Source organism: Chelonoidis abingdonii, chromosome 24, assembly GCF_003597395.2.
Source record: "Chelonoidis abingdonii isolate Lonesome George chromosome 24, CheloAbing_2.0, whole genome shotgun sequence".
NCBI classification, from domain to species: Eukaryota; Metazoa; Chordata; order Testudines; family Testudinidae; genus Chelonoidis; species Chelonoidis abingdonii.
The window spans coordinates 18,043,207-18,186,221 of record NC_133792.1 but is presented as its reverse complement, the minus strand read 5'-3'; the positions used below and the strand labels follow the sequence as shown (position 1 = coordinate 18,186,221).

At 45.0% G+C, this 143,015-nt stretch overlaps 4 protein-coding genes, 1 long non-coding RNA gene and 1 other non-coding gene across 14 annotated transcripts in view; 3 read left to right on the top strand and 3 right to left on the bottom strand.

Annotated features, from left to right (window-relative positions):
- The first annotated feature begins 2,196 nt into the window (after positions 1-2,196).
- LOC116817521 (U6atac minor spliceosomal RNA) lies at positions 2,197-2,324 on the top strand. Its single transcript, XR_004371944.1, has one exon. It is a non-coding gene; the product is annotated as a U6atac minor spliceosomal RNA (small nuclear RNA).
- A 3,976-nt stretch (positions 2,325-6,300) lies between these two features.
- WDR5 (WD repeat domain 5) lies at positions 6,301-24,678 on the bottom strand. Of its 2 annotated transcripts, XM_032767518.2 has the most exons (14): positions 24,570-24,678; positions 21,521-21,709; positions 19,857-19,965; positions 18,375-18,448; positions 16,817-16,906; positions 16,245-16,334; positions 15,196-15,279; positions 13,876-13,931; positions 13,625-13,671; positions 11,799-11,874; positions 10,510-10,543; positions 9,837-9,911; positions 8,575-8,662; positions 6,301-7,449 (listed from the first exon to the last, which is right to left on the bottom strand). In XM_032767518.2, exons 2-14 carry the CDS (start codon positions 21,599-21,601, stop codon positions 7,349-7,351), a joined length of 1,005 nt encoding a protein of 334 aa, XP_032623409.1. In that variant the 5' UTR covers positions 21,602-21,709; positions 24,570-24,678; the 3' UTR covers positions 6,301-7,348. The 2 variants fall into 2 exon arrangements, with proteins under 2 accessions (XP_032623409.1, XP_032623410.1); XM_032767519.2 differs by lacking the exon at positions 15,196-15,279 and having other exon boundaries at positions 7,257-7,449; positions 24,570-24,676.
- A 19,070-nt stretch (positions 24,679-43,748) lies between these two features.
- Positions 43,749-101,054, top strand: BRD3 (bromodomain containing 3). 4 transcript variants are annotated; one of them, XM_032767439.2, is made up of 12 exons: positions 43,749-43,906; positions 68,170-68,484; positions 72,089-72,226; positions 73,674-73,821; positions 75,437-75,651; positions 77,241-77,612; positions 86,966-87,094; positions 88,010-88,201; positions 89,207-89,448; positions 91,231-91,523; positions 93,554-93,682; positions 96,548-101,054. In XM_032767439.2, exons 2-12 carry the CDS (start codon positions 68,284-68,286, stop codon positions 96,661-96,663), a joined length of 2,175 nt encoding a protein of 724 aa, XP_032623330.1. In that variant the 5' UTR covers positions 43,749-43,906; positions 68,170-68,283; the 3' UTR covers positions 96,664-101,054. The 4 variants fall into 4 exon arrangements, with proteins under 4 accessions (XP_032623330.1, XP_032623329.1, XP_074916693.1 ...); XM_032767438.2 differs by having other exon boundaries at positions 93,524-93,682; XM_075060592.1 differs by lacking the exon at positions 96,548-101,054 and adding an exon at positions 93,195-93,256 and having other exon boundaries at positions 93,554-93,632.
- Positions 84,371-86,956, bottom strand: LOC142045908 (uncharacterized). Its single transcript, XR_012654832.1, has 2 exons — positions 85,391-86,956; positions 84,371-84,773 (listed from the first exon to the last, which is right to left on the bottom strand). It is a non-coding gene; the product is annotated as an uncharacterized LOC142045908 (long non-coding RNA).
- Positions 101,055-105,104: 4,050 nt separating the features above from the next.
- On the bottom strand, positions 105,105-110,200 carry BRD3OS (BRD3 opposite strand). Its single transcript, XM_032767532.2, has 2 exons — positions 110,122-110,200; positions 105,105-108,925 (listed from the first exon to the last, which is right to left on the bottom strand). Exon 2 carries the CDS (start codon positions 107,988-107,990, stop codon positions 107,736-107,738), a length of 255 nt encoding a protein of 84 aa, XP_032623423.1. The 5' UTR covers positions 107,991-108,925; positions 110,122-110,200; the 3' UTR covers positions 105,105-107,735.
- A 6,353-nt stretch (positions 110,201-116,553) lies between these two features.
- The window catches only part of VAV2 (vav guanine nucleotide exchange factor 2), a 291,963-nt gene continuing 265,501 nt past the window's right edge, over positions 116,554-143,015 (top strand). For all 5 annotated transcript variants that reach the window (XM_075060419.1, XM_032767531.2, XM_032767528.2 and 2 more), the window contains exon 1: positions 116,554-117,465. In XM_075060419.1, the coding sequence (XP_074916520.1) occupies positions 117,262-117,465 (204 nt within the window). In that variant the 5' untranslated portion in view covers positions 116,554-117,261. The remainder of the gene's footprint in view (positions 117,466-143,015) is intronic.

Below are 143,015 nucleotides of genomic sequence, written 5' to 3'. Positions count from 1 at the left end.
TGACCCCAGTCCTTTGTGCTGACCTTGAGAGGACACAGACTCCCCGCCCCAAAATTCTGCACTCCTTGTTTTTGGGACTAAGGAAATTGTTCTGGGTTTGCTCCATTCAGAATCTGCCTGCTGTAATGGAGACAGAACTAAACTCTGGGGGATTTCACGGAGATTAGGAAGAATTCACATGGGATTCAGAATTCAAAATGCTAAACCTCAAACCACACCCATGTCTCAACAGTTCATTCATGGGCCTCGAGCTTTTTAGACCTACAGAATGCCACCCAAGCAGGTAAAATCCCAGCTGCAGGATGCCTTTTATATCAATTTGTGTCTCCATAGGCAAAGAAGGAACGCACTCATATGCCTTTTATCCTCATCCCATCCTATACCCTTTCTATGGTCTCTCGCCTGAGTCACAGCTGAAATTGAGATTGTAAACTCCCTGAGACAAGAGCTGTGTCTTTCTAAGCCTTCTGTGGAGCACCCAGAGAGCTGCAAAATAATTAATAACTACACCATCCCCCTTGTCTGTGACACCATCCTGTGCATTCACCCCACTGCACTTGTTTCATTACAGAAGGCCTTACATGCCCAAAGGTGCCTTAAAGAAAACTCTGGTAAAGACAGAGCTGTATCTCAGCTGGGACATTGAGCTGGAAACTGGACCTTTTCCATAGTTTGGGGGTCACTGGATCAGGGACAGTGGGTCAGTTCATTATATCAGCCCTAGAATCTGGCTCAGTGCTGTTCAAATACAGCAAGTTGAAAAATGCTGATCATTTTTCATGCAAATTTTAAAATAATTGTGTCTCACAGGTTTCAACCAGCTACTCCAGCGCTGCAGATGCAATACAAGGAACTTCTTGAGGGCCTCCTGCATTCTTTGGGCACTGTGCTCATATATGCCAATATACAGTCCAGGCCAGTCTCTCCCCAACTCCCCAGTTCAATGTCTCAGGAGCAGAGAGGTGTGACACACAGAAGGTTTGCAGGGATTAAGATACTCCATGGGCCTGACTGAATCACCCTCATGCTGGAGCAAAGTATGAACAACTCCACTGACATCAGTGTTACTGGTGGGGATCAGGGAAACCTAAGTCCTCTACACCCCTAGTCTCTGCCCCCTTGGGGGTCCTTGAAGCCCCATTGTGCCACCGCTCTCTGTCCCTTTGGGGTCCCGAGAATGCTAAATTGCCAGCCTTGCCTAAAGTCCTGAAATGAAAAAACAACTACAGTAAAAATGTGGGTTTTTACATGTTTTCTTAAAAACAAAAACCAACATTGAAAATATAATAATTAAATAGAAAAAAGCGTAAACATTCTAAAAAGTTTTTAGAGAGACAAAGCGAGGGAGTTAATCGCTTTTCTTGGACCAGCTTCTGTTCGCGCGACCAGCTATCCCTATTTTATAGGGATAGTCCCAATAGTTGGGGCTTTTTCTTCTATAGGCGCCTATTACCTCCAACCGCCTGGCCCGATTTTTCACACTTGAGTCACCCTAGCTTCTGTTGGTGAAAGAGAGACGCTTCCACAGAGCTCCTGTGCTGCTGTGGGGCTTTTATTTAAAAAAAAAAAAAAAAAAAAAAAGAAGTGTTTGTAAAACAATGAACTTTTTGTCCCAGTTGGGATTCGAACCTGCAACTCAGGCTCTGCCCCGCCTCGCTGCGGCCGCCATCGTGGGTGAGGCGGATAAGGGCTGTGAACTGGAGCTGCCACATTCAAAATGGCCAGTAAATGTATTTGCTGTTTGGAGACTGCTGATTCGGCTAGTATGTTACGGGTTGTTGGCGTGCGAGGGGCTTTTTCAGGCCCGTCCAACAAGTAGCCCCATGGGAGGAGCTTCACAGCCGAAAGCGGGATCCTATCGTATTTTTAGGAGCTAAAGTTCAGCACCCCCTCTTTATCCGAATTATCTGACTCCTGTATTCTGATTGGCTAAAAGCGATGAATATATTAGAGAAAGAGAGACCAGGAACAGCCTAGTTTTAGTCGCTTTATTGAATTATTTGGCTTCTGAATCATATTACCAAAGGACAATCCCAGGTTAGTCAATACATATTAGTTTTTTGAATCACCTAAAATATTACTATTTTATTCTTCATGCTATGTAACTGCTTTTAGACTGTATTTCTGCAATCACCATAACTTATAAATTTTTAACATTCGAGCTCTTTAAAAACTTAGGGCCTGTGTTCAGTTCTTGTGTTGTATGAAAGGAGAGAAGGTTAGCACTCCCCTTGATAAGGATGGAAGAGGTCCTAGTGACCTTTACAACACGCATATGGTTAAGGCATTGCCACTTACTTTGTGGCATCTAACCAAGTTTTTTTTTTGCTCTGTCATAGGCCAGTAGAGGACAATAGCCATTGCAATGGACATAGCATAATCCTATATCACCACTAAAAAGATCATTTGTGAAATGCAGCAATAAAGTCAAAGTATCATATAAATACCACAAGTAAAACCGCAGAGTAAATTAGCTCAGCAAGGCCATTTTCTCCTGCTGATTTTCAGTTCTGTCAAGTGTGGGTTTTATGCATTATCATGTCCACGGTTTGAAAACAGAAATAAACGTTAATGATATGTTAAACCATTTTAACACTGAAACCTGAGACTTTGCATCAAAGAAATTACTCCGTTTTTTTAGTGCGATATAACTCACCCACCACATGTAACTATATCATCATACTATGATACAGTGTCTGGATGTGTGTGATGGTTTAAAAAAAAAATAGGGAAAAAATCATTGCAAAAATCATTTTCTAGGTAGTAGTAGTCCTGGTGCACAATAGAGGATATTTCACATTGCTCATAATTTGCAATCAGCACATTGCTCTTGTTCATGTTTGCATAGCACCTGATGGGCACCACCATAATATAAATAATAAAAGTGGTTGGAAATCTGAAATATTTTAAAAAGACCTAAACCCCATTGGAAAACTCCAGTAGACTACATATAGTTTAATAATTGACTAGAGATTAGATAATTCATGGAGGATTCGACCTCACACTAAATCAGGTTGGCTAGGATGACAAAACCCAGGAGTTTTAATGAAAAACTAAGGAAGAAACCATTTTTGTTTTGGTCTCAGAAATCACAGCTGTGATGACACATATACAACCTTGTATTTCCAAGAGCACAACTCTGTGCCCCACAAGACCTGTGGGGAATTCACGAATTCTCAAAACAACTTTCAGGATCCGCAAAACGCAGCATTTATTACATTGTGATGCACCATCATGTCATAATGCCGATTTGGACGTGACATGTCACTACAGCCATTCCTAGTCCAACTTGGTCAGATGCTGAAAATGGACACACAGCTCTTCTGAAATGTTCTGTGCACAGAGAAGGGCAGCAGCCAGGTGGACAGCATGCTCTGCAATGCTGGGGAAGGAGAAAATTTGCCGCAGAGGCTTGTCTGACAACATCCTGACTTGGCTGAGATTCCAAATACTGCTTGTTCAGTCCCAAGCCCTATATGTATTCTCTCATTGTTTCCTTGTATACCCCCATCTTTCTGTAACTATCTCATCTTATGCTTAGATTGCAAACTCTTTGGAGAAGGGATCATCATAACTAACACCTGCCTAGCTGGAGCCTGTAAAAGTGAACATCTGAACTCTGTCTCAGAGACTACACTCCAGAGAGAAAGAAGTTATCCTTTAGTTTTTACTTATTTTAGCCTCTCAGGCAGGGATGGTAGCACTGGGCTGGGTCAGAAGCTATTTTTATTAGAAGGCTGGGGGTTAATACTCTCATTTCTACAATGCTTTCCTTCTGAGTTCAGCATGCGGTGCTCACAAGACAGGTGGTAGGGCACATGTTCCTTATTTCACAGACAGGGAATGTACCACAACCTAACTTTCAGAGGTGTTGAGCATCTGCAGTTCCCATTGACTAGCAGGGATTTTAGTGCTCAAACTCTTAGCAATCAGTTTACGAGTGCCTTTACATGTGCTAAAGAGCTAAGAACAAACAGAAGCTACAGTTATAAAATCAGGGGTAGGTCCTATAGTTACACACTTTGTTATTCCCACTGAGCTAAACAGAAGCCCTTGCTGGAGAAACTACTTGTTGCATGTGAATCCCTTCGCATGGAAACAATCAGCAAGCAACCCATACACCCTGGCTGAATCAGCCGTCTTGAAACTCTACTAGGTATTTACTGTAATGAGTTAAAAGATATTGACTCAACATTTTGGAATAGCTTTTAATAGTGTAGGTTTAACAGATAGAATGCGATAGGAACATGACAAGTCTTTTAATCAAGAGTGGATGTTACTCTCCATAGCACAAAAAACAGGATAATTTTATTTCAAGAACCTTAAGAAATTACATTAGACAGTGTGAATAGCACCTTATAGGAACAGAATCTCGCAGGATTTTTGTTACATGGTATTACTGATACATACAGCAATTCCAAAATGGGGGGAATCTAACTAGGGACACAGTGCTCCCTCCTTTCAGTACTATGAGTGACTGCAATGAGAAAACAAACACAGGAGGAGTAAGGTTGGCTTAACAGCCCAGCTTGAACCCTGTATTTATGCAGGAAAAAATATTGACACTTAAATGTCTCATCATCCTAGATGGTACAAATTAAAATATGTAGCTTCCAGCTTCAATTTGAACAAGGAGTGGAGAAGCTAGTAAGCCACATGCCAACATCACCAAGTGTTTCAGACTTGGGCCCACTCTGCATCAGGTTGTTTCCACTGGTCCATGCTGTGTTAGGTGCTTCAGTGAAGACCCTGACTATTGAGAGAGCCTGTTAAACTACTCCCACTTATTTAAAAAAAAAAAAAAAAAAGGACTACATGAAAAAGTTGGCAGGACCTCTACACCTAAACTAAATCTGATTACTCAGAAAATTCCATTATTAGCAGACTGTTTTATAAACAATTCAGTTTAGAAATTGTTCTGCAGCTGTTTTCCCAAGAGTGGCATGCTTACACATGGGATTCACTGTATTTACCAGAAAGCCAGCTCAGGTGTAGCTGAATTTTAAAGTAACTTTTGCAGGTGCACACTTTGTACTGGGAGGTTAATACACTTAAGGTGTTAAACATCAGTTTCCACAGCCCTCTCCCCTTCAGATCATCCACACGAAGAAACAACTTCTAAGTGCCCTGTACCCTCTTGCACTGTTGCTTGGCAGAGGCAATCATCAATATGGTTAAAACTCTCTGCCTTTCACTACTAACTGAAAAATCCCTTCTCATGGATAACAAAGAGTTTGCACTACTTATTTGAAAGTTTAAGATTCGATGTAAAATGGGGCTGCCAGAATTGGGCACTTTTGCCTCCACAAGAGCAGAAAGTGCAGTCAGAAGGAACACCCTGGTCAAAATAAATTCTCACATCTTCTGCCCAACCAAGGTTTGGTATGAGATGAGTCTTATTTTATGGCAGGTGTTTGCCTACTTTTGGCTACTAGGCTTTTTTGTTGCAAATGGTCAAGACTAATCTCCAGCTAGTTCTCAAACTCCCCTTTGCCTGCTGGAGGATGCAGTAACCCTTTAACCCAATGATTATTTAGCAGTTGAGACTTTTACCTCCCCTATATATAGGGCAGCAGAATGGCCAGAATTCTTTTCACCTTAGGTAAGTCTAGCCCAGAGGTGGCCAATCCATGGCTCTGTAGCCACACGCGGCTTTTCAGAAGTTAACATGTGACTCCTTGTACAGGCACCGACTCCGGGGCTGGAGCTACAGGTGCCAACTTTCCAGTGTACCAGGGGATACTCACTGCTCAACCCCTGGCTCTGCCACAGGCCCTGCCCCAACTCCACCTCTTCCTGTCCCCTCCCCTGAGCCTGTCATTCCCTCACTTCTCTCTCTCTCTACTCCCCCTCCCAGCCTCCTGCACACTGTGGGAGGTACACATGAAATCCCCATCAGCGGGGATGCCAGCAGGCGGGGCAGGGGGGCAGATGGGGGGCTGCTGACTTATTACTGTGGCTCTTTGGCAATGTACATTGGTAAATTCTGGCTCCTGAGGTGCAGGTCAGCCACCCTGGTCTAGTCCATGTGATAGTTTACATGTGTTGCCTCAAGCTGGGGACTCTTTCCACGTAACCATCTCTGCTGGCTTCTTTCAAGTGCATCTGGACTGGAGTTCTGCTCATCATCTCTTCCCTCCACAAAATGGACTCTAGCCTCTCTTATAAAATATTGGGGTCAGTGATCTGGTAAAACTTCTACAGCAGAAGTGGGCTGCAAAAAAAAAGTTGGTTTTTGAGGCAGTCTTGTGAGCTGAAGGGACACGGACACTTCACATTAGTGCACTCTCACCACCAGCATACACATAAAATCCCACCTTTTTATTATGGTGTATGGTTCTGGTTTGGCTGTGTCAATACCACACTAGTGTGACAAAAAAGAGAAAAAGACATAGCGACGCTGAAATAGTTACAGAGTCATGCTATTAGCAACACAGGTCGATACGATGGATTTCCAAGATACAAAATTGTTTGAGGTGGTTGTTTTTTTCCCTACACTGAAATAACTTTACAATATTTTGTGAACTTGCTTTTTTTCCAGTAGAGAAAAAAAATGTAAAATATGCTGAGAACAACTACAAGCAGGAATCATTTTAATGGTTAACAGAAAAAAAAGCTGTAACTTTGTTCTATAACAGCATCTATTGAACACAAGTAACGAAAGGTCGGCAACTATACAGAAGTAAGAGTAGATATTTCACCACAGGAGTCTGAAATTGGAAGCAGGAAAGGGAACTCTGGAACTGGATGGTTTTATTTGGTCACAAAGTTTGAGCTGAGTGTTTAAAATGAGGCATCCTTAAAGATGCAGCACTACTATTCAAAACAATAAAGAGAAACTTCTGACAGACTAGAACCTACCGGTCTGCAAAAAAATTAAAAAAATAAAAATTAGACATTTAAAAAAAATCCAAGTATTTCTAGTATTATGACTTAACTTACTGTTACAAAACAGACCGACAGCTCCTCCTTAAGCAGCAACAAGACAACCAAGGAGCAATGACACCTTCACCACAAAGTACAGTATCTCTGGGGCTTCCAATTCAAGGCTGATACTCCTAATGCGATGTTAGAACAATCCATTTGTCTGCCAAGTGATCAGGCACGAAAAGGAGAGACTGCCTCTTTTTCCACCACACTGCCCGGCTCTCGCAACAAGCTAAGACATTCTCTTTGGGTCAAGACTAACAGAAACCGCTTTCTCAAATATTCTTCAGGTTTCCTGCCAACCTAGGTTTTATCATCATTTTCATGGATGTGGGGTTGGGGGGCGGGGGGGGATTTTTATTTATTTATTTTTTAAAAACCACAATTTTCCTGACAGTCTCTAAAGTGATACTGAAAGTGTTTAGCAGTCACTCTTCCACAGTTTAATTGTTTTGTCATTTTCTAGTGCCGCTGATGCAATGATGTTTTCTGTTGGGTGACAAGCTGTTGAGATCACAACATCTAAATAAAAGGAGACAGAGAGAGACAGATGTCATCATTTATACCAGTCCAAGCTGCTTTGGTTCACAGCAGGTATTTTCAGCTCAAATGAGCAGAGTTGCCCCATCATAAGACATGGCCAGGTTCTCTCTCAACAGCAGATACTGACATATGAGTATGATGGATTCATGAATACAAATGTCAGTGGGCCTACACCAGTTGTGAGTTTAATAGCTGGAGTGTGTGTGAAGGTTTATACGATATTAAAACAGGCCGAACTTAGGGAACTATTTCACAGCATACTATAGGAAAGAACCAGACAGACCCCATGTTCCGACTACACTGCATGCCTAGGGTTTCTTGGTGTAAATGAGGACAGAGAAAAGCCCACCAAAGCAAATAGCAGATAGTTGATTAAGCCATAAATGCCCCAAACTCACAACTGAAAGCCCTGATCCTCCAAAGACTTACACACATGCTTCACTTTACAGATCGCAAACGGTCCCATTTGTTTCAATGGGCCACTCAGTGCACAAGGTTAAGTAGGTGCATAAATCTGCAGGATTTGGCCCTAAGATACTGATCATGCAAACACTTAAGCACGCGCCTAATTCTATTTACATGGGTTATGCCCCTGACTACTCATGTGAGTAAAGTCAAGCATGTGCTTAAGTGTTTGTAGGGGCATGGGCTAAGTGTTCAAGACTCTTTGCGGATGGGGTCAGTGTCTCTAAAGATGACTCAAGCTCACCTGGAACTCGTCCTTGGACAAGTGCAGCTCTGGGAGGAGCCAATGGCCAAGGTTTTCCCAAAGTGACTAGTGACTTGGGGAGCCTCATGTCACACGATACTTGTCAAAAACTTGGCCAATTTTTTTCCATATAACTCAAGGAAAACAATGCCTCTGATATGACAATAATTCCTGTAAAAATGCCCATCAAGTGTCAGGGAAAACACACCATGTGTCCTAATCATGCCCCATTCAGGCCGATTTTTATACTAAATCCCATCTGTCAAATTCGAAACAAACACTAAAAACAGACATTTCCAATTCACACCATCAAATTAACCTTAAACGCTATGTGCTTGTTATTTATTCAGTTAAGGAATGCTTAAGATCAGTGTAACAAAAAAGCAGATTCACACCTGTGTGTCCCTGTAATTTCTGTACAATCTCTTTTGTTTGGAGGTTCCAAATATAAACCAGGTTGTCCTCTGAACCAGACACAATCCACTGGAAAAAATGCAGAGGGAATAGTTATTGATGTGCCATTTTAGTCTTTCCTGCCATTCCACTCTAACTGCTATTTCCTCTAGATAGGTTCATATACCACCCTCATCACCACAGCACTTCAGTGCCTTCCAGTTGTGCATTAAGCAACGTGGCTAACATCAGTCATGTGTGGTTCATTCTCTCTCTCTCCCCCTCACCCCCAGGGGGAGGAGAACTGTGCGTGCAGTAGAGTATTTTGTTTTGGTAGGCCTTGAGGTTTGTTTTCATGTCTGTACTCTTCTGTGTCTTAAATCACACTATCTAGCGCTTCTACAGTGCTTTTCATACATGGTTCTCAAAGCACTTCAGAGGTCAGGATCATTATTCCCATTTTACAGATAGGGAAACTGAGGCACAGAGCCAGGGAGAAGAAAAGGGATGTAACTTGCCCAATATCACCCAGCAGGCCAGTGGCAGAGATAGAAATAGAACCCAGGTCTCTTGAATCCTGGTCCAATGCTCCCTCCACTAGGCCATGCCAAAGGCCAAAAAGGCTGATGGAAGAAGTGGGCTTAGCCCTTGAAGCAGAAGGGGGTGTGGTTTAAGATGGATCTTAGTCCTCGGGGGAATCTCAGACCAGCCCCTCAAGAAAGCTCCATCTCCTGCACAGGGATGCTGTGGTCCTAGAGACAGCATCTCAACGAAGACTCATACACAGCAACGCACAATCTGTAACAAGCGGGTCTTGCATTATGAACTAATATGGCTGCTCATCACTGAGGTTTTCCCTGTGTTACTGGGGTACATTAAACATAGCACAGTTCTAAGCACTGAGCCTACACTGGGGCACCTGTGGCAAACAGGTACCCTGGAGCACCCACACAGCTGAATGGAGTTTGCTAAAACTTTCCCCAAAATGGTCCCTTTCGACCAAGACCCCAGCAAGTAAAGTTTCCAGGAGACTGAAATCTTGGGACCGTTGCTTCTATTACAATCCCTCCTCATTGCTTGGAAGTTTGCAACATTAATTATAGCACTAGTTGTACTGGGCTCCCCCCACGGTGAGAACAGTTTTGCACTAAGGGCAAGTCAGCTATTTATGGCCCAGAGAGATTTGCATCATCTCTTTAATTTTGATGAAAAATAAATCTTCAAAAGCACCCACATCACTAAACGCAGCTCAGTAATCACCAACCTTCCCACCAGTGACGGAGAAGTTTGCAAAGATGCAATATTTCTCATTCTTGTGACCTGTGTACGTCTTCAGGCACTGGAAGAGAAAAGCAAAAGGCAAAAAACCATAAGCGCAGCTGCCAATATATCTAGCAGTCAAGGACAAACTCCCTTTGCAGGGCAGACTAAATACATCTGTGCACCTTTCCCACCCCCAGCAACTCATGCAAAGCATGCAGAGGGCAATTCTGCCCTAGAATGCTAACCAATCACTTCGAGGGGTGACCCCAATTTGTCACTTCCACCCACAGAAAAAACAAGGCAATAACAATTTACCAGTTCAAAAAACATAGAATTCCATGTCTTTGGGCACCATAAAAATGTAAAGGAACTTTTAAAATGATCCCATTTAGTCCACTACTATAGAACAAGTATCAGAGGGGTAGCCGTGTTAGTCTGGATCTGTAAAAGCAGCAAAGAGTCCTGTGGCGCCTTACAGACGTATTGGAGCATGAGCTTTCATGGGTGAATACCCACTTCGTCGGATGCATACTATAGAACAAGGGCTGTAACAAATATTATTTATAGTAATTATATTGTACAGATGACAGAGAAAAAGCTTAACCTTATTTGAAACCATCCAAAGCAGGCTACAAACCTAGCTAGGACTTTATAGTAAGAGATTGTGACTGTACCTTTCCTTTGCTGTAGTCCCAAAGTTTCAGAGTGCTAGAGAACAAAAAGGAGAACAAGGATTTTAGGCTTTGTTTTATTTCACTGGTCGTGATTTCTTAGTACATAAAATTTTTTCCATACTAGAGCTTCCTAGAGTCTACATTAGTCATTTTAGTCTGGCTTGGGAATGCAGAGTTTCAGCTAACCCAAAAATTGGATTTTATTTACATGCCACTTGTATTTGCCTCTGTGAAAAAAATATGGAGCAAGTCTTTAAAAATGCATTTTGTCAAGTCCTTTTCTCTTCACACATGAATAGATGCTATGATGAGGTACGTGACCGATAGAGTTGAGAATTCTCATTCAGTTCCTTTCGTCCCCCACATTTTGAGCTAACACATAATACAAGATACAGATTTTGGACCAAGCAAAACCAAGCCAGAACCACATGCTGTCCTGCATCTAAGTAGTTACAGGAATTGTGTAATGGGATGAGAGTTTTTTAAATCAGTCAGTAGTAGGCAAAAGAGACAACGTTCAAATTCTATTTGGTAGCCTAAGTGAAATTAGTCACTGGTTTCAGACAGGTATGTCTCTTTCACACACATACAAAAAAAACCACAAAAACCCCACCCATATTCAAGTATGAGGCAACAATGTTGACTCCCACTGCTCTGGCTTGCAAAATAGCTTTAATTTTGGGTTTCCTTGCACTCACCGGATGAAAAGAGAAGGAACAATCCTGTAATGTCTTTTATAAGAAGACATTGATAGATAACTAGCTCATCACCCTATGACTTAGGGATGGGAGAGTCTCATTACAGCAGCAGCAATTAATACTTAAGGGTGGAGAAAGGAGAGTGGCTGGTCCTTGCTAAGCAGTGGCACTGGAAATATTCCAGTCGGAGAACTCTCAATAGAACCAATCCCCCTGCATAGCTTTTCTGCTTTGTATGCACAGCTATTTTAGCACTGCTGCTTGAGAGAGAGAGAGAGAGAGAGAGAGAGAGACTTACAGCCTTTCATGGTGTTACAGTAAGAGAACCATTTGATCAAGGAACTACTTCATGATGAAGGCTCTGAAAAGACGCAAAGCTAAGAGTGCACAGGGGTATGTCAACAGCAGCGCTAAGACTGCCAATAGCATGAACTTTGCTGATGTTCTGACAATATAATTCCCAGAGGACTGGATTACAGAAATTTGATGGTAGGTATTGAGTTTACCCATCATAAGAATATTACAACAGCATAAAAAAAGGTTACATTTGAAGTTGATGAATGTACTTTAAATGTATTTTTGAAAACCTACTTGTCCAGAGTTGCTGCTAGTATGTATTTGCCATTTGGCGAGAATTTCACAAAAGACACGGGAGGGTTATCATCATCTGTATTGGAAATATAAGGGTGTTACACAGAATATAATGAAATATTTCTCTCATGGACAAAGACTTCCTTGTGACAAAAAACACCTACCGCCGATTACAAAAGCTAGCTTCAAGATTAGTTTAGTTAAGTTTTTGTTCAGCTACCATTTTATACTTCAAGCAAACTGATGAGAGATACAGGTAACTGGCAATGTGAAATAGTTCAAGAGGAAGAATATTTGGTTTGCTACCATTTTATTATTCCATAATCGTCTATTACCCAACCTTTCCACTCCTGCATCAACCTTCCCTATAGTCCACAGCATGGCTGTAAAAGTCAGAAGTAAGGCCCTACTTCATTTGAGAGATTGTGGAACATGCAATACTGAGCTTCCACCACAATTCTGGCTTTAATTAGCTTACTTTGCACAGTCCACAATTTTGCATGTGTTTTGAGTATGCAAATAGGACTGCACTAACGTTTAATGCCTGTAAAATGTTCAAGGCTAAAGTGATTGGACTCAATTTCTACAGCACTTGTTTAGTCTTCTGAATTGTAGTCACTGAATTTTATATTGTCAGTCTTTTTTTTTTTTTAATGAATGTAATATTAAAATATTAGGGGGGTGTGTGTGTATATATATATATATATATATATATATAAAAATCTCACAGAACTGGAAGGGACCCCAAAAGGTCAGGGAGTCCAGCCCCCTGCCTTCACGAGCAGGACCAAGTGCTGATCCCTAAGTGGCCCCCTCAAGGATTGAACTCACAACCCTGGGTTTAGCAGGCCAATGCTCAAATCACTGAGCTATCCCCCATTTGTTGCAGCAAAATGTCTGGTTATCAAAAAAAAAATACAGTAGGCATAACATAATACTTCAGTGTTTATATCATTCCAGTAAATTTTCTTCTTAAACAAATAGCACTTTTTCTAACGCTGGGAATGGGTGACGGGATTTGATCACTTGATGATTCACTGTTCTGTTCATTCCCTCTGAAGCACCTGCCACTGGCCACTGTCGGAAGACAGGATACTGGGCTAGATGGACCATTGGTTTGACCCAGTAAGGCCATTCTTATGTCTACTCTGGCTTGTCCGCAACTATTTGAAGATCATCCCAAGATTAGGGCCTTAGTCATAAAACCATTACACTAAGACACACCCTACTGCTAAAGTCTGTCCATTGTGAACACCAGAAGGTGTAGTTTTGTCTATGTCACTTCATATTAACACTAGAAACTGGTAATCAGAAGCATGACATGCCCCGTTCAACAGGCTGCCCACTGTCTTAAGAAGGGCATCAGTTCTCAAACACCCGCAATCCTAAACTGTAAACACATTTAGTCTTCTCCCACTGCCATGTGCTATTTATTGCACTGGAGTATGTAGCTATCATTTCTGAAAGTGAAATAAGACTTACTTTTGCCATAGCGGTTCCAAGCCAATGCACAGCCACGCATAATACTACAATGACTAGTGAAAAACCCTGTAGTACAGGCACTTTGATTTATTGTCAGCACACGCTGGACAATATTCCAAGCCTAAGAAAGTTTCCTACACATGTGAGAGAGGATATTTCACCTAAAATCAACTGCAAGGATGGTTGTGTATGAAGAGGGCAGTGTTAGGAGAAGGAAAAGAGAGAAACCAAAGCCAATAAGAAAACCACCTAACAGCAGTCAAAGTCATGCTGAGTACTTCATATTCTATACGATAATACAGCAGAGCGAATCAAGAACAACACACAAACATTTGCCTGCTTACCAATCAGTGTTTTTAAGCACTGGCCTGATGCCGTATCCCAGATTCGACTTTAACAAAAAAAGAGACAGACATGAGTCAATACAATACAGTCCATAGCAACAATAGTATCAACTTAGAACTTTACATTTTAACCTCAAAGTCATGAGGTAAGTGAAAAACTAAAAGAATCTACATTTTTAAAGTTATTTTTATGTAAGGAGTCTAGAAGGCTATGGCACATAATAAATGTTACTGAAGAAATACCCACTTACCAGAGACCATCATAGCTACTTGACACTATCAGGGACCCATCACGATTAAAATGCACCTGTGGTTTTACATATGGGGGAAAAATAGCAGTATTCGTGTTTATGAAGAGCAAGAAGTCACATTCGAAAATTATTTATCTCCCAAGTAGTATGTTGGGTCCCAATTATCACAAAACTAGTACGCTGCGATTCATGTGGAGGGTGGCAAGAATTAAGCAACGTGATGATGGGCACAGAAAGTTCAGACACATCAGGTTAAAAAAAAAAGCACTCTGGAAATTTTACTGTAAGTCAGCCTTGCAAAATTCTAATGCCTCATTTGCCTGATTTTTTTTTTTTCCAGCTTGAATACAAATAGCTGCAGTTAAATTCAGTTAGCAGGGTAATGGCTGGGCAAATAGATTGAGACTAGCTGTAAGTTTTCATAACAATTACTAGATTGTTTTAAGAGGCCTCTTGAAACATTAAGATCTGAACTGATTCACTGCTCCAATGTCGTGAGGAATTTTGCTAGCAGTAGCGAGACCATACTAGAAGAGTGCATTATAGTTACACGCACACCTCAGTCCGGTCCATTTATTTTCTTCAGTCACACATGAGCTTCTCTCAAAACCCCAGTAAAGTGAATTTTAAATAGCAAGTATTGAAACACACCCATGAGGGTGGTGGAGAAGGGGTTTGTAAGCTCATACAAATTTCTGGTAAGCATTGTGGACTTTACTCAATTTTAATATCAGATCTGTGTGTCCAGAGCAGCCATAGCTTAAAATGTCTGAAGTTTAGAATTCTGCTCACCTCTGCTTTCATTTAGTAACATTTCATTTCTGTTAAGAGCTGCACACTTTGTTTTCCCTACCATGAATGGATTTTTAAAAAACACAAAACCATACATGGTTTAGTCACTTTCATCCACAAAATGGATGAGATTTTAAATGCAGTTTATTTTGAAGTTAGCTCGTTCTACCTCCTGAAGTGATTTAGAATAATGATAAAGTTATGGAGCAACTCAGATGTATAGCAAATTCAGACTTTCATTGAGCAGACAGGAATAGTCCCCACAATCTGTGCTTTTATAGCAGATGCCGCCTGTTATAATGCCCAGAAGCAGAAATCCATGCTGGGGTTCGAGTGGTAAGTATGGGTCAGTGGCATCTCCATGTTCATTAAGACCCTTACAAGTTATCACATGGCATTTTGTGTCCTTCACCAAGGGGCCGACAGAGAGTAACAGTGAGACACTGCTCCCTTCTTTGCAAAAGGGGAGAAAGCCCTGCTAGATGCAGGCAAACATGTCAGTATGTTAATGTATCTCAAGGCACTTACAGCTGAAACTGGGTCAGAATGCGCAGGCAGCGTCTTGAGGCACTTCCCTGTTTTCACATCCCATATCCTCACACTTTCGTCAAACTGAAGATCAGAGGACAAAGTCACACAGTGATTTTCAAATGCACTCACTCCCCAACTATACTGCCCAGTCCGCATGAACGGATTAACAGGTTGCATCAGGGAGGGGAAAGAAATATGCATGACTACATTCCTCAAGCATACAGACTTATTTCTGCTTAGCAGCAACCAAGATTTTAATGGAATTCATCTTCCCTGCTAGTCACTTAGCACTGTTCACTTAGTGTGGGGATCTTCAAAGGAGTTAAATCCTAACTTTCATGCTTTGCACTTCATGGAACTTTCCCGTGCCAATCACAAGGAGTTTTATGAATGTTAAGCTCAAATATTCATGCAAGAAAGCTAGTATTTATCCCTAGCTTACAGACAAAATAATTCAGGTTTAAATGACCTGCTCAAGGTGACACAGCGAGCTGGGAGAAATGTGAGAAGAGAACCCAAGAGTCTTATCCCCAAGTCCCTTCACAAGCCAGGTGCATAATGCTTCCTAGCTGCACAGAAAGCTGTTGAAATTGACATGAAGCTATGTTTCAGTGATGTCAAGGTTTGCATGAAATGGTCAAATAATCCCTGAAAGAGATAAGGGTATCTTCCAGAGCAATCACAGAATCTGAACTACAAAGCTACAAGGAGCTTCTAGTTCCCAAGCTATTCATGCCACAACAGCCCTCAGTACTTAAGGCTTTGCAATGAAGTGAATGTAGATATGCTGACTGCTAGTGAAGCCAGAAGGAACATCTGGAGCTAGACCTATAGCCAACACTCACGGTGCTATGGGTGAAGGCCCAAACTTCTAAAGCTGGGCTGAGGGCTTTGACTGTGGCTCAACAGCCAATACAGTAGTGATGCTACCAACTCTCCCCTTTAAGACTTCATTTAATTACATGTTATGAATAGAAGAATTCAGATGGTCTAGACCTCTGCAGGGTGTACGAGACGTGTATTTCACTGAGAGTCTGTTCACTTACCGAGCCTGAAACAATGAGGTTGGACTGGGGGTTGAAGTTGCAGCAGAAGACATAGTTACTGTGCCCCTTCAGTGTCTTCAGACACTTGCCCTGAATAATTTAATTCATTTAATTTAATTTAAATTATTACTAGTCAAATATACACAGTCGATTTACCAGTAACTTTCCACTCTTCAAAGTTCCCATGGTGACCTACATTCAGGACTAGTCAGACTGTGATAAAGGGATAACATCGGTTAAATTTCTACCCTAAATCTAGGCTTCGATTAAAAAAAGAAAAAAAATACACAAACAAACATGCTTTTATGGGAAAGGAACAGTTAAGCAAAACAGAAACAAGGTGTTTCCAACCCCAACCCTGTCCCATTCTCATAGCGCATAAGAACCAGGCGGTTAAACTGATTACAAACAAAAGTGAAATGAACCAGCTTATTTTAATTGCCAATACAGAAGGCAAGCAAGCTGCATCGCTGGTGAAAAAAGTTAATGACAGATGTTCCATCTCAAGTTAATCTTCATTTTAAGATGCCCCAAGAGAGGACTGGGAGAAGAGAGAGAACTGAAGCCCTTACCGAGCTCACATCCCAGATTTTGAGAGTTTTGTCATCGGAGGCAGAGACAAGAAGGTTGGAATCTGATGACCATGCTACGTCAGAGATACCCTGAAACAAAGGAAAGCAATTTAACACTGAGCTTTGCTTGCTCATTCACTCCAGAACAGCCAAAGCATAGACAGTTTCATATTTGAAGCCAGAAAGAGAGAAAAGCAAGGTCACCTTAACTTGGGAAAGTCAGGGTAGAAATGGATCACAGCAACTTTAACACATCTTCCTCTTACCACAGGATAGCCAATGACTCAGGGAAGCTTTTAACTTTGCTGAGCCTCGCATTGCAAGAGCCTAGTGGTTTGTTCAACCAACAGTTCTAGTTATTCTGGGACCTGACCCTCTTTTTGAAGTTCATAAACAACAACTAACACATAGCTGGGTTAGATCGATTTCCTTCCCCCTCCCTGAAGAGGGGCTCATCCCTACTGTCTGCCTGAAATGACCCACAGTAAGATTTTCAAAAGCACTCAAGTGACTTAGGAGCCTAAGTCATGTTTTCAAAAGTGATTTAGGCAGCTGGGTCCTATTAACTTTCAGTGAGATTTAGGAGTCTGAGTCTCAATGGAAGTGAATGGGACACAGGTATCATCTAAGTTAGTGCTTCTCAAAGCCGGCCCGCCACTTGCGCATGGAAAGCCCCTGGTGGTCCAGGACGGTTTGTTTACCTGTCATGTCCGCAGGTTCGGCCAACTGCTGCTCCCATTGGCCGCAGTTCGCCGCTCCTGGCCAATGGGGCCTGCAAGAAGCACACAGGCCAAGGGATGTGCTGGCCGCAGCCCCCATTGGCCTGGAGTGGCAAACTGCAGCCAGTGGGGGCTGCAATCGGCTGAACCTGCAGACTCGGCAGGTAAACAAACCATCCTGGACCGCCAAGGGCTTTCCTTGAACAAGCAGCGGACCAGCTTTGAGAAGCGCTGATCTAAGTCGCTTTTTAAAACTGGACTTTAGTACTTTGGTATGTATTTCTTCATTTTCAAACATTAGGTCTTATTTCCTGAATTTCAATGGGTGAAGCCATGAGAAATGTCAGGTTCCCTTTTAAAAAAAAAAAAAAGCACCATTCTGATCAAAATTTAAAGCAAATCCTGTAGGTAGAGCATTATACCATGTAGTTTTCCTAGATGGAAGCCCAGCTGTTCAAACAGGTAGTGTTAGTGCTCACAAAGGGAATGACTTTCACACTGGCTAAACACTGTGCATCTAGATGCTTTATCAGCAATCCACAGGTTTCTGCCCATCTCTCTCAATCCTGACCTGAAACATTCCTGTTATTCCAGGCCTGGGCCATCATCATCATACAGGGTTGGATGGGGGGTTGCCATAGGGACAAATAAACCCTACCCTCAGATGAGACCAAACAATTTGCTGTCACATGAATTAAACCACTATACGAAGGCTTCTGGAGGTGAAAGCTAGCATATTAACTCATTATGCAAGCCCCAGATGCAATACTGAATTACAATTGCTATCTGAAAGGACAGCTAATTAGACTGCAGAATATTCTTTAGAGTTCAATACTTACCAGTTTGTGACCAGATATTGTTTTTTCAAACTTGCCATCATATGCTCCCCAAATTTTAATTAGTTTGTCAGCCGCTGAAAAGAGAAAAGATTCCCAGTTACTAACCAAGCAGCACTAAAAATAGCTACCTCGCTCCCTTAAAGAGAGAGAAACACATTGGCTACTTTTCTGCAAACACATTACAGTTTTTACCCTCAAGCACAGACTTCAATGCATAAGGTAGGGCGTAAACACTGCATGAGTTGAGATTACACATGCAGCCTTGAAAGTAAATGGTCTCAACTAATTCAGTTCCAAAACTGGATCCAATGTAATGTGTTTGACAAGGACTGACCTTTAGTTTCTCATTTTTTTAAATAAATGTATTGCCAATGAGAAAAAAAAAAAGTTACCATGCCACATCACACACTGAAACACTTCTGCCTCAGAGAGAGCAAAACTGATCTATAAATTGGACTGACATTACTGCTCGTGAGAAACAAACCCGCTACCCATGATCATGTTAGCTTGTGCTCTGTAGGAGAAAAAGAGGTTGATATTTGCCAGGTGTTAAAAGTTAGAGAACTGTCCAGGGAGGGAGGAGAAATTAACTTCTAGAAGGTACTGTGAAGAGGGAGAAGTTAATTTCTATGGAATATACTGCCCATATAAAGGCAAGTCACAATAAAGGAAAAGACCAGAATTACTGCCCATGTCTAGAGGTCATGGTGATTTCAGTGGCCATCTCCATCACCTCCAGTCCTGTTCCTCTAAACTGCCTCTTTCCTCGTCAATCCCCTCTAGGTAACCAGTGACCAGTTATGTGGCACTTGATTCAAAAGGAAGTTGTCAGGCAGTTGCAATGGTCACCAAAGAAAAGGTTAAACAGATATCAAGGTGGGCTTTGAGTTCTAGGCAAAAAACCTGTCAAGTGTGTCAGTCCTGTACATTTCACCTGGCTACTTACAAGAAAGGAACAGGCAGACTCTCCAAGATGCAATTATATTACAAAGTCAATGGAGTGGAGGGAGAGCTAGGAGCCCTCTGAGTGAATCCCACCTCAGTGCAGAGAACGCACACGGTCGCTCATGCCACGCAAGGCCCAATTTAAAGACTTAAGCCAAAGTTTAAGTGGTGCAAAGGGTTGCATGGGGCCCCCTCTGCACAAGGATTAATTTCGCATGTATCCACAATCAGTGTGTAACTCTGCATTGTTTTTTGTAAAGTGGTTCTGTCGCACAAGTTGAGCATCTCAAGCCCTTCAAGCCAGGCAGAGGAAGATTCAGCATATTGGACAACAGGGCATAAAAGCCAACATTAATGCGGGTCAAACTTTGAAACAGCCAGCTTTGAATGTCACTTTAAAAAACAAGCCATGTGGTTATATCCTCACACTTTCTGATCACTGTTCATTAAGATTAGCCATCTACCTGTCTCCCAACCGGAGGTTCACATGTGCACAATTCAGATAATGGGAAGGAATTAACGAAGACTAATACTTACAGGAACTGGCCAGCCACTCTCCATTGGGACTAAACTTTACTGATGAAACTGCCTTAGTGTGTCCTGCTAACGTGAACTTTAAAGCGTAGTTTGGTTTTACAGGTGCCGGCTGTAAGAAAGAGTCACACAAGTAAGATGACCGGAGCTTTAACTCAGCGTTTCAGCTGTAACTGGGATATCAGACTGAGCCACTGTGCAGTGCTCTGCACTTAGATGGCAATCCAGATTTAATCCTTTATTTTTTAAAACTTTAAGTTCCTAGCCCTTATGTTTATGAAGGAAACTTGAGCCAGTACTGTCTTCCTGAGCCAACACAGAGACATATTCAAACAACGGGTTAAATTCATCCTTGGTGTAACTCCAGCCAAGCCAGCGTTACCAGGAATGAAGCTGGCCCAAGAAGTCTGAGAAGCGTGAAATGAGCCATTGATCTCAATGGAGTGACCTGTAAAGGATTTTTAAAAGTTGGGGTTGAGGCTTTTTGCTTCTTTATGATTTAAAATGAAGACCTGAAAAGCTCCCCCACCAACCACAATTTTTCATCTTAAATACCAGCAATGTCAAATCCAACCTTCCCTGGTTTTGCTGGCAGACTTTTTGGGCAAGGGTTTCAGAGGGGCGCTGCAAGTTCTCACACCCTTATTGATGAGGCCATGGTCTTTAACAAAGGCATCCTTTCTCCCAAATGCCCACAGGCATTGAAAAATTTGAAGTCACTTGCAATCTGTTCCTCTCTCTATTGAGATAATAAATTCACCAGTTCTCCAGTAGCTCTAGGACTGTCCAATGGTAGACAAGAGGTGAATTGCTAGTGCAGAAAGCACTAAAATATTTTCTTGATAAGACTCTTTTAGGCTCTTTTTAAATATCACAAAACAGAAAAAAGGGTACAAGGCCCCCTTTTCTTTTCTTTTCTTTTAAACCTTTTGCAAGTCACCTTTACATACCAGCACTGGCTATTTAACTGGTGATCTTTTCAGCAGAAATATTCAGCTACTCTAGGATTGCTGGAAGGCTTTGGTAGGATACCATAACATTCCCCCAGTCTGACCCCGATTGTAATAATTGTGGAAATCATAATTAGCAGTAGAAATAATTAAAGAAACCAAACTTCTAACAGACCTTATAATTCCCTCCTGGCTAACTGGGAACGCTGTTTATTATTTCAAGAAACCCTGGCAGTATCTCCCCATTTCTCAGCAAAGATTTAATACTAGTGTCACACCAATATCTTACTACTGTGATGGCATTAGTTACAAAATATACTATGCTGAATTTATGAATACTCTGAAGTGTTACCATAAAACAAAATTTACATATTTTGTGATATATTCTAATTAATTTTGCAAACTAGCAAAATTCAATAAGCCACACTGGACCTCTGTTGTACATGTTGAAGGTTACATTATCCACCTGTATCAAAACTAAGCTCTTTCGAGCAATGGCAGGAATCTTGTTCTCTGTCTTGTCCACAAAGCATGTAGCATATTCTTGGCTCTAAACAGAATTAGGAGAAATCTTGAACAATTCTTTTAATTCATGTAAGTTATTAAAATTCAATTTCTTAAATACCCCAGTACTATTTGTACGTTTGCCAGTAAAAGATGCAAGTAACTTCCATGTGTACTGACAGGAGGAGATATAGTTCTGAGATTTACACGCACCTTGGTCTGATTGGTTGAGGAGGAAGGAGTAGATTGTGTTTTAGTAGATTCTGCATCTGGTTTCTTCTCTTCTGTTGCCATGGTTCTCAAGCTAGCAAGTCAGACGTATGGTGCTTGAAGCGAAGAATGAATGTGCTGCTTCAAAAGGGAGCCTTTCACACCAAAAAGAACGGCTCTAATAACACAAACCTACGAGAAAACGAAACCCCACTGTTAGCTATCAAGGAAATTATTTCAGCACTTAGAAAAAAAGCATTAACACAACAGTGCATCCTAACCATAATCCATGTCCCCAAGTAACCAGTGAAAACACAGTTTCATGCCCATGACTTTGTACCATATGCACTGCTCCTCTCAACTCCCCTTCTTATAAGCTGAACTACGGAACCTTTTGCTAGCCACGTTGTGCTTGTCCTTTTTCGCAGATGCCAAACAACATTTGAACAGCTAAGCACATTACTGTTCATGAGAACTCTTTTCCATGTAAGCAACTGCTGTAGTTACCACAGAATTGTTAACCAGTGGCAAGGGAGGTGATCCATGTGATGCTCTCAGAAGTTGTGGTCTATAGAATACAAGCTCAAGAACCTCAGTTATGATCTATTATCACATTTTCCAAGGCTCCTCTGCACCATATTCAGCAATCACTAAGAATACAGTACAGCTGTGAGGATCTGGCAAGGGTTGGGGTAGTTTATTTCTCAACACACTCCCTGAAATACCATTAAAATTAAATAGTTCAAAAGCATAAGAGACACAAAGGTTTCATTTCATAGAACAGATGCAAGTAATAGCCCTGGACATCTTTTGGGCTGAATGACAGATATGATGCAAAACCTATGATAATGCAAAATATGCAACAGGCATACCCAGAGCTCAAAATCCTATTAGCTTCCTCTGCTCTCTCAATTCACCCATTTCAACCAAGTGTTGCCTCCTTAACTGCATTTCAGAGCAGCAAATCACACTTGTTTCTGCCGTATACTTGGAAGATGTTTCACCTGATTAAGAGCCAGCCTTGTAATAGTCTCAACAGACTCGCCTTCTGAAACAAAACCTGTAAGTGCTGTGCCAACGTTCTGCAGTCAAGGCTTATACTGCAGAGGGAGTAACCTCTATGGCAGCCCAAGTAGATTTCAGCCTGACAATGGGAAATACCTCTGACACAGACAGTAAGGCTCTGTCTTTAGGAACAAATTATTAGTGTAATTTCCCCACTGTTGCTACCACCAGTTCTGTTCTGCTGATAGCAGCTGTATTTGGAGTGACAGCGTAGGTGACTGGTAGCATTTTAAGCATCATATCATCACTGGGGGTCTATGCAGCATGGTATTGCCCGTTGCTTGTCTACACTAGAGTTCTCTTTGGTGGAGATGAGCCGCTGGTAGGAAATTTGGAAGAGATCTTTGGAAACCGTACGTCAGCTTTTCAGAGCGTAGCTCTGGTTAGCACAATGTTATTTATCATTCAGCACAGGAACAAGAGGCAGCTTTCTGCACCAAACAGTAGAAACAGCAAAAGTCAGTCCGGATTCCTGAATGGCAATTGGCTGATGATAATATGGCTAACACCGAGCTCAGGAAGAGACCTATGCCCAACCCAAATCATTAATGCTTAATGCTTCAGCCTGCTGAAGACAGTACAAACTCTACTTCTGTACGTGTGCCAGTCCAACATCCAGTCACCTGCAGCAGCATGGGCACCCAGGACGAGACAAGCACGCTGTTCTCCATGTAATGAATGGTAAGGGCCAGGATCAAGACAAGTAAGTAACATGGGCCACACGAGCACCCCAGAACCAGTGCACAGAAGGGGTGGGGGAAGGAGAAAGGAATAATGCATGCCCCCTATAAAGCATGTGAACCAAGGAAGGGAAAGGTTGATGCATGCAAAGCAAGATACAGAATATGGGATGGGAGCTAGAGAGGAGGGCAGATCTGTGCACCCTGGGCATGGACTGATGCGTACCCCAGCCTAGCACAGGGGCTGTTTCGGGGGGGGGGGGCAGGGACAGGCCTATGCATCCCTGGGACAGGGTCTGATTCATGTGCCAGCCTGGCATAGGAACTAGAAAACGCGGAGCAAGTCCATACATCCTGGAAGCAGGGACTGGTGAGTGCTAAGGAGGGAACGTATTTATGCACTCCCCATGGGCACTAGAGAGAAGGCAGATCTGTGCACCCTGTGGGCAGGGGCTGGTACACAACCCACACACATGGAAGCTAGGGAGGTGCAGGTCCATACACCCTGGGCAGATCCATGTACCCACATGGGTTCTCAGGAGGGGATAGGACAATGCACCCTGAGGGCGGATCCATTCACTCCCCATGGGCTTGGAGAGGGACACATACAGAGGCTAGGGAGGGGGCGGTGCATAGGGGCTATGTGGGCAGGTCCATGGTCCCCAGGGCGGGCTCGTGCATACCCCACACATGTGCAAGCTAGGGAAGAGACAGGTCCATGCACCACCCCCATTCCTCCCATGGGTGCTAGGGAGCAGCCAGGAGCTGGTGCATCTCCCCCACGTGTGGAGGCTAGGGAGGGGGCAGGTCCATGCACCCCCCCGAGGTGCTAGGGAGGGGCCAGGACTGGTGCATGCCCCCCACACACGGAGGCTAGGGAGGGGGCGTCCATCCACCCCCCGAGTGGCTAGGGAGGGGCCGGACCTGCGTGCATGCCCCCCACACACGCGAGGGCTAGGGAGGGGCAGTCCGATGCACCCCCCCGAGTGCTAGGAGTAGGGGCCACGACTGGTGCATGCCCCCACACACGGAGGCTAGGATGGGGCAGGTCTATACACCCCAGGAGTGCCACGGGAGGGCTTGGGGCGGTGCACACCCCACACACGAGGCTAGGGAGCGCGCAGTTGCGTCGCACCCCCCACCCACGCGGGCAGGTCCCGGGAGGAGGTACTGGGCTCCGACAGAAGCCGGCCGCTGCCCGCGGGTCGCCGGTCAGGCGGGGACGGCGGGCGCTCGGGCGCGAGGCGGAGGCTGGCGCGTGCCCCCCAGTAGGGGGCGGGGGGCTCTGGTCCCGTTCAGTCACTTACCGGGGGGCGGGGCGCCGCCTCCTCCTCGGCGGGGAGCGGGGCCAGGGAGGGGGGAAGCGGCGGCAGCTCCGTAGCCGCCAGGCGGGGGAATCTGGGACGGCGCATGCGCTAAGGGTGGGGGTGGGGGAGGCACAATGCCGCTCTCTCCTGGGGACGCTACGGCGAGACTGAAGGGACAGAAACAGCGGCAGGCCGGGTCCACTGGCAACGCCTTAAAGGGCTAGAAGCCTCTTCTGGGTGAAGAGTTGGCAGCGATGGTGGGGGGAAGAGACTAGATGTGGTTTGGTGGAAGCGTGGTCGGTTGGGGGTCCCCAGGCCACGGACGGATGCACAGCAGCCAAGGTTCCTCCAGAGAGCCCAGCTGGGCTCCGCGCTGCACAGCTCCAGTCCAGAGGCTCCCGTGCTGCCCACGTGTGCAATTCCCATTGAAGTCACTGAGCACTAGACCAAAGCCCAACCTGAAACTTCCCAAGCAGGAGCCATCAAGGCCTGACTCTTCCCTGTCTGCTACCCCTGTAGTCATTTACACTGGGCAACATGGGTGTAAAGTGCTGCCTCTGGGAGGAGCAGAGGAGAGTTCTGGTCTGGGGGTGGCTCTCACATACACGGTTCTGACTGTTACCATGTCCACACTGAAAATATGTGGGACCCAGGTCTGCAAACAGTCAACATACATGGCTCATATTAGGAAACCCAGGCGCAAAACTGCAGTGCTGCTTTAAAACTCACTTTTTAAAATTTTGGGCAGGTCCCGTGGTTATTGTGTCTTATTGATTCCAGATCAAATGAACTCCATTTGCAAATGAAAAGGTGACTTTTAGCACCTAGCCTTGCAAATTCACTCTGGCCTCTGAGACTCAAGCTGTGTTCACACAAATCAATGACACTCAGACTTAGGCTCAGGAGCCACAAGGGGCTCTGTAATGTGTCTCCTGAAGCTCATGATATTAAACTACTGTGTGATTTAATTATTAACCAATCAGGATGCTTTTACTAGGTCATTAACCAATTGTGAAATACTTGGTCACTTATTTTGTTGTTGGAATTGTGTGAACTCACACTACTGTGGCTCTCTTAGGTAATGTTGATTGGTAATTTGTCTCCTGAACCACTGAGGTCGGAGTATCACTGTTATACATTATCGCTAATGCTCTACTTAAATCACAGAGAAGTCCCACATTTTTCAAGGGTTGGTCATGGCATAAATAGCAAATTTTGCAGATGTGTCCATACAGTATCTAAGCATTGTACTGTACTATTGTTAGGTTTGTAAGTCACCCTGAGTAAAGGAGTCTGCTAAATCAACGGTTCTCAAACTTTTTTTGTTGGGATCCCCTATGAAAATATTTCAGGCTGTTACAACCCCCTCCCCAAAAAGTGACACCCTCCCATCCCATACCAAGGCACCCTTACTTCTGTGCTGCTGCTGTCGGCGGTGCTCGGCAGCCAGATACTCTCTGGTCACCCAGCACTGAAGGCAGTACAGATGTAAGGGTGGCAATACTGCAACAGCTGCCTGCCCTCCCACCAATAGCCAGATTTCATGAGGGAGGCCAGATTTCAGAGACTGTGATGCATTTTTCATGGCTATGAACTAGGTGGAGTCTTAATTATTGCCTGTAATGTAGATTCTCCAGTATGAATTATGTTTTCAGTAACTCATGTGCAACTCCCCAGTCTCATAGTCGGGCCATCAGCAACACCTGCCTGGGCAAGACTCTCGTCTCCAGGCTATGCCTTTGGTGACACTTGTGCAATGCTCAGTGCCACTGAGAACATAATTTGGAGACTATGGATTTGCCCAGATGTTGCTGAGGGCACAATTCATCCTGAAGAATCTTTACTACTCACAATGCATTTAAAAAAAACAAAACAAAACAAAACAAAAAGCTTGATTTTTTAGAGGACAGGCTGAGTTTGTAGAGCTTGCAACAAATAAATCATTGTTTGATTTGTAAAATGAGCAAATATGATCAGGAATTAGAGACAGAGTAAACCTGGTGCCTCACAATCATAAAGCTGTGGCATACAGGAATGCTGTCAAGGGACTGGTTTCATTTTTGGGCCCCCGTGGAGTGCTTTCCAATATTGACTTTCAGAATGAGTAAACAGCTGGTATTAAAGGGACTCCCCTAGTCTCAAACCCTTATGATGTAGCTAGTGCCCCATTTGGGTTGCTACACTAGCACTTTCCCTATTGATAAGAAAATCCTCACTAAAGGAAAATGGGTGACTGAACCACTCAGGAAATTGATAATAAGACACATAGCCTTTTAATTCAGCCTTGCTGGATCAAATCCAGCCTATATGCCGTAGTGACTGAAAGCGGTTACCCTTTGGCCTACTCAGACCAGGGTTAGATGACATAACAGTGAAAGTTCTCACAACTGGTCGATGCTGCTGCCAGCATTGGTGTAGCTGCATTAGTCCTAGTGCAAGAGTGGGAGAACTGCAACGGAGACACAGCCTGTGATGGCTGTTCAGTCACCTGTATGAAATGAACTGATGGTCTTAATCCACTTCCTTACACACAAGTATCCAAATAACCCCCGTCCGACTTCCATCCCTCCACACACTATCACAGCTACTCTTATTCACCCCCCACCCCCCAGCATATAAGTACAGAACCATGCAGACAGGCAGGGCTGCTTCAAGGAAGTTTCGCACCCTAGGCGAAACTTCCACCTTGCGCACTCCCCAGCCCTGCAGCAGTTCCCCACTCCACCCTCCGCCATGAGGTGCCCCTCGCACCTGTGGCAGCTACCCGCCCCGGGGAGCTGTGCATCACCTCCCCACCCCAGCTCACCTCTGTTCTGCGTCCTCCCCAAGCACGCTGCCCCTGCTCTAATTCTTCTCCCAGGCTGTGGTGCCAAACAGCTGATTGGTGCTGCAAACCTGGGAGGCGGAAGAATTAGAGCGGAGGCAGCATGCTCGGGGAGGATGCGGAGCAGAGGTGAGGAGCCCTGTGGCAGCTCCCTCCCCCCCGCCCTGAGGCACCCCCACGGCAGCTCCCCACCCCCCGGCCCAGGGAGCCGTACAGTACCTCCTCACCCCAGCTCACCTCTGCTCTGCGTCCTCCCCGAGCACGCCATCCCTGCTCTAATTCTCCTCCCAGGCTTGCGGCACCAAACAGCTGATTGGCACTGCAAGCCTGGGAGGCAGGAGAAGCAGAGCCGTGACCGTGCGGTGGAACCCCTGGGCTGCCGGCGGCAGCTCAGACTCCCTCTCCCTCCCAGCACAGCCTCTGAAACACTTCAAAAAATATTTGGGGGTGCCGCTTGTTGGCACCCCCAAATCTTGGCGCCCTAGGCAACCGCCTAGTTGGCCTAAATGGTAGCACTGGCCCTGCAGACAGGTCTCCATCTGAACTGGCACTGAGGTGAGTTGGTGGAGCAGCATCTGTGAAGTTTGCATTGCCATGGGCCCTACTATATCTGTTTTGTGGGTAGACAGAGGACTCCAATCACCAGAGCAGACAATGCGGCTCGGTTCACCAACAGTAAATTAACAACTTATATCAATGAAAAAAGAAAATCAGGATTCCCAATGACTATACCACATGCAAATGTTCAGTGTAGTCACCTTCTCGTCTGTATCTCTTTGTCTTTTGCTCCAGTGCTGGTGATTGTGTAATACAATGGCCTAATACATATCACCATGTCTCCCTCTAGTGATTACCTACAACGTGATCTCTTCTTGGGCTCAAGTGATTAGAGACTCGTGCTTTTGGTGTTGGAGGTATCAGATTCAATACCCAGTGATGACTGATGTCTGGGTATATACAAGGGCCTTGGCTTGAAATGCTTGCCTTGATACTTCAGTGGATCTCAGGAAAACTATTGTCTATCAGTGTGAATAATGACTGCAGCTGTACCAATCTTTTAAGACAGCTTTGGTTTTTTGGTTAGATTGTGCAAGACAACTCAAAGCAGCTCTTAAACAAGCTGCAGTATGCACCCCAAGTGGCACTGCTGAAAGCATAATAAAAACTCTGTTCTGACCCTGCACAGGAGAGCCCATGAAAAGGTTTCAGAGCAGTAGCCGTGTTAGTCTGTATCAACAAAAACAATGAGGAGTCCTTGTGGCACCTTAGAGACTAACAAATTTATTTGAGTATAAGCTTTTGTGGGCTAGAACCCACTTCATCAGATGCATGAAGTGAAAAATACAGGGATTCTTAAAACTGCAGTGCCCACCTGGTGAAGAGAAGAAATAGACTGACAGAGCCAGAACGGTACCAAGAAATCACCTACTACAAGACAGGCCCAACAAAGAAAGTAACAGAACACCACTAGCTGTCACCTACAGCCCCCAACTAAAACCTCTCCAGCACATCACCAAGCATCTACAACCTATCCTGAAGGACAATGCCTCACTCTCACAGACATTGGGAGACAGGCCAGTCCTCACCTACAGACAGGCCCCCAGCCTGAAGCAAATACTTACCAGCAACTACACACCACACAACAAAAACACCAAACCCTGCTAGAAACCCCGGTGCCAACTCTGTCCACATATCTATTCAAGGGACACCATCATAGGGCCTAACCACATCAACCAGACGATCCGGGGCTCGTTCACCTGCACATCTACCAATGTGATATATGCCATCATGTGCCAGCAATGTCCCTCTGCCATGTACATTGGCCAAACCAGACAGTCTCTACACAAAAGAATAAATGGACACAAATCTGACATCAGAAATCATAACATTCAAAAACCAGTAGGAGAACATTCAGTCTCTCTGGTCACTCAATAACAGACCTAAAAGTGCCAATTCTTGAACAACAATAAATTCAAAAAGAGACTCCAATGTGAAGCTGCAGAACTGGAATTAATTTGCAAACTGGATCCAGCAGATTAGGCCTGAATAAAGACTGGGAGTGGTAGAGTCATTACAAAACCTAAACTTAATTTCCCCAATACTAATTTCTCCCTACTGTTACTCACACCTTCTTGTCAACTATCTGTAACGGGCAACTCTCTTAGCACTTCAATAGTTATTTTTCCTCCCTTGGTATCCTGTTGTTAATTGATTTATCTCATTCGACTGACCTCACACTGGTAAAGCAACCCCCATCCTTTCATGTATTTATACCTGCTCCTGTATTTTTCACTTCATGCATCTGATGAATTGGGTTCTAGCCCATGAAAGCTTATGTTCAAATAAATGTGTTAGTCTCTAAGGTGCCACAAGGATTCCTTGTTGTTTTTAATGACAAGGTCACAACACATAAGGGCTGAATTTAGCAAATAGAATCTATCCCAATTATGCTCCATGCAAGCTGTATAACATTTTACAGGGTCTCAGAACATCCACACAAAGGCCCACATTTAGGAAAGCACTTAAGCAGGTGCTTACCTTTAAGCATGTTATGTGCTTTCCTGACCTGAGGCCAAAGGCTCCACAGAAATCACAACAAGCTGCCTTCATTTAACAGAGAATAAAAAACAAGAAAAGTGTGTCAAGAGCTGGTCCTTTAACAAAGATCTTTGAGATCCAAAAGTTCTAACGGCAGTTGGGGAATGGAAAATCTGTGGAGTTGGGGAGATTCAAGGAAAATTTTACTGCCTGCTCAGGAAATCTGGAGCAGGAATTTAAAGAATTAAACCTTATAAAACTAACTTGGAGGAGGGGCATAAGTAGAAGATAGGAAACAGAGTTGGAAAGCTGCACAATCCCCAGGGACAGCATTAAGAGACACATCCAGTTCAGTTCTCCTTTTTTGTAACCTAAGGTTGGTTGGTTTGTTTAAATAGACTAAGTTCACCATTTTAAAAGCAGGTACTTATTCAGTTGACATTGTTCCTACCAAAAAGTATTTGCTTTTCTTGCTAAAGATTATAATTCACATATACTGCACCCCATCTCTCACTTACTCACTTGTTTTGGAGATTTCCCCTACCACTTCCAGGGTTCTCTTATTTTTATTACTATTTTGCTAGTACCTAAAGATCTCAAAGTGCTTAACAAACAGTAATTAAGCATCTCAACAACACTGCATTTCCCCCTGCCCTGGGAGCTGGGTAAAGAAAAAAAAAATAACTTTTTTAAATAAAGCAAAACTATTTTTAATTATAATAGGCCCTGTTAAGCACAGGCCCAATTTTAAGTACCTGAGGTTTTGATGGGATTGCTCAGATGTATCAAGTTAGGCCCCTATATTCAGAGATAGAAGCTGGCATAGAACTCAGCCTCTTGCTTACAGAGTGGAGCATCTTGCTGAAAGTACTGATCTGTGATCTTTACCAGCTGTCCATTGGCCTGCAGGTGGAATGTAAGGTGTTGGTTATAACCTATAATAGGGCCCTACCAAATTCACAGTCTATTTTGGTCAATTTCATGGTCATAGGATTTTAAAAATCATAAATATCTCAGTTTCAGATATTTAAATCTGAAATTTTGGGTATTGTAACTGTGGGGGGTCCTGACTGAAAATGAGCTTGTGGGGGAAGGGAATTGCAAGACTATTGTCGGGGGTTGGAGTCACAGTATTGCCACCCATATTTCTGTGCTCTTGCCTTCAGAGCTAGGCAGCCAGAGGGATTTCAGCTCTCTGAACATTTTGAAGTTTTTGGTTTGTCATCTCAATTCAGGATGAAAATTTGTGAAAACTCAAATTTTTGCATAACTAAAATTTGGTTTCTCAGCCAACTGCAGTGTTGGGGTACCCACAGTCTTGGATAGGTGTCGTCATTTTAAAAATATTTAAAATCTAAATAAACAAATCTTGCTGGAACCTGAGGTCCCAGTGCTGCTCCCATTGAAAAGAATGGGAATTTTGTCACAGATTTCACTAACAGCAGGATCAAACCCTCAAAGTTGGATCCAAAACAAATTGAAGTTCCTGGAAAGATTATCATTGAGTTTTGATAGGCACTGGATCAAGTCCTTAGCCCCAGTCTTGCACACACTTACACACGCACTTACATTTACAACAGTGAGTAGTAAGGGACTTTCTCTGTTGCAAAGTTAAGCACGTGTGTCTTTGCAGGATTGGGGTCTTAACTAGTATTTTTATTAGTCTGCGACATTAATACTGCAGACAAGAAAAAACATGTACCAGGTCAAATTGCAAACAAGAAGTTATATACTAGTCAAGAAAACAAATGCATTGACTCAGGATTAAGACTAGGCATATTAGATCCACCAACATCTTCTGTGTTTTTAAAGAGCATCTGATCCATAGCAGATTGCAAATTCTCTGTGATTGCTGACAATGCTACTCTGTTTTTTTCCAAACCACAGCTACATCATGTTCATACGCTCACTCCTGAATTTAAAAACAAACACTCAAAGGTTTCCAGGCAGATTATTTTTTTCCCTATGCATGAATTTATGTCCAAACCCTGCTTGCTCACTGTAATTGATGAAATGTTACCATTAGCAAAGTGAGCAAATTTGATGTGAGCTTCCCCCATACTGCATGCACAGGTTCCCACAGACAGTAACCAGGGGGTCAGAAAGGGCCTGATCTTGAAAAGCTAGGGGTAGAGAGATTATTTTACCTGTATATTTGGCACTGGTGCAACCACTGCTGGAATAGTGTATCCAGTTCTCATGTCCAAAATTCAAGAAGTATGTTGACAAATTGGAGAGGGTTCAGTGAAGAGCCATGAGAAGGAGTAAAGGATAAGGAAAACCTGCTTTATAGTCAGGGCTGGCTCCAGGGTTTTTGCCACTCCAAGCTGAAAAAAAAAAAAAAAAAAAGCCGCGATCGCAATCAGCTCTACCGCTGCCGCTTCAGTCTTTGGCGGCAATTCGGTAGCAAGTTCTTTGCTCCAAGAGGGAGGGAGGGACCTGCCGCCGAAGAACCGGATGTGCCACCCCTCTCTGTTGGCTGCCCCAAGCACCTGCTTGCTGGGTTGGTGCCTGGAGTCGGCCCTGTTTATAGTGATAGACTCAGTGATCTAATTATCTTAACAAAGAGAGAGCTAAGGGGTGATTTGAGCAAAGTTTAAAAGTAGCTACATAGGGAACAAATATTTGATAATGGGCTCTACAGTATAACAGAGAAAAGTGTGATGCAATCCAATGGCCAAAAGTTGAAGCTAGACAAATTGAGACTAGAAACAAGGTGTACATTTTTAACAGTGAGTAATTAACCATTGGAACAATTTACCAAGGGTTGTGGTGGATTCTCCATCGCTGTCAATTTTTAAATCAAGATTGGTTGTTTTTCTAAATGATCTGCTCTAGGAATTAATTGGGGGCAGTTCCCTGGCCTGTATTATATGGGAGGTCAGACTAGGTGATCACAATGGTCCCTTCTGGCTTTGGAATCTGTGAACCTTGGCATGCCAATTATAGACCTTCCTTCAAAAGCGGGTAATAATAGATCACACCTACAAATCCACACATCAGTAAAGATTCATTATGGAGCCATGCACATCTTCATAAAAACAGCATGGTCCCAGCACCAGACAAGGATCAAACTCTTGAGTTCTGATTTCAGCTCTGACTCTGATTTCCCCCCTGGGCGTAGGCAAGCCACAACCAAATTTTACAGAGAGGCCACTGATCTCATGTGCCTCCCTTTTGAGGCATCCAGCTTGAATCACACATGGTCTTACACATTCACATCTCCCAGATACTTCCACTGGAGCAACAGGCTCTCAGCACTTCTGAAAACCAAGGAGCGTAGTCCTCCACAAGTGTAAGCTGTCACACTTAAGTAGTGACTGTGTGTAAAGTGCACATATGAGCTAGGGTTTATTATTATTTATTAGAAAATGGAAAGATGTATACTAATGCTAAATGTTATTTATTAGCTTAAAGTCTCGCTGTCCCAATCTCTAATATTGTTATAGGGCTTGATGATATGAAAAATATATTGGCATCCCCTGAGAGGTTTGTCTAATTGAGGCTAATCTGGCCTGCCTAACAATACACACCCCAACCATCACACGCTGTTTGCTCCGCCGGTACGTAAGTCCCTGCACTTGGATCTCTGCACGTTATTACGCTAACTCTAAATGTGTCTTTGCTCTCTACATGATATGCAGAATATGAGGAGACCACATGGAGACAGCTGGGTTCCAAATAACCCCATTTTACTACCTATAACTAAAGATACGAGGCCTAGCTACACATCTACACTGCGGCTCTGCTAGATTCTTGTGGCTTCTACAAGAGAAGGCAGGGAAGCACGCTAGGAATATTACTTAATTCCTATACATTGTCTGCCCCTCCATTAGGATGTTGGACAGATTTAGAGCAGTGTTTTAGGCCACAATCCTGCCAAATGGAGCCCTGTACCCACACAGAGGTCATTGCAGGGCTGAGGTATTAGTTGCCATATGAAATTTCCTATTTTACAACCTAAACAAGAAACAGAATATATCAGGGAACAGGGATATTAATGATGCTCGAACACAAACAGATATTTTCCATTGAAAAAAAAATTACTTATACAGAAAAAAAATTTCAAACCACGATCCTTGAAAACTCAGTATCCATGCATTGGATTTGATAATTCTGCTCCCTCTCAAAGAAAATAATCACAGCATATTAATCAAATATAATTAAGTCATGCTGCAAAAAAACAAACAAAAAAACCATCTTGCCCCTTTGTTGTTATGGGCAACTGCACGGCCAGATCCTGAAAACATTTATTAGCAAGAGTAGGAACTAGAAGGCTTGATCTTGTAAAGTGCTCAGTGCTCTGGTCCTGATGCAGCAAAACATGTTCTTAGTTTTAAGTTTGGGGGTAATGTGATTGATTTGAAGTGAAGTGATTGTCTGGATCAGGGACAGGCGGCATCTCAGACCCAGCAGTGAGTGTTTAGAAGGTTGAGCCCTCATATGGAATCTAATATATATAACATGGTATGTAGTGCTCATTGAACAGAGCTGGAGTGTCTGAGTGCAATACACACAAGAAGAGCATACCAGAGGGAGAGTAGGAGAAGATTTTGCCCAGGTAGGCGGGAGAAAGACAAGTCGGTGAGATAAGGGGAGCTGTGGCATTTCTGTGAGTTTTCTTAAATAAAGAATCCTTTTCATTGTCCTGGCTACACCTCCTTCCTAAATTCCTGCTTTCTAAATGAACTCTTCCGGGGTGAACAATCGCCTGCAGGACTATAAAATGTTCCCTTTTCCATATACGTTGTTCAGTACAGCCACATCCCTGGCCAAAGCCATGTGAAGCATGCAGGTAAGTAACAAACAAGGGGAAGGTTAGAAAAGTTCCCTCCCCAAAGCCTAAGAGAAGGTAAACAAGCAGGATTCATTTTCTTCCCCTCCTCCTCTTCAAGCACTGACCCCTTTTCCTTCTTTATGATTTATTATTTGAACCACCGAGGCCTCTAGATGTCCCAGCTCAGATCATTGTACCGGCTGGTCTACCTTTGAAAGTTGTAGCAGTTACTGGGATGAATTGTAACTGAAATTGTTTTGGTACACCCTCTTGCTTGGCATACAGTATAAAGCTGCCTCCTGCTGGTATAGCTTATTCTCCTCCCCGTACAAACAGCTGTAGCTGTATAAGCAGACGTATACCAGTATAACTGCGTTCACGCTCAGGGGGTTGTGATAACCTGGTATAACCAAAGCAGTACAACTTGTAAGTATAGGCAAGATCCAGAGCCAATTCTCTGCTCCACCACAGACTCCCTGTGGGATCTTAGGCCAAGTCACTCGGGGTACGTCTCCCGAGCCCGCAGCAGCGAGCCTCTGAGCCCAGGTCAACAGACTCTGCCGTGCGCTACCCAGAGCCAGCCCTAGGCATAAGCAAACAGCAATTACTTAGGGCCCCGAGCAGCTCAAAGGGGGACCCTATTAATTATTAGCATGTGTTGTGAGGGGACCCCCCAAAATATTCCTGTTTAGGGTTCCCAATGGGCTAGCGCCAGCACTGCTGGGACTGCACTGAAAACGATGGTGTCGATGTTTTGGCTCAGGCCAAAGGCTGAGCTTGTCTTCTGAAGCCCAACGAGGGGGGTGGGCCCAAGCCGCAGCTTAAAAGCACGGTCTACACATCTGTTTTTAACCCGGCAGTGCAAGCCCGAGCCTGGCAATCTGGGCTCAGAGACACTGCCATGGGCAGGTGCTGCGGTGTAGACGTACCTTCAGTCACATTGTGCCTCAGTTTCCCACAAACTACACTACCTCACGGGACTGAAGCATTGTGAGAAAAAATGCCCAGCCAGAAGCAGTGCTCAGATCCTATGTTAATGGGACCATAGATGTACCTAAGATAGATAGAGATAGCCCCGCACAGTCCAAACTGGCAAGACAGACAAAGGGGTGGGAGGAGAAATAGAGGGAAAGTCACTTGCCCAAGGTCACGCAGCTGGTTCAAGCCTCAGCTGCAAATAAAATCCCAGTCTCCTGACTCCCAGTCCAGTGCCTTTCCCACTAGCCCGCAGCACAGCACTGACTCTTTTTTCACCCTCTCTGCTGCCTTCTCTTCTGCTCGCTTATATTCAGGACTGTCCTCACCCTGAAAACAACTGGAACGCTACCCAACAGCGGATATTTACTGCCCTTTAGTTCATGTTCGCCTGCTTCTGTCTGGAACAGAATAGCATCAGGGATGCTTCTCTGTGCTTTTCAATACAGCTAGATCAAAGCAAAGCAAATTCCTGCCCGTGGGCCTAATTGAGGGAGCTGCAGCAGAGTCATGCCTAGGTATCTCATCTTTCTATCAGCATTCTTTTCTGTTCAGTCTTTCCCTCCACTTCCCCCCGACATGTGTTTAACTGGCTGAATGATTTGTGGTTCCTGCCTTTGACTTTAAGATGTCTTTAAGCCACCTTTGTTTTCCATGTTCTGAAGCCATTTGGGGGCTGCCATGATCTCTGATGTCAGTCAGAGCAGCGCTCCCCCGTCTCAGACACCCCTCACACCACTGCTTTCTACTGGACGGAATTAGAACTGCTAGAGCCTTGTGTCATAGGCCCTATATTGCTTACAACTAGTGGAGAGTATCCGTTAGCTCAAGTGATGAGGGCCTGCGCATTCAGAGTAGGAGGATCTGACTTCTATCCTTCTTCTATCTTCACAACATCCCATGTGTTCAGTGTGTGCTGCACAGCGACAGCTACAATGTCCTAGATGAACATGGATTCATGGGCAGTGGGTATCAAAGGCCAGGGCAGGCTAAGCCTCCCCTAACTCAGGCCGTGCCCCTGCCCATGTTCCACCCCAAAGCTTCACCTTCCTCCCTCCCCTGAAGCTGGTGGGGATTCAGCTCCAGTGGCAGCCTGGAGCTCAGGCCTACCAGTGGCCAGGGCCACCTTGGGTGGCTCAGGCCAGCGGTTCAGCCCAGAGGTTGGGCCAGTGCCTCAATCTGAGGGTCCGGCCAGCCCAGGGGTTGGGCCAGTGATTTGGCCTGACACTGGGGCCGGTCAGTGGCCTGGTGCTCGAGCCAGCTGACGCAGGGTTCACCCGCCGCCCCTGCATGAATTGGTTACAGTGTGGTCAGTTTGTGATACCTCCTTTGGCTCTTAGATAGTTCACATTCTTCCCCACCATCTCATTAGTCAGCGCGGCAGTGCACTTGGCATTCAGAGACCCTTGGGTTGAGGCTCCATTTTCCCTTCTCCATCTGGAGAACAAGGGCTTGGCAGTGAATGTTGTGGAAGGATAAAGGCCATGCAGGCGCTGACAGACATTAGCCTGCACTCAATGGTGTATTTTTCTTGGGGTAGCATTATCCAGTGGTTAGAGCAAGGGGGACAGACTGTGGTCCCTTCACCTCACTGTGCCACAGCTTCTCCGGCACTGAAAGGGGGTGATAATATTTACGCACCCTCAGGAGGATGTTCGGATGATTATTGAAGTGCTCTGAAATCCTCAGATGAAAGGCAATATAGTAGTGCAAACTATAATTATTCCTTTCCAAACTCTGAACCTGATGTGTCACCCTTACTCAGGAAAGTAACCCTTACTTCGCTGAGTAGTCCCCCTGACTCCAGCGGGAGCGTTCACATGAGTAAGGACTACTTGGGGCTGCAATAATAAGCACCTATACCCTGACTCCAATACCACTGCTCCCTGCCTATGAATTCCTACTCCAATTACTTCTCTGACTCACCAGCAACTATTCTCCCCCCCTCACCCCACCATACTCAGCTTTTGCTGAATAAGTTCCCCATTAGCACTGTACCATTAAATCCTGGGCCAAGCTTGCAGCCCTGTAATGGGAGCTGCACTTTGTGTACCTGGATGCATGAGGTCCCCCGAGGCCCATGGCTGCTGGCGGATGACAAAGTGGCAGAACTTGAGCTTTGCAGAGCTGGAGGAGTCACCGCTGCAGACTTTCCTGTGCTTAGCTCGGTGTGGGTATATAGGGAAAGGGGGCACCCACATAATTTCAAAGCTGGTACCAAGCTGTCAAGGAAGGAATGTGTCATAGCTGTAATATTTCAACTAGTGGAACTTCACAATGCTGCTCTGAGATAGAGGAGTGTAATTCTGCCTATTTTCTTGATGGGGAAAATGAAGCACAGAAAGGTAAACAAACTTGCTAAAGGTTTCACAGCAGGTTAGTAGCTAGGGCAAAATAAAACCCAGGTGTCCTGGCTCCCAGTCCGGTGCTCTAACCTCTAGGAAACACTGCTACTCCTGATTATAAAAATCAGACAGGACCCAATCCTGCCAGGTTCCAAGGCCTGGCTCCTCAAAGGCATTTGGGCACTTGACTCCCATTGTTCCTGGGGCTTAACAGCAATGATCTCTGAGAACCATTTTTGCACTGATGACATTAAATGGGATTTTCTGCAGATTTAGTTGAATCAGTGCAAAACCAGAGTGCAGGCCAGCCCTGGGAGGGGCACCCATTTTGCATAGACAGACAGATTCCCCTTTCCAATGCCAGCCATCTGTCACGTGTGTGTGTGTGTGTGTGTGTGTGTGTGGTGGTAAGGGGTTAAAAGCAACAGTGCAGTGTGGCAGAGTAAATAAACTGCAGGTGTGCAGTTAACGAGGTACTAATTGGTAACTGGGGGTGTGACTAAAAGGGACCACAGAGGCTAATCACAGGGCTTTTGTTGAAGGCAGAATGGCTGAAGTCCTGAGCTCCTTGAAGGAAAACAAAAGGCTGTTGAATGTTTTGTTTCTCTTTGCCTCCCTCTTGTACAATATGGGAAAACTGGAGCTCTGGTTCCCAAGAGTGGGCAGATTTTTAGGGTTTTGTCTATATTAGAAAATTGCACTGAATTAATTGAAGCAGCTTAGAAACTAGTTTAACTGGAGTGTTGCACCTCCTTTTACAAACCTTCTGATTGTGGGTTAAGAGTGCCTTATAGGGTGGTAGAGGATTCTCTAGGCCTAGATCCTCAAAAGTATTTAGGTGCCCAACTCCCCTTGGTTTGAGTTAGCTGCCTCTATACCTGTGGGAAATCTAGACTTTCCTGACATAAGCCAAATGGATCCAAGGCACTCTTATACCAAAGCAGAATGCCCGCATGCAAGGATTGTTCCCAATTAACAAAACTAGTTTAAACAATAAAACTAAAACAATTGAGTATGATTTTCTTGTGTAGACAAGAATTTACGGTATTCCTAGCAAAGGTTTGCTTTTCTTCACCGTGAGTGGATGCAGCTAGGCTCATCAGACACAAGAGTGGAAGTAGGTGAGCAATTGCCTTGTATGATGCTTCAGGATAAAAGCTGATAGGCCTGGCAGGTAGCATCCCCCTATATAGTATTGCATGCTTGGCTAGCTGCAGGGGAATGTTGTTATTCTGGGATTAATTCTGTCCTGAGTTACACCTGGTGTTACTTAGTGAGCATGCACCAGGGACAGTTGAAGACTGGTTGCTCTTTAGATTAATACAGCACTCTGAAGCATCAAGATGTGAAAGTCACAGACAGGTCACGGGCTCTGTGAATTTGTTTGTTGCCCATGACCTGTTCGAAACTTTTATGAAAAATAACTGTGACAAAATCTTCGCCTTCTTCATCTCTAAGGGGCGTTCAGACTTCTGTTAATTTCACATTGAGATGAGTGGGGTGCTGGGTTCAGACTGTGCAATTGACGGCGCACTTTGGCCTATGCTACAAAGGGAGTTTTGTAGCAGTCCAGTGGCCTATGGAAGTGCTATCCAGGGCAGGGGTAAATGCAGGTGATGGTCCAGAGGAAATCCTTAAGCCCAGGGCCAATAGGTGGTGACATCTGGCAACTCTGGGGTGATTTGTGCAGCGTGGTTGAATATCGGCCAGGAGGACCAAGCTGATGTTCACTAAGCCTGCACTAAATGTGGTTTTTGCCTTTGTGAGGACATAGTCTGATGCTTTCTTCTACAGTACCTATCTGCCATGTCCCCACAATGCTCTATCATATGGAAGGATAGAGTGCTACAGTGTTGCTCAGGGATGGGATGGGTCATCACTCAGAGGACAGCTTGCAAGCTGGAGCTGGTGCATGCTTTGACTCAATTTGTTGCTTTCCAGAGGTTTAAGCAGAGGTGTACTTGGTGTTCTGGAAACGTGTGAGATTCTACCAGTCAACCTCAATTTTGCGTTATCCAAGTTTTTGAGCAATTTATTATCTCCACTCACGGAGAATAATACCACTACCTAGCTCTTATATAGCACTTTTCATCCGTAGTTCTCAAAGCCTTTTACAAAGGAGGCCGGGATCGTTATCCCCAGTTTACATATGGGGAAATCGAGGCACAGAACAGTTAGTGATTTGTCCATGGTTGCACAAGAAGGCTGTAGCAGAGCAGGAATCAGAACCCAGTTCTCCTTCATTACTGTCTAGTGCCTTAACCATAAGACCTTCCTTACTCTGAAGCAGATTCTGGTCATTGCTGGAGGTAGCCTGTCAAACCTATCATACCATATCTACAGGGATGTAACCCCATGCTCTAGGTATCCCTAAATTTCTGACTGTCAGAAGCTGGGACAGGGGGTGGATCACTCAATAATTGCCCAGTTCTGTTAATTCGCTCTGAAGCATCTGGCACTGGCTGCTGTCAGAAGAGAGGATACTGGGCTAGATGGGCCATTGGTCTGACCCAGTATGTACCTTACAGACCAATAGTTGATCCAGGATTGCAAAATCTGTGTTCCTACTGTGCATTTTCAGTGAGATACTTATGATTCTCTACTAGAGTCATAGCTTCATAGATATTTGGAAATGAAGTCTGAATTGTGCGTGTGATTTTTTTCAAACCGAGTGTTTAAGGCCTTCATCCCACAAAATGGTCCATGCAAGCAGGCATAGGAGCAGAGCCCCATGGGAGTCAATATGATTCCATGTGAGTGCAGGGGCCCATCTGCACAGGACAGCTCACAGGATCAAAGCCTCATTGCTGTCACTAGTCCACATGGGGTATTAAGAGCTTCAGGCTGAGATCTATCCATGCTGCTTGTTCTCTCCTCTAGCTGGAGGAGGTTACTTTAGCTGAGCCTATTTCATTATTGCAATCAATCAGACCTTTCAATGGGACTGTTGTCTGAGGTGAAGCAGGGGGCTAAAGCCTTGCTCGCTGCAACACCAACAGTGCCGCAGAGGCGTGGCAGAAATGACTGTGTCCGTCAGCTCTATTTCCCTATTTATCTTTTCTTTTTCTAACTCATGATGCTGTCGGTCTGTGTGACCCAGGATCCTGAATTTGATTCTCAGCATATTGCACTTGGTGTTGCCAACTTGTATGGTTTGATTGTGAGTCTTGAGTTATTCAATGCTTTCCTTTAAGTTCCAGCTCTGGGAGTCATGTGATTATATGAAAATCTCAGATTTGTTGGGTTTTTTTAAATGTTTCTAGCCCTCATGATTGTGGAGAAAAGCTGGAAAACAAGAATTTTAAAGGCAATGACACCAAAGGAAAATAAAACAAACCTAAATGTTATTTTGAAGCCAATATCATGACTTTTTTGGAGGGGCAAACTAATGATTTTTGAATGCTCAGGGTTGGCAATGCTGATTACAGGTCTGCTTTTCAAAAGTGTTGAGAAGTGCAAGTTCCATTGAATCCAATGGGAATTACAGAGCTCAGCACCTCTGAAAATCAGGCCTTCCATATATTATTGCCAGTTGCTTTATTGCCTCTTATTGCAGCATAAAATGTAAGTCTTCCTCATTGTAGAATCTGAATATTTTTTAATAACTTGATGACTGGTTGTGGGTAGTATTTACAAGAGAAGGAAGGTTGAGTGTATGTAGAACAACCTTGCAAACTTCAGTTCAACCACTGCAAGTAAGTTTTTATCATATGGGCAAGTAGAAAATCTTTATTGTCGTTATCAATCAGCATAGTACAAACATGTAAATATTTGTGCTAAAGACAGTAAATTCTACAAGACACACAAATTCAGAGGGCCAAATTGTTAAATTTGTGACAATTATTCTAGCATAGCAATTGCAATTATTTTTTCCTTTTGCTACTTGGATGTTTTATTTGAGTGCAGATGAGAGTTTTGTCTCCTATATTTTTCATAATTGCCATACTGATTAGATTAGTGGTGCATTTTTTCCTGTGTCCTGCCTCTGACAGTAGTCAGGCTAAGATGCTTCAAAGGAAGGTATGAACATCCTCCTGTCCCACATGGACTATTAAGCCCAGATCCTGTAACCAGATCCATTAGCAAGGCCTCTCCAGTAGTGTGGGGAGTCCCATTGATTTCAACGGGACTCCACAAGGTCTGAGCTAGTAGATTTGGTTGCAGGATCGGGACCTAAGAGGGGAATGTTCATGGTAGTTACAGGTGTGTTTACCAGATTAACAGGAATAAATGTGGGTTTGGTTGTATAAGCAGATGCAGCCTCACATACTGTGGTGGCAGTGTTTTCTAAGAAATCTTTGAAAATAAGGTCCAGTGGTTCATGCTGTCAATGTGTTTCTGATTACTAAATCCATAGCAAGATGGAAGTTTGGAGAGGACTAAAAGCACATTTTGTGGGGGGGAGGAAGGGGGAAGCATATACAACACGTTTTGTATGTTTTATTTCATTTTTGGATAACTGCAAAACTCTCTAAATGGAATGTCCCTGACTATTCCTTTCCCCACTCCCACAAGAAAACAAAATCATAATTGTGATGAGAACAGGCCTGAGAAATTTAAGTCCCGTAGGTCACATTTTTCAGAAACGTATCCTCTGAAAACAAGGCCTTAGAATGAAAGTGCCTCCAACTACGGTTATAATAAATCAACTTATTAATTGGCATCTGTGTCTGGCTGTTTATATAATGAGCAGCATGGAAGCCTCTACTGGCATATGAATCCAGAGAGAAATCCCTTAACTACTTATTTTTTATACTGACATTCAAATGTTTCCTCTGGACTCATTTGTTTTCCAATTGCTATATTTTATTTTGTACTGAACGAACTGAATCATATTTTTGGTTATAATAATGTGTTGGTTTTTATATTGTTCTTTTTACCAATGTTTGTTGATTCAATTCAGCATATATTCTGTTGCTCTTTTTGTTACAACTTCATTGTGCTTCCTAGAATGTTCGTATCTGATGCTCTTTAGAGTGTGTTTTTAATATCTTATCTACACTTCATTTTTTTATGATTTGCATGTGTTGGATTATTGCATCATTTTTTGTTTTGGTTTGCAGTGGTTGATGCCTGATAACATTTATTATGAAATGCATCAACCACTACAAAACTGTAACATGATTTGCATTTGGATGCATTTCATGCCATGCTATTATGGCTTGCATTGGTTGCATTCTGTTTTTATTGTGACTTGTGTTGCTTGTTGCATAATAACTCTGAGTGCCCTCTAGCCAATGCAAACCATAAAAAAAAAAAAAAAATTATAGAAATACATTTCATATGACCTTGGTATACAACTGCACGCATGTTTCCAGGAGATAAAAACGCATTACAGGGCTCCGAAAGAATCTGCCCATTTCCAGTTGCACTTTTAAGGGCTCTTGTCGTTGTACCTTTAGAGAATGAGAGGAGCAAAGCCAGGCGGAGAGGGGAAGCCTGGATCTTCACCCAGCAATGTCTGCCCTTAGGGAGACCCCCAGCCAACAGATCTTTACAGATTTTTGCCACAAGCCCCTCACAAACCAACCCAGATCCTGCCTCTCCTGGGGAAGGAGCATGTTTAAATGTCAAACACACCCGCTGACCTGGGAATAACCCCCTACTGTTTCTCTCTTCTGCCCACTGGTCCAACGGAGGAAGAGTAGGGGGGAGACAGAATGGAGGAGCGCGGGGGATGCTGGGACTTGTAGTCCTCAGAACTACCGCTGTCCTTTCCCGTGCTTGGTGCAAAAACTGCCTTCCCCACATGGCTTTGCGCCTGGGCGCATGAGCTCTCCACAGCTTTAGCGCATCTATTATGCTGCCTTGCTGAGGATAAAAAGAAGAGCAACTGGAGGGACTATAAGGCAAACGTTGCTGGAGCTGCCGGGGCAAAGTAATCTATTTAATCTTACCCTTTATTCCTTCGATGCTTTGCTTTGCTTTGTTTTGCATTGCTAGCAGCGGGCCATGTTTTCTGGAGGAGGGGGAGTGGGGGGGAGGGGGTGAATGCAAAACCCACTTGGGAAAGGCTAATACGCTTTTTTTTTTTTTTTGCAAGCCCTTTAACGCTCCCCTTGGTTCTGCTGCCTTTGTGCATTGCAACAATGTAACAAAGCCAGCTGGAGATCGGATACAGTGTGGCTGCTGATTTCTCTCTCTCTCTCTCTTTATATTCTTCTTCCCCCTCCTCCTCCTTCTAACCCGGCGCCCAAAGCAGCCCCATAAGAAGCTCTGGGGGGGGGGGATGTCTGCAACTGAGACCCTCCCTCTCGCATTGCATCCCTCTCTCTGGCCGATCCCCCCCCCCCCCCCACGCCCCATCCCCCCAAAAAGCACAGGCTGGAGTTTGTGCGGCGCTGGGAGGTCGCAGTCCATCTTCCTTACGGAAGGGATTTTTTCCTCTCTCTCTCTCCTTCTGCCCGCCATCTTTCGAAGGGGAAAATTAGGGGCGAGGAAAAAGGAGGGCTTCAGGCTTCATATAAAATAATCATAATAATTAATAAAAGAGCCAAAGACCCGTTCGTAACTGAGACCAGTTGGGTTTACAGCTCCGCCAGTCCCCTGCAAGCAAATGGCTAGTCAGTTACCAGCCCCTAGTCAATTTCACAGGAGCACAAAGTATCTTCCCCCCTCCCTCCCCAGTCGCCTTTGCTGAGCTCTGAGTTGCAAGAAGCCGGAGAGAAGGAGTGGGGGCCATGGAAGTGTTTTCAAGGTGTGGAGTTGATCTCTGCTGTCTGGTTTTTGTGCACCGGGCTCGAAGGTGCCCGGGTTGTGTGTCTGGCCAAGAAAGGGCAGCAAACTGTGAAGTGTGTCCCTGGGAGAAAAGCTGCTAATGTTGAGCGATCACTTGATTTGCTCACAGCCATTTCCCAGCCCTGGTTCACTACCGTGCAAGGTAGGAGAGGGTCTGAAGCAGGTTGCCTCGATACTAGTTTAAAATGCATATAGAGGGGGGAGGGGGTTTGAACCAAACTGCTGCAGATAAATTAAAACAAAGGGATAGTTGCCTAAAGTGACATCTCTTAAGATGTAAATCTCGGTGCAAAAAGAAACCTGGGCTACAAATAATATTTTGTGTGAAATCCGAATAAAAGAGCAGTCACTGTGCTACAAACAGTGCCTCAGATGGGGGGAAAGAGAGGAGTTAAACATTTAAAGCTCAAACGTCACCCTTTGCCATTTATCCTCTTTGTTTACTCTTTGCCCCAACTTGGAAAATGGAGCTAGCCCACTGTTTCCAGTCTAGTCAGTTTCACTTTCAGGCTTTCACACTATGCTGCAATGTTTGGGTTGCAAACATCACAGTGGGAGTGTTTTAGCCTAAAGGAGAAGTCCTATAAAATATAAATCCAGAGTCAGCTTAACAAGGTTCTTTAGGAAATGTAACATCCCCATAGAAAGTACCCTTGGTAGGGCAGAGAATGATCTCCTTTCCATAGGTTTTCTTTTAATCGTCCTGTAACAGGTCTGCCACATGGATATATTTTTCCATGGATAGCTATGGGAATGAAAGCAAAAAAACCAAACCCAACCTTTTAGTTTAAAAGAGAAATAACACTCTCATTAAGGCTGTGAAAGCTCTCTCTCTCCTTTTAAATACAAGCCTTCAAATTCCAGTTTAAGCCATTCTGCATTATTAAATAGTAGTTAGGGGAAAGCACAATTAGCAAAGCGCACCTGGTGTCCCCTGCTGGGGAAGAGCTGTTTTTGACAGGCTAGTTAGTATTTGTAATGCACACAGTTATGTGAGTCATGCCAAGGGGCTGTCTCCAAATTAAACTGGAAATTAAGATCAAAGGCTGTAACAGTGTCCTTAGCTCACCCTGTAATGTGTCAAGGTGTTGGATAGGACTTGGGTCACCTACCATATGTGCTGTAATATTCGGGTTCATTGGGGAAGGGGGTGGGGTTAAAAGTGCAGATTAAATTGTTTCTTTCAAGAACAAAAGGTGAGATCAATAACTGACACATAATTACAATTTTGTATTGCTTTTATCAAAGTAATACTTTGGAAAAAGGTGAATACGCTGCATGGGTTAAGTGCTTTCCTAATGTGAAGACCATAGAACCAGGAGACCAGGACTGCTCCAAATGACCTCTAATGTATTTTGTTAGCTTAGAATTTTAGGGAGTTTCAAATTATACACAAGCAAGGCTTTGCTGAATAGCAAGACTTCCAGCCTAGATGCCTTGTTTTTATAAAAAGGTTTAGTTCACAATCTCTTGTGTGTGACTAGAATAAGCCCCAAGATCATATTTCTCTTTTCCTTGCCTCAGTCAATTTAAAATATGCATTCACGTATTTGGTGCTTTCAGACCATGCTTAATAAATGAGGTGAGGAAGTGTGTAACAATCTTACTCAATATCCAGTGTAAGCTTGACCACAATTCTCTGTGCTATGCTGTACATACAGTATTCGATGCATAGACAGTCATACCAAAGACCCTTATTAGAAATGATGGTTATACGTGCAGGTTAAAATTTTGAAAGATGCTTAAATGATTTAGGAGTCTAAATCTTATTATCAAAAGTGACTTGGGCACTTAGGGGCTAAAGCCCACTGATTTCCAGTAGGAGGTAGCCTCCTAAGTCTTTTGAAATGGGACTTAGGTGACTTTGAAATTTTTGCCTGCAGTCACTCTTTAAAACATCAGCCCAGACATTTAACATATATTATTTTTCTTTTAATGTGCTGAGAGTTTAGTTTCTATTGTAGGCGACAGTGTTCTTTCACATTTTATTTTTAAGTGAAGCTGGTTTTGTGAGAGAGTGTCTGAAAATGAAACCTATTTGAAACCACAGTTATGCGTTCCTGCACCGCTAAAACTTAACGGATGGATTGACATAAACCAAAATTTATGCAAAGATCCATTTCTCCTGGGCTGGAGACTTAGTATTACACAGCGGCATTCCGGAATTATGTTTCCAACATGAGTCTTGTCCTGTAAAACTAGGGGACAATAACAGAGTTTCTTATAAACTTAAACCGTGACCCCAGATCCTGTGATTTAGTCTGTCTGAGCAGAGCCCCCTGGGTTGCACAGACCCGTTGACTCCAATGTGATTTACATGTGTTGAGAGGTTAAGATTGCACTTACATGTGCATCTTTAATACATGCACCATGTGAAATGATAAAGCTTAACATTTGTGTTCTTCAGACCTTTTAAAAATGCACCTGTACAATAAGGGCTTGGCCTGACACCCATTACAGTCTGTCGCCAGGTCTAGACAACAATGTTTTGCAGGCATAACTATGTCAGTTAAGAGTGTACAAAAAATCATAAGCCGAACCGGCATAGCCATGTCAATATATTCAGTTTATACTGGCAAAAGATCTAAGCTGCGTCTCCATTAGGGAGGATAGCTACACCAGCAAAGCCTTTGTAATATAGACTAGGCCTTAGAATCTCACTTGAGAATCTGTAAGCCATCCCCCTAACCCCTGTTTGCGCCCACCCCCACCCCCGCAGCTGGGGCCGGGAGCAGTGCTGTGTCTCCGGGAGGGGGGAACCAGGACAACAGCAAGGGGGCAAAGGCTGGGGGTGGGCACGGGGCCAGTAGCTAGGAGCCCTTGTTCGGGGACAGTAGCAGAGCCCCAACCGTGAGGCTAGCAGCTGGGAGTGGGGGGGGTAGGTATGGGGCTCTGGGCACGGGGCCAGTGGCCAGGGAGCGGGGGCAGTGCCCCAAGAGCAGAGCCCTGGGCGTGGGACCAAGACTGGGTCCCCGGACAGAGGGCCAGTGGCTGGGGATCGGGGCCGATGGCTGGATCCAAGCCGCTGGCCCCGTGCAAAACCTGGGGGTGCTTCAGTTCCCATGCATGTAAGTCTAACCCCTCTTCTCAGCAACAGCCGAGTGATGTAAAGAAGGCTCACATTTCAAAGACTTAGGCCTGGTCTGCACTTAAAAATTAGATTGACCTAGCCATGTTGCTCAGGGCTATGAAAAATTTGGCACCCTGAGAGCTGTAGTTAGGTTGACCTAACACCCAATGTAGACACAGATAGGTCAGTGGAATAGTCTTCCATCAACCTAGCTACTGCCTCTTGGAGAGGTGGATTAACTACCTCAACAGAAAACCCCCTTCCGTCCATATAGGAAGCATTTACGCTATGATGGTAATGGTGGCACAGCTGCTGTGCTATGTATGTGCCACTGTGGTATAGACTTACCCCATTACTTTTACAAAATATATTACTCTCCATCTACTTTGTTATACAATTACTGTCCATTCGGACTAATCTACACTTGTTTAAATAAATGAACAAAGAACATATTGCAGCTCAGCATCCTTGATTGTTCTTTAATACCACTTATTCTCCTCTTTGCTTATTTGCAAAATTCATTAATCCACAGTGATCTCCTAGTCATTAGCATGAGACCTATTGTTTTGTTTTGTTTTGAAAAGTACTGCATTCTTCTGCAGTAATAGCCCAGAGCACTCTTGTAAACAGCAGAGTTCTGAGAATTAGCAAGGTGCGCCTTACCCGTTGTCTGGCAGTGTGTTCAGTGGGCTGATGGTTTGCACCCTCAGGAAGTTTGCAGATGACACTAAGCTGGGGGGAGAGGTAGACACGCTGGAGCAATGGTGGGCAACCTGCGGCCAACGGGCCACATGCATCCCGTCAGGATAATCTGCTGGCGGGCTGCTAGACCATTTATTTACATTTGCATGGGCACCTGCAGCTCCCAGTGGCCACGGTTCGCCGTTCCTCGCCAATGAGAGCTGCAGGATGTGGCAGCCAGGCCTGCGCTATGTCTCGCAGCTCCCACTGGCCGAGAACGGCAAACCGCAGCTACTGGGAGCTGCTGGGGGCCATGCAAATGTAAACAAATGGTTTGGTGGGTTACCCTGATGGGCCGCAGGTTTCCCACCATTGTGCTGAAGGGTAGGGATAGGGTCCAGGGTGACCTAAACAAATTGGAGGATTGGGCTAAATGAAATCTGATGAGGTTCAACAAGAAAAAGTGCAGAGTCCTGCACGTAGGATGGAAGAATCCCATACAGTCTGGTGACCAACTGGCTAAGGCAGCAGTTCTGCAGAAAAGGACCTGGGGATTACAGTGGAGAAGAAGCTGGATATGAGTCATCAGTGTGCCCTTGTTGCCAAGAAAGCTAACGGCAGATTGGGCTGCATTAGTAGGAGCATTGCCAGCAGATCGAGGGAAGTGATGATTCCCTTCTATTTGGCACTGGTGAGGCCACATCTGGAGTACTAGCAGCAGAGAATCCTGTGGCACCTTATAGACTAACAGACGTTTTGGAGCGTGAGCTTTCGTGGGTGAATACCCACTTAATTTCCAGGGGCAGGTATATATATGCTAGCAAGCAAGCTAGAGATAACGAGGTTAGTTCAGTCAGGGAGGGTGAGGCAATTGCAGAACGCAATGCCATCCACAGCCTCAGAAACCACCCTGACATTATCATCAAAGAGGCTGATAAAGGAGGTGCTGTTGTCATCATGAACAGGTCTGACTACCAGAAGGAGGCCGCCAGACAACTCTCCAATACCAAATTCTACAGGCCACTTCCCTCAGATCCCACTGAGGAATACACTAAGAAACTGGACCATCTACTCAGGACACTCCCTACACTAACACCAGAACAAATCAGCATACCCTTAGAGCCCCGACCAGGGTTATTCTATCTACTACCCAAGATCCACAAACCCGGAAATCCTGGACGCCCCATCATCTCGGGCATTGGCACTCTCACTGAAGGACTGTCTGGATATGTGGACTCTCTACTCAGACCCTATGCCACCAGCACTCCCAGCTATCTCCGTGACACCACTGATTTCCTGAGGAAACTGCAACGCATTGGTCACCTCCCAGAAAACACCATCCTAGCCACCATGGATGTAGAGGCTCTCTACACAAACATCCCACACACAGATGGAATACAAGCTGTCAGGAACAGTATCCCTGATGATGCCACAGCACAACTGGCTGCTGAGCTCTGTGCCTTTATACTCACACACAACTATTTCAAGTTTGATGACAATATATACCTCCAGATCAGTGGCACTTCTATGGGCACCCGCATGGCCCCACAATACGCCAATATTTTTATGGCTGACCTGGAACAACGCTTCCTCAGCTCTCGTCCACTCACGCCCCTTCTCTACCTACGCTACATTGATGACATCTTCATCATCTGGACCCATGGGAAGGAGACTCTAGAAAAATTCCACCACGATTTCAACAACTTCCACCCCACCATCAACCTCAGCCTGGACCAATCTACACGGGAGGTCCACTTTCTAGACACCACGGTGCAAATAAGTGATGGTCACATTAACACCACCCTATATCGAAAACCTACCGACCGCTATGCCTACCTTCATGCCTCCAGCTTCCATCCCGGGCACATCACACGATCCATTGTCTACAGCCAAGCACTGAGGTACAACCGCATCTGCTCTAACCCCTCAGACAGAGACCAACACCTACAAAATCTCCACCAAGCATTCTCAAAACTACAATACCCGCACGAGGAAATTAGGAAACAGATCAACAGAGCCAGACGTGTACCCAGAAGCCTCCTACTGCAAGACAAACCCAAGAAAGAAACCAACAGGACTCCACTGGCCATCACATACAGCCCCCAGCTAAAACCCCTCCAACGCATCATCAGGGATCTACAACCCATCCTGGACAATGATCCCACACTTTCACAGGTCTTGGGTGGCAGGCCAATCCTTGCCCACAGACAACCTGCCAACCTGAAACGTATTCTCACCAGCAACTGCACACCGTACCATAGTAACTCTAGCTCAGGAACCAATCCATGCAACAAACCTCGATGCCAACTCTGCCCACATATCTACACCAGCGACACCATCACAGGACCTAACCAGATCAGCCATACCATCACTGGTTCATTCACCTGCACGTCCACCAATGTAATATACGCCATCATATGCCAGCAATGCCCCTCTGCTATGTACATCGGCCAAACTGGACAGTCACTACGGAAAAGGATAAATGGACACAAATCAGATATCAGGAAGGGCAATATACAAAAACCTGTAGGAGAGCACTTCAACCTCCCTGGCCACACTATAGCAGACCTTAAGGTGGCTATCCTGCAGCAAAAAAACTTCAGGACCAGACTGCAAAGAGAAACTGCTGAGCTTCAGTTCATTTGCAAATTTGACACCATCAGCTCTGGACTAAACAAAGACTGTGAATGGCTTGCCAATTACAGAACCAGTTTCTCCTCCCTTGGTTTTCACATCTCTACTGCTAGAACAGGGCCTCACCCTCCCTGACTGAACTAACCTCGTTATCTCTAGCTTGCTTGCTAGCATATATATACCTGCCCCTGGAAATTTCCACTACCTGCGTCTGACGAAGTGGGTATTCACCCACGAAAGCTCACGCTCCAAAACGTCTGTTAGTCTATAAGGTGCCACAGGATTCTCTGCTGCTTTTACAGATCCAGACTAACACGGCTACCCCTCTGATATCTGGAGTACTGCATCCAGTTTTGGGCCCCCCACTACAGCAACGATGTGGGCAAAATGAAGAGAGTCCAGTGGAGGGCAATGAAAATGATCAGGGGGCTGGGGCACATGACTTACGAGGAGAGGCTGAGGGAACTGGGCTTGTTTAGTCTGCAGAAGAGAAGAATGAGGGGGGATTTGATAGCAGCCTTCAACTACCTGAAAGGGATGGTTCCAAAGAAGATGGAGCTCAGCTGTTCTCAGTGGTGGCTGACGACAAGACAAGGAGCAATGGTCTCAAGTTGCAATGCGGAAGGTCTAGGTTGGCCATTAGGAAAAACTATTTCTCTAGGAGGGTGCTGAAGCACTGGAATGGGTTACTTTGGGAGGTGATGTAGTCTCCTTCCTTAGAGGTTTTTAAGATTTGGCTTGACAAAGCCCTGGCTGGGATGGTTTAGTTGGGGTTGGCCCTGCTTTGAGCAGGGGGTTGGATTAGATGACCTCCTGAAGTCACTTCAAACCCTAATCTTCTATGATTCTGTGATTCTCCAAAATGTCCCCTCTCAGTCTGTTAGTTTCTGTTGCATCTTACTGTGGTTTCAGCTTTATGTAAATCATTATTTCTTCATGGAGGTGGAACATTTGTTAGAAATACTCCTGGTGTGGTTTTATACATTGCCTGCCGCTTGATTGTATTTTAGAAGGCAGGGATTTAAAAACAAAAATGCTCCTGGATAGTGGTGTGGAAGTTTGTAATAACAAGCTGCTATCATTACCTTTTAGTAGTCTCATAATTGATAGGGCGCAAACTAAAGAAACACTTATATCTATTTTGGGTGCCCTTGCTTACCTTGCCAGGACTGGTTCTCTCTTCTTAGCTTGTTGTTTTGCTCAGTCAGACAAGCAGGCACCATAGCCCTTCACTGAGTGTCAGCCACATGAGTAGCCTCTGTAAAAATACTTACTTGTTTGTCCTTTCCCGCCTCCCAGTCCCATCATTCTGGTTGCAACTCAAGTATCTTCTCCCCCTCATCAATACAATGGGCCTAGAAAGTACTCTTTGATATGAAATTTCAAGGAGTTGGGAGATGGGTCAGAACCAGAGTACCTGATCCAAACACTCCTGAACTTCCTCAAAGATCAGGTCCAATCTGCATGGCGTGGGCCCATTTCTAGTTGCCATGGTGCCTTGAGAATGTTCCACCAGCTATGTTTCTTGAGCACCCCTGTCCTGTTCTGTGTGCCTTAATAAAAGGTGGGATGGTGGCATCCCCAATTGGGTTGTGAGCACTAACTCCCATGAATAAGTTGCAAGTCAGTGTTTACCTATTTACCAGTGTGAGTAAGAAGTCCACAGTACAGCCCTCTTTTGGGCCCCAAAGCCCCCTTTTTAAAAGAAATCACTTGTTTCTGCTAATGCGGGTCTGGCCAGTGGTGTGGATAGAGCGCAACTTTGCTAAAACAGTTTTAACAAATGAGCTTTAGGGCTTCAGGACATCTCTACACAGCACTGTCCACACACACAATATGCACTGATTTAACTAACACACTATCGACAGGAGAACGTTGCCCTGGTATCACTTGCACCCTATATAGTTAGTTAAACCAGTGCAAAAGCCTGTGTGGAAGCGCTCCTTTCAATATAAAGCCTGGTCTACATGCAGTTTTTGCACTGATATTACTGTTTTGGTTAGGGGGTGTGTAATTTTTTTCACTAAGGGTATGTCTACACTACCCTATGGATCGACGGGTAGTGATTGATGTATCGGGGATCGACGTATTGTGTCTCATCTAGACGCGATACATTGATTCCCGAACGCATTCCCCGTTGACTTCGGAACTCCACCAGGGCAAGAGGTGGAAGCGGAGTCGACGGGGGAGCGGTGGCCGTCGATCCCACGCCGTGAGGACGCAAAGTAAATCAATCTAAGATACACAACTTCAGCTACAAGACGTATCTTAGATCGATTCCCCCCCCGCACCTCCAGTGTAGACCAGGCCTCATACTGGCACCACTCCTAGTGTAGATGCATCCCTATACTGGTATGGTTTATTCCCCTTCCTGTGTGGGAATAAGCTATACTGGAATAAGCACTTTTATGTGACTATATCTGTGTCTCCACTAGGGGGATTGTATTGTTTTAATCAGTGGTTCTCAAACTTTAACAACCTGTGAACCCCTTTCACTAAAATGTCAAGTCTCGTGAGCTCCCTCCTAAAAATGAATATTTCCAGGGATTTTCTCCTTTACCTGAGTATAAATTATAAAAGCAGTGATCTTGGGAATATAAAATTTGTTTTTATGACGCACTATTGTTAATTATTATTTATCATTACAGTATTTTTATTACATTATGAAATCGTCAACACTCTTCCAAGATCTCACTTTCGTAGCTTGTATTACTTTGAATAAACCTGTTATAAGACAAGGCTCCTACATTTCATCAAGAAGTATCAGATGTGAAACAGCAGGAAGGTATTTAAGAAACCAACTCAAAAGAGTTCCCTCCTACACAAGCATTCAGGTCTTGAGCAGTCCAGGCAAATGGTGCACGTTACAACAAAGTTTAAACATGTTCTTCATAATAATTTTAAAAACAAGACTAGCTGCCTATTTAATTTTAAAAACAGCAAAAAATATCCACCTCCCTTTCCATTTCTTATAAGGAGTCTTGAAGTTTAAATCTCCTCAGTGTGATAGATATGCTTGCTTTGATCTGCTTAGTGTTTGGAAGTCCAGAGGTCCCAAGGGACAGCTCTGGCTGCCATTAGGGATTTTTTTTTTCCCCGAGAACCCCCTGTAACATTTTGCAAACCGCCAGGGATTCACAAACCTCAGTTTGGGAACCACTGGTTTTAATCATACTTGTATACCTAAAACCAGGGGTGGGCAAACTTTTTGGCCTGAGGGCCACAGTGGGGAATAGAAATTGTATGGAGGGCCATGAATGCTCACAAAATTGGGGTTGGGGTGTGAGAGGGGATGTGGACTCTGAGATGGGGCTGAGGATGAGGAATTTGGGCTGTAGGAGGGTGCTTTGGGTTGCGACCAAGGGGTTCGGAGGGCAGGAGGGGGATCAGGGCTGGGGCAGGAGGTTGGGGTGTGGGGAGAGGCTCAGGAGTGCGGCCCCTGACCCAGTGCCCTGGCTGGAGCAAGGCCGAGCCGTATGATGCGGCTCAGGGGCCGGCTTAAAATGGCTCTGGCCTGCGGGCTGTATTTTGCCCGCCCCTTCCTAAAACAGTATCACTTTTGTGTGTAGGCAAGGCCTAAAAATGGCTGCTTATGGTTTAATTAAACTTGTTCCTGACTGACTTAAGCTAAACCAAAACCAGCCACTCTTAAACCGAAATAAGTGTGTCCACACACAACCTTTTGAGCCTATTCAATTACATTGGTTTAAATTCACACCTTTAAATTATAACCGTGCCATTTTCTTGTGAAGACAAGACCTTTACATTGGTTTAGAAGCAGATTTAGTTAAATTGATGCAACCCACTTCTATGGATGCTCTTAAACTGATTTAAGAGTGCCTCATATTTATATACCGAGGCTTTGTCTGGAGGGAAGGGTTGCCCCAGCATAATTTACAGTGTGAATTTGAACCATTATTTAAATTGGTGTAAACCTTGTATAGAAGTTGTTATTCGGTTTAAGGTCTTGTCTACACACACAAGTGGTACTGCTATAACTATGCTGGTATAATTAAAGCAGTGCAACACCCATAGGCTATGTCTACACTACAGACTTCAGCCTGCCTAGCTGTGTCAGTCAGGCCCATGAAGAGGTGTGAACCTTGACCACCGTAACTGCAGTAGCAAGGGCTGTTAAGGCTGACACAGTTACACTGGCAAAACTGCCCGTTTATCAGTATAATTTATTTTGGTTGGGGGGCAGCGGTGAAATAAGTTATACTGGTAAAAGTTCAGCTTTGTCTGTGTAGCTGCATCCACACTCGGAGTGCTTGGCCAGTGTAGTATATTGCAGCGGTTCTCAAACTGTGGGTTAGGACCATAAAGTGGGTCACCGCCCTGTTTTAATGGGGTCTCCAGAGCTGGCGGGAGTGTCTACAGTGACTGCTGCTGTAGTGGCTTAAATGTGTGGACCAGGGGTGGCTAACCCGTGGCTCCGGAGCCGCATGCAGCTTTTCAGAAATTAATATGCGGCTCCTTGCATAGTCACTGACTCCGGGGCTGGAGTTGCAGGCACCAACTTTCCAATGTACCAGGGGGTGCTCACTGTTCAACACCCTGCTCTGCCCCAGGCCCTGCCCTCACTCCACCCCTTCCCCTGAGCCTGCCATGCCCTTGCTTTTCCCCCATCCCCACCAGAGCCTCCTGCGCACCGCGTAACAGCTGATTGTGGCAGGTGGGAGGCGTGGGGAGGGAGCGGGAGGCACTGATCGGTGGGGCTGCTGGGCAGGAGGTGCTGCAGGTTGGAGTGGGGGGAGCTGATGGGGGGGTCTGCTGACGTATTACTGTGGCTCTTTGGCAATGTACATCGGTAAATTGTGGCCCCTTCTCAGGCTCAGGTTGGCCGCCCCTGGTGTAGACATACCCTAAAATTGGCTTTTTAAAAAAAAAAAAATATGTAGCTTAATCCTGGTCCACATTTATCAGTTTTGCCAGCATTGTGTGGTGAGTTGGGGTGTGGATTTGCCATCATAGCTATTCTGGCAAAAGATCTATTGTAGACTCAGCGATATGGGCAAAAATTCTTTTTTGCTGGTACAGGTTATATCGTTCAGGGAACTGGTATAAGCTATTCCGAAAATCTTTTAAGAGGAGATAAGACCTTAGTTGATTTCTTACTGATTTAAGGCACTTTTAAGCCCGTGGAGGAGTGTCCACATGAAGAGTTTGTGCCAATTTAAATGAATTAGTTTCTAAACCATTTTTGTTAAATCAGTACAACTGCTGTTGATGAAGTCTAAGGCTTTGTCTATGCTGGGACTTTCATCACTAAAACTTTTGTCGCTCAGGGGTATGAAAAAACACGCCCCTCTCCCCAAATGACAAAAGTTTTAATGAAGAAAAGCGCAGGTGTGGCCAGCGCTTTGTTGGTGGGAACGGTGCTCCCGGCGATGAAGCTACCACCCCTTGTTGGAGGTGGTTTTATTTTGTTGCTGGGAGAACTCTCTCCTGGCGATCAGGAGCGGCCACACAGTGCACCTGCGGCTGTGACAGCACAGCCACGCCGTAGCAATGTGTGCAGTGTAGACGTAACCTACGTCGTCTTTGCTTTTAAAATATATTTCAGTACACGCATTTACTGGGAGGTATCCATCATGAAAACTGAAATACTAATTCACTGATTCTGACAAAGTATCTCTTGTGATGCAGCCTCCTTACTTATTTAACTTGTCGATTTACTCACTAATTTTGCTAAGTTTGTAGCCTGTGTTGGGTTTCCCTATCATCAGTGTGAATTAGTAAGTGCCTGTGCTTTTCAGGCTGGGTTTTCAAAGGAGTTTAAGGGCGTTAGAAACCCAACTATTGTAATGAGAATTGGGTGCGTCATTCACTTGGCCCCATTGGAAAACCCTAGCCTTAATTAAGTTAAAAAGCAAACAATCATCATCATTAATATTTTTGCCTTACAGCAAACCCATTCTATTTTGTGATCTGAGACTTTATTTTGTTTTATTTTTGGAGCAAGAGAAGCAATTGCTGGCACAAAGAATGTGTTGGAGGGAAATCTTGGTGATGGGAGTTGCTTTCTGTTGAATCAACACGGTAGTTATGTTGTGTCTTATGAAATGCTCTGAGCAAGGCGGCATGTAGTTCTGTCTCTGCGTTTGGAACTTTGTCTTAATTATCAGTGTTCACATTGAGCTGAACCTTGGGATGAGATTCTGTTCAGGGCCATGTATCTGGCTCTCCTGAAGGCATTAGGAATTCTTGTGTGTAACCAGACAATACAAATCAGTATTATCCAGAATTACACGTTTTGTATATCAGATGTATATGGGGACGATGATCTTCTGACTAGCCAGTAAAATATAGGACCCCATTTTTTTTTGCATTGCCTCTGTATGTACTGTGCTGCCTAACATGCCTTTTGGAACTACTGTGCCTTTAAAAAAAAATGATTAAGAAGGGATATGTTGTTGCATATAACGTATCTTCTTAAAAACGAATCCAGACGGAAGTTGAATGTGGTTGTGTCTGCAAGGCACAATCTGGAAGTACTTCAAACCTTCCCTAATTGATACCTCTTTATAGGGACCTACACTGGTTTCGTATTTATTGTTTAAAAGCCCTTTCACGGATTGCCTCAATATTGTGGGAAGAAATATCAAGCGAATGGTGATCTGAGCTTCTGCAGTTTCTTCAGATGGCAAGTAACGGTCCTGTTTCTAAAATGAGCCATACAGCATCGCCTAGATTCTTATATGGCTCCTAATACTGCAGTATTTGACACCTCACAAACATTAATGATTTTCGCGGTGTGTGATGGGAAGTACTGTCATGCCCATTTTACAGAAGGGAAATGGAGGCACAGAGGGAGACACTGATTTGCCCAAGGTCACGTGGTGTGTCACGGCCAGCAGCACCAGGAGTCACCCCCGGTCTCAGGATTCCAGGCGAGTGCTTTCACTGCTTAGCTCTCCTTTTCTGTAGCTCTTTGCAGTGGTAGTGCTGCTTGGAGTTGTTCCGTACAGGGTTTTCTTTTTCTTTTTCAAAAAGCTTTCTGTCCAGCAACTTTTCTCTTTGGAAGTGGGAGGGTAGGAAAGGAAACAATTATGACAAATGCTGCTAGCTGTAGCGGAAAGACTGTACATAATTTCCTAACATAAAATCCAACTGAATCAAGGCGAGTGTGTGGTTCTCTTTCTAAACGTGCATTGGGCATAATACTCAGATTGAAAAGCGGAAGAACTGGCTGCTTTTTCTGTGCTTTTACATTTTAGTTTAACATCCTTTAAAAGGAAAAAAACCCCTGCTACGGTGGAAACATACGATAATCCCACTAGGAGTTCTGAACCCTGTGTTCTGCCTTCTGGATGTACACAAATGGTTCTATTATGTGTGTGTCATCTGGGCTTTGTACTATTGCCACCGTCTCTTTTCTTTAAAGCAGAAATCTAGTTTTCTTGCCTGAACTTGGAAAGTCTGTTTCCAGGAGATTGCTGCCGGAGGATGAATGTTTAATAATGTTCATTATCGGCATTGCATAGAATGGCTGAGGCAGTTTCCAGATGGAAAGGAAGGTAGAGTCCAGGCCTTTAGAGAGCCTACTTTAAAGAGTGATAGTTTAGGAATGGGACAACCTGTGGGACATCGTGTGGTCTAATGGCTAGGGCAAGGGTGGCCAACCTCAGCCAAAGAATGAGCCAGAATATACCAATGTACATTGCCAAGAGCCACAGTAGTACGTCAGCAGCCCCCGCCTGCTCCCAGCGCCTCCCGCCCACCAGCAGCTCTGCCGATCAGCGCCTTCCCCTCCCTCCTTGATCAGCTTTTTCATGGTGTGCAGGAGGCTGGTGGGGGGGGGTAGAGGAGGAGGAGCAGCGAGGGCATAGCAGGCTTAGGGGAGGGGTGGGAAGGGGTGAGGTGGGGGCAGGGCCTGTTGCAGAGCCAGGGGTTGAGCAGTGAGCACCCCCTGGCACACTGGAAAGTTGGCGCCTGTAGCTCCAGCCCCGGAGTCGGTGCCTATGCGAGGAGCCGCATATTAACTTCTGAAGAGCCGCCTGTGGCTCCGGAGCCATAGGTTGGCCACCCCTGGGCTAGGCCCCTGGGGTGGAAATCAGGAGCCCTAGGTGCTAGTCCTGGTTCTGCTAGTGACTTTGCGCAAGTTTTGCTTCAGGTTCTTGAGGGCAGAGACTCTAGCTGTGTATGGTGCTCTGATGTTGGCTGGAATCTCTAGGGTTTCCTGTAACGCTAATAATAAGCAGAGGTGTCAAGGTGGTACATGGCCAGGTCTTGGCAAAGGTTAGTTTTAGATGTTTTACCTGTCAGTATGAGTCAGCTGGATTCTCTGAAGACAGCAGAGGTGGGGCTTTGGGAGGGATTTGAAAACGGGGAGGTAGGAGGCCTTGCCGATGGGCTCAGAGATGGCATTCCACGGGCATGGAAGAACATTTAGCGTGAAGCTGTCAAACGGTGTCCAAAGCTGGCATCGCGGGTGCGGCTGATGGCAGGGGTAGGAGATGGGAAATGTGATGCACTGAAATTAGCCTGGACTCTCCTTCTATATCCCTACACCTGGAGTTTCACTGTCTGCTCGTTTGTCAGGGAAATTATTAAAGAATGGATCTGCCATCCCATATTATTATTATTAATTTGTCTTTCCATAGCACTGAGGTGCCCAGTCATGGATCAGGGTCCCGTAATGCCATGTGCTGTACGGACACAGAACAAAAAGATGGGGTGTGTCCCCAAAGCACTTACAGGCTGAGTAACAAATCAAGTACCTCTTGTGCTGCCACTCCTGCGTGAGGAAAAAAATTAAAAAAGTCTGTGTGCGCGCGTGCACATTTTAAAATAGAACCTTCCCATTGTTACCCCTTCTTCTGATACCAGTCTCCCTTTCCAGCACCTGTTTGCCAATTGGTAGCATGTGTCAGGCCTAGCTGGTCAGCTACCCAGCAGAGCAGAAATCATCTGCAGCTTTATTTGCACATGTACTCCAGTCTTGAAATGAAATGGTCAAACAGCGTGCAGGGCAATCCCTTCTTTCAGGATCTCAGCCCGGTGCTGACACCCGGTTCCTAGGGAGCAACTCTTCCTCAAGAACTGACTCCAGTTAGGCATCCCAGACAGAGAGCAAATTCTTCTGCTGCTCATTTAGCTCCTTGTTTCCTGAAGCCTCTTCATTAAAACCGTGCGGAACCCCAAAACTAACAACAACACAGCATGTCTTTCCAAGAGTCAAAACGGGCTCACACTGCGTGACAGCACCACTTGGGGACACGTCGCCTGCCCTAACAAAATGTTTGGAGATTTTCTGTTGTTCCCGGTATGACAGCTTTAAAAGCCACAGGTCTCCGTGCAGGAAGTTCTTTACAGAAGGTGCATGGCACACGTCTGAATGCTTGCAAGAACGGGATATAAGAAACTGAGCTCTGGAGGGGAGTGGTAAGGCATATCGCAACATTAATACACCACAGGAATAAATGTTTTAGTCCATATTTATCTGGTAGACCCTCAGTTCATTAGAGGTGGCCAAAAAACTGTTCTAAACTCTGCCAACCCGTACGCAGTCACAATTTCCAATACTGACTAGTAACCTTGGGTGCCTGTTTGAGGCATCCTTACAAGGCCTGCTTTTTTTCAGTGCGCGCTGAGCATGTGTCCTCTGCAAATCAGACCCCTTATAGATGTCTCAAGTTGGGTGTCCAAAAATGAAGCTCCTGGAAATTGCCGGTTGCTTTTGAAAATCTTGGCCATCTGTATTTACCTAAGGGATCCCCTGGCTCCTTCGGAGGAAACACCTGCTCATATAATCTCCATTGAGAGACCAACGGGGCAAAATCCTTCGAAATAATCAAGCGAGTGTAAAACACCCAAGTCGAAAGCCAAGTAACTGATTTAATCTCTATGCGCTCTTTTCTTTCCTCTCTCACGCAGAGGTGAGCTAAGGGCAGAATTGTGACCATAACTCAGAATCTCAGACTTTAGCTGGAGTTATTCTGATTAACAAATAAATCCGTGGCATTTGGAGTTAATGATCTGTGAAACAGTGACAACAATGGAGGCCAATGGAGACTTTCCGATCATGGGGATCTGCAGTGTAACAAAGTGGCATCCTAAAGCAAAATCCCAGTTTCCTGTCATGATGCCAGCTGCAAGGATTCTCCACTTCCCCTCCCAAGTTTTAAAGGGTGACTTAAGGTTTGTGTCGCATTATCTGGCAAGTGCTGACTTCGAGCGGCTGGCCATCTCCAAGTCCCGTTTGCGAATTGTACACCCCTAGTATTTGCAGCACAGCTCCCTACTCCCATGTGTCACAAGCTGCTGAAGGCTGCCCAAAGGCTGTCTGAAGGGGTCCAGCAGGGCAGGAGGCGGGGAAGGATTTCTGTAAGTCCCTTTTTTATCTTCTCCGGAGCCCCTATGGGAGGGGCTGTCGGATAATTATGTTCTCATTTCTGGGTGGGTTGGGACTCTTCCTGTTTCTCAGCTCTGTCAAAGTAACTGTGCAGACTGCTGCAGTCAGAAAGAGTTGGTGGGCTCAGACGGGAATAGAAAGCACCTCCCCTTTTAGTTTGCAATAAGGATGAGCTTTAAGAAAACCCACCCTCCCTTGCTCCACACAGAGCAGCTGTGGAGTGAGCAGTCTCTTCAGTGTTCCACGTTGCCAAAGGAGGTGGCAGAACCGTTAGCCAAAGCAGCAGGCTTACTGGCATGATGCACGTTTCACGGGGCTTTATAGCGTATTCTCAGACAGGCTCCCCCAGTCTGTGGGCTCCATCAGTGGGGTGAGATGTTATCCTCGGGACAGAGGGAATTATTAACCTGATTTCTCCAGGCCAACTGTCGCTCCAGCGACTGGCCCATGCAGGCCACGCAAAGCTAAAAAAGAAAAAAAAAATCCTCTAAGCCCGGCTGTGTGTCTGATGACTAGGCTGGCTGGGTGAGGAGCCAAAACCTGCAGCCGTGCCAGATTCCGCGGTGGGGAAGGCTGCAGCGCATTTAAGCGGAACAGTCTGTGACTCAGTGGAAGCAGAGATTTCTCGGCAACTTTGGGCTCAGGTTTTGTTTCAGATGTTTTGTTAAAACTGGGAGCAATCTCCTACAATGGACAGAGCAGCGCGGGGCCCTTATGTTTAGTGGGGCAGGGGTCAGATTTAAAGTGGCGATGTCAGTAATTGCAGATAGGCAGCCAAAAACTGCAAGAGCTATTTTTGTTGTTACTCAGAATTACAGAGCTGGGGACTATACAGGGGAAAAGAGATGATTTAAAATGGAAAAATATTACTTAAGGGCTAATATGAGTCTTAATTTAGGTCCTGATCAGCAAGGCACTTACACACACATGCACAAAGTTAAACACACGCTTAAGTCTGTCTCTATGCAGTAAATCATTTAAGTACATGCTAAGCTTGCTCTTAGATGGTAAGCTCTTTTGGGGCAGTGACCACCGTTCTGTTCAGTGTCTGTACAGCATTTAGCACAACGGTCCATGACTGAGGCTCCTCCATGCTACTGCTATACAAATAATTGATGGTTGATGTCAACGAGATTTAAGCATGTGCTCAATTGCTCTGCTGAATTGGGACTTTACAATCTGAGCCACGTGCCACGTAATTTCACTCTGTAAGCTCTATGGAGTTCTGTGTTTGCACCGTGCCTAGCACAATGGGATCCTGGCCCATACCTAGGGCTGTAGCCTCTACGGTAATACAAAGAGTAAATAATAAAGCAGGTTTTGCGGCAAACCTCTGCCTGGGTTAAAAATTTCGCCCCATGTGTATCAACATACACTGCAGTCAAAGCTAAGGCCTCGAGCTGTGTGTTTTACTTCTGCCAGTGGCCATGCAACAATATGGACCTGCTCCATTGCTTTTGGCACATGATTCTCATCCGGGGAAACATCAGGAGCTTTGTCGGACACGTTCTGGTGTCTCAGGGCCTGTGTGCACTACCACTTATGTTGGTATAATTGATGTCGCTCAGGGGTGTGAATAAGCCACGCACCCGAAGCACCGACCTACCCGCGAGTGGGGACATCGCTCTGTTGGCGGGAGAGCTTCTCGTGGAGGTGGAGTTATGCCAAAGGGAAAGGGGGACCCTAATCGTGCTCACCCCCTTTGCTGCTCCCGTGAATCCCACCTCCATGCTCTTTTTGTCTGTTGTTGTTAGGATTTAGCACTTCTATTCCAGTAGCACTCAGAGGCCCCAGCCAAGATCAGGGCCCCCCTGGGCTGGGTGTTGTGCATGCATCTAATAAATGACTAGACTTCGCCCCAAACTAAAGACAGCAAACAAGCTAAGCTTCCCCTGCCTTTGTCTTCATGCCAGCTCCCATGCTGCCCCCTCTGGAATCCCCGCCTCATCCCTGCCTGCCAGCTGCTAACCCTCCCTGTTCCAAATTCCTCAAAGCTGCTACCCCACTGCTTACTTGTCATTTAAAGATGGGGGCAAGAGAAGTAAAAAAAGAGAGAAAAAGCTAAATCAAAGCAACCCCTGTGGCAAACAAACAGGAAGCTATTCAGGCGAGGGTTCAAAGAAGGGGCATTGAGGGAGAGCACAACTCCGCCTCCTCTACTCAAAGCCCGGGAAGGGCTTCTCTCATTTCTCTCCGTGGGAGAGTGAGAACAGGAGGAACATCCCCTCCACCTTGTGTCTCCTAAGAATTCCTGCTCCTATTTCAATCTGCTTTAAACCCGGTGCGTGACCGAACTTTCCTCTAGGCGTCCTGATGTGTTTCACAGGCAGAGACCATATCTTCTGTATACTGTCTTCCAAGCGTAATTAGGTCTCACGAACTTTGCAAATTGTGACATCTGGCATTACCCTGTCTGCCCTTAGCTTGTGAGCTCCTCAGAGCAGGGACCATCCTTAAGCATTTAGAAAGTTCCTAGCACATAGTGGGTGCTACCGTACATGGAAAATGACTGTCCAGTCTCCCTGGATGGCAAGCTCCCTGTGCTGGTTTTGGACGCTATCACTTGGAGTGGGTGTGGTGGGGTGGCGGTCTTAGTCCTGCTTGCAGGCGCGGGGACTCTGTAAGAAAGCGTGTAGCCACAGAGTCAGTTCTGGAAAGAGCCAGCTCAAAGCAAGGTGAGGTGAATTGTGCCTGGCTGCCTTAGGGAGCAGCCTGTTTTCTCTCTCTCTGGTTTTAGGTTCTTGTATGTTATCATTCTGAATGATAAGAAATAAAGTAGTGTTACGTTGCAGCCTTCTAGCAAGAGTATTTGTTTTTATCTAATTTCTCAGTGTGTGTGCTGAAAGCATAACAGCCTACTTTATTCACTTAGGAAAGAAAGAACTGCAATAGTCTGAGTCTCTGTATAAATGCTCTGACAGATCTGTGACCCTTTGAATGGTGAAACACATGTACAAATAAATACTATTTTGATGGGGTGGGTGGAAATGTTGGCAAATGTTGGTGTTTCAGGGCTGGATTAGGACTGGGCTGCTTGGACATAAGAAGAGAGAAAAACTCACCTGAAGTGAGTAGCCAGGATCCTCTTGTGTTTCTATATGTAATAAATCATACAGCAAAACTCCCAGGCCCAGCTAGAGGAAGTTCTCTCTCAGTTCTGACACACTCTTGAGTGTTCTCATTCACAGTGATGGATCAGCTGGCAAATACACATTAAAGCCTTATGTATGCTAGTAATGACTGTTTCCAGTTTTGTTGCTTTAACAGTATGAAAAACACAGAAATAGGCACATTTTAACTAGATTTGGTCTCAAGCTGCAAGATCGAGGATTTGAATGATCACACATTCAGCAGCATTGGTATGCTGAGTTTTGGTTTAGAGCCATCTTTAATTGTAGCCAATGGGACTGCAGTATGCAAATAAATTAGGGTCAATTGTAGGAGGACTGAATGAGTTGCCTCTGATGTCACAGTCCCACCTCCTGTTCTCCCTAATGTGCTTAACTTTCTTGATATTTAAACTAAAGTTTTAAAATAGCCTTTCTGGTTTATGAAATTAAGTTTTACTTAATTACTGTTCATATTACAGGGCTAGCGGAGAGTCCCCAACTAAGATCAGCCCCACCCCACTGTGCTAGGTGCTGTAGAAACACACATGTTCAAAGATTATAAAGCCACAAGTGACCCCTGTTATCACCTAGTCTGACCTTCTTTATAATACAGGCCATGGAACTTCCCTGAAATAATTCTTGCTTGCACTGTAGCATATCTTTTAGAAAAAGCATAGTAAGAGATAGCTCCCATCCCAAAGAATTTCCATCTAATTAGACAAGATTGACAAAATAGGGCAGAACGGTGGTATGATTATCCCCATTGTACAGATAAGAAGATGAAACACAGAGAAAGACCACATAGAAAGTTGACCCCCTATCTCCTGGATGCCTGTCCAGCACCTTAAAAAAAGAACATCTCTTCAGGTTAGAATGTTATGAAAACAGGACAAGAAGATGCAGAGAAGTTCTAACAAAAATGGGATTTTTGTTGTTGAAGATCTTGCGTTTATCCTCAATAATTTAAAAACACAATAGAAGGCAATCTTGAGAGGTGGTACGTAGAGTTAAAAAAAGTGACCAATGCCCTGCAGTTAAGGTTGCCTCAAAAAATTTGTTCCCAAAATTTCTTGTTTTTAATTTCAGTCTTTGAAGGGGGTTCAGCTCATTAACCAAAACACTGAAATAAACATTAGATTCCAAGGATGTACCCCAAGGGCTGCAGTCAGGGTTATATTGCTGCTTAGAGGAATTATGGCTCTTAGTCGGTGGATGCCTGAAATCTGCAGAGTCCTAGTTCAGAGCTGGGGTTGAGAGAGATAAAAGGGAGGGGAAAACATTATGACATTTAATTTTTTTAAAATTCTTGTTGGATTTATTATTTTTTTCTTGAAATTCAAAATTTTGAAATATTTTGTCAATAAACAGGGAAAACTGTTGTGAAAATGAAATACAAACAGGAAAAAAAACAAAGTTTGAAATGCTGAATTAAGTCCACTTTGTGAAGTTTGAAAAGTGGTGACCAGATCACCCCAGCGTCGCTGTTTTTCCAGTTGCCCCACCCACCTGGGGCTCCCATCCAGTCTCTGTCTGTCAATGACACTCGACAAAAACAAAACCCTCTTGGCTGGAGGGTTTCACTGTGCAAAGGGGACACAATTGGGGGACAACATTACCTTATGTGAGGGTTGAGGGGAACAGTGCTGTAGAGAATGGCCCCACAACCTACCTTTCCTTGCCCATGGAGCTTGAACCCCATGGATTCCGTGGTGTCAGAGAAAAGGGGATGGATCTTCCCATTGCAGACCTTTCAGTTTGTGGAAGCAGAGCTGATGATAGGGTTTATTATACTTTCTTAGGATGTAAGAGAATTTTTACATCCTGTGAATAGATGCTGGTTAGATTCATAGTTGGGCTCCTGTTTTCTATGTACACATTATAGGTGGGCTGCAGTGTTTTACACACACGTGCACACACCAGACATGGATTTGTTCGGGATTAAACACTTTTGTACACAAAACCCTTTTTGAAATAGGAGCCCCTCCTGGGCACAGACAAGCTTGGCCCTGATTGGCTCTGCACATTCTATTCTGGAGCCCAAAGTGGTGTCTGATTGGCTGAGTTGCCTCTTATGTCACTATCCCATTGCCATCACAGAATACTTTCACTTTGTTCTCTTGGTTATAGTGAGGTTCATGGAATGCTCTCTTTCATGTGAGCTTGTGCCTTGGCTCCCTGCGTACAACTGAGAATATTTATATTTAATCATTCCTCTCTTTTATGTAGATACATGTTTCTATGCACAATCTATTTTTGTAAAACTCCCCTAAATTAAATAAGTGTTCAGTGTTTACTGCCATCTCATCAGCTACTCAAAGGGTAGGTTGAAGTTCTGCGCTTAATCTTGATTTTCAGCTATGATGGTTAAAAATGAGAATTTTGTCTAGGATGTTTCTTTGCACTGTCTCCCTCTTCACATGTCACTGCTGCTTCTGTATTTCCCTCCTTTTGTGACCAGGTTTTCACCACATAGCCTAGAAATATATGTCAGCGAGAGTATTTGTGTACTTGTCTGAATGTATTTTAAATATTTTGCCATTATAAAGTGTGTGTGGTCTCTTTGCTGTGGTTCTGATGTGGGTTGAACTATTAAACGTTTATAGAAGATGACAAAACAAAGCTGTTTACAGCATGGTATCCAAGACATAATGACGCTAGAGAATTTGTCATCCAGGAGCATGCTAGAGAAAACCTGGACTAAAGTAATGGAATTTTGTGTGTACTCATATTTCAGACGTGCCATTAAAAGACAGAACGGAATAATCTCTGTCTGTCCATTCCAGGGGCTGACAAACTCTTTGATTGTTACTTGAATTGCAGGAGCACTGTTGATACCCCCATGGGAAATTGGGTGCACGTTGTAGTCAGCCTAGTAAGAGACAGACCTTTCCCTAAAGAACTTCATGGTATGGAGCACATCTAAATAGAGAGATCATCTCTGGGGCTGTCTTCCTTTAGCAATTAATCGGCCACCTCCCCTTCCAGTCAAGATCCAGTTCTCAACGATGCGATGTACCTAGGACAATTGCAGCAAATGTTTGTGTATGGCACACCTGGCTCCTGCTCTTTGTTTCCAGCTGCTTCTGTACAGTCTTCTTTGCAATGAATATCTGAGATGCTGGTAGAAGCCAATGGAAGAAGGAGCCAGAACCAGCATCATGAGACCAGCCAGTTTGCCATAGATCACTAGCAAGTGCTCTGCAGTCCGTGGGTTTGGGAACTGCTGATCTAATCTATGCATCTAGGTTTTTGTGCCATGCCCATTATTATGGTATCTGAGCATGACAGCAAATGCAGTGGATCAGGTAGGGTGACCAGACAGCAAGTGTGAAAAATCAGGATAGGGGTGGGGGGGTAATAGGAGCCTATATAAGAAAAAGACCCCAAAATGAGGACTGTCCCTATAAAATCGGGACATCTGGTCACCCTAGGATCAGGTGAAGGGATTGAGTTTAGCCATGTCTAGGGTGTGTGTTGTTTTTGAACATGTGTGTTTCAATGAAATGTCTGTATTTACACTCCACCTCTTCCTCCTCTCTCTCCTGGTCTAGGTTGCATGGTTGGACCCTGGAAATGGGATGTCAATCCCATTCAGGGAGCATAAAGGAAGACAGAGAATCTCCTAGTTGCCACTGCAACAGTAAGTGAGACCCAGAGGTAGGAAAATGTCAACGGTCACATCAGCGATACAGGCTCCCCAGGGCCCTGTCAATCCACCCCCCCCAGAAGTCACCAACCCCAACAAGCCCGGGCGGAAGACCAACCAGTTGCAGTACATGCAAAATGTTGTGGTGAAGACCTTGTGGAAGCATCAGTTTGCTTGGCCCTTCTACCAACCCGTCGATGCGATTAAATTGAATTTACCAGTAAGTATTCTTTCCTTTGCTTTGTGTACTCTGCCAGGAGAGCTCTGCTTTAGCGATGTGCAATTTCTGCTCATGTGAAGTGAAATGTTGTTGAGTTCCTTCTGATTCCCCAACTCCCCAGAGTTGTCGTGCTGAGCAGTGGCCCCTGCATAGTGAAATGAGTGAGTTAGTCATTTGTTTCCCAGTACTTTGAGTATGAGATGATCTTTCACAGACCTGACTTCTTCAAAACTAGTAGAAGTTATGTTAACTCTTATCCATTATTAGATGGGTTTTTTTTTTTAATTTTATTTTTTGGTTCTGTTTATTAAGAAGCTCCTCAGGCCTCTGCTGTTTTTGTTGTAGATTAGAATGTTACCTTAATAGCTTCTGACATATGCTCAAAGAAAGAGCATAAGGACCCTTGGAATTATGCAGTAGGTTTTCCAAGAGCAGGAGATGTCCCTGAAATCTTTGGATCAGGAATAGGAGCTGGAACTCTCAACAATTGAAACAGTGTTTTCACTTAATGTCAGACTCTCTTAACTTTGTCCTGGTCTGCACTAGAAAGGTTTACTGGCATTGGCATGTTGGTTAGGAGTGTGAAAAAATCACACTCCTAATCAACCTAGCTGTGCTGGCAAAAGCCCTAGTAGAGCCGTTATAAGTGGGGGAAAAAAGTCTTTTTCCCCGTCTAGCTTATTTTGTTTGGGGAGCTGGTTTACGGTATACCAGTAAAAGCGTTCTTTTGCTGGAATAAGCTGCCTCTCCATGGGGGAGGATTCCCAGTATAACTATACCAGCAAGCCTGTTTAAATGCAGACAAGGCTTTTGTCTCATAAGCTCATGCTACACAAAGCTGTGTTTTAAAAGAAACCTCTGAACATCCTAGTTCCTGCTGAATCTCTTAAAGATCAAGGGCTCAATTCCTTTTCCAGAGGAACATGCACAGCTCCTATTGACTTCACCATGGTCTGCACGCATTCACCTGACAGCAAAGACAGTTTCCCTATTAACAGTTAGCATGAACTTGCCTCCCCGGATCTCTGCTCTCGGAGTCAGCACTAAGCCAGCCACCTTTGGAACCTTTCAAGGAAATTGGTGCTAACTCCAGCTTGCATGCTCAGACTATGATCGCAGCAGTGGAGGGACTGTGCATCTGATTTCCAGAGGTTCTGAGCACCTTGGCTTCCCTTTTGACCTACCTGCCAATCCCATTAGTTGCAGAGAAAAAGGGTTTATTTAGGGTTAATTTTTAGTTAAAAGTGGTAGGCGTGTTTTAAATCCCATTCGCTGGTAGGCATTTTTTTCAATCGTGTTCTAGTTCTGACATTTCAGGATTGCCATTTCAAAATCAGACACCACCAGGAAAGCAGGGTCTTCACTTTATGGGAAAGGTGCCTCCTGTCTGATGTCCCCCATTGGAGAGGGGGAAGCTGTTCTCACTGGGGATGTATAGGGCTTATTGCATCCTGACCTAACAAGGTAGATCAGAGAGACCTTGCCTTTAAGTCTGCTTGTGAGCATTCCAGCACTAACACCACATGCTGACATCGGGCCAGTTTAAATTGTGTTTCCAGTTGGCTTTACTGGATTTGGTGCCAAGGAAGGAAAGAGGAGAACGCCCATCATCAAGGGGCAACTCTTTGCTAGATGCCTTGGAAATGCCGGACCCAAAGCAGAAGAAATAGCAGACGGTGACTCTCCCACTCAGCACTGACGTTCTGTCTCTCTCGTCAGCCTCTCATCCTCTGCTTCTAGCCCGGCTGAGTGTCAGTCTCTGTGTAGGCCATAGGACACAGGAGAAAGCCGCATTACTAACGGTGAATGGAGTTTCTCTGAGCTTCTTTCCCTCTACGATCCGAGTCATGCTCTTTCCTTTGCCCTCTCTGATACTGGGCAGGCAGGCAGGCAGGCAGCAACTGAGGGCAAGACCTACGTGCCTCTTTTATAAAGACGTGAGCCCCACACACTCATGCATCAAGGTAGCTCTGGCTGCTTTGAACGGTTCGGTGGTAGCAAGAGCGACTCCGCAGTCTCAGTCTGTGATGTCAGTTGGAAGAACTCCAGTTCCTATTAGTTATTACCGGAGTTTATGGACTGGATCAAGATCTTCTTTTGAAGTTGATAATGTTGAAAGGCTCTAGTTAAAATAATGTCCTGAAGAGTAAAACACTTTAATGCCGGTGTAATATTTCAATACCACTTGACTCCTTTGTGTCTGTGTTTTGTTTGGTTGGTTTTTTTAATGTGTTTAGTTTCATATGGAGGAGTTTAGTGGTGGTCCGAAGGGAAGGGCACGGAGAAATTTAAGGAAACGGTGGAAGAACAGTTGCTTTTTTCACATACAGTCTAAATCAAACCTACACAGGCCAGAAAACCGAGTTTTCCACTTCATCCTTAGCAGCTGCGTGATGGTTGCTCCTTGTGTGCTCCAGACATAGCTAGTTTCTCAGGTCATTCCCTGGTGTTGGGCACAGAGATAGTCAATGGTCATATAGGGCTTCACGTGGCTATAGGAACAGGGATCCTTGCACCGTCCCCCAAGATATGCAAATTGCACCCCCCCCCCCCCCCCCACTGGGAGGGGGCCCTGTGTCATCGCAGCATCTACAGCTGCCTGGTTAGGCACCAGTTAAAGCGGAAGCCCTTGGAAAGCTGTTTTTCAGGAAGTGGCACCAAACTGTTTGCTAATGTTCATCAGCTGATGCTGTGACCCTTCCTTCTAATGCCCACGTTTGGTAACGTTACCCATTTCAGAGGCAAAACCAGCTGGTAACACAGCTTCATGAAGTTCAGCTGATCCATTGTTTAGATCTTGTCTGTGCTACAGCTTTGGCTACAGAAATGGCCCCAGTTTCTAGCATCCACTGGATCACAGCTATATTCAAAAAAGAATGAGATAAGTTCACAGAGGGTAGGTCCAATTAGCCAACATGATCAGAGAGGCATGTCCCTAAACCTCTGACTGCCAGAAGCCGGGGCTGGACGACAGGGGATGGATCACTTAATAATTGCCCTCTTCTATTTATTTCTTCTGAAGCATCTGACACCGGCCACTGTCAGAAGACGGGATACTGGGCCAGATGAGCCATTGATCTGACCCAGTGTGACCATTTTATGTTCTTATGTGTTTGGTCTAGCGACAAAGGAGGACATTGTTCCATTCTGTGCTACAGACTAAAATTACATCTATAACCAGGTTAGGGGGACAGCTGGGTTGAAACCATGTTCCATGGACAGCTGGTTGAAAAACCTGTTCCCCTCCCTCCCCCAATATCAGGTACAACATGTTTGTGGCAAACTTGATTTTTTTTTTTTTTTTAAGTTGATAGTGTCCCTTTATGTGTGGATCTTTCAGCATGTCTGAGAAATTCCGAGGTTTACGAATAAAGCCCCTTTTTTTTAAATAAAATTAAGAGTGGGCTGGAATCTCCCCACTGAGGAGTAAGTGAAAGCAAAGGTTGTTTTGGCAGTCTGAGCAGAGAATGGAAGTGTGTCTGTATGTGGTGAAAGGGAGGTTGGGAACGGAGGAAGATGCTCTTTAGCAGCTGACTAACAAATCCTATGAACAAACACGTCCAAAGCAGTGTTGCGTGTAACATCTTTACTGTTTCTTGAACAGGATTATCACAAAATAATCAAAAACCCGATGGACATGGGGACAATTAAGAAGCGACTGGAACATAACTATTACTGGAGTGCCAGTGAATGCATGCAGGATTTCAACACAATGTTTACAAATTGTTACATTTACAACAAGGTAAAGAATGCAGACAAACTCCTAGTTGTGGCTCTGAATAGGGAAGCCTGCAGGTGGCTATTCCACTGCAACTTTTGACTAGGGATAACTTGTGCGCTAAAACCCTCCTGGCAATGCCATTAATGGTAATCATATTACTTTTAAATGTACAAAGCTGTCTTTGTGTTGCATGTTTCTTTGCCCTCACTGGTTAAAATGGCAAATGTGTTCTTAACTGTAGGTAGAATTAATATCTTGGGGTTACACAGAGAGTCAGCCGAGACTTCAGCCCTTTAATTTTACGGAGGAATTCTTTCAGATTAGCTAATGTTTGCACAAAGCTTTGTAGATGTTAAGTGGAATATAAGTGCTAAGTGTTATTCTCTTTGTCCAGTAGTAACTAATATCAGATACTCCTCTCAGCAGCAGAGGGCAGGTAAATAACTCCTATCATTATATCCGCTGTCCATGCCTCATGCGTTCTTCCATAAATCTCTCGTGCACTTTGTTGGTTGCTTATATATGCTTTTATTTTTTTTTATTTTTTTTGGCTTTAAAGTGCTTTTTATTCCCTGTATTCTTTTTCCTAAGAGAGTTCATCATTGACCCATGCTGGGGAACAAGCTGAAATAAATATATTAATTAGCTGGTACTGCAGCAAGGAAAGTGTTCATTCTCTTCTCCTGAATATTTTGCCAGACAGAGATTGACAGATCATCTGTTGCAGCTCGCTGCTTCCGAACTGATATGTGGGACAGCAATGGTGTGGGCTTCTAAAGGAAGCCATCTTCTGGTTCTTCATTGTATTTAGAGGCTGTAATTTGCCAGCTGGTCGAGGACAGGAGTCAGAGGGTACATGCACAGTGCAATGAAAGACCCACAGCGTGGCTGGCCTGGGGGAACTGACTCAGGTTCCTGGGGCTTGAGCTGCGGGGCTATACAATTGCAATGCAGACATTCAGGCTTGGGCTGGGGCCTGAGCTCAGGGACCTTCCCCACTTGCAGGGTCTTAGAGCCTGGGCTTCAGCCCAGGACCCAACATCTACACAGCAGTTTTTCAGCCCTGGAGCCCAAGCCCTGTGAGTTCAAGTCAGCTGACCTGGACCAACCAGGTTTTTTCATCCCCATGTAGACATTCCCTTAGAGCCCAGGCTCCAGCCCAAGTCCGAACCTCTACACTACTATTTTAACCCCGCAGCCTGAGCCTGAGTCAGTTGATCCGGGCTCCGATACTTGGTACTGCAGGTTTTTTTTATCGCCGTGTAGACACACCAACTGAGGCTGGCGTGAACACGTGAGAAGGAGTCGAGTTATTTAATTCTCAGAGCTATGGCTCATTCATTCATTGGAAGACAGTGTACATTTCCGGCTAGGGGATAAATGAAACAATGCGATTGTAAAGGCTTTCAGCCCCTCCTTGCTTCTCACGGGTGCATTATGCTAGTGCTGCCTTGTTCTGTCCATCCAGCCCACAGATGACATCGTCCTCATGGCGCAAGCCCTGGAGAAGATTTTTCTGCAGAAAGTAGCCCAGATGCCCCAGGAGGAAGTTGAGTTATTACCACCGGTCCCTAAAGGCAAAGGTCGCAAGCCAGCAGCGAGCGCACAGAGTGCAGGTACTGACCTGACCAGATGGTAATCAATGTTGCAAGCCCATTGCTGATTCCTGACCCCCTTCCACCCTGCCTGACTAGACACACAATTCGGAGGGTAGAAAAGGATTGTGGCCTAATGGTCAGAGCAGTTGAATGAGATTCAGGACGTGTGGATCCTGCTTGTCTATCTGTCCAAGGTACTTATGGGGTGCCCATCACCGTAGTATCTGCCTGCCTGCCAGTCTTTTAATGTATTTATCCTCATAGCAGACCTGTGAGGGAGGACACTGCTATTCTCTCCAGAACACAGAGAGACTAAGGGCCAGATATCTAAAGGCATTTAAGCTCCTAACTCCCATTGAAATCACAGGGGTAAAAACACAGGTTTGCATTGATTTAATGAAACAGGAGCAAGTTGCTGTGTTGACGAAATCTGACTGTGGCTTTGGGCAAGTCAGTTTGCCTTTTGTGCCTCAAGTTCCACATATGTCAGCTAAGGCACTAAGTCTGTAAAGCGTCTTTTGAAGGTGCTGTAGAAGTGCAAAGAATTGTTTCATTAATCAATAATAGAACAGTGCTGGAACTTTAAAAACAAAAAAACCAAACACTTTTGCACATTGTATTAAAATGCAGCTACTTCTGTGGGACAGATTACCGCCACCCTTTAACAGGAATGGCAGCGTGTTGTAGCATATAATGCACTAGTCTGGGAATCCTGGGTTCTGTTCCCAGTTCCCCTTTTCATTTGCACCATAACCATGGGCAAGTTATCTGAACTTTCTCTGTGAAGAGGTTTGAGGTCTATGGAGTTAAAGTGCTGCATAAGTAGGCCTGGGTGAGACTTTTTTGGTGAAAAATGCAGATTTGGTGACATGGAAACATTTTGTGAATTCCTGTTAGCTTTACCGAGTTGTTTTGGTTGGAAAAAAACAAAACAAACAAATTCTGAAAAATGTAAACATTTCATTTTGACATTTTTTAAATGAACCATTTCGATGTTCCGGTTTGGGGTGATGCTTTTTGTTCAAACCTTTCTTTTATTAAAAGAAAAAAAAATTACAATGTTTAAAAATGGTTGAAATGGAAACAAACCGTTTCATTCGACCTGACATGAATTTTTTGTTGACTTTTCAATTCACCGATAAATTTTGAAAAAATTTTCTTTTCCGTTTGACCCAAAATGCACATTTTTTAAAAAAAAGCCAGGATTGCAGTGACCTGAAAAATCATTTTTTTGCCCAGCCCAATAGACTAGTGGTATTTATTATTAGCTGCGCAGAGCAGTAGTAAAAGCAGATTGAACCCAGCAGAGGTTTTCCTGCTGTGAACAGTTCAGCGTCCTTTCTAGAGAATCCACACCCTTCCCTACCCTCCCATCAGTCTCTTTCTTTGCTGAGGACAGGCTAGTTCTGAGAGAGACTGGAAGGGAAAACAGAAACTGTCCCATAACAGCAGAATAACAGTCAGGGCTTGAAGCAGTTTGCTCACGTATGGGCATCCAGACACTGCAGAGAGAGCGGAAAGGTCCAGACGGTCATTGCTGTAGAGTCCAGAGGCAACAGCCTCTCTTGGTCGAGCTAGCTGAGTGGCTATTGAATGTGCTGTGTCACATGTGTTTAATTGTATCGTTTTAAAGGAGCGCAGCAAGCAGCGGCCGTGTCATCTGTCTCCCCACCAGCCCCTTTCCAGAACGTCTCTCCAGCTGTCTCTCAGACACCCGTTATCGCCGCCACGCCTGTGCCAACCATCACCGCAAACGTCCCGCCTGTAACTGCTCCTCCTGCTGCTGCTGCCCCTCCTCCTGCTGCTCCGATTATGACAGTGGTTCCTCCCACGCCACCTGTAGTCAAGGTAAACAGAGCAACCAATCGTCTTTCTCTTGGCAGTATTGCATTTTTAGACAGGCAACCACTGGTCAGAAACATAAGTTACTTCCCTTTGCATTTGACTTTCCAGCTCCACAGATATCACCACCAGTTAGCCAGCTACGAGGCTGCATGAACGTAATGGCCTCTGAGGGCCCAGTGCCCTACCCCACCTAAGAACTCCCTGCTCTCACCAGTTGTCCCATAGATTTTGTTAGGACTGCACCTTTCAAGTTCAAGAGCAGGCCCAATGAACATACAGCTCCATTTTTCTTTCAAACGGGCATAGCGCAAATCAGGAAAGGCCTGATCCTGCATTCCTGACTCCAGGGCAGTCAGTGGGAGTTTTGTCACAGTAAAGACTGCAGGAGGGCACTCCAGTTGGAAGGTATTGAAAGCAGCTTTGTGCTTTGACAACCCGAGAAATGTCAGTAGGATCAGCAAGTTCTGTCTTTCTTACTGATTGTATTCTGCTACCAATTGTACGCCTGTATTTTACTATTTAATTGACTAATTTAATTTCCCAGTAAATTAAATTACTGTTCCAAACAGCTGCTGGCTGAATACCATTTTTTTAAAGAAATTGGATGAAAGTGTTAATCTAGTGACACAAGATTTTTTTTTCTGCTTGAAATTTAACTTTAAAACAGGGGTGTTAACAATGTTCTGTAGAAGATAGCGAGCCATGGACTGGAACACAGGGGATATGGGTTCTAGTCCCAGTTTTGCCACTGGCTTGCTGTGGGGGACCTTGGCCAAATCACATCCCCTTTCTGTGCCTCAGTTTTCCCACCTATAGAATGGAGATAATGATATTGGTCTCCTTTGTGTAAAAGCACTTTGAGATCTACAGATAAAGAGTGCTATGTAAGAGCTAGATACTACTAGTGACATCATGGTAGCACCCAGAGGTTATAATCGAGATCTGGATCCTATTGTGCTAGACTTTGTACAAACACAAATAAGTCCTAATACCATAAATGGCATAACTATAATTTAAATCCTCTTCACATGTTCCGGCCAAAGGGGGCATTAGCACTTCAGAACTACCTGTACCATCAATTTACAGATTCATGCAACAAGGTGAGATAAGGTTGCATCTGTTAATAATCATGGAGCTTATTGTTTGGGATTTTCTTTTTTATTTCCCACAGAATTAACCCTTGAATTTGCAAATTTATAACCCAAATCTTCTGCCAGCTAAATCCACACTGCACAGACGTCTCTTTCATTTCGTATGCACTCTGTGCACAAATAACTCATTTCCTAGTCACTCATATATTTTAGGTACATTTCACCTGCATATTAAAGAGGCTAGTAAAAACTGAGTTTTGCAAGAAAACATTGTTGCTCCCCAAGGGCCTGATTGTCTCCTCACATCAGTAATACTCAGGGACAACTCCCGTTGTAGTCAATGGAGCTACAGCCATGTAAACCCGGTGTAAGTAAGAAGAGAATCAGGCTATGTGGCAAGAATCGGTTGTGCTGGCTGAGCAGAATCAGGCCCTGAAATGGCCCTTGCCAGCATGGTCTGCAGGCAGAACCTGTATTCCCAACCACTGTTCTTTGTTTTAGAAAAAGGGAGTGAAGCGAAAAGCAGACACGACCACGCCCACCACCTCAGCCATCACTGCCAGCCGGAGCGAGTCACCCACCCCGCTGTCAGACCCCAAGCAGGCGAAAGTCGTCGCTCGCCGAGAGAGCGGCGGCCGGCCAATCAAGCCACCAAAGAAAGACCTTGAAGATGGGGAGGTCCCCCAGCATGCGGGGAAAAAGGGCAAACTCTCCGAGCACCTCAAGTACTGTGACAGCATCCTGAAGGAGATGCTCTCTAAGAAACACGCAGCCTACGCATGGCCCTTTTACAAGCCTGTCGATGCAGAGGCCTTGGAATTACATGACTATCATGATATTATCAAACACCCCATGGATCTCAGTACTGTGAAAGTACGTCCACATTTACCACCTCTTTTGCAGGGTGTCTTTGCTCTCTGGTTGCGAATAGAAGAGAGGCTACTGCTCTTGCAGTGAGTCAGTTCTTGATGGGTGGGGTGGAAAATTGACCAGATTTGTGGACCACTCAGATTTTTTTTTTTCTATTTTGTTTCCCTTTTTCCATGTCCTGGAATGTTTCCCTGTAATCCACACTGTGCAGTGCCAACAGCTCCCTGAGCAGATAGTCCGGCTATCTAAACAAACGCCCCCTTGGCAGCGCTGTGCTCTGAACACAGGATGTGCGGTATTTCATAGGGTTCGATCCATAGAACCCCATGTACAGCAGTCACTGCCTTCCCATCAGTTGTTTGTGTGGCGTGGGCTCTGGATGATCTTTGTGTGACGCCAGGTGGGACCTGATTATAACCTGTTCACTCCGCGGTGGTAGATGTTACAAATGTAGCAGTGTTGCTAGCTAGCAGTGGTTCATGGCTGCCTCGTAGAGAAGCAGGTATTTCAACTTAGCTTACTTTGGTTTGAACTTCAGCGTGCTTCTCTATTGGGGCGGGGAGGTTTCTCTCCATCCGCAGGGCTCCATGTTGCCCCCCCCGCCTCCGTTCTGCTGGTCAATCGGCCATAGGAATCTCTGTTGGTTGAAATGAGATTTTTCCACCCACAAGCAAGAGATGAAGATGCCCCGGCTAGCTTTTACTTTTTATGTTGAGGGCTTAAACCTGCTCCCCTTAAAAGCCAGTGAGTGGGATTTCCAGAAATGCCTAAGTGACTTAAGAGACCCAGTGCTCCCCAGTCACCATCCTTTTTCTGAGTGCTCCTAAGTCACTTAGGTGCTTTGGAAAATCCCATCCACTACTTCTATGCACTGTAATAATGGTCCAAAAGATCTTCCAAGTGATGCTGCAGTGTCTGGGACTACTACTGCAGTCTGTTTTGTAAGGGAGAGGATTTTGTCAGCATGAGCTACTGCATGAAGCCTGAGGTGAGGAGCAAATAATTTGTGAGTTCTAAGCCTTGGGGAAATCATTTCACCTATCTGTGCCTCATTTTCTCCATCTGTAAAATGGGGATAATAATATTTCCCTACCTCACAGGGGTGTTGCAAGGACTGGTGTTTGTAAGGCCCTACGTATGTGCTAAGTACCGTTATCGGGAATGTTTACCCCACCCAGGGCCGGCTCTCTGCTGGCTGAGATGCTGCAAGCAGCCACTTGTGGAGTGATGACTCAAAGACCATCCTTATTCTGAGCTTGTATTTGCCCTCACTCTGTAAACCCGAGCCGTCCCAGCGCTCAGGATTTCGTTTTAGATTTGCCACTGAGCCAAGCCGAGCTAAAGGGGCCTCCAACGACTTCCTGGGAGGAGAAAAGGAAAGACGCTTGGGTGAGTTGAGTTTGCGCGAGCGCTGGTTGTACAGCAGAGAAGGGATTCTGGTGTAGGCAAGAGATGGGGGAACTGGTGGCAGAGCCCTGGTGCACTGGCTGGGTCCAGGTTGAGAGTGTGGGAAAATGGCTCCAATGGCTCTTGGTGCATATGTCATTACTTGAGAGGCAGACCAGCGTGGAGTAGGCAGGCAGCAGGAAGGGCTGCATGCAATATGGTTTGTAGTAGGAGGAGACCAGAGCAGATCAATGCCAGGGATGTGGGAGACTGAAAGACTTCTCTGCCTCTATCTTCTGCAGTGCTGATCGAGGAGAGGGCACAAGTGTTTTCTTGACTCATTTTCCTTTTCTCTCAGGGGCAGGGGGTGGCGGAGAGAGAGGTGTCCTCCATGTCCCCACTGGAGGGCTGAGGTCCCCCTGGCATTTCGGCCCTAGGATGCAGCTGCCACCTTTGCTATCTTTGGGTGACCAGCAGTGGAGGCTCCTCTGGGATGTATGGGGTGGGCAGTGTCCTGTTTGGATTGCCATGCTCTATCTCCTGCCCTTCAGATTTGCTTTGTGGATTCCCATAGAGGCCCATGAGGCTCCATCCGCATGGATGAGATCACAGACCCATACCCACTGGCAGAAAATCTATGCTCAGCTTCATGTGTCCATTTTCCCCACTCACTTCCAGATGTCAGCAGCTGCGGTGCTGACCAGGAGCCCAATCCTGCTGCCATCAAAGCCAGCAGCAGAACTCTCATTGATTTCAGAGGGAGCAGGATCAGACCATGGATGGACTTCCTCTTTCAAGCTTACTAGTGTTCCCCTTTAGATCATTTTGGAGCAGTTTCTTCCTCCTGCCTCGAGCAGTCTGGCTGTCTGCCTCAGTAGCACTCTCAGCCACAGAAGTTTTAATCTAGCATAGATTGACTTTGATTCTTATTGTTTACACAATAAGGACGGTGATCAATTGCTCTCCATGTCCACTGAAGGTCGGACAAGAACTAATTGGCTTAGTTTGCAGCAAGGGAGATTTAGGTTAGATATTAGGAAAAGCTTTCTAACAATAAGGGTAGTTAAGTACGAGGACAGGTTACCAAGGGAGGTTGTGGAATCCACATCATTGGAGGTTTTAAAGAACAAGTTAGATCAACATCTAGGGATGGTTTAGTTTACTTGGGCCTGCATTAGTCCCGGGGGCTGCACTAGATGACCTCTTCAGGCCTCTCCCAGCTCTATGTCTATGTGATTCTGTTGGATTGACATTCCTGCCTCTATCCTTGCCCGGCAATGGAACTGGAATACATACAGGAAGAAGAGACACCTGAAACGTTTATAAACCAAACAATCTGTTTGTCTCAGCCACGGAGAATTTACATTCTAAGGCCCCAATCCTGCAGCGCTTGTGCAGATGAGTAATCCCATTGGAGCTAATCATGGGTAAAGTTATATGCTTAAGTGTTTGCAGGATGTGGGCTATCAGACAGACAGACAGAATACCCTGGAGGTCCTAAGGGACATACCTAGCTTAAAGCACGATGCTGTTAATTCTTTTGCACATGAGTAATTTTATTGACAAGAGGCATCCCTCTTTTTACGGATGCCTGCTGTCACCCATTAAGGCCACTGGGACTGTTGGAACTCAGGGTGCTGCACTCCCTGGGGTGAAGTGGTGTCCATTATATACAGGGTTTACAGTTCGCTTCGATGGTTCTCAGGACCCCCATTATACAAATAGTTCCAGTACCCGTGCTGCTCACGTGAGTAAATTTGCTGCATATAAGTGTTTGCAGGATATGGCTATTAGATTGTAGGGTTTTATTATGATTACTTTCTCACAGCTCCCTTTTCCCTTCAGATGAAATTTTGCTGACGGTGTTGAGGTGTTTGAGTTAATTATCTGGAATTAAGAAATCTAGACTGAGGCCCTCATTTTAAGAGGACCCCTAACAAAGTCTGTAATTCTCCAATTAGATACCTGTGGATGCAGTTGGGTGGGTTCATACCCTTGCAGTTATTTACGCCCAGCTACTGCATGCATATGGTTCCAAATTCAGCCCTGAATATCTGTAAAGATCTCTGGTTTCTTTAATGGGGTTTGGAAGGATATTTGTTCCAAAGCTGACTGTTCCTGGCACAGTCCCTACCTTACCCCAGTACAGACTCCCATTTTGGTAATATGATTTTTTGGAGCTATGAATAAAACCTTCTCTAGCTGTCTTGCATAGGTGCTGGACCTACGGGTGCTGGGGATGCTGCCGTACCCCATGGCTTGAAGTGGTTTCCATCATAGACAGGTTTTAGAGCTTGACTCAGTGGCTCTCAGCACCCCCACTATACAAATTGTTCCAGCACCTCTGTTGTCTTGTGTTGAGAACAGTCAGTAAATTACCGATGGCCGGATCCTTCTTGGCTATCTCACTCGAGTAGTGCATTGACTTCAATGGACTATTTTTGGGCCCAATCCTTGAAGGTGCCAAGTGCATTCAACTTTCTTGATGTCATTGGAAGCCAAAGATGCAGAGGGCCTTTCCAGAGATGTGTAGCACCTTGCAAGATCACGTCCCAAGTGAGTAAGGCAAGTGGGATTTCTGCCCCCTCCCCCCCCCCCCGATATAGATCTAAGGAATGAAATCCTGATCCTAATGAAGTCCATTGACTTCAGTGGGGCTAGGGTTTTGCCCAACAATCCGTGGAAGCAAGATGCTTTAGATGAGTTCTGTGTATTATCCATGTTTTTAAGAAAAACAGACCTATTTGAGAACACTGTGGTTTCTTTGGCCAGCACTAAATTCACACTCAGGGTCCTCTCCATTGGCTTTTGGTGCTTTTATGGACCTCAAATTTTTAACTGCAGCGTATAAAACGTGTGGACCTCTGACTGCACTGTCTATGCAACTGAGTGACGTTCTCCTCCCATTTGCAGTCTGTACTTTATTAGTGCCGTCGGGAAGGTTGGAGACAAATTAACGATGAACCCTGTAGAGTCTTTTATAGATAAAGACTCTGGAACTGCCTCTCGTGGGGTAGAAGTTTTCTTAATAAATTCTCTTTGAAGTGCTGTTTGGGATTATTTTCTTCTGGACTGTTTTGCTGTCACCCTTGGCTTGTTGGTCCTTTTTCATAAATGACCATAGTGTGATTTAATTGAGACAGGCCCTGTACATTGTAACATTAACAGAATGTTACATCGCCTCTAGCAGAAGTGCCACTGGGCTTTGTTTATGGGTCTGAAGGTCCCGAGTTCAGTTCCGTAGTGACGATCAGCGTGCTGGTATGTGGAGTGCAGCCACAGTCCCTGGAGCATTATGCAGAAATTAACCTCTTTAGCAACTAGAATACATGGGCTTGTCTGTGCCTATCACTCCTGCTCTCTGGATGTGTGAGGGTTAATTCTGCAGAGTTAATATTTCATGTCTCGGTAGATATTTGTCTAAGGGCCTGCAGTGAATTGTGAAGCAGTAGATATATCTCAGATGGTTTGGAGGGTACTTTCTGACTGTACTTGTACCAGTAAGGTGGGCTGGGCTGGTTGCCAGGGCTGTCTCCAGAAAAGGAGAGATGATGAGGGAATACAACTGAGCTAATTCTGACAGGCCGGCGGACCAAGAAAGGATCTTTAGTGCAGAATGGGAATGTGTATGAAGGGGGTGCTGCAGGTAAAGTGGATCAAGACAGAATGGGAAGAGCTGAGGGAACTGTAGGACTCTCCTGTCCGATTCCTTGCAGAAGTTTCTACTCTTAATGAGCGTGTACCCATGTAAATTCCAGGAGCATCACAGAGCAAAACTGGTGCTGTGGAGTGTGTAATTCCTCCATGGTTAGCAGAGAGTGGAACTGTTCGGTGGAGTGGCGAGCAGGAATGATGCACATTGAGGGGGTTTTGGAGTACACTAGATCAGTGAAAGAGGATGGATTAATTTAACAACTCTGTGGCTGCTGCAGGTTATTTGCTAATTACACTCAAATAGATTAAAAATAATTGCATGGAGCCTGGACTCAGGACTAATCCTTTGCAATTCCCATAGCTGTATCCAAGGACAAACATTACTCCACCCTCTTCTCAGTGCTGAGGCATCATCCCTGTTTTCCAAATGGGAAGACTGAGGTACAGGGAGCTGAAATGTTATGCCCAAGATCACCCAGTGCGAGACCTGGGAACGGAACCCAGAGCACCTGACTCCCATCCTTGTGCACTGGCAATTAGGTCTCTCTTTGTCACTGCAGAGACAGAAATATGGATGTGTTTGCCCTTTATTTACCTCGGAGGACACAAGTAACCATACTCGGCAGTTACCCTGTAAGAGGATTTGCTTCCAGAATAAACCATTGGCCTCCAGGAAGTTAAAGGTGCAAGTTCGTGAATTTTCTTGTAGCAAACTGGTGTGGTTTTGGAGCAGCCCAGTTCAGGGTTTTAAAGCAGGGGGACTTTTTTTTTTTTTTTTTCAGGGAGTTACAAAGCTTTCTTTAATTGCAGCTGTTCCGGGGATAATTTCCTCTAGGTTAAAAAGAACTAACCTATGAGTTCATATAACTTGCAAGCGGGTTATGAAGAGTCCTGGACTGAATCCCAGCTGATGTAAATCATCACAGTGCTATGGAAGGCAATGGAGAAGCCCTGATTTATGCCTGCTGAGGGTCTGCTCCCTTGTCCCTGAGCCACACAGTTGGAGCACCAGGGTCTCCTGTTATGAAATTACTAATTTAAAAGACTCCATAAGCCCTAAGGCTGGGCTTTCTGAAGGGAAGCAGCGAAAGTTGGGTGCCTAAAGGTGTCTACACTGCAGTTGGAGGTGCGATAGCAGCCATGTCCAAACTAGCGTCGATCTAGCTGATTCATAGACTGATAGCAGGGTAGCTGCAGAAGCAGAGGCTTAAACTTACCTGGACAGCTAACCTGCACTGAAATCTTGCTGCCATGGCACACAAACTAGGTGAATTAAAGCTAGCTCAGGTATAGCGACAGGTGCTGCATTCACACTTGATGGCAGCAGAGCCATACCTAAGCCTTTCCCATCCCCTCTCTCTCATCAGACTCTCTCATTCTGACTTGCAGTTGCAGACTTCCCTCATCTACTAGCGCCTAAGCAGCTCGGCAAGTCAAGAACCCAAAGGCATTTCATGCAGCCATTTGAAGTCCATATTCTCGGTCTTTCCTGAGTGAATTTTCTTTAAAACAAATATTAAAAAAAAAAAAATCCAGTGATCCAAAGGCCCTGGAGTTAGAAAACTTTTGGTTTTGGACGAAACCGAACCCTCACGCACTGATGTGTGCAATAATCAGCGAGTGGACATGCCAAACCAGCACAGAATCCTCAAAAAGGCCTTTCCAGTAGGAAGGCATATTTTAAAGTAACAGGGCTCTTCAGTTTTAATATATTGTTTTGCTTTGAAATTGGCCAGAATGTTTTTCATACAAGGCCAAACTGTTCTTAATCTGTAGGAGCACAAATCTGTCTCTTCCCTCCCCCACCCCAGTCCTGCAGCTCAAAGGTGTTCTCTGGCTTATTAAAACCCCCAAAATGGGATCTTGTCACACAGCCATGTCTATCAAGCTTTCTCCTCGCAGTGTGAAGTGCTAGTGTAGTAAGGTCGCTGCTCTGAATCCAGATTTCCTACCAAAATTAGTTCAGTAAGGATGAAATTCACATCTGTGTAGATTGCCAGCACAAGAGCTATCTGCCACTGAAGTCCCACGTGAGCCCGTTTGAGTTAATTACAAGGCTCATTCCATAGCCCTTACATGTGTATCTCCCAATGAAGTGAATGAGAATTCTGTATACATTAGGACCTGTGGCAAATTGCCGGTATTGTTCTCTGGGTCTCGCGCTTTCTCTTCTCTGGGGTAGGTTCAGGGCGATATTGCTTGCCTCTGAACCAGTTCTTAATCACTCCCCTAGTGTCCTTGGAGGAGGGGAGTGGAGAGGGAGGGACCTGGGCCCGCCCTCTACTCCAGGTCCCAACCCAGGGGCCCTGGGGTTGTGGTGAACCACTTGACTAGCGGTTTCTTCCCCTGGGTTACTTCCCTCTCATACCCGTCAGCTTGTGAAGGGCTTCTCGCCTCTCTTCTATACAAGCCTGGTGCCCCTTACCTAGGGTTTCTGTTGGGCTTCCCAATCCACCGCAGCACTCCTCCAAACCTTCTATTTCTCTCTGGACAAACTCTTCTCTTCTGCAATCTGCACTCTGCTCCAATCCAACCTTTCTCCTTCAACTACCACCCCCTGTCTGACTGAAGCAGGGGTTTATATCCCATGACTGGAGTCAGGTGCTCTAACTGGAGTCAGGTGCTCTAATTGGAATCACAGCTGTTCTAGTTAATCTAAAGCAAACCTTCCTCCCTTGGCAGGGAATAAGGCCCCCTGCTAACACTCTTATGCTGCCCTCTGGCCATGCTGTATCACAGACCAAATATTGGAGCCTTTGACTTAAGTGGTACATACTCTTTCCACTGGCCCTCTGCACAGGGGTGAATTTTACCATACCAAGCCTGCAGTCCCTCTGCATGCAAAACCCTCCTTGTTTCAAGGAGAGATACAGGTACTGAGAGCTGCAGAATGGAGGCTTTTAACCATTGAGCAATGCAGCATTTCTATATGGTAGATATAAATCAAGCCTACACACAGTAGATTTTACACATTCTGTAAAAGAAATTGCTGTGCACCCACAAATCTCGTAAGTCTATTGGAATGAAGTCATGCAGCAAAATATCCCACTGCACTACAGTTAAACTGGACTTGAGGCTGAATACGTCCCTCTAACTGAAGAGTAAAACTTTGCTCCAAGACAGCTGCAGTTTTTCTCTAAACAAGCAGTACAAACCCTGGGAGTTCAGAGTTATGGTTAAACTGAAAAGGAATGGGTGGAAGTTGAGACTGGAAAAATTCTAACTGGAAATATGGTGCAATTTTTTTTTTACCTTGTAGCAATTAGCTAATGCAGAGAGGGTAATTTGCGATTGGGACAGCTTCCCAAGGGCTGCGTTAGATCCTCCATCACTTGGAGTCATTAAGTCAGGATGGGATGGTTTCTAAAAGACAGACTATAGCTCAGCTTCAGTTGGACTCCATTCAGGAATCACTGAGTGGAATTTTCCAACTTGTGTTATGCAGGATGTCAGGTTAGATGACCCTAATGGTCTCTCCTGGCCTTAAAATCTATGAATCTTCGAGGGGAGGAAAAAATCCCAACGTGTTACAGGATGGAAATGCACATTTAATGCACCCAAACAACTGTAACTTTGTCCTCTGATGACCCTAGCTTCCAGTGTTCCTTTCTCTGTTCTGTTCTTAGTTAGTGTCCCATCCTGCAAACCCTTGCTTATCCCATTAATGTTTTGAAGCATTTACCCTTGACATTGTGCTATATATTATCTAGGATCAAGGACACAGAGTGGAGTTTTAAGGAGCAGACCTGTGTGCCAGAGTCTCAGCTGGTTTACATCACCACCACTCTGTTAGCTGCAACTGCGGGGTGGTGATATGCACCCACTGAGGATCTAGCCCCTTAAAGTTTGAAAACCCAGTGGAATTGGACAGGGACAGGGACTGTGACTGAAGAGACACCGAGAAGGGTGACCCCTCAGTGCGCTCCCTCTTTGGCATCACACTTGAATTTTGTTACCTCTCTTGGCAGAGGCAAAGTTGCATCTTTTTTCCGGAACCCTCATTTCTAGTAGAAAATGAACTCTTGCGACCTTTCATAGACTGTCAGTTTAAACAGAACTTCTTGGAATATTAGAGTTAAAATCACTGTGATACAACAATCAAAGGATTTGATTTGTTTAAAATATTATCTGAAGTCTCGATGTCACTTAGCAGCTTGAATTAAGCAAGCTAGACAGAACTGCTGCTGTCGTAAGCTAACAGTTTTTTAACTACTCTGCTATCTCTGTGATGCACCTTTCGTCTGTGCAGTTGCTATGAATGCATTTTGCTTATGGCTTTTTTCCCCTCCCTCCCCCTTTGGCTTATTTGTTTGCAGAAAAAAATGGACAGCCGGGAATACCAGGACGCACAAAGTTTTGCAGCAGATGTTCGGTTAATGTTCTCTAATTGTTACAAGTACAATCCCCCAGACCACGAAGTTGTAGCCATGGCCAGGAAACTCCAGGTAAAGATGTTGGCAAATGCATCTTGCAGAGAGTACATTTTAGTTCCCCCTTAGGAGGAGCCTTCAAGGTTCTGAGCACGCTCAGCTCCTCTTGGTGTCAATCCAGGAGGGTCCTTGATTGCCCTGGTATTTGGAAAGGGCCATAGATGCCCTGTGTGGTACCCTGTTCTTCACATGCTGTGACTCAAAGCTGAACACTCTGTTCAAAGTATGGCCTAATCATTGCTTCGCAAGGTGCTAGGACAGTGACCTTGCGTTTACATAATACACCCTCTGAATGCCCCATTGAAGAAGTGGGAGAAATTGTGCAATCTGAAAACTATGCTAGCAACATTCCAGCCTAAAGCCAACCTCCAAGGCTGTTGCAGCAGATGTTCTCACGCTCGCAAACAAGAGGTACTGTTAGTGTCAATACTGGCAGGGTTTTTTCTGAACTGGACGGAGGAGCTCAATCCTAGAGCGAGAGTCTAAACAAGCAGCAGAGCAGCAAGTAAGTAGTTATGAAGAAAACAAATGCACAGGGAATTGCCAGACCCATGGTCCATCTAGCACAGTGTCTGGTCTCTGCCAGTAGTCAGAGCCCGATACTTCAGAGGAAGGTGTAAGAACCTCACAGGAGGGATATATCTGATAATCTGCCCCTAAGCAGGTCTCAGACGATTTTACAAAGAGAGATTAAAGTGTAATCCAACTCCTGTTAAGAGTCTTTCCACTGACTTCCAAGGAGCTTGGATACACCTCTTACGACTTTAGACCCTCAACTCTCTGGAGCAAGGAATGCTTCCTAGTTACTTGTCTGTCCTGCACAATTGATCAGGGTTCCTAGCATGGCCTTAATAATGATCTTAAAAGATGCAGAATGAGGTCGTTGTGGCTGAGGCATCTTTGTCGCTCTGAATCCAACAACCTCTGCAGGACGTCTTCGAGATGAGATTTGCAAAGATGCCGGACGAGCCTGTGGAGCCCCCGCCCCCACCTCCTCCGACAGCGCCAGTCGTCAGTAAAAGCACGGAAAGCAGCCACAGCAGCGAGGAGAGCTCGTCTGACTCCGACAGCTCCGACTCTGAAGAAGAGCGAGCGACCAGACTGGCCGAACTCCAGGAGCAGGTGAGCGGCAGGCCAGCTCCGAGCAGCCTGTCCATAGTGAGCGGTGTGTCTGTGCATGTGGTGTGCATGTCTACAAAATGCGGAGTAGAGCAGCACTTGCGAGTATCAGTTTGTTGTAAAAATCCCCTCTGGGCTGAGACCTGGCAATCAAGATATTCCTCTCGCCCCCTCTCCCCCCCCCAGCCTTTATGATGCGGGAAAAACCTAGTCTACGGGAAATGTTTTCAAAAGAAGGTTAATTTTTCTTTGTAACAACAATACTTGGCACTTCTATTGCATGCTTCCTCCAGGGATCCCAAAGCAATTGGCAAATATGAATGAAACCCCACAACACCCCGGGGATAATCTCGGAAAATATTATCACACCCATTTTATAGGCAGGGAAACTCAGGCATACTCAAGTGTACCACCTGCTCCCTTTGTGATCTTGGGCAAGTTTCTCTGGGTCTCAGGTCCCTTTGTGTAAAATGGGGTTAAGGATACTTCTTTCCTCTCCCCTATTGGCAGTCTTGGCTGTAAGCTCTACAGGGCAGGGACTGTCTCTTATATGTATGTGCAGCGCCAAACACAAGGGGGGCTTGGTTGCAATTTCTAAGTGCCACCAGAACATACCTAAATAATCAAGTGGCTTACCCAGCAGGTCATTGGCAGAGCCAAGAATAGAACCCAACTACTCTGATACCCCAGTCCTAACCACTAAATTCCCTACTTTTCCATGAGTTTCTCCACTCAAGAGGTGGCTACTTTTCATTTGCCTAAAGAATGAGAACTAAGTTTTCTCCTGAGGGTCAACTTCCATGGACCCGTATTTAACTCTTTAAAGAAGGGTTACTAAAAATCAAACAAAGTCTCCCAGCTGAAATCAATAGACTCAGCCCAATGATTAACTTTAAAAGCTGCTGGTGTGAATGGGAGAGGTGTGAGCACATGTGGGTGGATGCTGTCTGTGCCTGGAAGAGTTGAGTGTGTTGATAATGGGGCTCGACTCTTCTGTTCTCCCCGCAGCTGAAGGCTGTCCATGAGCAGCTAGCTGCTTTGTCGCAAGCGCCCGTGAACAAACCAAAGAAAAAAAAAGAGAAGAAGGAAAAAGAAAAGAAAAAGAAAGACAAGGAGAAAGAGAAAGAAAAAGAGAAGCACAAAGTGAAAGCCGAGGAGGAGAAGAAACCCAAGGTGGCCCAACCAGCAAAACAGACTCAGCAAAAGAAAGCACCAGCTAAAAAAGCAAACAGCACGACCCCAGCTAACAGGTGGGTATTCGGCATCTTGTCCAGAGTCTTCCTATATGTTAGTCTTTCCCTTCCCTTGCCGGTTTTCCAGAATGAGCTTTCTGTTATCCATACTAGCCTATGGGGAACCACACAAGGTTTGGAGGGTCACATCAAATAAACATCTTGGGTGAGAATTTTGAAAGCACTCGGCATTGGCCTACCCCTGCATCTGTTGATGTCAGTGGTGAAACTCCCACTGACTTCAAGGAGAGCAGAGTTAGGCCAGCACTGAGCATTAGTGAAGATGCCCCCCCCCCCCCACAAAAAAAATGCAGACGCAGATTAGAATCTCTAGAGTCTTGAGCTGGAAATTGATCCATCCTATTTCTAATGCCCCAGTCATTGGAGTTAGCTAGGAAGGCATCTCCAGATCAGGCTTTTTCTCATGCTTTCTGCCTCTAGTTAGCCAATGAGAACTTCCACTCCAGTACCAGCTGGGGTCTGGACTAGCAGAAGTGCCTACAAATGCTGAAAAGGAGAAATGGAGTTAAAAAGTTAACCCTGTACTGTATTTCAGAACTTTGAAAAAGCTCCAGTTATGTTCCAGCTGGGCAGAAGGTCTGGGTTTGGGTCGGTTACTTTGGGCCAGGTCCCTGTTCCTGTTGAAGTCAGTGGGAGTTCTGTCATGGGTTCAAGATCTGGCTCCTTCTTTCCGAAATGGCTTCTCTCCCCCAATGCAGACACACTGTAAAACACAGAAAGGGCCCCAACCTGATCCCAGTGAAGCCCAAGCGAAAAACGAGCGTTGAGTTTCTTGCAATCCTCACCAAACGAAGCCCACTCCAAAGGGTTACATCCATCATCTAGTTCTGTGGTGCTGTGATGGGTTGTACCTCTCTGGCGCCCTCTCGGAATGAGGGGTGAGGTGCTTCTCTTGTCTTGGATATCCTTCTCTGGACGGCGGTGTGACTGCAGTCTGGGTTCCAGACTTGGGGTACAACTTTCTGGCTGTGCCCGAGGGAGTCTGTCCTCTTCTGGGGCGGGAAGAAGAGAGGTATTGAAGTCCAAAAGAAAAAAGCCAGAATACCTCCACAGCCTACAAAAAGGGTTGCGTCCCTGCAGTCTCATGTAGGGTAAAGGCCAGTAGTCCTGAGGGGAAGATCTGGGCTCCTTACCCCTTTTGTCGAAACAACCTGGGCTAAGTTCTGGGTCTCTGAGAAGGAAAGTAAGGAAAAGCTGGTCCCTCTGTCTCCTCAGGGAGCTCACTCAGTTGTTGCTCTTGACAAGTTCCCCAGCAGATGGCCCCTGGGGACAGGGGGCTCTGTGCACTAGTTCTGTTTGTTCTTGAATGCCGCCCAGCCTAAACCAGGATCCTCCTTTTTAAGGACCTGCCCTTCTCCAGGATTGATAAGCCTTGGAGTGCAGCAGATTGGGGCCTACTGAGCCCAGAGGAGCTCTGTAACCCCTTATTGACTGGGGTGGTGCTCTCACAGTCAGTAACAACTGCCGACTTGCCAGACCAAATTGTGTCCTAAATTGTCTCAGTGCTAGACATGGGATGTTAGGCCCCTATTCAGGACTAGCATTCCTGTTCGAGACAGCACGTAAGTACATACTTCAGTCCCACTGACATTGCTGGGTCTTGAACAAAGGCTTAAGTGCTCTCCTGAATCGAGACAGCATCCCTCAATATTAGGGATCGGTGGTCACGCCTGTTTACAGTTTGTAACCGTCCGCATTTGTGATAGAACATTTGGTATAAGGGGAGGAGAAATGAACGTGATACACCCGCGAGCATGTTTGTGCTTTCAAACCCTCCAGGCAGCCTAAAAAAGGAGGCAAGCAGGCGTCTGCACCCTACGATTCTGAGGAGGAGGAGGAGGGCTTGCCCATGACCTATGACGAGAAGAGGCAGCTCAGCTTGGACATCAACCGCCTGCCGGGGGAAAAGCTGGGCCGAGTGGTGCACATCATCCAATCCCGGGAACCTTCTCTCAGGGACTCCAACCCCGACGAGATAGAAATAGATTTTGAAACCCTGAAGCCCACCACTTTACGAGAACTGGAGAGATACGTCAAGTCTTGTTTACAGAAAAAACAAAGGAAACCATTTTGTAAGTTACCTCATGGCTCATGAGTTCCCCATCAGCCCCCGGCACGGGAGGCGAGGGGTTGCTCATTAGGACCCTTTTCTTATCAAACTCTTTTTCCAAGTACTTGCTGGCAATCTGATGGTGATTTTTTTAAAAGGCCTCTTTCCCCCAGTGGAAATGTCCAAGACCCTCCTCTTTAATCTGTTCCTGCCTTCCCCAAAATCCTATTCCATGGAAGGCTGAAGGTTCCAAGCTCCCCAGGACGGCGCTCCTTCCCTCCAGAATCTGTGAGAGGCTTATTTTTTGTATTCTGATAGCGTCTAGAAAGCGTGGCCAAAATCCAGGCCTCCTTGTGCTAGGTAGTGTGCATACACCTAGAAGGATATGTTCCCTGGTGGGGAACCAACACAGAAAGATGAAGTGACTTGCCCAAAGTCACACACAGAGTCTGTGGCAGGAATTGAGCCCTGATATCCTGAGTTGTGTCATAACTGTAAGACTGTCCTTCCTTGATGGGTGGTCTCTGCTTTGTCCCCACCCCTTCACCTCTGGGAGCAAAGACTCAAATGTAGCAGATAACCATGATCCCTGCATAGTAGCCTATTTTCCTGCCACGTGACTTCCAGAGAGCTCTAAGCAAATTTATCTTTTTCTGACATCTCGATAGGTTTTTTTTCTTGCTTTTTCATGTACAGTAGAACTTCAGAGTTATGAACTGACCAATCAACCCCACTCCTCATTTGGAAAGGGAAGTCTGCAATCAGGCAGCAGCAGAGACGAAAAAGAAAATGGAAATACAGTACAGTGCTGTGTTAAACGTAAACTACTAAAAAATAAAGGGAAAGCAGCATTTTTCTTCTGCATACTAAGTTTCAAAGCTGTATTAAGTCACTGTTCAGTTGTAATATTTTGAAGGAACAACCATAACGTTTTATTCAGAGTTACGAACAACCTCCATTCCTGAGGTGTCCATAACTCTGAGGTTCTACTGTATCAGCTTGATTTTGACTGAATCCCTTTACTGCTGGAGCAATTCAGAGACTCTCCAGAATAATTATGTATGCAGAGCATTTTATTTTTGCAACCAAAGCCTGTGTTAACATGGAAAACCACAGAGTGTCATTAGTGCAGGCGTGTGAAGTTTGCATACCCTGCACTGATGAACAGGGCTTTGTCTGTGACAATGTCAACTGCAGTGACAATGTCAACACCATGGAATATAACTAAACTTTTCTGCCACATTCTGTTTATTGCAATGTTTAGTGTTCAGAGGGTACTCTGTGTAAGTGTTGGTGGGAGGGTTTTGGTTTATCATTACTTTAGAATAATACAGAGGAATTTAGGTATTTGGACCCAGGATCAAGCCAGTGGGCCATCTGTCCTGTTTCTGATAGTGGCCAACATCTGATGTGCAACAGTCGAAAGTATACAGTTCTGTATTGTGGGGGGATATTTCTTCCTCACCTCAGCTAGCATTAATTTATGATCTGAAGCATGAGGATTGTTGATACTTCTTAACATTTTAATCCTAGGTAATGCAAATACATTCTTGCCACATGCTATTTTTGCCTGTATCAGTTGCAGTTCTCTTTTTTTAAGCAACAAAACAGCTGAATTCTTGCATGAAAAATCTAGATCTTGATGGCAAATGCCTGCTTCTGACAACCTTTAATGGGACACTTTGTTTTACAGGGCAGAAAACCCATGTAACAATTCTTTAATTACAATGTAACTATTGACCATATAAGTGGCTGGTAAGTAACCTGTAACTACAAGGTTATTAATGGATATTTCTATCTTCTAAAATAGTTTCCAAGAGATCTTAAAACAAAAACAAAAAAAATCATGTCAAGGGGGATTGTTATCTGAGAGTCTAGGCAACTTTGTGTGTTGTCCTCTGTAGGGATGTGTAATTGCTATGTGGTCACATGATCTTCGCAGTGTAACTACAGAGCAGTTGCCTAGTTGTATGTGCCCTGTAAAATAGTGATGTCCACTTCTTTTTCCCCCCAACCATGCAGTCTCAGAAATTGTGCGTTCCTCCTCCACAGCTGCAAGTGGGAAAAAGCAAGCAGCAAAATCTAAAGAAGAGTTAGCTCAGGAAAAGAAGAAGGAGTTAGAAAAACGGTTACAGGATGTCAGCGGGCAGCTAAACAACAACAAGAAACCTGCAAAAAAAGGTAACTGGCCCCACTTCATTGGTCACATGTAGTTAGGTTTCATTGCTGTACAGTCCCTGGGCCAAATCAGTTACTATATAGAGACAGATATATGTGTAGAGAGCAAATCAGTTAATATGTGGAGCTAAGTTTCAGACTGATGCGTCTACTTAAAAAAAATATATGCACAATTCTCATTACCAGACAAATTATTAGTCTTTATTAACTTGGGCTTGTCTACATGAGAAAGTTGCATCAGTTTAACTTAGGATATGATTTTAAAGTGATTTAATTAAAGCAGAGCGAAAGGGTGTGTGGACAGTCTTACTTCAGTTTAAACCAAGCTTATTCTGGTTTAGCTTATGTCAGTTAGGAATCAGTTAAGGCTTACAAGTAGCTTCACTCACTGACTGCATTGGGGCAGGACTCCAACGGACGTTGAAGATGGGGATCGTCGCCCTGGCTGATTTGTCCTCATCATATGACGCTGTCTGGAAACAGGGCCTCCTCCTCGATCTCCCACATCTTTCACTGCCGGCAAACGATCCTTCTCTTGGCAGCAATAACTGGTGACTGCTGCTTTAAGCTGCACCTTATTAGCCAGATCAGTAGACAAAGAACTCTTAACGTGGGCATCCCTCAGGGCTCCATCCTGGCCCAGATACTTTTTAATCTATACACTGTGGATATCCCAGTGATGGAAATTCATGTATGTGGATGACGTTGCTCTACCTGTTCAGCACACAAGCCTTCATACCATCAGCTTCACCCTAATCCTAGATCCTACCACAATGGCTGTTTAATTCCAATGCTGGAAACTTAGGCCTAGCTCGAAAAGAACCAGTGGTGACCGCTTTCCATCTGAACCATCAAATTACTAATACCGAACTCCATGCGCAGTTCCGTGGCGAGAGAGTCAGGCATGAGGCTAACCCATAGTATCTTGGTGTTACGCTGGACAGAGTTCAACCTTTCAACAACACCTGCGATAGGGTCAGATCTTGTGTCGCGCTTATCAGGAAATTGGCTGGAATATCATGGGGCTCCAGTCCACGGACCTTATGAACAGCAACAATTGCCTTGGTACATTCTGCGGCTGAATGCTGTGCGCCAGTGCGGTCTCACAGCAGCCACACTAAACTCCTTGATGCTCAACCCAATAACGCCACACGCATAGTGTCAGGGATGCTCACATCGACTCCAGACAACTGGCTCCAGGTCCTATCGCATATCCAGCCTCCACTCATTAGAAGAGCTGCCCAGACATCTCGCTTTCTCAACCTTGTCAATGCAAACATGAGGTTCCCGCTACACAATGACCTGCAGAACCCACCAAAGACCAGATTCAAATCCTGCAGCCCTCTATGGAACCACATCAAGACCCTTACACTCAACTTTGACACTGAGACTCAATGGAGAGCCACATGGACCCTTTCGACTGCTCAAAACAGCTCATTGTTGACCCTTCTGAGGAACCACTGGGTTTTGATTTATATCAGAAAGACTGGGTGCAGATTGAACTGCATCAGGACATCTCATGGGAGATGTAGGCAAACCCTCTTTAAATGGAAAATGTGACAAACACCTGGATGCAACTGTGGTCCCCAGCCACAAACGATGGAGCGCACATCTGAGTGTCCCCTTTGTTCTTTCGCCCTGGGCCTGAAAGACATTCCCCAGCTCACTGGTGCAGGAATTGTACTGGCTATCAAACCTAGATATAAATTTGTAGCCATTGCTACCTATCCAAGCCATATGAAAGAAGTAATAGTTAAGGCTAAACTGAAAGAAGAGTGTTTACGCAAGGGTTTGCACTCATTTAACAAAATTGGTTTAAAAACTGATCTAAGGCCACATCTACATTATGAGCTAGGGCTCTTGTTCCCCTGCTCGTGTACACATACTCACTCTGTCTCTCATCCAGCTAATGTGGGTATAAATAGTGTAGCCATGGTAGCACAGATAATGGCAGCGGAAGCATGGCTTAGCAGTGCTGTCTACAAGCCAGTGTTAAACCAGTGGGTACATACTCAGCACCACTAAACTGGGCCTCTGCAGCCATGACCCATGCTACCCCAGCTATGCTACATGTTATACCATAGCGCAATGAGATCTACAGCGAGTGTGTCTACAGAAGAGAGCACTCACTCCCCTTGCTCATAGTGTAGATGTACCCTAAGTTAAACTGGTGCAACTTCCTCATGTAGACAAGGCTGTAGACTGAATAACAGGCTTGACAGCCTCCAAGCTTAGATCTTGCCCAGCTGGGGTAGAACTTTTGTATTGATAATCTGATAAACCTGCCTTTTTCCTACAGGAAAATTTTACCAACAAACATTATTCATCTCCCTGGGTTGGCTCTCCGAGAATGCACAGAACCCAGAGCTTGGGGGAAATACCCACTGAATAGTCCCCAGCAAAATCCTCTTAGGGCTGAATTCTCCTCTTAGCTGTACTGGTGTGAATCTTTTAAAGAATAGCTGGAGTCCAACTGGTGGAAGTTGCCCAGGTGGAGGCTGTGCTAGCCAGCTTCAGGCCCTGCACGCTGAGAGTGGGCTATGTACTTGTGCCGTCCAGTTGAAACCAACCTGAGATTCAAGTTGTATTTATCGTGGGTTGTTTGGTTTTGGGTTTTTTTTCCATTGAACATTTGCTATTAAAATAGTTGGCCACTTAAAAAGCTTACTGTCTGGGCAGTCCCACTTTAAGGCCTTCTCCAATTTTCCAGAGGTTTTGGATGTTGCCTCAGCTATCAGATTGTACCATACCAGCCCTTAGACTGTTCAACCCAAGGGTGGGAAGAATGTAGGGAGGGGTGTATATGAATAAATCTTTCATAGTTCAGATATCTTTCAAATAAATGATGCACAACCTACTTCCCTCTAGAAAAGTCTGGCTCGGTTCCATCCGGAGGCCCTTCCCGTCTCAGCAGCAGCAGCTCCTCAGAATCTGGAAGCAGCAGTTCAAGCGGATCCAGTTCCGACAGCAGCGATTCAGAATAAACTGGACACTTAGCAAAAAAAAAAAAATGGACAACATACACACCAATACTCTGCAGTGTTTCCTTCTATGGTTAATATACTACTCTTGTTCCATGGTGGTCAGGTTTTTTTCTCTCTCTCTTTTTTTAAATTTTTTTTTTAAATTCAGTGTTATAAAAGATATCTTCCAATTTTTTTTCTTTGCTTTTAATAGGTCAAAGATCTTTTTTGTGTGTGCGTGTGACTAGACTTTATGATAAGTAGTTCACATTGCATAAAGTCTCTAAATTTTTTAACTGAAGATGGTTGCTTGGATGTGACAAGGACTTTGAACTCTTAACAAGAGATCCATAGAAAAATCTGCAAGGTGTAGTATACTGGTGTTTTTTTGTTTGTTTCCTCCCGCCCCCCCTTTTAATACACCCAACCTGGCTCACTACGACGCAAGGAAAAAGTTTTAAAAAAAGAAATCTCTGTAAAATGGTACTGTATCTGAAAGATGTTAGCTTTTGAACTAGTTGGTGTATTTGTTATTAGCACTAGTATTCTTAATCTCCAAGTCTACAGTGTGATGAAAATGTCAGATGCTATCATCTTTTTACATAAAAAAACAAAAACTCATGTACTGTGGATTGTTAAAATGTATCCTTTGGGGGAAGGGGATAGAGAAGTAGGCTCCTATTCTGGAAGGTACTTAAGCATGTGCTTAACTTTAAGCATGTGAGCAATAGAGCTGGTCAGAATTCCCCGCCCCCCCTCGAAAATTTTGATTTTTTGTTGAAAAAATAAAACATGTTCAGTCTTTCAACAAAAATCAACATTTTTTTGAGGAGAACAGACACTTTGACACTGAAAACCTCCAATTTCCCATCAAAAAATTTTCAACCACCCTAACGAGCCAGACCCCTTGACATCAAGGAGATGACCCACATGCTCAAAATGAGATATGTGCTCCAAGTACCTTCCCAAATCAGAGGCTATAGACAGGTTGGAGATAAAGTGAGCACTGCAGCCTCAGCCCAGGCCACGTCACCAATGGAATGGGGGAGGGAGGTTGAATGTTTTTTTATCCTATCTTTGTATCAGCAAGGAGCTCCTAGGAGGGAACGCTACTTCTGTGTCTCGCAGGGTGCAGGTTTCCAAACACTGAAACTTTTACCTCAAGAAAAAAAAAAGGGGGAGGGGGTCAGAAAACCAGAAAAAAAGACTTTTTTTTCGTAAGGCTCAGCAATTTTCTATGAGAGTCCCTCCTAATGTGTAAACCTGCACTGCTGCAACACATACTCCATTGTCACTGTCCCTAATTTCATGTATATATAAATACTTTATTTATTAACACCATTGGTCAGTTGAAACATTAAGAAAACTGCATTATGAAGAACAGCAGAAATGCAGAGGTTTTTTAAATGGTTTGAACCAGTCTAAAAAAAAAAAATCTGAGACCTTATTTAAATGTATTGGACTTTTTACCTACAGGTGCTACAGTCCCTTATTTCCTGTGTCGGTGCTCTATCATGTTTTGTGTACTCAATCTTTTTTTTGTTTTGTTCCTTCTTTTCTCTTGTTTTTTTTGTACAGAATTTGGAGACTTACAGGTATAGATGACTTCCAGATGCAGCACATTTTTATTTTACCTTATTTGTAATTTTTCCACAAGATCTTCCTCTGTTTTTTTTTTTTAATCCAATTTTAGGAAAACCCCAGTTCTATAATATAAACTTTGTAATCTGAGGGGCGGAAATGTATAGTAAATTGAATTCTTGATTTTTTTTAAAAAAACTTTTTATTGTAAAGAAAAAAAATATACAGAGTTTAACAGCAGTTATGCTTTTCCCTATCCGACCCCCAGTTCCCTGAGGTCTCCTCGTTGCCTCTATCATGGGAAGCTTTGACATTTGCCCTGCAGAGGCCCATATTAGCAGACTGCCAAGAGCCTTCGAGCTGCACCTTAACCTCAAAAAGTGGTGCAAGTTGCAGCTGTCCTCATTTTATAATGCAGGGGTGTGGCCTATGAGGACTGCATATCCCAGCATGCAATGTTCCCAGCAAGTTTAGCTTCCAAAGAGCTGGACAGAAAATGTTGCATGCTGGGACGTGTGGTCCAGGTGGGCCATGCCTCCTTTTTGAAAGTGAGGGAACCCATGGGGCCTGTTGCTAGAACACCATGGCTTGCACTTTGGGGCGTCTTTGCTCTAAAATGTTCACTTTGGTGCAAAAGTTACTGTATCCAGGCTCAATTGTCGCTCAATTGTCACTCAATTCCCATGTAACCACATTTTATTGGACAGACTTTTAGAGGATAGACTATCAGAGATGAAATAGCTGCCTTACCCTTGCATCTGTCTACAAACTACATCATCGTCACCTCAGTCAGCATTTCAGGAAAGATGGTGAGTTATTCATACATAACTCTAATGCAACTGAAGCGGCTCTGTGTATGTGTCTTAATGACAAAATCATCAGCAGCTGTACACAGAATCTGCCAAAGCCCCAGGAAGCATTATCCTGTTGTGCTATAGGAATGGAGCCTGATTCTGTAAGACATTGAAAGCCTCCTATAGATTGCTGAAGAGCCTCTAGTCACTTTGAAATCAATGGGATATTCAGCCTTTCTGCAGGAGGTGCTCAGGGCCTTGCAGGATTGGGCCCTAAAGCATTTGCAAGGAATGATCAATGAGGGTATCCAGCATCTTACTGAAATTAACAATTTACCTTTTTCCATTAAACTGAGGTTCATTTTAGTTCCTATATTTTAAAACTGCCCTTCGTTGTTTAAATTAAAAAAAACAACAAAACTTCTCCCCCAAACAGATCCTTAGTAATATATTTTTAAATGTTACTGTGAGGAAATGTAATATACATCTAATTAGAGCTTATGGTGGCTTTTTGTTGTTTTTTGGTGGTTTTATTTTCTTTTTGAAGGGTGGATTTGCATTTTTGCTTTTGTTTTAACCTTTAATGCGTGTTAAAAGAAACTGAGGACTATTTGGTTTTAAATAGATCTGAGCAATTCAATGCCAATCTGGAAAAAAAATCCTGAGAAATAAGCTATTTCCTTCATACTGAAATTCTCCCCCATGCGCATCTGGGTTACATCTATTAAATGAATATGAAATTCACTCAGGGACATAGTCATTGGTGACAATTGACACAAGCTGATGAGCTGCCCCAGAGAGTTTATATCAAGTAAATAAAAATAAGTTGATACTTGTAAGAAAATGAGGATCGGGGGAGCCCACAGCAGAAAGGAGAAGAATGTGCATGTCCCTAATCAACCTGTGTCAGTATATCATTTAAAAGCTTTATAAAATGATCATAGGTTAAGCCTATTTCTTGTCACAGCATAAGGCCCAGACTCCTATGGAAACTGAGGAACATCGGCCTCCCAAGGATCAGGTCCTAGTTCACCTAGAAAATGAATGTGTTGATTAAAACGTTTTCACTGAATAGATACAGTTGAGGCAAAACACATTCAGTGTTTTTATTGCTGTGATTTTAAACTTTCCTGTCAACAGCGTTTGAAATTGTAGAACTGATTTCTATTCAGAATGTAAAAATGTGTATAACCAGTTACTACTTTTTTACACACACACACACACATGCAAGCATTAAAGTGTTCTTTGGTTGGTGGAATCAGACTGCAGTTACCTAATTTAACTTTCTCTCTACTTTTGGGACTCTTAGACCAGTTTTTAATTTGTTTCCTTTTTTTAAATGATGTTTTTTAAGGCTAGGGGTGGAACTAGGGGTGGGAGTTGGGGCATGGCAAAAAAAAACTTTTTAGTAATGGATTTTAAAAATACATGTTCTAAAACGCAAGCAATTAGCATTATGGTGCAACTGTGGGCAGGCTGTGCGTTATAGGAGATTAGTACAGGGCAGGAGGAGGTCATTACACTAGCAGCATTCTCGTCCTTGTAAAATGGTTAGATGCGTTTTTTAAAAATGGTATTTGCATATCTTTTTAAAAAATCATTTTTTAAAAGTAAATAAAACAACCCACCAGCTAGGATTTGACACGGGCCTTTTAGAGCTTACGCTCCGATAACTGGCATAACAATTCCAAAACAATTTGTTGATGTACGTTTTGTTCCATTTTTCCTTTTTTTTTTTTTAATATTTAAAACCAATGTTACTTTTCTGTATGATGTGCATGCAAATTTACCGTAACTCTTTTTCTTAAGACTTTTTAGTGCCATTTCTAGTATATTCCTGTAAAAGTCAGTTACTGAAGAATGAGTCAATGTAACTAGTTTTAGCTTGTTTATTGCAAATGCTGGCCTCGACACAACAGAATTAAAAAAGTTAGAAAGTAATCTTTGATGTTCCTGGTAATCATGGACCCCTCTCCTGGGGCATTTGTTTTGTTTTCATAATAAAAAAAAAAAAAAGTCTGTGCGTGTGAAGTTTTATACATTGCTTGTTTCCTTCCTTCCCCCTGGGGCTTCACCATGGTTGAAATCATATGAGGTCCTGATTCAGCAAAGCACTTAAGTAATATTGCCAAGTACTTACGTCTCTGGTTAACTTCAAGCGCATGCATAAATCCCAGTGTAGTCGGTGCTTTGTTGAATAGGGATGTGCTTACGGCTTTGTCTACACACGCAAGTGGCACCACTTTGCATTTGCCAGTATGGTCAAAGTGGTATAATCCCCCTAGTGTGGACATAGTTATACAGGTATAAATGTGCTTCTACTGGTATAGTGTTTCCTGTACAAGCAAGGGAATAAGCTATGCCGGTATAAGGCATCTGTACCCTAGGTTAACCGTGTTCACACTATGGATTGTACTGAAAAACTATATTGGTTAAAAAAAGAACCACACTGGTACAAAAACTATCTAGACCAGGCCTCAAGTACTTTGCTGACTCAGGGCCATATTGCTGGAGTGATCTAGGCTATTGCTTCCATGGTTTCCCCAACTAATTGTTCAGGATTTATTTTTCAGCAACCATCCCGCTTTAGGCCATAATCTTGCAACTGGATCCATGTAGATGGATCCTTTACCACTGAAATCAATAGGGGCCCTGCCTGGAGTGTGGGTCTCTTTGCAGGATTGGGGGCATAGGTAAGCTGCAGCATGGTTCTTGAAGTTTACCTGAAAAGAATCTGGGGGAAGGGGCAATGGTTTGGTTTAAATTTTTTCGGGTTTTTTTTTTTGTTTTTACATCAGAAATTCAGGTCTCGCCTGTCCTGTTTTTCTAGAAGACTCCATGGATGACCAGAGAACTAGAGAGAGATGATATCCTGGTCACCAAGGAGATGCAAATTGATTTACTGAGAAGGGAACTGATTTTTATTCAGATGGTTTTAAAACTTTGCTTTTTGTAGACAGCTCTTTACTCAAATGTCTAACAGGAGACTCTCTTGGTTAAACATTCCATACCTTCAAGACCCAACCCTTCGATGTAGGACATGGAAAGCTCTTGATACATTTCTCTGGGGCTTCCAAAGAAATTTCCAGGGGAACAGAAATAAAAAAAAGAAAATACTTGGTGTGCCTGATATTTGCATGACTGCCCTTTGCGCTCCAGGAGAGAAGTCCTGGTCACAATCAAGTCAATAGCAAAACTCCCCTTGATTACAATAGCGTCAGGGCTTCATCCCAGGTGCTTGGATTCCAGCTGTCATCTGCACACGTTTGCAAGTGGTAGAACAGTACTCTCCCCTTTCCATCTGCCCACCTGCATCCACTAGCTGGCTCTTCATGACTAATTCTGAGACTGCGTCTTCACTGCCAAAAAGGTGGGTTTTTAAGAGCAAGGTTGTTGCTAACACACATTAGCTATCTTGCTGTAAAATCCTAGTGGAAACAAGGCACAGACAGTTGTTAGGTGGGGTAGGTGGGTGAGGTCAACATTATGTTCCCTACCTGAAGGATCTTGGCTGAGCTACATCTCCATAACAACTACAAAGCATAAGGCATAGACAAGGTTATGCCATTCTGGCAATGTACAGGGCATTTGCACTCACTTTCAGTTGAGTTATAGAGGGGTAAAAGACCTGAGGTTAAATGAGAATCAGGCCTGTTATCTTGACTTGGGAAGTGCTATATTAAAAGAGGGAAGCTGAGGAATTTCACTGTGGTTTAACAGCTGGTTAGGCACCAGTTAATTACTTTAAACTGGCCAAAACTAACACCAGATGCTGGAATTATTACCAACACTGACCCCACTTACACAGCAGCCATTGCTATTCTAGCAACAGTTGGTTGATCCAGTCTGTTTTGTGAGCCAGCAAAGGTGCAAGAGAGGTAAGTGTTTTATTAATAATAACCTGTAAGTGGCACAGTCAGTACCACTGGGCATAGTCAGGGGGTTAATTAAAAGCTGGACCAATTGGTATTGGAAACCTTGGAGCTACTTTCAAGTGGCTAAGACTGCGGTTTGCCTGTGAGAGGCAACTCAGTCAGATCTGGCTAGATACACATTTTTCTGCCATGTGCTGGCTATTTTAGGTCTTATTTTCAGGCACTATATACCCCAAGGACAGGGATAGCTGAGCCCCAAGAGGGTTTGCTCCTGCATCTCCATCCCCTTTAAAAATAATAAGAATAGCTGTACTGGGTCAGACCAATGGTCCATCTAGCCCAGTATCCTGTTTTCTGAAAGCAGCTGGGACCAGATGCTTCAGAGAGAATGAACAGAGCAGGGCAATTTTCAGTGATCCATTCTCTTGTCCACACTCAATTTCTGGCAGTCAGATGCTTAGGGACACCCAGAGCCATGAGCCATTCCTACATGACAGCACTAAAAATTATGTGACATTTACTCTCTTCCTGTAGTTGTTTTATTATTGTTAAATGGCGTCTCTCTCTTTCTCTTCTGCTGCAGGAGAGCTACTTCCACAGGACGTGCTGTCCCAGAAAAGGCAAGGTCTGCCCTGAGCCACAGATGGCTCATCAGGCTGATGTGGTTTACAGTGTATCATTTTCCATCAACCACTTTTGACTTCCCCAACCCTATGGATCCAGGTGCCTATGCTGCAGCTGAGTGAGCTGGAGGGAGCTTTTCAGTGTGAAACTGGGCTAGACTTGAACACATGACCTGCTGGATTGTCATAACGCACCTTAACCACTTTGCCACTGCACCTCAAGCTGGCCAAGAGGAATCTCAAGTAGGAATTAGAGAGATTATTTTACCTCTGTATTTGGCTCTCCTGTGACTGCTGCTGCTGAATACCGTGTTCAGATCTGGTGTCCACAATGCGAGAAGGATATTGATAAACCGGAGCCATGTGAATGACTAAAGGATCAGAAAACCTGCCTTACCAGTGCTAGACTCAAGGAGCTCAAGCTATTTAGCTTAACAAAGAGAAGATTAAAGAGAACTTGATCACAGTCTATAAGTATCTACATGGGGAACAAATATTTGATAATGGGCTCTTCAATCTAGCAGATAAAGATAGAATACAATTCAATAGCTGGAAGTTAAAGCTAGAGAAATTCAGACTGTAAAAAATTTTTTAACAGAGAGGTAAGTAGGTGTCAGAACAATTTACAAGGGCATGGTGGATTCTCCATCACCGGCTATTTTTAAATTGTGAGGGACCGGGATGCGGGCAGTTGTGCCTAGTTGTAGGAGCTGAAGCCCAAGGTCAGTCTGGGAGTGAGAGGCCAGATGTCAGGAATCAGAGCTGGGTTGCCTGTGGTGAGGCACGGCTGGATCCAAGGCAGCAGCGGGGCTGGGAACAAGCAGGCGCCGTTGTAGCACACGCTTTGAGCAGACAGCACCCTGCTACTGCTGCTGGTCTTAAGAGCAAGTGCGCTGATCCCCTCAGCCAATCAGGCGGCTCCACTGAGGCTTAGCTGTACTTGTTAGACTGCCTGGGGGTTTAGCTAGAAGGTAAGCAGGACTCTGTGGGTCCTTACTGGACATAATTCAAGATTGGATGTGTTTTTTGAATGATCTGCTTTAGGAATTATTCTGGGAAGTTCTCTGGCCTGTGTTATACAGAAGGTCAGACCCGATGATCACTGTGGTCCCTTCTGTCTTGGAATCTATGAAAGGACGGACAGCATATGTCTCCCTGTCAGCTCAGTGGACTCGCTTTGACATCTTCACTGTAGTCCTTCATGCACATGAGAAGCAGCGACAGCAGGGGTACTCATCAAATCCCATCTCAAGCTCCACAGGAAGAGTTCACAAAACCTTTGGGCTGTTGAATTAGCAATGAAGACTGAGCAGCTGTGCAACAACACTGTCCTGGAGACTCCAGCCTCACCCACAACTAGCTAACTACAGGTAACCTCGGCTGCAGACTTCTGTTCTATGAGACTCATCCTTACGTTAAGGAATAGATGGCAATCAGACACCCCTAGTTAATACAATCCCCAATTGGGTGTATCTGCATAAATACCTAGCTGCCCAATAACTTGCCTTAGTCAGTATTTTGAGCTGTAATGCAAATAATAATCAGACGGGTTAAGGCAGTTAATGTGGAAAAGAAAAAATAGCTGGTACAGATGACACATTCAAACCATTTTAATTGACATCAATAGACAACAAATGCATTTACAATAACTGCACCAACACTGCATAACTAATTACAGAAACTGAGTTCATACTAGTCATACCATCAAATCTGCCAAGACTACTGAGAATACATTAATACTAAATAATGAGAAAATATACAATCACATTTAGAGGGATGTGCAGAAAAGCAAGCAATACAACATCCCCTTAGTGCTGTGTAAGGCCTGCTCCTGTAGACATGCTTAACTTTACCCACCCAAATAGTCCAGAGGAGACCAAGATCATGTGTGTAAAATAAAGTCTATACGTAAGTGTTTGCAGGATCAGGGCCCAAGTTAAACTTTCTGAACATACAGTATTTTGTAGTAGTCACGGATACATGCATAAATAGTAACAGCTAAACAAATCAGGGGTAACTCTGATCTAGTGAATGCACTTGCTAACAGTAAGTGCTGAGTGCAGAAAAACTAGTTCATCCACAGTAGAATGGATGTGTTATTTTTAGCTTGGGAGAAGGCTGGATACCGAATTTTTCTGTATATTAAGAAACTTTAAGGTGCTTAAAAAGTTTTAAAAATAAAACTTCTTGGAATAAGCCTAATGACTACTGAGAAGTACAGGAGAATGGGCCCAATTCTGCAAGATGCTTAGCTTTAGGCAGATGGGTAGCCCAACTGAAATCAGTTAAGCAGATGCCCGAGTGCTTTGTTGGATCAGGCCAGGGCCGCAGTAAGTACCTGGCTGAATTGGGGTCTAGGGGTCTGATCCAGCAAAATACTTAAGGCATTTTATCTGTAGGCACGTGATTAGTGCCACCAAAGTCAACGGGACTGTGCACATGATTGAGTTTAAGCATGTGCTGGATGAGCCATGTAAATCCCATGATTTCTAAGGGCTTGATCCTGCCCTGCTAGATCAAGCCCTAATATACACAATAAGGTAGTGATGGCAGACACAACTGGGAGCCAGACACCAGTGTTCATTTCCAGATGTAGAAGTCTGGTTTTTTTAAAAAACTTTTAGACTTTAACAACTGACAAAAATAATTTCTGGACACAATTTTTTAAGTATTGATATCAACTACAATTAAATAGGAGATGTTGTTTGTCAAAACTTAAATAAACAATCCTTCCTAGCTTTATTTATAATGGACACTCCCATTATTTTTGTTTGAAATAGGAACTGCATAAATAGAGTGAGACACATTAAGAAGGCTAAATGCATAACTGTTACATGCATTAAGGTTCAACTATACAGAACGCTTGAACAAGAAAATCCCTTTTGCAGCTGACCTATGGCTGTAGCACTCGTTTTCTTTCAGACATTTCTTTCCTTTCAACCCTTACCAAGCGATGTGTGTGTTTAACAGAAGCTTTCTTCATTTTTACTCTCCTAAATCTATCCTTGCCTATCTGATGATTCAGTCATCATTCTGGTGATATGCTTTTGAACTATTATGTGACCCATGCAATCGTTACTTAAGCAGAGTATTATTCATATGAGTCGTCCTATTGACTTCACAGAATGATGCCTTCAGATTGGTACCTCCATGATACTGAACTGTAATATCAGAGAGAAGCAACTGCCTTTATACACCTCTCTTACCCAGATCTTTCTAAGGCCCAAATGTAACTTCATTCAGTATATCCTTTCCCTATTCTGCTTAATACTGTAAATTATTCAACTCAACTGCCGGATCATGAATTGAGATTGTAAGAGACCATTTATAGGGAAAATATGAAAAGGAGACAGGAAAAGTCCAAAATGAAGGTTCTGTGTATTTTTGCAGAACAATCTCACTAGAAGCATTCTGAAGAATCATTTCAAATGAAAGCAGTTTGGACTCCAACATTGCTGAGATGCATTTGCAAGGCCGCCATTGCAGAATTTTGCTAGTGTATAAGGACTGGCAAGTGAAACTGACTAGCCTATTTTCATCATTCAGTCTCAGTAAAATATGTAAAATAAATCAGTGGCATAAACAGTGAAAATAAATTTAAACTTCAAACATCCTTTCAGTTTTAATAATCTTCTAAGGACCAGTCCACACGCAAAAGTTGTACTGTTATAATGATAGTGGTACAGTTAAAATGGTAAACCGCCCCTGGCCTCTGATGCTATTATATTGGTATAAACGTGCTTATGCCAGAATAGCTATTCTTGTAAGGGAAGGGGAATAAGCTACGCAGGTGTAAGACAGGTTTATACCAATGTGTATTCACACTAGGGACTATACTGATATAACGATTTCAGTAACACAATCACACCCATAACTGAAACAGTTACACTGGTACCCAATCAGAGGGTAGGTCAGGCATAAAGCAGTTAGACACACAAGGAAGACAGTATGTCTTTTTCTTTTTTAGCCTGATCCCTTGATTTAACATTTTGGCGTTTTCCTCTAGTAAGGTGTCCCCAGTCTTCATCTCTTCGTACCACACTGAACCTTGATAGGTTGATCCCAATTATCTGATAATCAGCAGTGATGGGAAACAGTGTAACCAAACCTGCTATTAATATTAATGGTGGCTTTTGAATGAAAATGCTGGTTAGAACTTGCCTGAGGCCTAGCACGTGTATGTTTGCCATGCACAGATCTCTGACATGAAGCCTTTAAAATTACATAATCATGCAAAACTTTGATTGCCCAGTGTCTCTGGAGACATCCAGTTTGTTTTTGTCCCGTACCAGGATGGCCTCGTTACCATACTGCGAGTACCACATACTCCGGCTTCTACTCAAGTATGTACCAGGTGGGACAGTCTCCAACTTCTGCTGCTGCTGCTGCCAGATGAGCAACGAAGTGTCCCTGTAACGAAGCCTGGCATAGCTCTCAGATAAGGCTTTTTCAGCTAGTGGCACCCGTCCATTCATTACTCGCCTGTCATTCACTCTGGAATGACACTGGAGACTAAATGTGTTTCGTACCAGCTCTCAAGCGCTGTAGTGGATTCCTTGGCTTAATCGGGGCTTCACAGGTATAAGCCAGGGTACAATGCTGCTCCTACTGCTCTGAGATAAAAGGCAATCTCCTTTAGCTGTGGCACTATTGGGGTTTATGACATATAGGTCAGCATGCATAACATGCTGTACAACACTTCTGACACAGACTCGTCAGTATGTTACAGCACCATAGAAGACTTGTGCTTACTCTCAGTGTAATAAATTAGGACTTCTGAAGGACCGATTGTACATTGATGATGCCCTGTCATTTTGCAAAGGCTTATTGTGCACACACCCCATTTGTTACTGGAGTCCATCAAGACACAGCCTCATCAACCTCAAACGGAGGCCTAAAGGCTAATGGCTGGCTCAGAAAAATCCAGATCCCTTAGAGAGATTTTAATTAAACGGTGAAACAACAGAGATCTAGGAGTTCAACGTAGTCCAGACTTGCGCCCATTTCACTGCTTGTGCCTGGTTTCTTTACCCTTTAAAATGGATTTATTGATAGGCCTGTGCATAAGTCACTTCATTAAAAAGCACCAGGCAACAGATCCCCGCTGGGTCTGGTCGGTGCAGTGTATCTGAAGCACATTGATTAAATTATCTCTGGTTTTCCAATTCCCAAAGATGTGTTCTCTAGTAATAATCATGACTCTTCAATGGAAAAGCAGCAAATGTTACAGTTTGGCCAGAGGTATGGCGGGGAAAATCCCAGTGAAATAGACAGGGCTGGTACAATGTGCCGTGTCAATACCTTGTTGCACATGAGTGAGTGGTAAAGGTCTTCGCAAGCTGATTCATGGGCCTTTCCTTCTCACTGCAGACTGGCTTCCCACCGGGGTTCACCCTTCATTTTGTTCAATCTGTGTTGCAGCTTCAACCTAGAGTGACATGAAGAACACATCCTGCTCACATCCTCCCACCCAGAGCAAAGAACACTCTAGGCACGGGTCACAGAGCTCTTTGTCCGGCAGGTACTTTTCAGTCTTTTTCAGGAATGCTTTAGTTTTCTTCATTTTGGTCCCCTTGTTAATATTTTAGGGGAGTGAGTTGTTCCCTTCCCCAAACTCCCTTAGCCCCTTTTGTGCTGATCTTTGCTTTCGACCCCCACTAGTTACTGCTGGGGTGATGAGCTATATCTCCAACCACACCCCCCACTCACTGCTGGGGTGATCGATACCCAGGACCCGCGCTAGGTGTTTTTAGTGCCCTAGGCGCACGGCAATTTCGCCGCCCCATGCCCTGGTCCCGCGGCTCCGGTGGACCGTCCACAGGCATGACTGCGGCAGCTCCACCGGAGCCGCGGACCAGCGGACCCTCCGCAGACACGACTGCGGCAGCTCCACCGGAGCCACCTGCCACCCCCTCCAGCAAAAAGCCGCCTACCAATAATCCTGGTGCCCTAAGTGATTGCCTAGGCTGCCTAAATGGAAGCGCCGGCCCTGTCGATACCCCCAGCCCCCCAGTCACTGCGGAGGGGGGTGATCGATACCCCCACCCCAACCCCCCAGTCACTGTGGGGGGGTGATTGATACCCCCAGCCCCCCAGTCACTGCGGGGGGCGGTGATCGATACCCCCAGCCCCCCAAGTCACTGTGGGGGGGTGATCGATACCCCCACCCCAACCCCCCAGTCACTGCGGAGGGGGTGATCGATACCTCCAGCCCCCCAGTCACTGCTGGGGGGGTGATCGATACCCGCAGCTCCCCGGTCACTGCTGCAGGGGGGTGATCGATACCCCCAACCCCCCAGTCACTGCGGGGGGGTGATCGATACCCCCAGTCACTGCTGCGGGGGGGTGAGCGATACCCCCAACCCCCCAGTCACTGCGGGGGGGTGATCGATACCCCCAGTCACTGCTGCGGGGGGGTGAGCGATACCCTCAACCCCCACCCCAGCCCCCAGTCACTGCGGGGGGGTGATCGATACCCCCAGTCACTGCTGCGGGGGGGTGAGCGATACCCCCAGTCACTGCGAGGGGGTGATCGATACCCCCAACCCCCCAGTCACTGCTGCGGGGGGGTGATCGATACCCCCCCCCGTCACTCCCTCCCGCTACCTGCCACGCTCCGCTGCGCCCTGGCCTCGGCTTCCCCGTCGCCACGAAACGGCTGCGGCTGCGAGTTCCGAGAGCATCGATGGGCAGGGGAGACGCACGAGCGCCGAGCAATCCACCCCCCCCCCCCCCGGGTGCTGCGCCTCGCGGTGCCCTGTGCGCTGCCCCGTGTCTAGTGTGCTCCGTGGTGCCCGGCCCTGCCCCTTGCCCTGTGTGGGGCCTGGTGCTGCCCGTGCCCCTGTGCGCTGTGGGGCCTGGCGCTGCCCATTGCCCCTGTGCGCTGTGTGGTGCCCAGCCTTCCCCCGTGCACTGTGGTGCCTGGCGCTGCCCCCTGCCCCTGTGCATGGTGTGGGGCCTGGCGTTGCCATTGTGCTCTACGCAGGTCATTGCGCTCTGTATGTTGGGGAGCCTGGTTGCCTTGCAGGGTGCACGGTGCTGCTTGTGGCACCACGAGCCCCAATCCGCTGAGGTTCTCTTGGAGTTTTGACGCACTGGGTTGTATTGCAGCAAGTCCCTTCGTGCCCCTCATGTGACTTAAAAATAAAAATTGGGACGCTTTTTATTTGCTTTTCACTCGGGTCACATTTTCAAGTGTTTCTCTACAGTCTTGAGGGCTAGATTATGTGTTTTTAACACTGAAAGCTGAGATTCACATGACTCCAGAAGTTGGGTGTAGGGAGGCTGTGTGGTTTCCGGGGGCCCCAAAGTGGGATGGACACAAGAGTGGGTGGAGCCAGAGCACTCTAAGCCTGCCCCCTAGAGGGTCAGAGGCAGGACAGGCAATATAAGAGCTCAACCCCAGAGTTCATTTAAGAGGCAGCTGCTGGAGAAGCTGGACACCTCTGGCCCAGCTCCTGCTGGGGAGACTCCAGTAACAGACCTAGAGACTGGCCTGATGGGCCAATATTCAACACGGACCAGCATGTGGGAGAGTTGCCGAGCCTTCCCCTCGCCGGCTACCCTGAAGAGACCCCTCGCCTTCCCCTCGCCAGCTACCTGAGGATCCAATGGTGATCAACCCTCTGGAGGACCCCACCTTGAACCAGGTACCTCCAGAGGGGGAGTTGGGAAGTAGCCTGGGGGCAGCTGATCCTAGTCTGGCTGCAACACAGGCAGAACCTGTGTCAGTGTGTTGCGGTCAGGATCCCCAATGACACAGCAGTGGGTCTTCTGCTGCTGCTAGGGCCCTGGGCTGGGACGCAGTGGAGTGGGAGGGCCTGCATCCCGCACTGCCACCCACTACATGAGTGGCACTCTCCCCCTCTCCCAGGCCACTCAGAGCCTGAAGTCTGAGTGTGCTATTTACCTGGGTTTGCTCAGCCCCTGCCTGAGGGCCTGAGCCTTGACTCTTTACTGCTCCGCCCTGACCCAGGGCCTGGGCTTATTAACGGGTAACTGGTCCTTGTCCTCTTTGAATCCTTGCGTCGTCTGCCAATAAGTGCACTTCTCAAATAAATGTTTTAGAACAGCAATAGGTATTACACAGACGAACACCACTCTGATGCCAGCAAATGCCTAACTCCCATTCTCCAAAGGAAACTTTGATGTCTTTCAACTAAACCCAGGGGTGTGAGTTCAATCCTAGAGGGAGCCACTGAGGGATCTGGGTCAAAAATCTGTCTGGGGATTGGTCCTGCTTTGAGCAGGGGATTGGACTAGATGACCTCCTGAGGTCCCTTCCAACCCTGATATTCCATGAATGTTATAGAGCATCTATTTTTCTTTCCCTATAAATGACTTAGCCTCTCCATTCTCCTGACTTGTTACACTATATTACAGTACTATGCAACCCAGTCTACTCTACCCCTTAAGAGCATGATGAGCTATCCAGCTTCAGTTCATTTATGCTCTGATCATAAGGCAGAGCGCTGTGGGTGAAAGGTATTAATATGACTGTGGCCATGAAAAAGGGTGATGGTGTTGGAAGGGAAGTGCCATCTCTATACCCTAGGGACAGTTGCAGCATTAGTAATTAACCACGGGACCAATTTACCAAGGGTGGTGGTGCATTGTCCATCACCAAGAATTTTTAAACCAAGATGAGATGTTTCTAAAAGCTCTGCTCTAGGAATTACTTGGTGATGTTTTATGGCCCATGTTATACAGGAGGTTAGACCAGATGAGCAAAATGGTTCCTTCAGGCCTTGGAATTTATAAGAACCTAGTCATGTGTGGCTTCTCCAGGGATAGGAGCAAGGGAGAGGGACGAGAGGCTAACAGTAGCTATGGAGGGTGCTTGTGCAGGAAGACCAGACACATTGCAGCAGTGGTGATGCTGGGTACAATTCTTGCCTGCACCTAGTGGGTATGCTGATGTGTGACAGCTTAGCAGAGCAGCACCCAGGACTAGGGGAGCCAGCCACCAGGAAGCTGAGAGAAGAGGCAGCCAGACCCTTTCATAGCTTCCCTCTCCCACGTGGCCTAGGCATGGGACACCCTGTTGACCGAGAAATAGTGATAACTGGCATGCAGCAGCTAGTCTCATAAGTTATATGTGGCTCACAACCATATTTTATAAAATAGCCAGTTATTCTAGTCAACAAAAACAATGTGAGTCAGGGAATTAAGTAAATCTACTGCAGCAACTCATTGGGCACCTGCAGCTTCACAGCTGTTTGATTGCTGCAAGTCTGGCCCCTCTGATCATCACGGTGACAGCAAACGTAGATCCTTTTGTTCCCCAAAATGCTGGCCCCTGACAGTTGAGCCAAAAGAATCGGCGTTAACTTTAGCAGTATACAGGTTATGATAAATCAGTGCACTTCCAGTTCCCTCCAGAAGATGGCAGTGTTAATACATACAGATTAGCCAGTTCACGGCACTTCCATCTAATTTATCTCTTTTAGGGTTTCTGCAGAGCCACTACCATGGTATCTAATGCTTCTCTATAAAGTATTCTAGTAAGGTCTGCAGCCGACTTCATGGGGTCTTCTAGCTATAGGAGGCTCTCACAGTTATCACTAGAAAGGCCCGATTAAGTCAGAGGAGGCTTTGTGCTCTAAGATCCAGTTTTAAAATACTGCCTGAAATCATTTGTTCAAACTGCAGCCCTGTCAGTTCTAGTCTTTTATTGTTCCGAGATGGAATAGTTGAATTCCATGCACTTTTCTCTGTGTATGATTTTAAAAGGAACCCAGGTCGCACCTGCACTGGTTGGCTAATTGCTGCTTAAAAAAAAACAAAAAACCTACTGCTTTTCCCAGCCAAAATACTCCCTTCTTGCACTAGTGTGCAGCATGCTGTGTATTGGCTGGCTGCTATGCTCCACCCCAGAGGTGGCTGCAGGTAAATTGTATTGTATATAGATAGGGGAGCACCTTGGGATGAAAAGCCAAAATATTATTACAATTAATGTCTCCTTGAAGATAATAATCTCTATAGGCTTAGCCAGTGTGGATGGGAAGGTAACAGTACACTGGAGACAATACAAATATTAACATTCTGTCTCCAGTAGAGGACAGCAGATAAGCATCTGTCTGTGAAAGGCCTCCAGCAGTTGGCTCGGTAACAAATTTAATGCTAGCTATCACTCCCAACACTGCCAATAGGCAGAGGGGAAGAAGATCTATCACAGAACTGAACCCACTCTTCTATAATTTATAGAGGCTGCTTCTCAGCTTAGGTGCATGCAAACAGCACCTACCATAGGTGCAGTTCTCCAGTGCTTTGCTTGAAATATTTTGTCTATTTTAAAACATACATATAAAGTAATTGCAAAGTATATGGCGGGTGCGCATTATTTTCTTTGGTTTGCCTAAAGGGAGTTTAGCAGATATCAAAATACCTTGGCTAGCAATCCTTTTTATTGTTGCAGAGGTAGGTGAGGAACTAGCCTGGAGCTGCATCTTGTACGCAGATGCGAGCTTTGCAGATGCAGCGATTGCTCCTAAGTGTCCAGAAGCAAAGCACACTTTTTATGAAGCAGTGAAAAGCCAAGATCTAGCTGGAAGCGTTACATATATACATGTATACACTGAGTGATAGTCCTCCACCTCCAGAACCGATCTCATGAAGCAATATAGTACACACTGAGCCAAATGGATCCTTGATGTAACATGATTCTTGCCCAGCTGGTGCTGTTAGAGCTCTAGCAATGTGCAGTGAAAACCATGACAAAGAACAAAAAGAACCTGAAAGCTGCTCTAAGAAATCATGTTACTGGGGCATTAGAAATTCCATACTGTAGTCTACACAGCACATATTTGCCTAACCCCATAGCGGGGTGCAGCTCTGAATATGAAATGTGTATACAAACTGATATGTTGCTCCCTCTGATCCTTTAGTATATCTCTATTCTGCCAGGGTAAATCAGCTATCATACATAGTCTGATCAATAACATACCAGGAGCAGCCAGGTAACCGGTGTCTTAGGCCATAAGAAATTTGCTCACAGGAAATTAAATAATAGTTCAGCCTTCTGTGGTGCTGTTCTTCTTCCCCTGTTGGATCTTGCTGGAAGAAAAATTCCTCCTTCTCTGTCTTCACTTGAATACATTTGAGAGGTTATCGTTGCATTTCTCTGACAAGCAGATGAATAGTTCCTATTCACTTCACTATCCATTCCAAAGCTTCCATTTTTCCTGTAGAAACACTGGATGGCAATTAAAGGAGAGAGAAGCTCTCTGGGAAGGGAGAAAAAACAGAATAAAAAAGGTTTGTCTAAACTGTGTTTGTCTGACTCGAGATGGGAGAGTGTGCAGAAAATTACAGGTGAAATTTAGAGGATGCTCCCAAGGAGTTTAAGGCTGAGTGTTCAGTTTTGTAATAAATAACTAGATCCTGGCTTTTAGAAGGGTTGCCATGAACATTCTTCAAAAGTTAATGAATGCTTTTTGTTTGGGTTAAACATTTCCCTGCAGTATTTACAACCCAAAGATAAGATTAGAGGGACTTTGCCTCCTGATTCCATCACAAACCTCAGTTTGATCTTGGGGAAGCCACTTATGGCCAAATTTCAGGGCTCCTAGGGTGACATGTACGGTCAGATGCTCAAAACCAGTCAGCACCCCTGCTACTGAGCTTTTTTGAAAATCTGACTGCTTATTTTAGTCTCTAAATGGGAGCTGAGAACTTCTGAAAATCTGCTCTCGTTCTCTGCTTCAGTTCCCATCTGTAAAATGGGATAACAACCCTGCCTTCTTTTCCTTCTCAAGTGTATCTGCAACATCTAGCCTGATCATGCCCTGATCTTGGTTGATTCCTTGAGGTCAGTAGTTCTCAACCTGTTTACCATAGTGGGTTGCATATGTAGCTCTCTCTGTGTTATGTGGGCCATAGCCACACACTATATATCTGCTACCTGTATGGCCCTGAGGATGTCAAAGGGGTTGCAGCTGTGTGCTGATTGGGCCACAAGCGACCTGGGGCTTGAGAACCACTGGGCTAGATACACGGTTTTACAAATAAGTGAAACTGACTCAAAACCAGAGCTGAAATTGATCAGCCTGTGTTGATTGTCCCAGGCCCAGAAAAGGGCTATAGAAATACACTCTGAACCAACAACATGAATGGTAAAAAGTACAGGTGAGGAGTGAATAATCTAGGCCCCTTGCAACCAGGTACTTAAGCTTGGGCCGAATTTTAAATCAGTGCCAGGACACTAGTCCCAGGCAGGGACCTGCAATGGATGGGAAGTGTTGTTAGGGAGAAGGTGACCTGGGGTCTGTGACTTTCCTGGGCAGTATCGCTTTAAATGTTTCCATGGAAACATTTAACGCCAAAAAATATAACTCATCCGCGCCAGGTCTGACCCTGTGTCTTACAACATCAGTGTCAGCAGCGGGGAGTCTCCCAGCCGCTCCGTGCCCCCCAGCGCCCCGTGGGGAGAGACTCCTCCGGGGCAGGCCCAGCCCCCCCGGGCAGCGCGGCCCTGGTCCTGCCAGGGGCGGCCTGGAGGGGGCCCCACCGCCGCCTGCCCCTGACCCCCGCGCCAGGTTCCTCCTGCGAGAGGAGGAAGTTGAGTGGGGCGAGGGGAGGGGAGGGGAGCCGCCGCCGAGCTCCTCCTCCTCCCCCCCAGCCGTGAGCTGCAGCCGGGCAGCAGACCCGACCCGGAGCAGGCAGGGGCCAGCTGCCGCCCCCAGCCAGCCCCTGCGGGGACCTCCAGGGGGGGAAGGGACGCGGGAGCCGCCGCCGCTCCCCGCCAAGGGGGGACACATTGTATCTCCGCGGCGCGTCTGCCTCTTTGTCTGCCTCCCGCCGCCCCCTGCCAGGGAGAGTTGCCGGATTGCAGCCCCCCCGGGGGAGGGGGCGCTTTTGTGGCTGGGCCAGCGCGGCCCGCGGATCCCCGCCGCCCTCCTCGGGGGGAGGCGAGGGGGGGGGTCCCCCTGCGCCCCCGGCCAGCTCGGAGAGAAGGGGGCGATCGAGAGTGCGCTGCGCTGCGGGGCTTTCTCCGGAGAGAGGGGGCGGGCGAGCCGGAGCGGCGAGGAGGGGCGGATTTCTTCTTCTTTCCCTTGTCCAGCACCGGGAAGCCGCAGGGCAGAGCCCCAGGACCAGGTGCCTCCCCCCTTGCCCCGGGTAGCCGGGCTTTGTTGGCTCGCCACGTGAACCCACTTCGGGACGGCGGCAGCCCGCCGGGGAACCCCAGACAAAGCCCCATTGAGAAGAGGGCAGGGGACGTCCAGCAACTCCAGGGGGAGGCTGGAGAGAGACCAGCGACCCTCCCCGCGAGCAAGAGCCACTTGAGGGGAGGGGACAGGCGGGAGTGGGTTCTTAGCCCCCCACGCGTGTGTCTCTCCTTTCCTGGCTGGAGCTGGACGAGAGAGCCGAACCCAGCGTGTGTGGGGGAGATGCTGAAAGGAGCCGCTGAGCTGGGATCTATGGAGCAGTTTATAGGAAAGAAGTAACGCTGCCAAAATCCTGCCGGGGAGTGATAAAACGGAGCCTTGGAAGTGTCGGTCCCCCCCCCCGCCCCCCGCTTCCCGCACTGGCTGCGCATCAAAATGGGAAGGAGCAATAGCGCTTTACGGTCTTGCAAAGGGAAGCTTCGAAACTAACCCAGGAGCCCCCAGATCCAAGGAGCAGGAACTGCTGCAAGCTGCTGGCGTGTGTGTGTCCTCAATGAACAGGAGCGGGGGCTGGAGCCGCTGGCAACTCATCTAGGACAACTTTTTTTCCCCCCCGAAGGATCCATTTCTGTGAAGGACCATGGAGGAGTGGAGGCAGTGTGGCCGCTGGCTGATCGACTGTAAAGTTTTGCCCCCGAACCACAGGGTGGTCTGGCCATCAGCTGTTGTGTTTGACCTGGCTCAGGCTTTGAGAGATGGAGTCTTGCTCTGCCAGCTGCTTCATAACCTGTCACCTGGATCTGTTGATCTCAAGGACATCAATTTCAGGCCACAGATGTCACAGGTAAAATAAGACTGGGATGCAGACAGTATTTGAAGGAAGTCGTGTATATTAGACACCCAGAAAATACTCCACGTGGGGATGATTAGCATTAACACCCTTAATGGGGCACCATCAGCTTGAATCTGGTCAGTTAACAAAAAAAAAACTGCATTAAAAGTAGCTTCAGGTCCTAGATCAGCCCTTGAGTCTATCCCCACCTCTTGCTAACTGGTGCTGCTCTAGAATCACATTTTTCTGTTTTTTAAAAGTATATTTCCCTTGTTACTGTGTGACAGACCCGCAAAAAGAGTGGAAAGTGTGTGTCCATGGGAAATGGTGAATTATAGAAGAGTAAACAAACTGGCAAAATGAAAGTATTCCATCTCCAGTTTCCCTTCCTTCATAGGCCTGTTAAGTGTTTCATGTAATTAACTGGTGTACAAAATTCAGATGGAAATGGTTTTGGTTTTAAGGTGACAGTGTCCCTTTAATGTTGGTATTTCAGAGAATGGGACTGGGCGTCAAACACTGCCCTGAACACTTACTAGCCCAGAGACAAAATCTCGCCCACCTTCTACTATGATTTTAAAAAACCAAATCAAACCATGATCTTATTCATCTGACACAAATAAATAAAATGACTTCCCCTGGGTGAGAAGAATTCTGCAAAACTCTGTTAAATGCTGTTTTAACCATAGCATGATAGCATAGCTTCCTCCCCCAGCTGGCAGAGCAATCTGATGATGGGTCCCTACTCCTGTGCAGTGCCAATGGGGATGGGATCCCCCCCTGGTTCAGGCATTTGTGCTAGCAGATTACATAGTAGGATTGGGGCCAGAGGGTGTCATAACCCTATATGATCCTTTTTAAGGCTCATCTGTTAAAGGGACTCTGTCAAGTAGTTATAGGTCAAATTCTGCAATCAGATCTGTGTGGGTGTATGCAGCTTCCCCCCAGAGATGCCACTGGGATTGTGCACAGGTTCAGTGGTCCTGCTGCACAGCAAGACTGGATCTTAAGGGTCATTCTTACAAAAATGATAAGAACCAGAAATGTTTCCAGATTTTTTTTATTTTACTGAAAAGTGTTTTTTGTTTTTGTTTGTTTTTAAAAAATATTTTCTTTAGGTTTGTACAATCCAAGCATTTGTGGTATTTGCTCTAGAAGTGCATGGGAAACCAGAGAATGAAATTGACTACTAACACAAATGAAGCTGGCTCCTCTGTCTTTGCTGGCCACACTGAGCTAACTGTGGAAATAAACAAGTAGCCTATATGTTGATGAGTAGATATTAAACATGTGGCCTGTTCTAATAACCTCAGGTTTTATTGGTAGCAAACGTAAGGGAATGTTATTGGTAGCAAGGGTATCCCGGTGTGATATTTTTCCAAACATAAATTCCACTTGCCAACTCTCAGAGACAAATACCAGGTCATCCTGAGTCCTAAATGGATGCACTGCAACCATCCCCTCTGTCCTGGGACTGCCTTTGCATTTGTTGCATGAGTGGGTTTTGCTATATATTTTCTAGTAATGTTTTCAGCTGTTGTGACTTCTTGCCTATAATAACTTGTACGTTTTAAGGAAATACTGAAAAACTGTTGATTGCCCTGTGCACTTTCAATCAAAATTCAAGGACTTGGTGTTGAGTACAAACTTACTCTGGGTTCTGCAAAGATTTAAGCACTTGCTTAACTTTACACATTAGTAGTCAGGGGCGGCTCTAGGCATTTTGCCACCCCAAGCACGGCAGGCAGGCTGCCTTTGGCGGCTTGCCTGTGGAGGGTCCACTGGTCCCACAGCTTCTGTGAACCTCCCGCAGGCCACGGTACCAGCGGACTCTCCGCAGGTAAGCAGCCGAAGGCAGCCTGCCTGCCACCCTTGCGGCGACCAGCAGAGTGTCCCCCAAGGCTTGCTGCCCCAAGTACGCGCTTGGTGTGTTAGGGCCTGGAGCTGCCCCTGTTAGTAGTCCTGTTTATGCAGCTGAATATCCCATTCAGTTAAAGCTGACCACCTATGTAAGTCTTTCCTGAGATAGAGCCCGAGGCCCTGATCCTGCAAACTGCTCTGGGTGGGGAGACCCTTATAAGGAAGAATAAGACTCTGCAGGTCAGTTTTGGTAAGTAGGACTCATCAATTAAGCAAGTAAAGCCAAACATGGTTTTCCCAAAATATAACAACAAAGTCAGACTGCCCGTTTGTGTTTGCTTTATAAACTGATCAAACAGCCTTTCTAAGAATCTGATTTCAGTGTTTGATCTCTTAGCCATAGTTTATGTTTCCTCCAAACATCTAGTTGCGCAATGTAGTGATCTGTGCGTTCTTAGAACACCCTGAGGGTGACACACTCTGAATTCTTTTCTTTTAAGGAAACGTTACAGCCCTCCAAGTACACTTTCAGTTCCAGATCGACTGTGTGTGGAATTCAGAGTTGGCCTAAAATGATTTACAGATAGCTGGAATATAGTAGAGCTCTCCGTATTTGTAAAGGAACTTACTGACACCTTAGTTCTGGCCGCTGTCTGCTGTAGAGGAGTTCGATATCTAGTTAATGGTTGCCTTTAGAGCTGTTGAGAACCTACTACTCCTGATGAAATTAGTGGAAGCTATGGGAATTTATGATTTCTGGAAATTCAAGTAAAACTACACACAGCTGAATAAAATGGTCCTACTTTTTAGTCTAAAAGTACCCTGCTTTTCTAGTTGTACTTGCAAAGTACTCTTTGAAGCAAAAATGTTTTAAGTTTTTAAATCTTTAAAACTGATAAGATTAGAAAACCTGGATGTCCATCGTAACCAAAGGACTTGTAAACCATTTCCTCTTTCACTTAAGACCCAATCCAAAGCCCTTTCCACTCACATCAGTGGTTTTGGGGTTGGATGGGTACCTGCCAGCTTCTGCATGCAGGAACTAGTGATTTTCCAAGGGCAGCTAGTAACTTCACAAAACACCTCCAAATAGATCAAGGGTCATCTTGCTCCTCTCCTTGCTGTGTTCTAGGGGGTCTGTGAGGCTGTCAGCTATTGGAGGTAACAGGACTTTGACAAAGGAAGGCTGTCCCACTGTTAGAGCTCCCTCCATTTGAGCATTATAGACTCATAGGTCAGAAGGGACCAATATGATCATCTAGTCTGACCTCCTGCACAAGGCAGGCCACAAAACCCTACCCAAACCCAAACCCTCTCTAGCCTAGGAATCAGGAGACATGCTTAATTCCCTGCTCTGCCACAGACTTCCCCTGTGATGTGATCTTGGGCAAGTCACTTAGTCTCAGTTCTCATCTGTACAATGGGCATAACAGTGCTGCCCTGCCTCAGAGGGGTGTTGGGGGGAGGGGGTTTAACTATATTATAGACTAAGGGGCTCAGATACTGTGGCAATGGGGCCATACAAAATTAAGTAAAGAAGAAACAGATCCTCCAAACGCTGCATTTGAAATACAGACACGCACACAGGGCATATTGGCCTGGTTAGGTCAGCAGTGTCTTTCTTTTTACAGAAGTTCTCCACTTCGCCTTAAATGCTGGGGAGAGAGAAACTCATAGTAGACATGATGCAGGCAGGGTAATATTCTGCCCTCAGTTTCACCTGCTCATCGTCAGTGATGTAAATAGGGTTACACAGGTGTGGAACAAGAGGCAGAATTTTGCCTGTGGTGCCGTTTCAAAGGCCAGCAGTGAAATTATGTCTTGGTGAAAAGGAAATGCTTTTTGATCCAGAGGATGCTGGTGTCTGTGACTTTCCCCTTTGTGCTGATTAGCAGTGGAATTTATTTTTACCTGCAGCCATTGGAAGTATCCCAGAGAACGCACTGTGAAGTTGGTCTGTCAGCTCCTATCCTGAAACCAGAAAAAACAACCTTGTAAAAGGCAACAAGGACTTGCTTGTGTTCCGTGCTGATGAGAGGTTAGCTGAGGATCGCTTCATCCCGATACTGTGCTGTGCTTGTTGGGCAAAGGAACCATTCATAGCAGAAAGTCAGTCAGTCAGACCGGAGAAGCTTTGCTTCTTGATGCTGTGTGGAGTTGGTGTCAGGGCATATTCATTCTGACTCTTTGTAAAAAGCCAGCTCTGCAGGCTGTCGTCTCAGGTTGTCTCATTCATGTTGCATCTCAGAGACTTTGGTTTGTTCCCTGATGCTGCTGACCAGGGTAAGATTTGCCAGCACCCTAGTCAGCCCTAACTTTCTAGCCAGGGTGTGCTAAGTAGAGGCCTCAATGGCCAGTGCTGTGTTCTGCACATTGGTGTAAGCAGGGCCAGCTCCAGGCACCAGCTTATCAAGCAGGTGCTTGAGGTGGCCACTCCGGAGGTGGGGCAGCACTTTCAGGTATTCGGCGCGAAGGAACTCCCGCTGAATTGCCGCAGATCGTGATCGCAGCGTGTGGTTGTTTTTTTTTGTTTGTTTGTTTTTTTTGGCTGCTTGGGGCGGCAAAACCCCTGGAGCCAGCCTTGGGGGCAAGGCTGGCTTTGGTGAGACCTGACTTCTGCTAACGAATCATATTGCTGCGGGAGCAAGGTCCAAAGTGGTGGAAAGTAAGAAAATGGCTTCAATCCCCTTCCTCTCCCATCCTTATTGATCTGTCCATTACTGCTATTGGATTTATTGGGATTTGAGTTCTGGCTTGCCAGCTTGTGAATCAGGAGACCCAGCTGATGCAAGGGACATCCTCGTTTGCAAAATGCAAGCAGCTGCAGCAACCTTAGGGTTGAAGTCCTTCAGTCTCCTGGGTGGAATTCTATAGCAGACCTCCTTCATCATCCCTCCCTTCACTCTCCTCCCAGAACCCTTGGAGCTTTCCACGTCCTCCCCGGTGGTAATCTTTGCTGCCACTATGGCTAATTTCCAGGGTCTGGGTTAGAGCAGTAGTTGTATACTCCAGCTGGCTCCCTTATATCCGTTGCTCTTTTCATAATTAAAACAAGGAGACAAGTTTTATTTTCCTCTTGAAAGATAACTGCTAGTTGAGTTTCACATTTTTATTGCTGGTTAGATTTGCTTGTAATTTTGTTAAGTCTTTGACCCAAATACAAATTAAATAAGTGCCTCTGCCCTGTGATACAACTTGGCAATTTTTCTCGGTTGTAACATTGTTTGACTTCACATGAGTTTGATTGTGGCTCAGTTAACTTTCCCTGACAGGAAAACCTTGACTTGTATTCGTGCTGTTGCAAAGGCAAGTCAGAGGTGAGCTACCAAATCAGGTTCTATTTACACTAGGAGCTCTGTGTGGGCAAACATCTGTGCCAGCATAGAGCCCTTGTTACTTCAGTGAGCCTCTGGATCAGCTGTGTGGCGCTCCCTTGCCAAGCAGGGAGTAGGTTTGGTTTTGATCCAGACTTTCCCATGGAGTATCTTGCAAACACTCTGATCTAATTAACCAGATTTGTAATAGAAATAGCTGCTTGTTCTCTTGGTTAAGATCTTGTATGATATCCGATATAGCCTTCAACAGAGGATGTAAGTCCTACCCTGGTCTAATAGATCTTTTCCATCTGTACTGTGAACTTTCAGGGATGAAGAGAATGTTTGGTGTCCTTCAAGAGGACAAGAACAAAAAACTAATCCACTTTGCCATGGCTTCTGTCTAGAAGTTGCTTTTCTTATTCCATAGTTTGCTAATAATTGTAGGCAGGGCTGGACAGTTGTGATCTAGTGGTTTGGTCAGAGGGCTGAAAGTTGGAGAAACACAGGCTTGAATCCCAGTTCTGTCACTGACTTGCTGTTCAATCTTGGCAAGTCATTTCGGCTCTTGCACCTCACTTTCCCATCTGTAAAATGGGGCTAGTAATGCTTTTGTAAAACAACTTTGACCTATGGATGGAAAGCGCTATATATACACACCAGGTATCTTCATTATGAATAAGTGAAATCAGCTGAACTACAGAAGCAGCTAATGTTCCTGATTTTGAAGAACATCCATTTGAATGGAAGAAGTTGGGAACTGTTGGCTGAGGTTACATGCTGCTATGTTGGTTGCTGTGCCCTTTGTAAGGAAATAGTCACTGCTTGTACTCCCCTGCAGATGGGAGAAGGGGTTCCAGATACCTTGTCACCTAAGACTCGCCCACTCCAGTAATTGCATCAGCAGAACGAATGTTGAGTGCTTGGTTTATTAGCAGTCCAGCCTTTTTTAGCAGCATGCTACCACTTTGCGGGCTTTGATTAGGAAAAAAGAGGATGTGAAAGCTACTATGACTTCAACCATGTCTCTGCCTCGACTGCAGATAGCTTCTGATATGTGTTAGCTGGTCCTGGTTGACCTTAGCTCCTACTGGGACAGACTATGACCAACCTGTCTGTTCTTTCATTAGCAATAAGTGATGCAGTGAGCAGGCAGTTGTAGGAAAGAGATTTTTACTGATTGTGTAGATGCCAGTGTTACATGCTAAGAGGTCTGAGTTTGAGAGCACTCTGGCCAGGACCAGCTCCACGGGTTTTGCTGCCCCAAGCAGCCAAAAAAAAAAGCTGCGATCACGATCTGCAGCATTTCAGCGGGAGGTGTCCTTTGCTTCGACTGGGAGTGAGCGACCCTCCGCCGAATTCCCACCTAGTAGCTGGATGTTCCGCCCCTCTCCGGAGTGGCCACCCCAAGCACCTGCTTGCTAAACTGATGCCTGGAGCCGGCCCTGACTCTGGCTCACCTCAGACTCCTGAGCCACTGGTGTTGCACCAAACAAGATTCCTACTGTCACCGGTCCCTCTTCTCCCAGTTCCACTCAATCATGCTATGTGTGTTAACTCAATGTTGGTCATGACTTCTTGTCCTAGCCAAGATAAGGCCTTTGGGGTTGGTGGTGGGGAGTAATTCTTGGTTGCTTTAGAAGGCATGTAGGGAGAGTCTGTAAGCTTCATGAGATGCAGGAAGAACAGCATTGCAGGGGAGTATACCATGAAACAGGCCTATCCCTCAATTTATCAGTTGGTGTCAGTTCTACTCTCAAGGCGGAGGCAGCAATAATAAATACTGGGGGAAGACAATGAATCCTGCCTCTGCAGCATTTTAATACCGTTCGCTGCCGGCACATTAACCCTTCTTCTTCCAACAATGCTGTTTTAAAGCCATGTAGGGGAAAGCAGCTTTAAGAGACATTCTGTCCAGAAAGTCACAATTGCTTCATTTCCTCCCCCCCATGCCCTGGTTTTGAACAAGACCATTAACTCAAGTACAACTGAGCTTAATGTTACCTGCCCTGAAAGGTAAACCACGCACCTGGCAAACTGGTGGCTAACAGTGGCGTATTATCGCCACGGCCGGCAAATCTACAGGGGCGGCAAATTTATAATAGCAGCATTTTTGTAATCGTGGCATCAGTGACACCGTGATTCTACCAATCATAGCGCGTATTGAAACCACCAGTGACGATGCAACTCCATTTAATAAACATACTCTTGAGAATCTTAAACTGCATCAGACCCCCACTTGAACACGGGGTTTTGGATCCATGCGCAGTCCCGCACTATAAGCGAAATCACACTACGCAGACATGCGTTCAAGCGAGGGGCCGCTGCACTTGTAATTTGTTTATAATAACTTGTAAATGTTCAATTATTTTAATGATATTTAGATTCATTTTAGTTCAAACTAGTAAAAAATTAGTAAAAAACTAAAACATGTTCATATGGGGCCACAGAGTGGCAATTATTTCAGGGCTAGGGGCGGCAAAATCATTAATCCACCACTGGCTAGAGCTGGTGGGGCACTGGCATCTTTGTCCCATGGGAAATTTTAACATTTTGAACTGAAATGTTGCAATTTCCTGTTAGTGTAATGTTTTGTTTTGGGTCATTCCAAATGTTTTGTTTCAGTAAAATTAACTTTATCAAAATGCTGTCTCCCCTTCCACCCCCTACCCCTCCTTAATAATTGAAATGGTCGTGTTCCCGCAGAATGTCTCAGTTTGGACAAATCAACATTTTCTGTTGGAAAACTTCTGACCAGCTCTACTAGTTACGAAACCAATTGGCAGCAGAGATTCCTGCCTTTTGATAACTGTAATGTTTCCATAACTCCTATGGCTTGGCTAAACTAATGAGTCTTTGGGTGTGTGGGGGGTTTATAGCTATGCTGGCAGAGCCCCTTCATGGAGATGGAGTGTAAGCTAACAGGAGGAATTCTTCTGCCAGCTCAGCTACACCCCTTCCCTGAGCAGCGTCAGCTAAGCTGATAGCAGTGCTCTGCTGGTAGCATAGTGCTGTATAAAGGCCTGGAGATGTAGCCTGCCTCTTGTTCTGCTGTCCTTTCTCAGCCTTGTGTTCTCTTTACTCCAGTGCTCCTTTCCCTACCTGGATGCCACTTTTCAGGATCAGCTCAAACATGAACAATCCTTTGCGCCTTTCGCAAATGGGGGCCTTTCGAAAATACCTCGCCTGGGACAGGAACCCTGCTCTTAAGGACTTATCCTAGCCATTTCAGGCCTCTCTCGTCCCTGAGTGAATTTCCTGATTGGCAGGGTGAATTCTGTTGAATAACACTGAGTTCCTGTCAATAAAATCAGCCCTGTCTTGTAGGACAGAGGGAATTTTAAGTATCCAGGACTGTAGTAGGTATTTTTGGTCTTACCTAGGAAATTATGGCGAGAAAAGCCAGCAAGAATATATTTGGTGTCTGCTTTTGAGGTTCGATCATTTTTGCCAGCCTTTCAGGGAAAGCATGTTTTGTCAGTGTTTTGTGTTAAACTTTTTCCCAAGTGCAATGATGAAACTTTGCTCAGTGTTCAAAGATCCTGCTTTTATGTACTTAAGTATCTTCAGTGATCGCACTGATGCCAACTAATTATAATCACAGGGCAATAAAGACTTCTTTCTGTGGAAGTAAGTGCTCCGTGTCACTGATCATTATCAAAATGCATGTTCCCCACTAATGTACTGATTGCTTTAGCATATGTGTTTCCTGGCTGGGGTGTTATAGCTGCTAAGATGTTGAAGTCCATATATACACATACGTAGGTGCTTGAGGGAGGTGACAGGTTTGTGCACATTGATGGCTTGATCATCCAGTTTGCTGGGTATCCAAAACCGCATGGTGCTGCAGGTTCTCAGTGTGTTTGACAGTTAGGACTTTTACTTTTATTTTTGGTGAACATATGCTCATTTTTGCCATTGCATAAAAGATCACCTGGATACTAGAGACGGTTAAATCACATGGTGTGTGTTAGATGTCAATAATGGTTGGCCCATAAAAGTTTATATCTTAGAACACGTCCAGATGTGCAGGTAATTAATTGTGGCCTGAGATGCGTAGTGGTTTGTTGCTTTTTAGTCTGCTGAGGCCCAATGAATGTAATCCGCATGATGAAACTATTGGCCATTTATCTATTGATAGGAAGACCAACAGACACCTAACTTTCTCCATTAGATTAGAATAACCCGCTGTGTGCAGTGAACTGTTGGAAAAACACACTGCTCCTCCTCTCTCTGGAAGACAGAAATAATATAATGTGCTATCAAAGGCCTACTTATTGATGATCTAAGCATTCATTTGTTACGACAACTCAAAGCGAGCAGTTAAAAAAAATTCAGTACATAGAAGATCAAGGCACGTCGGCACACTTGGCACTAGTAATTATTCACAAGGGTTTGGGACTTAAAGATGTTGCTTGAAAGCTTTATAGCTTCAGTGCTTGTAATGACTTTCACATGTCATGTTAGTTATTTAATATAACTCCGCATTAGTACAGCCTCGTTGGCTGAATAGTTAAGAGAGGTAGATTACAGAGAAGGATGTTTTTTAAAATAACCTATTGGCTGGCAGGAATTCGATAGACATTGAATGGGAAAGGTGTTTGTATTGTATAGAACCTGGATGCCGTATAACACTAAATGCTATGCAGACATGTGGTAAAAGAGCTGAGGGTTTGAAAGACCAGATGCACCAGGTGTAGGAGATCAGTAAACAGGGTTGTGGGGAAGGGGAATCTAGAAAAGCAGTTGCATGAGCATGTTTTGTCTTGACTGGTGCTGTGTATATTTCATAGGTGTAGTATTAAGCAGCTCGGTAGCAGTACTCTCAGCTTGCCACTGGCCTTGCCCTGGTCAGCTGAATATTGGTGGATCAGTCTGTTTATGAAGCATATCTTTGACTCTGTGGGCTTGTCTATGCAGCAGTGCAGCTGCAGAGCTTAGGGAGGATGCTACCCACGTGCATGGGAGAGCTTCTCTTGTCTGTGTAGATATTCCACCTCCCTGACCGGCAGCAACTATGGCGACTGTAGAAGTCCTTCTGTCAACCTAGCGCTGTGTACACCGGGAGTTCAGTTGCTATGACTGCATTGCACAGGAGGTGGATTTTCCACACCTCATAGCGATGTATTGGTATAGGCTGGCAGTGAAGGCCAAGTCTCAGTGTTAGGGTAGAGAATTGGACTTCTTCACTGGTACAGAAACCAAAGTGTTCTTTGTTTTTTTTTTTTTCATAGTCTTCTGATCCATCTAGAACCTCGTGGTCTGTATAGTCATCTGTTTGTTACCTTCTGGCTTGCCCTTTCCTAGCCCTGCTGGTTTTCCTTCATGCTCTGCTTCTTACAGGTCAGTTCTGCTCCAAAAGATGATGGTAAAATAGTGTTACGTACCCATGTTTACTGCATCTTCATGACTTCTCGTTCAGATATGCTTGGTTTTACGTGGAAAAAGGTGTTTGTTGTTTCTTGCCAATCCTGCAAGCTCCACCTTGAGCCCAAGAACTGACCTGAGTTCTTTCCTTCTCCTGCATCGTATTATCACCAGGAATAAATAAGCTATATGCCAGCTGGTTCCCTGCCCCCCACCACAAATGGCACTCTGTGCCTGCCGTGAGGCTGCCCAGGTGGAACGCACTCACCCTGCAAGTGGAATGTAATAAAACAATTGCTGCCCGAGAAGGCGGAGGGAGTGAGCTGGATTCTGTTGGCTCTGTCTGCTCCAGGGCTAAGAGGAATAAAAAGTGGTGAAAATGGACTTGCTGTTTTTAGTGACTCAGGTGATTTAAATACCCACAGGAAACAGATCTCTTGTGTAAGAAGGTGCCATTTATTTATTTTTTTAACCCTGGTTGCTCTTCAGGGGTAGGACTGTATTTTGAGGCCCTCTTCCAGCGCTTCATCCAGCTATAAAGAAGCTATCTTGTCTGCCCTCCCTGGTGAAATCCTCTTGCTCTGGATGGCCATCTAATAATATTTCTACAGAGAGAAAGTAATGTTGTTAAACAGTGTCCGTCCAATAACACTTACGATACTTAACTTTTACTAGCTAGTTAGAGGGTTGAGAAGTTAATCAGAATTTGATGCTTACTCTGTTGCTAGCCTAGTGTATACGTGCAGTGGAGTTAGTGAGTTATACGGTTAGGACAACGATAATGCGCATGTGTATACATCACCTTCCTGACCACTGCTCAGTGGCAAGTCGAGCTTGTGGCGAGGGAGCTTAGTGCTGAAGCTTAACATCAGATCAAGGCAGCAGGTACCAGATTATACGAAATGATCTATAGACTTTTACGGATGCTCGGATCAGTATTTCTTGACCGTGCCACACAGCTTCACCTTGGTCCCTTCATCGGTTCTTGAGGCCTCTGAGGAAGGACCACATTCTGCTCTGTTACATTGATGTAAACCCAATCTGGTGACTACACTGAAGTCGGGGGAATCACTCCAGATTTACATGTATGTAACCGAGGGGATATTTTTGGACCACAGCTCATACCCCTTTTTTTATCTGCCCTTAAATCCCCCCAGAAAACACAAGCCTCTTGCATTGGTGCATCTGTTTAGGCTTCAGGCTTTTCCCTTGTCCGCTTAATTTCCCACCCAAGCCTCCACCTAAATAATATCTCAGATATGCCAATCCCACACATGCCTGATTTCTTATCGCCTGCAGGCTTCTTCCTATGTGAGAACCCAGCATGCTGCCAAGAAACGGATTATAGTGCTTAAAGCAGTGTGGTACTCAGCCATTTTCAGTGAAGCAGAGGCAGACACGGTGCTCTTCAGAATAGGGTTGGAACTTTCGTGGTGTCTCTAGGTGGAGCCTGTTGCAAATGACCGGGTGCAGGTTCCTTTTTCCGAAACAAAATTCCTTTTACTAGTTGGTGGGCTGCAAGATGCTTAAATAAGAAGGGTTCGGTCAAACTGCACTGAAGACTGGTGGAGGCAGGTAAGTAAAACAAGAGCATACCAGAAACATGGCAATGTATTTTATAGGCTTTGTGTTAAGGTTGGGTTCAGTTTATTCTTGAAACATCACTGTGAGGTAGGGAAGGGTTTTTTTGTTTTTGTTTTTTAATCTGAACAAAAAGGAGGATAAGGATTGACTTGATTACAGTCTGTAAGTGTCTACATAGGGAACAGATATTTAATAATGGACTTGTCAGCTTAGCAGAGAAAGGTATAACATGATCCAATGGCTGGCAACTGAAGCCAGATGAATTCAGAGTTGAACGAGGCGAACCATTTACCAAGAGGCATAGTGGATTCTCCATTGTTGGCCATTTTAGAAAAACATTGCATCTGAATTTTAAAAGATCTGCTCTAGGAATTATTTTGGGGGCGGCTCTATGGTGTATGTAATACATACAGGAGCGGCAAAGAGTCCTGTGGCACCTTATAGACTAACAAACGTATTGGAGCATGAGCTTTCATGGGTGAATACCCATTTCATCAGATGCAAGTAGTGGAAATTTCCAGAGGCAGGTATAAATATGCAGGCAAGAATCAGGCTAGAGATAACGAGGTTAGTTCAGTCAGGGAGGATGAGGCCCTCTTCTACCAGCTGAGGTGTGAACACCAAGGGAGGAGAAACTGTCTTCGTAGTTGGCTAGCCATTCACAGTCTTTGTTTAATCCTGAGCTGATGGTGTCAAATTTGCAGATGAACTGAAGCTCAGCAGTTTCTCTTTGAAGTCTGGTCCTGAAGTTTTTGCTGCTTTTACAGATCCAGACTAACACAGCTCCCCCTCTGATACGTAATACAGGAGGTCAGCGTGGATGATCACAATGGTCCCTTCTGGCTTTGGAATCAATTAATCTATTAATTTTTGCCCCTGTTTTACAAGTGGGAAATTGAGGCAGAGACAAACTGCGTCACTCACTCAAGGTTACATAGGGATCGGAGTGGATCAGGAATTGAGTCCAACCTTCCCAAGTCGAAGGCCAATGCCCTAACTGCTGGGCCAGTCTCCCTTCCTCTCAGATGAATTATTTGAACTCTTCAAAGTTTTGAAATGAAACATAATTAAACTCTCCCTTGTTGTTGAACATCTGTTCCCCTTGAAACATTCCCTCTGCAATTGGTCTACTAAGTGGGCGGGTGGGTGGCTGGGAATTTTCTGTCCCCTTCTTAAAAGCAGCTTTTAATAGAAATCTCCAGTTGCAGCTACAAACGCGGTATTAATCAAATGGCTTTTCTCAACATTACACTTCTCTTTAAAGAGAGCCCGGAAAAAGTCTGTTTCTAACAAAGAGATGGATTTTTTTTTCTTATGTTTTCTTTGGTTGCAGCTCAAGGTTATACTGCAGCTGATGATGCAATACAACCACTGCAAGCAATCTGACCCACCACTCCCCTCCCTAGTTGTGTTAAATGATGGTTTGCAACTTCCCATGTTTCATACACGGTCAGTCAGCACTGGGGCTCTTCGTGCAAGTCGATTGCTGTGCTAGGCTGGTAGATGGATGGACGGGGAAAACAGGCGGTGAAGTACAGTACATAGATACACAGTTAATAAATGTTTGCCATTTAGGCAGTTGTCTTCTGGATTTTTTTATAGCGAGCATCATCTTTACTGCTGGTTTTCAACAACTGGTTCCCTTGGGTATGAACAGTGTGTTTTCAGTGCAGTTTGATGTGCATGTGCACTGGTAGCAAATGTCCCCCTAGAGCAATGGTTCTCAGCCAGGGGTACACACACCCTGGGGGTATGCAGAGATCTTCCAGGGGGGTACAGCAACTCATGTAGTTATATGCCTAGTTTTACAGCAGGAGACATAAAAAGCACTAGCAAAGTCTGTACAAATTAAAATTCCATACAATGACTTGTTTACACTGCACTGCACACTGAAATATGCGTACAATATTTCTATTCCAAATGATTTATTTTGATAATTATATGGTAAAAGTGAGAAGTCAGCAATTTTCCAATAACTGCGCCATGACACTTTTTTGGTATTTTTATGTCTGTGTAAGCAAGTAGTTAAGTGATGTGGAACTTGGGGGTACACAAGACAAATCAAACTCCTGAAAGGGGTACAGTAGTCTGGAAGGTTGAGAGCCTCTGCACTACTGCATTGGGTTCTTCCACTGAATGGGGCTATAACCAAATGCAAGGTGCAGTAAGCGTTTTCCATCCTCCACCCTTAATCTGTCCTATAAGTATTTTGAGGTAGGAATGAAGACTTCACCTTCGGGAAAGGTCTGGTTTAGATCCAATCCTGGATTCATAGATGGGGCCCAGTCTGGGAATTATGTTAATTATAGGGATTAGCCAAGATCCCGACTACCTGTTAGTGATTCAGGGATTGCTCAGTTCAATTCTAGGGAAACATACAGCAGGTAATCTAGAGACCCACATTCTTTGCTTCTGACTTGATCACTGAAGTCAGTGGCAGTTTTGCCTGAACAAGGAACGTAGGTGCATAAGAAAGCAGGAGTCAGTGCTTTCAGGGTAAAAGAAATTGAGGTAATTGGATACAAACAAGCATGTAGCTCATCTGTGTTGCTTCAATTTAAAGTACTGAATTACATAGAAAATAGCAACTTCCCCCCCGCCCCATCCTGTAGAATGCAGTTAAGAATTATATCCCCGTCATAGAATTCTGTAGGATCACAAAAGACTTGTAGAGAGTTTGAAAACAAATACGGTTTTAAAAGTAATTTCTAAGAATCCTTTTTGGTTTCATCCCTATTACATTCTGTAGGATTTTCCCATAAGAATTCCCCCGTATAGCCTTCCAGTGTACCAGCAACATTTTCACCTCATCCCTTAAGCTTCTGCCAAGCGATGGAGCCAAAAGGGTGCTGGATCTTGTGATCTGGGAGAAAGTCCATTGGTGACTAGGCAGAGACCATGATGTCCCCTTGAACCTACCAGGATTCCTCCACCAAGCACTTGAGGTCAAATCTAGGTCGTTCCATGGATTGCAAAGCAAAGAGTGTACACTGCATGTTTTCCCTTAGTTGGCCAATAATTGAGTGCTTGGGTCATGCCAACTTAGTCTGCTCCCTTCTGGAAAGCCACTATCCCAGTGTTGTCCTTGAGTTGGTGTTTCCTTGTGGGGCTGTGCAGTAATTTTTGCCTCACCGCCAGATAGTGCAATGTATTCCTGCTTGGAATGGTTAGTCTGGAATCAGCCATTGACTGCTGTGATGCCACTGACTTTGACTGTTGCAGGGGTTGACTTCTACAAGGCTGTGTAGGTCAAGTCCACCTTCTAAAGTTTTATAATGGCTGTGCTGTTGTTCAGAGTTGTTAGCTGCATGTGGTTTGTCCTGGCCTGTATTGACAACTGACCTGATGCTGAACTTGATTTAGCAAGCGTAGAGCAGGCTAAAAGAGGAAGTGAGATGTCCTTCAAGCAGCCAGGCTCTGATTCAGGAAAGTATTGCTTCACTTTAAGCTGTTCCACTGACTCCATTGGGACTTCAACAGGTGCTTAAAAGTGACACGTGCTTGGTTGAATCGGGGCCTGCAATCCATCTGAAAACTGAGTTCAGTTTGTGTTGGATTTTCTTGATAACGAAAATTTACCCTTTCCCATCCAACATGTGCTTTACCACTGATATTGGGTGGGGGGGAAATTGGCCCTTTTATTGCGTTCATCTATTTCGGTATATTTTGTAATAGTTTAGCTGTTAAAATGGTATCTGAAAGAAGCTTAAGAGGAAGCAATATAGAGATAGTTTTATTTAAAAAAAAAAGAGAGAGAGCGAGAGAGCACTGAGAAGTAATTTTTGTTTACTGCTAACATGGAATTATTTGCCAAATCCGATATACTCCCACATAGAAGGAAAGTATTTGGCCATATGGAGAACAACTGACAGACAGGACTCTAGTTGCCAGGGGTTACAGTGTTCCCTCTCTCTCCTTGGAGGATATTTCATTTGAATGAAGATGATCAACGTCTCCTGGACGCTCTTGACCGTGTGTGTGTGGGGCCTTCTCGTTGGTTATTACAAGTGGTGCCTAAAGTATGCTTTTAAAGGGCCTGATCTCCATGAGGTGTTGAAATCCCCCAATCCTGATCAAATCAATGGGATCCAAGGGTGGTTGGAAGCTTGTAAGGTCAGACTTTGAGGATCTGATTCAGTGAAACACTTAAGCACATGCTGAAATCTAGCTGAGGTTGATAAGACCCAGGTGCTTAAGTATGCTGCTGAATTGGCGCTAAGAAATCTTCAGTGGATAGTTGGGAATAGACCAGTTTGCCGAATCAACTTTGAGTCTACATTTTAAAAAGAAATTGCAATATCTTCTGTCGTAATACTAGTGAGTGGCCTTACTGAACAGATGACTCCTGAATTGCCTTGAAAATTTACACTGGGTTGAAATATGATTTATAAGCAGTTTTTGTTTTCTAAGCAAGCCAATTGGGTAGTAAAATTTCATCTTGATCCTCTAAATATGGCTATTTAACTTCATTTGGTATCTCCAGTATTCATAGCTGTGCTGGGCTTTGATCTTCAGAGTTGAGATAAGGATCTGGACTGCCCCAAAGTTTGGAGGTGCTTAGATCTAGGGATTTGGTTTCGTGTGGGGTTTGCTCTGCTCTAAATCCACCACAGCCAGGGCCGGCTCCAGGGGTTTTGCCGCCCCAAGCAGCCAAAAAAAAAAAAAAAAAAAGCCGCAATCGCGATCTGCAGCAATTCAGCGGGAGGTCCTTCGCTCCGAGCGGGAGTGAGAGACCCTCTGCCGAATTGCTGCCGAATACCTTAAAGTGCTGCCCTGCTCCGGAGTTGCCGCCCCAAGCACTTGCTTGGTAAGCTGGTGCCTGGAGCCAGCCCTGACCACAGCATTAGAACTGGGATTTTTGCAGGAGCTGAAAAGGGCTAGGCACCTGCTTTGCTGAAAATCCCAGCTTAAATTTAAAAAATGGTCCCAGAAGTGTGCAAAATAGCCCCGGAAACGGAAAAAGTCATGCAGAATTTCAAGGCTCTTTGAGTCTACGGAACTGATCCTGCAAGCACTGGCTCATGTGAAGTATCAGAGGGGTAGCCATGTTAGTCTGGATCTGTAAAAGCAGCAGAGAATCCTGTGACACCTTATAGACTAACAGACGTTTTTTGGAGCGTGAGCTTTCGTGGGTGAATACCCACTTCGTAGTGTATTCCTCAGTGGGATCTGAGGGAAGTGGCCTGTAGAATTTGGTATTGGAGAGTTGTCTGGCGGCCATGAGTAATCCTCACCCAGTGATGCAATTTTTATTGCAAGTCGCAAAGTAATTGATGCTTTCTGTAAAGCCCTAGTTCCTGGAATCATGTGATATGAGAGAATCTTGGCTTATGGTGTTTTGTTTTTTTGTTGAATGCTAGTTTCTAGCCCACATGGCTATGGAGAAAAGCATGAAAATGTGACCCCTTAAGGCTCCCAAACCAGAGGGCAAAGAGAGAGAACCAAAATGTATTTCTTATCTTGAAAAGAATCGTGGAGATTGTAAAATCTCTTGATTTTTTTGAGGCCTGATTCATAACTTTTGCATTGTTGGAGCTGGGAACACTGTCAAGGGGAATAATTGCTTGAGTAATTCCTTACTGAAGCGAGTAAAGGCTCAATAGCTTAAGTCCTTAGCCCTCAGTCCTGCTGTACACAATTTTTGGACAGACTCCGGCACTTGTGCAGAGCCCAGTTGACTTACATGGGCCTGTTTCGGTCGTCCACCCACATGGAACTATTTTGCAGGGTTAGGGACATACTTACTGCCTGGTAGTGTGGTGTCTCTTTGCATTCAGCTTTTCTAAGATATGTATGTTCTATTATCCATTGTCAAACAATCAAATGAATCTGTTTTTGAGCAAAAAGTGCTTTCACGTCAAAAATATATTAGAATTCAAATTGTTGCAGGCCCTGAGTGCAAAAAAAGCCATGATGTCAAATTGCAAGTCAATATTTTGGGGGCATGTAATATGCTTCCCCCAATTCCCACACTCTACCCACTGCCCTTGGAATCGTTCGATTTTCTTTTTTTTTCATGAGAATGTTCATGCCGTGAAATGTGAGTCTTGCACAGCTCTGGTGTGATGCCTGCTCTGATTAGGCAGGACTGCATATTCCCAGGAAAATATCCACAAAACACCTGTCCCAATTAGTCTTCCTCCACATGTCCCAGTGGATTCGCTGAATGTCTGATACTTGTGGGCCATCTTTGTTTGCAAACCAACCACTCGACACCGGAGAGAATGTGTGACGTGTGCATGGAACAGCCAAGAAACCAAGCGAGAGTGTTGCCTTGCAGATGTGAGAACTGGAGCTGCTGGTTGTTTTAGTCTCAATTATTTACTCTTAAGAAACTATCTCCCCCTTCCTAATGTTAGATACTGAATTGAACGTGATTGGTGGAGGTGAATGAAATGAAGGTGGGATCTGTTGTGTCTATGCATGAGTGAGAAGATTGTCCTGGATACAGCGCACTTCAGCAGGGTAATCTTGTAAACTTTTGTGTTCTGCACATTATAGCAATGTCAGGGTGGGACAAAGGGTTTTTGCTATAGCTGGGAGAGTAATTGTGTGGGGTTTTTTTGTCTTGCTTTTTTATTGTTCAGAGAACAAACTGAAAAATGTAAACAAAAATATCACTTCAGGTCAACCCAAAACAACAATTTTTTTTTTATTTTGCCGAATCGAAAACCCCAAAATATTTCAAAACATTTTGTGTAGTTTCTGATGCTTTCACCTTTTCAGTTAAACTTCAGCTAACTTTTGAAACAAAGTCAATGTTTAATTTTGAAAATGTCAAACCAAAATGTTTACTTTTTTGGGGAATTTTTTCCGTTTTGGGGGCCAAAACTATTTGCTAAATTTGCAAACAGTTTTAGTTGACCCCATACTGCATTTTAAACCAAAAAATGCAATTTGCTGGGGTGGGGGGAAAAGTCTCTGGTATTGGCCTGTCTCTAAATGTTCTGTTTTAAGAACAATTGCTACAAATACCCTGTTGATGTGTTTTCTCACTGATCCAATAGCTGTGTTGGATATTAGCTTCAATATTTTTCTGTCAGTGTAACTTTTTGGATTTTTGATGCGTGTGTTTTACAGGTGCAATTTTTCAGAAGCGCTCAGTAGTGCTCTAACTGGGCTCCCATAAAGCCAATGAGAATGCTCCTATCAACTCCACAGAAAGCAAAGTGAGGGCAGGGCTGAGTACTTTTGAAAATTCCAATCTAAATATGAATGTGGAATTTTTAGAAAGCTTTCAACATTTATATTCTCTGGTGGTGGAGTCATTCTTATACCAATTCCTGTTAAAACGCTGTTGTTTAGTGTTTGGAAAAACCCTGCAAAAAATTGAGCGGTGGTTTGCTTGGCAGGGATGAAAATGAAATTTTCGATGAAAAATTTCATTGGAAGTTCAGTGTTTTCCTAACTTTGACCAGCTCTTGGTGGTGATGCTTACAGATCCTAACTGACACTGGTATCCACGCCCACCAAAACGTACTAACTAAACGTACGTGACAGGCACAGGATGGGAGAAAGGTGAGGTGGCTTGTCCAAGGTCACCCAGGAAATCTGTGTTTGAGTCAGGAACCGAGACCACCTGATGCCAAGCCCACTGCTTTGCCTTCAACTTTGTCTTCTCGGATGCTGCATTACATGGACTCATACATTTTAAGGCTAGAAGGGACCATCTAGTCTGACCTCCTGCATGTCATAGGCCAGAGAACCTCACCTACTCCTGCAATAGGCCCCTAACCTCTGGCTGTGTTATTGAAATCTTCAGATCATGGCTTAAAGCTTCCAGTTACAGAGAATTCACCATTGATACTAGTTCAGATAGTGACCTGTGCCCCATGCTGCAGAGGAAGGGAAGCCACCTCCCTGGGTCCCTGTCATTCTGACCTGGGAAAATTCCTTCCCAACCCCAGATATGGTGATCAGTTAGACCCTGAGCATGTGGGCAAGACCCACCAGGCAGAAAGGAAAGCAGAGCGTTTGCTGTGCCAGCTAGAAAATCCTAGATCCTCCTAGATGTACATCATTTTTACATTACAACTAAAATTCAATTAGGTTTTAGTTTTGAACTGCACTGCACTTCTGTGGGAAAAGGTTGCTGTTAGATAAGTCAGAGAAGTCAATTCACTGAAGCTTGAATTTTTGCATTACAAATGATAGGAATGTTAATACTGATGGCATTATTACATTTCCTAGTAGGCTTTTCAGGTATAAATGCTGACATTTCTCACCTAGTTTGCATGGTATTGGAATTCTTTGTATGCTGAAATAATGTCCCCATGACAAGAAAGTATATTAAAGCAAGGAAGATTTAGACTGAATAGCTTCCCTGAAATAGGCTGAGTTTCTATTAATGAAGTACTTGCTGAATGCACCACACTGTGTATAGAGAGGCAGAGTGGTCTTATGTTTAAGCCGGTGCGCTAGGATTCAGGAGATCTGTTATTCCCCTGGTATACCACAGATTTGCTGTGTGATTTTTGGGTAAATCACTTAATCTTTCTGCCTCAGTTCCCCACTTGTAAAACGAGGATAATTCTTCCTTTGTCTCATCTGTTTAGAATACAAGTGTTTGTACAGCACCTTGCACAGCAGTGTCCTGATCTTAGCTGGGACCGTGCTAATACTACCAATGCACATAATATGCTCACTAACAGCACTGCAGTAAACTTTCAGTAACTGTCCCTTTTAAAACCTTGGCAAGCACATGTTTGTGAGTGCGGTTCAGGGAACTTTGTCTACACTACAAACACTTCCTCATGGGCGGTGTGAATTATTTCTTTATTGGAGGGTAAATTTCCCTAGTACAGACAGCTGAGGTGTCCATAAAAGGTGGGCGTGAAGCATAATAAAAAAAGCTTTATTGAGGCAACAATGCCATTTGATAGAATATTCTTTTTAAAAGCCAGGTTCTTGCAGGAAGCATTTTTAATTAGTTAATTCTAGATTGTTTTACCTCTTCCCCTCTTCCCCCCCGCCATCACTTTCCTCTGAATTATATTTGCTAACGTGTTTAATGGCTTTCCCTTCAGAAAAGCACAATTTATTCAAAAGGTCATAAACAGATTCTGACATTAATTACTGCGCGAGCGGCTCTGGATAGTGCTGTGGAAGTTGATTCTGTTGGGAATGCTAAATCTTTACCCAGTTAAATTTATCCATGGGTAAAACGACTTTGTGTGCGCCCAAAAAAACCCCCCCACCTTAGCGTGAAAACTCCAGAAAAGGTCACGGCATCTGTAATGCCAGAGCTTGTCGGAAGTCAGCAGGACTCTTGCTGTCAGTTTCTACGTGCTTTGGATCAGGCCATTCAGTAGAAGACCTGTAAACCCCCCCTACTGGACTATATCCCCTGAGCCCTGAACCAACTGAACTGAACTCCACCATGTGAGGGTCATCCTGTCCCCATTACCTGGCCCACTTACTTATACTCACGACTGCTTGTAACCTATTGTATGAGTGATATACCCCCACTACTGCCTGATTGTATCTTGATCCCACCCACCGTACACCCCGCATTGGGGACATTACAGACTGTATCTGTTATGTGCTGTCCAATACCAAAATAATGATGTTCCCCTATGCTCTGTATGTTACCCCCAATGACCAATAACTGACGTTTCAAATTCTCTGTATCATTTATCTTTAAATTTTCTCTTCCTACCCCCCGGCTCACCTCCCATTTCAGGGAAAATCATTAAGGGTATTTGTTTGCATATGACCTCATTATTGCTATTGATCACTAGGAGCGTTTCAAGCAGGAGATGGTGCAGGCTCATCAGTGGCTGTTGGAAAGGAAGTGTCGAAGTCTGATTTGCTAACCTGACAGATGTGGATAGTCCCTAAAAGCCTTGATTTTTTGCAACTGGGGGCTCCCCATGGTTGCCGTCAGTTTTGATGGGAAGAGGGATGCCTACAATGGGATGTGATTGCGCAGCCTTTTATCCCACTCTTGCACGGTGCTAATGCAGCTGGTTACTCAATGGCTTGCACATTAGTTTAATAGTTTTTGTAACCTCCAAGTTTTAAGAGGCTGCAACATTTGTTCCCAAAGGTGATAAAATGGCACTTAGGAGAAATTCGCATGAGGCATTTGGGTGGGGGAGAGGAGGAAAGAATCCTTTATAGAAAAACTGCGTGTAATGTATTCATGGAAGATGAGGGCTTAATGAATGTTTGTTTGTTTTTTTTCTATTCACTGATGTTTCTTGGCAATATGAGCAAAATCTGCTCCTTCATGTCACTGGAGTGAAATGTGAGTGACACCACCATTTGGGCTCTGTCTTGGCCAGAGGTTTTAGTTCTTGAATACTCTGTATTTTGGCATTATCCGTCACCCAGAACGCCTGCACAAGGGAATCCTTTTGTCCATATTTTGCTTTTTTCCAATGTCATTGTATGTTCCTCCCAAGAGACTCAAAATGGCCACATTGGTCATTCCAGGTAGGCTTGGCATAGGACTGTAAATGTTCAAAAGCAAGCTAGAATGCTTCAGGTTTTGGGCACCCAGCTGGAGACCCCATAAAGGAGCCTGGCTTTCAGAAGGCGGGCGCACAGCGCTTTCTAGACATTGAAACCCCTTTGGGATACCTCCAAGTGGGCACTCAGCGTCTGCTCACTTCTGAAAACCTTGGCCCTGTTTCTAGAGTGTTCCCGGACAGCAACATGCGTCACATCGTCTTTTCCGGAGCGCTGCCTGATGAGTTTGTCTGGCTTGACGTGTGCTGCTCAACTGTGTACAGAAGATACCTAAGTTCAGGTGAATTAGCTAAACCATAGATAAGAGCTGCCTGGCTTGTGACCAAACAGGTGGTCTTTCCCCTCCTCAGTATTCTCATTTTTTCACCGGTTTGAGCCATTTATGGCCTATTCAAAATGTCATGTGGCGTTTTATGGGATGGTGGCTCTATTTGTGAGAAAGCAGCAGGTGTTAAAACAAAGAGAAGCTCATTTCCGACTCGTGGGGTGGGGTGGGGTCTGAGAATACTGGGAGGGGATCAAGGAAGAGAGAAAAGGATTTCACCAGGATAACTCAAGGTAAGTACATGGCTGGCTGTAGAGCCCACCACATTCAGCCTAGCTCTTTGTTGGTTGCTAGTCAGTGGCCTTTTTGGTTTATACCTCCCGGGAGCCTCTGGCAAATCAGCAATATCTTGGTGACTCTCTTTTTAGCTCCAGGTTGGGTATCTGTAATGCGTCCTGTTAATTAGGGTAGAATGAGAGAGCAGTGGCTAGAATCATGGGCCCCATGCATGCCAGTCCTGCCCCACACCGCTCCTGCAACTCAGATGCTGGCCCAGATTCTTGACCGGGATCCAGCCCCTCTGCATTGATCAGGTGGCTCAAAGGGGCTGGGTTCTGGCCATATGTGGCCCTTGATGTCGGGGAACTTTCCTCTGGTATAAAAACTGTTGGAAGTGGCTCCTACATCAGTTGCCCTCTGGTGTAAGGGCAGCAGGAAGGGCACATTGGGGATGGAAGAGGGGTGTGATGGAGTAGTGCTCCGCTATGCCTGGCCTGCCTGGGGTTCCTTAAAGATCCCTAGAATTGTGCTGCCCCAGGCACGTGCTTGGTTTGCTGGGGCCAAGAGCTGGTTCTGGCCAGAATTTAGAACAGCTCTTTGCCTTCTCTAACTCTTGCTAGGGCCGACTCAGACTGACCCTCTGGATCCCCGATGTCCTCTCCCTTCTCCTTCACAGAGCAGAGCTCAGCTGCAGGGAGGAATCTGACTTGATGCCTGTCTGCTAAGAGAAACCTGCCAGCTCTGCTATATGGTGCAGAGATTTTTGTGATGAGGGGAAATCCGCTCGTGTGGGTGTGTCCTCACAGCACAGTTAACTTTGGCCTCCACCTGGTTTTTAACCCAACACCTCCTACCATCCATGCAGAAAAACCTCTGACCCAGGTTTGGAGGTGCTTTAAATCCAGGCTTGCTTACTGCCCTGGAGATGTGCGTCAGGACATGGGCTCCACTTTAACTTGGACTGCAACCCGCCCACTTTGCAGTGAGGATGCTGGTGCTGATAGTCCTCCAATGCCATCCCACCGTTTTCCCCTAATCCCCTGTCCGAAGGACGGACAAGTTCTGCAATGGACTGGGATACAATCCTAGCATGCCTTAGCTTAAAGAATGTGGGTTGTGCCTCCAGAGAGACATGGGCGAATGCAGGACCAGTGACAGTAACGCAGGCAGGGCTTTGCAGTGGGGATGCTTGCACCTGGGCTAAGCTAATTCAGGTGCTCCGACCTGGGTGCCGCTCACCCAGGTTCGCTATGCAGGGTGGACATGCCCTGAGGGGGCCTGTGTAATGGTAACAGGCTCCTTGAACCCAGATCCACAGAAGAGAAGAGCCAGCACGCTTAAACCAACGTCCCGTTTAGCCCTCTGGCTTCTAGTAAGTGTTCATTTGCAAACCCCACATGCAGTACGGTGACCAGACAGCAAGTGTGAAAAATCGGAATGGGGGTTGGGGGTAAAAGGAGCCTATATAAGAGACCCAAAAGTCAGGACTATCCCTATAAAATCGGGACATCTGCTCACCCTAACCTGAAGCAGCCTTGCTGGATCTTCTTGCAGTCTCAGAGGTGGGGGGCTCTGAAGTGTGGGAATTGACCAGAACTGGCAAAGTTTCCTGTCTGAATGTACAATAAAAGCAGAGTTTATGGAATCCATAAAATTGGCTTGTTTAGTTAGGATTACTCTAGGGTATGTGGACTGGAGCATATTTTTTTTTTTGCCTTCTGCTCTCAGCCTGTTTTGAACTGGGAGGCAGACACACACTCAATGAGTCAGCTGGTTTAATGACATCTGCAAGTATCTTAATTGGCAGCCATCACAGCAAACTCTTACAAATGTGCAACAGGATGTATAATGTTGCCTTGTGTTTGAGACTTGACTGTAAAATGAGGCAAAACTCAAGTGATAGGAACTTTAACTGTCTTGGTCCCACTTATCTGCTTGTCCAGAGAATTGTCTTTGGTATGGCAGGCCTTTGGCCCCTTTGACAGGATATATGCGGCATGATCATGGCAACAAGGAACTCTGTGCTTTGAATGATATAGTTATGCTGTAGTTCCTTCAGCTGCTTGGGCTCCTTTGTTAGGTCCTTTCTGGAAGTATGTCACGAATGATGTCATTGCCATGGAATATAGTTTGACATTCGGGTCCTGGCATTGATTAGTTGTAGTGTTATTTCCTGGTTCTGTCCCTTTGGAACGGTTGTGTTTTTAAAAAAAAAAAAAAAAATTGAATCCTGGGATCTGGATTCTGTTGACTCATTGCATCACCTGGGACAAGTTGTTTCACCTTTTCTGTCACAGACTCCTTGTTTGTAAAATGGGACCAAAGATCCTGACAGTGTGACCGACCTTGGTGATTTTTATTGTGAGTTTCATGGTTGTTCGGTATTTTTCTTTAAGCCCTAGCTCCTGGAGTCCTGTGAT

What these genes read in the sequence shown, in the direction of transcription:
- WDR5 (XM_032767518.2), bottom strand. Translation starts at nt 21,601, where the DNA reads ATGGCAACAGAAGAGAAGAAACCAGATGCAGAATCTACTAAAACACAA. An exon ending in AGAGTGGCTGGCCAGTTCCT is followed by an intron (nt 18,449 to 19,856) that starts GTAAGTATTAGT and finishes TTCTCTTTTCAG; the next exon opens with CGGCTGACAAACTAATTAAA. An exon ending in GAAATTACAGGGACACACAG is followed by an intron (nt 7,450 to 8,574) that starts GTGTGAATCTGC and finishes CCTTTTATTTAG; the next exon opens with ATGTTGTGATCTCAACAGCT.
- BRD3 (XM_032767438.2), top strand. Translation starts at nt 68,284, where the DNA reads ATGTCAACGGTCACATCAGCGATACAGGCTCCCCAGGGCCCTGTCAAT. An exon ending in CGATTAAATTGAATTTACCA is followed by an intron (nt 68,485 to 72,088) that starts GTAAGTATTCTT and finishes TTTCTTGAACAG; the next exon opens with GATTATCACAAAATAATCAA. An exon ending in AAAACAAAGGAAACCATTTT is followed by an intron (nt 91,524 to 93,523) that starts GTAAGTTACCTC and finishes CCAACCATGCAG; the next exon opens with TCTCAGAAATTGTGCGTTCC.
- BRD3OS (XM_032767532.2), bottom strand. Translation starts at nt 107,990, where the DNA reads ATGAATGGACGGGTGCCACTAGCTGAAAAAGCCTTATCTGAGAGCTAT.